Below are 144179 nucleotides of genomic sequence, written 5' to 3'. Positions count from 1 at the left end.
CCTATATCTATTAAGTGCTTTGCACATCTTAAATGTATGTATAGCATCAGAAATATTAGTAACTGTAACAAAAACATGCAGTAAAATATAAAACATACGTGTGCATCACACCAACTTCATAGAAAAAAGTGAAATCGATGGACAATTTTGCTCTCGTAGTACAAAGCAAATAGTCTTTTATTGCAAATATTTGCATCAGTTTACAGTTAAATATATACTGTTTCAATATTCTTACCGTATTTAAGTAGAATGTTCGTATTTCAAATAAAAAATGTGCTTTCCTTGAGGATCCCAAAATAAATTACTGTACGATCAGTCTAAAACTGACTGTATTCTAGTAGCGATTTCAGATTTTTTGTCTGTATGACCAGTCGTGATTTTGAAGAAAAAAACAACGGCAATTTGAAGGTATATACGTGTGTATGTGATATTGTGATAGTGTCCATGGAACTATAACATGTAATTTCTTTCATCAGACAATACAAATATATTTCTGATGATTTTTGTAGACGGCAAAATAATTATATTTTTGTTCCGTCAGTCTTATTCAAAATCAAATGCCTAAAAAGCAATACATGATTCGCTTGTGGACTTTGTATTAGTGTGTCGTTGCAATTATCTGTTTAAAACTATTACGTTTTTAAAGACTATTTACACCGTCTGCCGTTGACCAATTGGTGATAGAATACATCAAACTTGTCTCTTTTAAAATGACAAAAAAAAAAATAGAGAAAGCTTTGTTTAAAAACTTTGGGTATTGAGGAAAGAATAAACAAAATTATACCCCGCCACTTCTATAGTCCATGTTTTGGAAAAAAATAAACCACCAAAAAAATTAAATTATAGGTGCACAGGGGCATCATTTAATAACGAATATGAGGAAGTTTTATTAATATGTGGTAAGTTTTTGAAAGTTGCGTATAGTAAATGGGAACCACCCAAGAAGGTAGTGGAAAAGTCCTTATCATGGAAATAGATAACTGCTGAATTATAAGAGGTGCACAATTGAATTAAATGATAAGGAATCTGAAAAAGATTCATTAAGACTTAGTTATGACAAGTGTCTGAAGGAAGTTGTAGATATAAAATAGGTACGCCCAACATAAGGTTATGAAAAAGTCCGTATTTTAGATATAGAAACATAAAAAAAACAATTACCAAAATTTCGAAATAGAAGGTCAATAATACATTAATTAATTGATTAAAAATGGAGCAATTTTAGAAAAGTTTAAAAATTGGTTTTGGAGGTCACGGTTGGAAATACCTGATGGGTGCCCCCATATAATGCAATGTTCAAGTCCGTATCTTATATGAAGAAACCCCATAAAAGATTTTTAATAAAATTCGAAATACATTTCTTTTTTTTATATAAATAAGGCCGTTAATTTTCTCGTTTGAATTGTTTTACATTGTCATTTCGGGACCTTTTATAGCTGACTTTGTGGTATTGGCTTTGCTCATTGTTGAGGGCCGTACGGTGACCTATATTTGTTAATGTCTGTGTCATTTTGTTCTCTTGTGAACGGTTGTCTCATTGGCTATCATACCGCATCATCTTTTTTATATTATCATTTATGATACGGAATCCGAGAAAAAATAATTAATAGTTATACCAGTGACGGATTCAAGAAAATTGGGGTCCGGCGGTTTGAAACTCTTTTTTAACTTTCAGTGCATTTGTATGGGAACATATATTTGGAATCTTCTTTTCTCCTGGATTGGACCCCCTCTCCATTTGAAAATGTCTGGAAACCCCAATGTATAGTAAGTGGTTTATGAGGAGATGCGCTTACAAAACTGGCAAAATATGTTGTACCGAATGAAGTTCGACTTCATTATCACTATAAAACACCGCTTTACAAAGTGGTGTACAATTGAGTGTGAAAGAGACAGATCAACATCCAAAACAAAGTGAAGGAAGCCTACAATTATAGGCTACAGTACGGCCTCGAATGTTTCAAATACATGCATTTTTATATAACAATTAAATCTGTGTGTTTGTACAATTTTAAGTATAACGGAGGACATTTCTGAAAATAATATAAAAAAACAAGCCTTCCTCTTATTTCATCATCATTTTCAAACATCCTTATACTTATTGTAGTAAGTCGAGTACACCCTATCAAGCTAAAACATGTTTGATAAGTTTTCAGGATGTGAATTTATTAAAATGTATTTGTGTTATTTAGGAAAATGCCATCTTCTAATGTATCGTAAATAACTTGAAATCACCACTAGAATACAGTGAAATAAAGACTGATCATACAGTTTCAAAATATACAAGCGAGACTGATCGTACAGTGAGAAATTCAAACAAGTGTAATTTTCTTATTTCTGGTTTCAAATATCTGGCTGAAACTTTAACCAACACTTAAAATATACTCTATTTAGTTAATTATGTCTGTTTTTTACGTTTATTTGTACAGTAAGGGTGCAAAAAGATTGTTTTTAGGTTCACCGACTGATTTTCCTTAGTGATGCACTTGAAAATCTCTTGATTAAGGCAAAGATACGAATAATGAATGTCCTTAATTTAATCATAAACCATTTGTGAATATCGATGTCAGCTGAATTAATCATTAAGCAATGTACAAATGAACATCTTACCGTTTAATATAGTATATCCATCAAATTTAAAATGTGATCCAAAAAGTTCTCGCTTCGAAAATCGCGACTTCCGGATAGCGTACAGAATAGTATCTACACTGTGTATTAGCAAAATTGAAAAACAAGACTACAAAAATTATTATAGAACAATATCACAATGACAGGATGTATGTGTACATAGCCACGTCAAATGAATACCACAAAACAAAACCCAGACTAAACAGTAAAAGTGAAATTAATAAAGTGAAATAAAAGAATAATAATACGTTATTAAGATGATTAATAACGTCAAATCCAGAATCTATACTTCAAGACTATCGTGTATTTTTTGGTGAAGTTGATACGGAATATTTATCAACAAGGTCTTGGTACCTTCAGATGAACAGTTACTTATTAATGCCCGCGTCACACTGTCACGATTTTTACGCCGATGGCAACAGGATTATGGAAATTTTCAAAATCGGGACTGATCGTATCCAGATCGGGCTATTCGTAGTGCCATATTTAAGCTGGGGTCACACATTCACGATTTTTACTACCGTCCTCGACAGGACCATTCCCGATTAAAATTTATCAAAAGTCTGATCAAGATCCTGTGAATCGTGGATGGAAATTCAAACTTAAATCAAAATTTGTAAAAAAAAATAATTATTTCACGACAACAATTGCAATCAGATAGTGTTCAGGAAGCGACGATATTCAACCGTTTCTAAGCGAATTAGTCCCGACAATCCCGTTCTGAATCCGCTTCTAACCCGATTTGTATTTTTCGCCAGGTAAACTTCGACCGAGTATGTCACGACTTCGTCCCGACTGTACCGAACGTAATCCGACAGAGATCAGACAGTGACCAGACAGTGAGCTGACGTGGGTATCATTGATTAATTTCGTATTAATAACGGGACTGTTTCGGAACGGTTTCGGCAAAAAACGGTTCGCAATCGACAAGATCTGGATGCAATCTGGACTCAATCGGCAGAAAAACAACTATGAAAAATTACTCCAGATCATTCCCGTTCCACAAGTTAGACACCGTCCAGAATTACACAAGACATTGTTCGGAATTCGATCCGATACAGCAGAATCTGTCACGATATAGCCACGATTGTAATCCGACTAGACAAAATCGGATGAGTTGTCCCGAATGTTACGGGGCGCACCTAACTGTCGGGGTGCTTTGCCGAACTATTCGGACCCTTCCCGACCCGTAAGAATCTGTTACGATCTAAAACGACTGCGTTCAGACAATGATAGGTCATTCCAGATAATTGAGGATACTAATCCGACTTTTACACATTTCGTGTCGTATTGCTGTCTGATCTCAAACGGGAGCAATAATCGGGAATGTGTGAACCCCGCATTAACCATCTTTAACCATCGGCCACTTTTTCTAGCCTTCGGGGACAACTTCGGGAAGGGTTCTAATTTTTTTAATGCGGGGTAGACACATTGCCTATTATTGCTCCCGTTTGAGATGAGACTCTTTTTCTACACGAAGTTTTTGACGCAATTTTACAAAACAATGAGATGAAAGACATATGATTTTCATTGGATTTGCTGAATGATATATGTACACAGTTTTAGAAAAGGTATTACTTCAAGCAATTAAAATTCTACTTTTAACCAAATTTTGGGGAAATATATGACATCTTTCCCCCCCTTTTTGCAATATTTTAAAACAAATAAATGCAGATTGTTGCCATGGATACAGCAAAAAGAAATTATATTTTACCATTTTATATACTGGAAATAAAATCTATGGAAGATTCTGATTACATACATATGCCCATATATGACACAAACAGTAAGCTTGATATTGCAAGAAAGCAATGAAAAGAGAATGGTAAAATTCATAAGGGCAAATTTTAGTATTTTTCCTAACTGTTTATTGCTACCTAACAAAGTGTTCTGAACGGTGTCCTGTGGAACGGGAATGATCTGGAGAAACTTTTCATTATTTTTGTTCTGCCGATTGAGTCCAGATTGCATCCAGATCTTGTCGATTGCGAACCGTTTTTGCCGAAACCGTTCCAGAACAGTCCCGTTATTAATACGAAATTCGTCAATTATACCCACGTCAGAGTCCCGACAATAACAGAATACAATACGACTTAGACCAGACAAAACCGTTTGCAATGCGATAGAGCGGACCGTGATAGGATAACGTTCAGACAGTACCTGCTGATCCCGATAATACTGAGACGTTACGCACGATACTGGCTGCCGTTTCATAAAACGATCGTTAGCGTACGTTTGAACGTTAACCAAACGTAACGCTAAAATTCCGTTTCATAAAACAATCGTACTTTGCGATGGTCGCACATTGCGTGTGAATCGCGAACGCTATTTACGTGTGGTTAAACCTGTCGCAATGCGATCGTTTAATAAAAGATGGCCGTCGCCTTGCATACTTCGAGGTACTTCAGACGCCGAATTTTTAGCCGACAAGGGGTTTTCAGATAAGGATTGAAATCAGTGATAATTTAAATGACACATATAGCATATCTCGCAACCGTCTTGGTAGACAGGGCATAATTTAATTTGCAGATACGCTTTTACCACGCCTTGAAATAACGACTTTGGTAAATTTCTCCAACTTTGACCTCCTTTCACACTGACTTTCGAGTAAAATAAAAGACATTGGCGTGCTATGTACTTACAATTCATATGTATATCATTATCAAGTTATTTCAGCAGAACAATCAGAAATATCTGATTTGTTTGTGATATATGAACAAAAAATCTAGACAATAAATTGTATACCAATGTTACCTGTTGACGCTACTAAAAGGTGTCTTCTGTCACGTCCGCGTTTTTGGCAGGGAGTGCTTGTTTGTCCAATTATAAATAATTCCGGTTAAAATTTTATATTTTTTTTAATTTTTATTTCGAGGGCATTTGAAACTATCTAAATCTATCAGTAGCTGTTCATTAAAAAAAAAAGCAGCACTCTTTCATGAAGATATGGGGAGGGTATATTTACAAAAAAACAAACATTGTCAGATAATTTGATACTATGCGGGATTCAATATTTAGGTTCTGACGTTGGATAACATTTTGCATGGCTTTCGTGGGTACAGACTAACCAATGTTTTAAGTCGACGAATTATTTTTTTCTATAGGCTTTATATGCCTAAATTGTCAAACCTCGAAATCAAAAGCTAAAAAATAAACATCAAGTTGGAACTTGAACAATCAAATTTCGGGTATGCAATAACACAGAACGGTCTTTTAAATTAATCCCATTAGAATTGTTTCAATAGTTATATAGAATAGAAATAGCTTTTGCAAATGTTATTATTACTATGAAAATGAGTATGGTACGATATTAAAACTAGAGGCTCCAAAGAGCCTGTGTCGCTCACCTTAGTCTATGTGAATATTAAACAAAGGAAGCAGATGGATTCATGACAAAATTGTGTTTTGGTGATGGTGATGTGTTTGTAAATCTTACTTTACTAAACAGTCTTGCTGCTAACATTTATCTCTATCTATAATGAACTTGGCCCAGTAGTTTCAGTGGAAAATGTTAATAAATATTTACAAATTTTATGAAAATTGTTAAAAATTGACTATGAAGGACAATAACTCCTTAGGGGGTCAATTGACCATTTCGGTCATGTTGACTTAATTGTAAATCTTACTTTGCTGAACATAATTGCTGTTTACAGTTTATCTCTTTCTATAATAATATTCAAGATAATAACCAAAAACAACAAAATTTCCTTAAAATTACCTTAAAAGGGGCAGCAACCCAACAATGGGTTGTCAGATTTACCTGAAAATTATAGGGCAGATAGATCTTCATCTGATTAACAATTTTACCCCATTGTCAGATTTGCTCTAAATGCTTTGGTTTTTGAGTTATAAGCCAAAAACTGCATTTTACCCCTATGTTCTATTTTTAGCCATGGTGGCCATCTTGGTTGGTTGGCCGGGTAAAAAAACACAAATTTTAAACTAGATACATCAATGATGATTGTTGCCAAGTCTGGATTAATTTGGTCTAGTAGTTTCATAGGAGAAGATTTTTGTAAAAGATAACTAAGATTTACGAAAAATGGTTAAAAATTGACTATAAGGGCAATAACTCCTAAAGGGGTCAACTGACCATTTCGGTCATGTTGACTTATTTGTAAATCCTACTTTGCTAAACATTATTGCTGTTTACAGTTTATCTCTATCTATAATAATATTCAAGATAATAACCAAAAAACAGCAAGATTTCCTTTAAATTACCAATTCAGGGGCAGCAACCCAACAAAGGGTTGTCTAATTCGTATGGAAATTTCAGGGCAGATAGATCTTGATCTGATAAACAATTGTATCCCATGTCAAATTAGCTCTAAATGCTTTGATTTTTGAGTTATAAGCCAAAAACAGTATTTTACCCCTATGTTCTATTTTTGGCCGTGGCGGCCATTTTGTTTGGTGGACCGGGTCACCGGACACATTTTTTTAACTAGATACCCCAATAACAATTGTGGCCAAGTTTGATTGAATTTGGCCCAGTAGTTTCAGAGGAGAAGATTTTTGTAAAAGATTACTTTAATTTAAGAAAATGGTTAAAAATTGACTATAAAGGACAATAACTCCTTAACGGGTCAACTGACCATTTCGGTCATCCGATAACTTATTTGTATATCTAACTTTGCTGAACATTATTGCTGTTTACAGTTTATCTCTATCTATAATAATATTCAAGATAATAACCAAAAACTGCAAAATTTCCACAAAATTACCAATTCAGGGGCAGCAACCCAACAACAGGTTGACCGATTCATCTGAAAATTTCAGAGCAGATAGATCTTGACCTGAGAAACATTTTTACCCATGGCAGATTTCCTCTAAATCCTTTGGTTTTTGAGTTATAAGCCAAAAACTGCATTTTACCCCTATGTTCTATTTTTAGCCGTGGCGGCCATCTTGGTTGGTTGACCGGGTCACACCACACATTTTTTAAACTAGATACCCCAATGATGATTGTGGCCAAGTTTGGTTCAATTTGGCCCAGTAGTTTCAGAGGAAAAGATTTTTGTAAAAGTTAACAACGACGACGGACGACGGACGACGGACGACGGACGACGGACGACGACGGACGCTGGACGCAAAGTGATGGGAAAAGCTCACTTGGCCCTTCGGGCCAGGTGAGCTAAAAAGGAACAATTACGGAACATAACCTTAATACTGGTGCCTTACAGTTTTAAACAATGAGAAAAGAACGATATAAACAATTTAAAGATAGCCATTTAGTTTAAACATATTTTATCTGCAAAATAGCAAAATGGATATAGATATGAACAAAGAAGAAATATGTTATAATGACAATAACCGAAAAGGAATACATGTTATAAAAAAAAGTCGAAACCCTTTCTCTCGCGATGTTATGCTGCTGTCAGCGTAAAAGTGTAATGTTAACTAAAACAATCATTCATTTATCAGTAAACTACAGAATTATAAAAAAAAATCTTAGATGTTATTTCTTGGGTTTCGAGATGAGCTTCTATCTAATTTCCGTAACAATTCATGAAGGTTCACTTTGTCATGTCAAAAAATGCAATCCAAGACTTTCTGTAAATGTGAACTGGTATATTCAAAGTCCATTCATCAGAAATATACTATCGTGTATAAATGGAAAAAAAAATATTTTCAAACATTTGCTTCAGACATTTTAAAAAGCAATTCAAAAACTTCAGCAAAACTTTAACCCAAGACTGTATTTACTTGTCAATTGTAAATAAAAAAAGTCTATTTACTAGTAAACAAACGGAAAATGAAAAAATATTTTCAAACATTCACTCTGGATACTGTCTTTTGGTCATAAACAACTTATGTCCAATTTCATGAAATTATATGAAGGGCTGACAAAGTTACTGATGTTTCAAACAAACTTTATATATGGAAGTGTTTAACGACCTTGACTGGCTTTTCAGCCCTCGCACGGTCGGCTCGGTGCCCGAAGGCGTTTGGTGAGCTTTAAATGATTTGATGCCATGGGTCAGGAACAAGTAGTGGAGGTCGCAATATGGAGGCCGCCATCTTGGTTTTGGTGAGTAGATTTTGGTTTTTTACTATTTTGATGTTTTTCTTCACTAACGGCTGCTTTCAGGGCCAGTTTGGTCAGCTTGGCAGCCCGCTAGCCTCGATGATGGAGTACTGGTAGATGAATCGTGGACGTAGTTCTAAGATGACAGGAAGCGTTATCAGGACCAAAGCCCTAAGGCAGTGAAATGTAGGTCGTATCACCCAACAGCCTAGGATACAGCCCTCGGACGTTAATCGGCATGACACTCCCCATAATAGACAATGGTTTTGGAGGCATGTTAACGCGGGTACGCCTACTACTACGTCTCTCTGTACGGCATGGATTGGTTTCTGTCATCTTAGTAGTAAGTCGTTGAACATCTAACTGTAAACCCTCATCGAAGATAGCGGGTAAAGGAGAGCTGACCCAGCACGTCCGTTCAGCTGTAAGGACTGAGACGTGACTGAATGAAACAAACTTTAACAAAAGAGACTGTACCTTAATGTTGACGCCGACGCCGACGACGTAATCTATTATCGGTGTGTCCCGCTTTATTAATAAATTTCGGAGGCTCGACAAAAAGGGTGGACATGCAATGTACATGTAAGATGATAAGACTGGTCGCGATTGGAATGAGAGAATTTAAAAATTCATCATTTTTTTTAAATTGAATGTTTTGGATCGTTGTGTTACTGTAATTCTGTCATAAGATTGAAGGGACTCAAAAATGTATAGTATACATATTTACAAGAGAGTTGTCTCATTGGCACTTATACCACATCTTCTTACATCCATTTTCCTGAAATGTAAGGTCACCATCCAGTGGCGGATCCAGGGGGTGGTCCCACGGCGCACCGGACCACCCCCATGACGAACCTCAAATTTGTTTAAAGAGTCTATTTTTTCAATAACTAGCTAATTAACAAATTAACACTTAAGATTAATCCTTTCATCGCACTAATTGGTTATGGATTACCTGGATGCCTACATCTAGGTGTCACAATGATAGAATACGGATCAATGCGTTTCACCTGTATACATGTAATTAAATTGTCAAAACAGCTCGTCATTATGAAGAAGTTGACTTCTTATTTTGAAAGGTAAATACAAATTATTTTTGTATTTTTAAGTGAAATTTCCATATATAATTGCATTCTCCAACTAACGGAATCTCGGTTTTAAATTTCATTTATGTACATTTTGTAAAAAAACCCAATCATAATGAATGAATTAAATTAAATTTGTTTATCTATCTCTTTGAGCCCCCTCTTTTCCCCCAACATCAACAGCAATTCAAGCACTGAAGTTGGTACTGGCATTTGTACAAAGCGCAACATTTGATGAAATTAAACATTTTGTAGACTTTTACTATACTGATTTGTCGAGTCCATCTACAATGCCTTTCGTACTGCGTTTGTGGGAAAAGACTTGCGAGTCAATGCTTTCAAAACCCGAAACTGTAGCCGGTGCTATGAAAGAATGTTGCAAAACCGACTTTCCAATTATTTCTGTTATCTTAAAAATCATAGCTACCATGGGGGTGACGATTTGCGAATGTGAGTGATCCAACCGTGAGTCATCATTTCTAAAAACCTACCTGAGAACAACTATGGGACAATGGCGTTTAAACGGACTTGCGTTGATGCATGTGCACTACAGTTTGGAACTAAACATAAAAGGACGCCTCCGGGTGCGGGAATTTCTCGCTACATTGAAGACCTGTTGGTGACCTTCTGCTGTTGTTTTTTTTTTATTTGGTCGGGTTGTTGTCTCTTTGACACATTCCCCATTTCCGTTCTCAATTTTATAAAACAAATTATAGATAACTTTGCAAGGAAACCCCGCGAAGCATGATGTTGAATGACCTGATAAACGACTCTTAAGTTTGTTAAATTAGTAAATTTTGAACAATTTTACGTAAAACTATTTTTACCGATTCGGAACATTTTAGCTATACCTTTTTTACAGCTTGCCTTATTCAGATGACAAATGTATGTTGTGCTATTTTAGATTGCAAGATATTGTATAGAGTCTTAAATAAAAATCAGTTTTACATGTCTTTAAATTCCTTTACCTAGGAATATGTGCATCGCATGGTGTTGTCCAAATTCAAGATCTTCCATGATATCGAAGGTATTTTTTAACCTTTTTCATACCATTCAATATTCATGTGGGACCACCCCCAAATTTTTTTCTGGATCCCCCACTGCCATCAACAGCCAAGTAAAGCTCAAATGTTTCAACGGGGCGCCATTATTCCTACAGCTCATTAGTCCCACAGCCCATTTTCCCACAGCCCATTTGTGCGACAACCCATTAGTCCGACAACCCAATATTCCAATACTTTTTTTAGAAGAGCGGTATAATAATTAGGTCAACATTGAGACATCACAATACAAGTATAATATAATTATCATTATATCACCATAGGTCTCAGTCAGAATCGGAGCTAAAACAAAATAGAAAAAAAACCTAACGGTTTTGAAATCAAATAACAGTATCAAGACCTGTTCTACACAAGTCAAAAGAACTTACAATAAAATCATCATTTTCCCCATAATAGTAAAGTTTTCTTTTGTTAAAACATTGAAACAAATTTCGAAGATTTATCATGTTTATCTAACTTTATCGAATCTCGATAATACGGTGGCATTATGCGGCTACATGTATGAAAGAACGAGATAACTATCTTGTGGTAACGACATATAAAGTCTACAGTCTGTGAGGCACTGGTTGCCGTTTTCCCTGTATATCATATCTATTGTTTGCTTATTTGTTGAAGGCTGTACGGTGACCTAACATTTACGTTATTTGGTCTAGAGTGGACAGTTGTCTCATTTGAAATCGTACTGTATTTTCTTATTGTAACAAGAAGCGACAAGAAGAATAAATTTAGCGACAAGAAAACTTAAAATTTTTTTTTTTTGATATATGGGCAGTAGTAAAGTTATTTTCCTTTTTTTTTTTTTATTATATTGATAGATATTTCCCGGTCATATTATGCTTCTAATTTGTACATGTACTTGTGTTTAAGAACAATTATATATTTATTTTATAATTTTTTTAACACTCTTATTGTCTAAAATATTATAAACTGACTGTATGCAAGGTGCTTTATTCGTGAACCAATGTCCAGAAAAGAAAATGTTAATAAAACGTGAATATTTTGTTTTGTGTATTGACTCATTTAATCTCTTGAAACCATGAACAAAGCAATAACAGAATACATGAGTACCTATCCTATTAAAATAGTTAACAAGCTTGGGTAATGCTAAAATAACTAAGTTATATCAAAGGATTAAATGAATCTATTATTTGATAACGTTAAATGTTATAAAAATACTTCAATTTAATACCACAGTCCCACTAGGTCACGATCGCACTACGAGCTGTGAAAAAATCGAAATTCGATGATCGTAGTACGATCGTTTAGACCGCAGCAAGGTCGTATCTCGGTCGTGGTGAGGTCTTCAAGATTGTGATGAGCGTGGCCAACTTTGAACATGTTCAAAACAATCGTTGTGCGGTTGTGGCAAAATCAGCTCGTAGTAAAAGTGTAGTGAGAGCGCACTAAGATCCTAGTAAGATCGCAAAAGTCGCTGTAGCGAGAGCGTGTTTCTATTTGGAGAGACTGCGCTACGACCTCACTGCGACCACCACGTTCTCACCACGACCCAACTACGCTTCCACCACGACTACGTATACCACGCTGGTACCTCAACTTGCAAAAGTTAAGACACGTACTGTACATGGGGGAATTTTTGTGCAGTTAAAAAATGTTGCCAATATATTTTAGCAGAAGCAGAGTTATGAGAGTTAATCAGATCTTCACACACTTTTAGAGAATTGTGTAGCAGTCATGTGTCCTCGTGCACGGTGAAGTAGAGATCGAAGAGTGGTCGAATGTGGTCGCGAAGGGATCGGGTATTGGTCGAATTGGTCTGGGATAAAATAAATATTGAAGTCGCAGTGATCTTGAAGCGATCGAGCATAGATTTTCTATTCATATTAGGCAACCCTCTTTGTTGGTTGTTTGTAGCATGTTGATCTCACCGACTTTTCAATTTTAAAAGAGACCACTAAAATCGACTTACTAAATAGCATCTCCTCGTTGATGATCTTACATTAGTAATATTATCCATTCTTTTCTGTTTGAATATCAGATATTTATTTGAAATAACCCAAGATATATCATATAATTTATAGAATAGAAAATAATGACCCATCCTCTAAAAAAAAAGTACCAACAAAAATTGACAATGAAAAAATAAAATAAAATAGCCTAACGGATTCTTTTGAATAATACATGTATTTTAATTATTCAGCAATGATTACATTTTATACCACTGATAAAACAATTCATGACAGGGGTCAGACAAAGATTACTATTGACTTCAAAAAGCTTTGTTACAGTAAATTTCATGCGTCTGAAGCGTAATTTGAAATTATGTTCACTGTTTACGTTCAGCGCAGAATATTTGGGTACTAACGAATACAACCTAATTTTAGTGATCGAATTTTTATTCTATCAGATATCATATTGTTGTTATGTCGTCTAACCAACAGCACTGTCTCTGTTATTAAACTGAACCTTCAGCTTCTCAGTACTAGTACCTCATATCACAAATCAAGTATGATGAAATATACCTTATACCATCTTAACTTCTGTTTATTATCCGAGATATTTAAATTATTTAAAACGAAGAAAGTAAAATAGTTTTCGCCGTTTATTTTTTTTAAGTGTATACAAATTGACAAATAGTATCCTTTATGCATTTCAAAAATTGTTACATGGTGTCTTCTTACGTCGCCTAAATTACAAATTATGTAATGTTTCTGAAATTTATTTATATTTGCCGTTCGTAATAATTAACTTGTATTTGTTTATTCGGCATGCCATACTCGATAAAATTGCGGACGTGATAGAAAGCACTCTTTACCAAAACGTCAACGGAGATTACATTCCACGGAGGTTACATTTGTTCATCATCTAAGATATAACATACCTGAAGATAAAAGTTGTACTAAAATTAATACTGAGATCTTTTGGCTTGGGAATTTATTTCCAAAATGTGTGTTTGTTTAGACCATTCAACGGAGATGTGACAATAGACTTATCCAGGTGTAATGATAAGTCGTTATACTAAGGCTATTTTTTTCTTTTTTTTTTCTGTAGACTTAGCTTTAATTTTTTATAACCATGCATTGGGAAGCTTGATAACTCGTAATTGTTTGTCAGTAACTAAATGTACAATGATGTCCCATACGGAACCTTCTGACCTTGTTTGTTTACATTAAAATTTCAATGGCGTCAAAATCACGTGATGTCAGTTCGTTATATCCAATCAAATTGCTCTACTGTCAATTAGGGGATTTTTCAGTCTACAGCAATTACGTTATTTCTTTCTGGGATATTGCTTCAAAATAGTTTGCAATAGTTCTGGGTTTTATTCAACAGGAAAACTCTTTTTTTGCCATCCCTTTTGACATCAAGGGAATTTTGTATGAATCTTTACATACAGTCATGATGGTCAGAATATCGATCTTTTTATAATGAATAAAAAGAAAATTCTATGAAAAATAAATGTAAATGGTTTCTTATTAACCAACTCTATATGCCTGTTAAAAATTATGGCATGGGCATCGTTTTTTCATATAGTTTTCCTTTCATTTTGGTTGAGCTTTTTTCGCGGGAAAATCGAGAAAGAGGTAAGGAGCATGTCATTTCTAAATTCCTAAAAATACGTTTTGCTTGACCTATATTGCCTGCCACAAGATTGATGACGCTGAATGGAATGTACTCAAAGCAATGGAGGCCGGAAATGGGATTTTGTGAAGTTCTAGAATGTTTTTAAATATTCGGAAGTTGGGATTGAAACGGGCATTAGAAAATTGGCATTTTTTTGGCAATAATTGAGAACAACAATGAAAACTTACCTTTAGAAATGTTTTTTTATTCAAAAGTGCAGAAAAACGTATTTTGCACTGTTTTTCTACGCCAGAAGTACCGTAGTGACATCAATGCGGAGTTTCCCCGTGTGTTAAGTTCAAACACAAATACCTAACGAACTGACAAGATGAACGATCTTAGACTACGGTAGGATATCTACTAATATAGGACTTGCATGGATAATATTCTTTTACTTAACAATTTTAGTAAGTCTACCGTTTTGGAGGAACAATTATTACTTTGGCTTTATTGGATTAAGACTCTTACTCTCCGTCGTTTACAAGCATATTTTTCTCCAACGATAGAGAGTGCGAAATCCTAGGATTCCCGTTCTAAAAATAAATAGCGATTGTATAGCGATCGAAAAATCTAACGATTCGTCAACGTATGCTTCATGAAACGCACGTAAACGTAATCGTTATGTAGTCGTTAGTTACACGCCAAAATCTACGTTAGTCGTTATTAGCGATTGCTTTATGAAACGGCAGCCAGCTGGTGTCACCAAACGTAACGTCGAATTACGACGTTTTCTACATGGAAAAATGAAACGTTGAAAAACGACGGCATTGAAAGACTGAATTTGATGTTTTTTAATTCGATTGTATGTTTGTTTTGTTTATTTCCCTTTCAGTTTACGTTAATTGTTTCTTTAGTATGTCTTTTTTTAATGTTTGTTTGTTTACTTTTTAAGAAATATACAAAATATAAGAGCAATTCAAAGACAAAATAACTCGTTCAATTTTATTCCGAATAGTCTGTTATAAACTGCTTTGCTCTGCCAGTCCAATTATTTCTTCGTGAATGGCCAAGGACAAATCAATTACGGAGTCCGTCAAAATATCATTTGTTACATATAAGACAGATTTGACACTCACAATTACATTTTTACGTTTAATTAAACTGTACGATAAAGGTCCTGTTTTTCTGTAATATAATCCACGAATAACGGTAGTTCCTTCTGGGTACTGACCCTGCCAATCGTCAGTTTCCGAACTTTTCAGTTTTCTTGACATGATCCTGCCTTCATTAGATAAAAGTCCTTTTTACAGCAGCTATGGAATTTTTGTATTCTTTTATTCTCTCATTTTGTTTCATTTCGTAGTATAATTTATTTCTCTCACTTTTTTGTTGTTTTTTCCTTTCTCTATACATTTTTATTTTGTCAATTTTACCTTTTGATTTCATGATGGAACCTACAGTTGCAAAAATATCTTTAATTTAAAACACATCGCAAATTAAATACGTCGAATTGACGCATAAGAAAGGTGACGTTAAAAAAAGATAATTTACGTTGAAATACGAAAAAAGACGTAGGTGACATTTTGTAAGTCTCAGAAAGTTAGAAATATTATTAATTAACTAAACGGCTATACCAATACAATGGGTACTATTTTAAAGCCTAATCCATGAGCAATCTGCTAAGCATAAAGTACAAAGTGTGAAAGCTTCGCATTCTGAACTGAGATGACACAATCTAAGAAAATGTGTAAGGAAACGTTGAATGTAGAATAAGGGGACATTTTGTAAGACTGAGAAATATGGCTTGTTTGGTTTTCAAAACAAACACGATTTTGAGCAAACTTTTATACGTTGAAGTATAGTTTACGAGCCGTCTTCCTATATTTTTAAATAGTGTTAGTCATTTAAAATATTGCAATTATTTAGAGAAGAAAAATCTAGTGACGTTAAAATCAAATGATTACAATGCTTACCTTTATTGTTTTCCGCCACCATTTTGCCTATTGACATGACTTTTTCGCCAAAAAAGACGTCACAATTAATTTGTTAGTTATGACGTTACTGAGTGAAATTTGGCCGAATTATGCAATGTTTGAAATATTTTTAAGAGATTACTAGAGTGATTACGGTAAAATTTTGTTACATCTTACAAGTTATTTTCATAACAATTTTGGTTTAAACAGGCGGATTGACAAACACACATTTTATAAAACGAATATCTAATTTAATAATGATAAAATACAATTAAAACGGAATATTTTGGTATATAATGATACAGTTTTGTTTTACTAACTGAAGTCCATATTCGCCATCCAAATGTTAATACACGTCAAAGTAAGAAGTGACACCAGTATCGTGCGTAACGTCTGACTATTTTCGAACGGATTACTTTCGTCAGCGTCGGTTCACTGTCTGATCTCTGTCGAATTACATTCAGTAGAATCGGGACGCAGTCGTAACAGGCTCGGTCGAAATTTACCTGGCGAAAGATACAAATTGGATTAGAAGCGGATTGAGAACGGGATTATCGGGATAAATTCGCTTTGGATATCGGCGCTTCCTGAACAATATCTGATTGTTGTCTTGATTAAATTATTTGTTTTACAAATTTTAATTAAAGTTTGAATTTCCATCCACGATTCACAGGATCTTGATCAGACTTTTGACAAATTTTAATCGGGAATGGTCCTGTCAAGGACGGCAGCAAAAATCGTGAATGTGTGACCCCAGCGTAACATGTTAAAAAATCCCCGAAGGTGCGTCCGATGTTGATGGTTCGTATTGAGTTCGTATCACCGTCCTCACCTTCGTAATGTCACCGGGAATGCATCTTTGAACATCGTATTGCATTCGTGTTTCCATCGTTTCAATCGGGCAGTTTTGACATTACGATGTCTTCACGAATGAATCACGAAGCTACCCGAAGGTCTTACGATGGCAAAACGACTTCGTGAAGACCTCGTAATCCCGTCGTGTTGCCATCGAATAAAAGTACGAAGGCGACAAGATGGAACTACGACGGCACTAAATCCAGCTAAATGTAAGTTAATGTTCGCGCTAAAATACATTTAAAGTGCCATGCGCGATATGCACTGGTCAGTCTAATACGACAGTTTAGAAAGACGTTCACAAAACATGATTCTATGAGAACAAGAAAGGCGACAGCGTTGTTTCTATTAATTCAAATGGAACAAGAAGAGCAGATATTACAGCCTCAGGATTTACTTTTACAAGTGAAATATTATTTTTTGTCAATTTGTCATATCAAGTAACATAATGAAAATCATAAACGCGCCTCGTACACCTACACTGCAGGTACACGTATATAGGGAAACCAACTTTTTCTTCATTATTTTGATTTTTTATGTATCGTCGGAGTTGTTGTCACACGAATGTTTACTCCATAACCATTTTGTTTTCTATTTGTCATATTTTGCCACATTTGTTGCGTTCCCCACATCCTTCCTCTTGTCTATATTATTATGATATTCCCCTGGAAAGAGCTCGTTTTTTAATAAAAGGGATCAACGAACCCATGACCTTACCTTTAAGATAGATCAGTAAACATGGGTTATTCAGACTAGTGCACACATTTTACAGTTCAAACAAGACAATGCGGAGCGTGGTATTCCCTCGTATGTAACACATTGGGGACAATTATGGACACTATATTTCTATATGACACATGCACAATATAATATATATTCAATATTGATTAAACAATTTAAAACGCGTGATGCCTTCGGCATATAATTTAAGGGCATACGATACAGTTTTGATCCTGTATTTACAAGTTCGTGAAAATTTGCATATAGGCTTTTTTTTAACTGATTAAATCAAATATGTGATCAAAAATATACTTTCATGTGCTACTTTTTGAGTAAAATAAGGTCGAAAGTTTGTATATTTGCTCAAAATTCAGATTTGTGGCCGTAATTTCTTTTTCGAAAGAAAGACATAACTTTTTTGTTATAAAAGATAAACACAAATTATTTTTTGGTAAATAATCGATAATTCCTGTATTTTATAAGTATCCTAAAAAATTATGGATTTTTTATTCTGAAATAACTCATATTTATCAAATGTTCATGGATTGAGGAATATACGTCTTTTTTTTGCTGCATGTTTATCAAAATTAAATCGTAAGCTGTACACGACGTCTTTTAGACATCGTATGACCATCGCGCCATCATCGTAATCCATCATGTAGGATTCGGCTGAGATACGAAGCAGAAATATCCGTCTTTGGTCATCCTTCGTATGTCCATCGTTTGCTATCGTATATAATTTCGGCACCATCGTATAGACTTCGTTTTTCATCGCACTTGCTTCGGTCACTTTTTGGTATTTTAACGAGATCGGGACCAACTTCGTACGAACTTACAATTTTTGCATTCGGGTGTCCATCGTATATAAAAATCGGGACAGTTTGACGCGGGCATTAGGAAAATGACGAGAAGTTCTTCGATATATCCTTGATTAATCCACTTTCTGCTAAGACACTGATGATGCTTTTCAAAGTCTGATTAGTTCCTGCATGCTCTTTAATACCGAATAAGTTCGGAAATTTATATCCCATATGCAGGTTGTGACAGAATATAAGTTCCCCCATAATATTTTTTCTAAAGAACTTTTAGCATATAACAAAAGTTCCATTGGGAACTTTCCTTATATAATATTTTATCCAATGCTATAAGAAAATTTCCTTCTCAAAGGATAAAATATTACATAAGGAAAGTTCCCAATGGAACTTTTGTCATATGCTAAAAGTTCTTTGGAATATTAGCATGATTAGTATGGACAATGTTTATATAATTAAAGTTCCAGGAGTATTTGCTATATTATAAAAGTTCCAGGAATATTTGTTATATTATAAAAGTTCTAGGAATATTTGTTATATTAAAAATTTCCAGGCATATTGGAATATTAATTTGGCTATATTATAAATGTTCCAGGAATAGTTATCATGGTTATTAGATAATTAAAGTTCTAGAAATATTTATTATATGATCAACGTTCTAGGAATATATAATACTACAATATCCAAAATTATTTCTAGCTACAAATGTATTGAAGTAAATTTCCAATAATAAAGTACAGGCATTTTCATACCTTGTCTAGAATAAGAGCCATCGTTTAAATATGTAAAAAAAATGTTTTCCTCAGACTCAATTCTTTGTATGTACTACATGTACAGGTAAATGTCATGTGAGGTGAACATTAATTAGGATGTAATCAGGTGTAAAAAATCAAATGACACTCTTTCTTTAAAGGAACAAATATTATGAAACCATATGATGTTTTAGTTACAGGAAAATATCTTATTAAGGTGGAATAAATATTATGTAATTTTTGTTCCAAAGAACTTTTGTTATCCATAATTTGTTTCAGGTGGAACAAGTATTATGAGGAACAAATATATGTTCACAAGGTTAAGTTGATAAATTGCTACTAAGGTGGGGGAAATTGATAATTAAAAAATTAAAATAGTCTCATTTGTCATAATTATATTCTGGTACTGAGATTATCGTGTATGTCAATTTCGAGGTTTTAGTCTAAACATGAGAAGGGGGAAGACGTGTCTGTTGTTTCATTAACTTATAGTTCTTACTTTTGATATTATGCTTTTTTGTCCAATGTGTTTTGTCATATAGTATATCCTAACATGATGATTACTATGTACCAATATGGTAATCTAAATGCCTCCATATCTTGGGAGCACTATATAACATCAGTTTTATGTTTCAACTTTCTTTCTTAGACTATGTCGTGTACCATTCTCATTCAATTTAAAATGTAATTTTCTCAACTACTTCTCTTCTCCAGCGATTCTAAATTTTGATTATTTGATTGAGGCTGGATTGGAAAAATTCATGGTAGCATCATGCACTAAAATTACTACATACGTGTGTTTTCTAAACATAGTGCACGATTCGAATCTATTGTTCATTAATTATTTATGAAAAAACGTGTTCTTATTTCAAATTCACATTCAGTCAAGTAAAATTTGATGTATAGTAAGATAATTTAATTAAACAAATAGTTTATAAATTTTGGGAGGTATAAGGGTTAGACAAAAGACATACACCACGCCGATATTGTAGGACAGAATAAGAATAAGAATATTTTATTTCTAATACATGGCCCCTATCAAGAGCTTTCATCACACTGTCAACGTATATTTGTTCCACCTAACAGAAGTTCCAATGGGAACTTTGTTATAAATAGTGTCATAATATCTATTCCTGTTGGAACAAATAATCTATACCATTTATTCCGTTAGGAACATATATTGTAATATTTCTTCCTGTGGAAATAATATTCCAGAATATGTTTTCCTTTTGGAACTAATATTATGAAGGAACTTTTATTCCGTGACAACACTTAGTCTACATAAGATCAGACATAAATTAGAGACATATAAGAAAACACAATCATTTAATAGTATAAGAATGCTACAAAAGACCAGGACAGAACAAGATACTAGTAATACAATTTGTTTAAAATATACCATTCAAAATCATATACTACTGAAAAAAATATATTTGTTGCTTAATTGGATTTATTATGCTAAAACTTCTCATTATTTCTAGACTTTTAGATAAATATTTTCCTAAAAATTTGTACAAATTTTCATGTGTAAATAGCCATGACTACTTTGAAAATTTTCTAAAGATTGAAAATTATTGCAATTCAAAGAAATTTCAGTAAAAACTCATTTCTATTGTAAACATATAATGGAACTAAATAGTCGCCAAATATGAAGTTGAAGAGCACTGAGGACAAAAGACTCATGAGTGACGCTCGAATCCAATGTTTATTTGTAGAGCAAAGTTTGGACCCACAAGCAATCGTTAAAATGTAAACATTATCAATTGATTCACCATTGACAGTATGTGTAAAGTGAAATTAAAAAAAAAACCGTTATCAATCTTATAACTTATCAGAAAGGTTCCACATTTAATGTGTGTTGTTTTTTATTATATCTAAAATATTGATTTGAGATGAAAACATTTCTTTTTCTTTTTTTGCATTTTTTGAGATTTCAAAAAACACTTTTTTTACCAAAACTTTAAGAAAACACGTCACTATTTCAACTCTTTAGTTAATATGAACATTAAGTGATTAGCATATTGAATATTTTTAAATAAATTTGAAAATTGATTTAGTACGTGTGCAAGAATTGTGTGTCGATTTTGTGTCCAACTTACCACAAAAATAATTTGCACCTTATCGGGCTTATGATCGTGTATACGGAATTTAGTGACTTTCCGACAAGTTTTGATTGTCATAATCATATGTGCATACATTGGGTCATTCCAGCTAATTTCTGACAGGTAGGGTTGGATAGGGAGATTTTTTTTCATACCTATCAGAAAAAAAACATCATGAAAAACTACCCCTATATATTAAGACCTATCAGATGTAGACAGTCCGGAATGCGGTTCGATAAAATTGCTCCCCTTGTTTATTTCGCTCTCCTGTGAAATCATGTAATTTCGTTAACTCCATTGTAGACAGTACAACGATGGATGTCGTCAAGAAGGCAACGATTAAAGGAATCGGCTAGGAATTAGACGATCACCATTGGTATAGGTGAGTTGTTTAATAGTTGTTGCTTTGGGATAACTGCATGTTTTGGATTAATTCATATTCAGTGTGCCATCTACACATTCAAACGTGTACACAAGCATAGTATTCTCTATCTATGTAATGTGTTTTCATAATTATGTGATGTAGGGCAAAAAAAAGCTGCAGTTTTTTGTGTCTTGTTGTTAAGCATTTCCAGGGGAGATAATGTTATTTGCACGGTGTGTTTGATAGATTTGTTACATTGTAACAGTGATTGTTACATTATAGTCCATCAGCTAGTTCTCAAAAGCGCTCTAGTTAAGGAGTTTGTGTTACACCCCAGGGTACCGCGATTTTTTTGGATAAAATTCAACTTTATTATCTTGTTGATAAAATACAAGGTGTTAGACTAAAAACAAAGTGTCCAAAAGAGGTTTAAAAATGTCCCTTTCAATGGTCCCCTCATTTAGCAATCACGACTAAGTAATTTTTAATTATTTTTTTTTATATAAAGCGACTAAAAAAAAATAAGTATAGGTGTAAACAACTAAAACAGATACAAAACTATCATATTTAATGTAACTCTGAAGATTTTTTGTTTTAAAAAAAAGTGTTTTTACATTACAAACAATCCGATTTTTTGGTTTAAAATTAAGGCATATTTTTTTTCTTTCATAAAGACATTCGTTATACATTTACCCGTTTTAGTTAATTAAACTTTAGAATTAATCATTATACAATGTTTCAATCATTTGCAGTATTAATATATCGTATAAAATATGAAATATTTGATAAAATATATGTACGTGCAAATACTCGTTTAATTACGGAAATCATCAAATTACCGTCTTTGATTCAGTATACATTACAACATGTACAATGCATTCACACATAAGCATTATCAATTTGCAACTGAAAACACACATTTAAATGTCGATTTATGATGTTTTGGTGAGACAAATTATTTTATAAAGTGATTGTGTAAAAAATATTACTAAAAAGTACAAATTAAGGTGGGTTTTTTTTGCGTTCAGAAAAGGTGCACTCTATCGAACTCAATAAACGTGTGCTTGATTACATTTTGTGTTTTAGCTATGTAGTGATTGACTTAAGATTATTAAGTAATTGAATCGACAAACATCGCTTTGAATGAACGTCAAATAGTCAGTCTAAGAGATACAAAAAAAAATGGCTTTGTTGTTTTCAGTTTAAATAAAGATTCTGTTAAGCGTTGGTTGTTAAATGTACATGAAATTGTTATCAGAGGTATCAAATTTATAATTTAGCATGCCAGACGCGCGTTTCGTCTACATAAGACTCATCAGTGACGCTCATATCAAAATATTTGTAAAGCCAAACAAGTACAAAGTTGAAGAGCATTGAGAATCCAAAATTCCAAAAAGTTGTGCCAAATACGGCTAAGGTAGTCTATGTCTGGGATAAGAACATCGTTAGTTTTTCGAACAAATCAAAATTTTATAAACAGGAAATTTATATAAATGACCACATTATTGATATTCATGTCAACACAGATTGTTGACTAATGGGCTGGTGATACCCTCGGGGAGGAAACGTCCACCAGCAGTGGAAAGAGCTTCAATATCCTTAAAATTCGAGATTTGGTAGAAATGGGTAACCCTGAAACATCCGCACAAAATGAACTTTAAAAAACTCGAATGAAGCGAGACAAAACTAATGTTATGAAATTGTTTCAGACACTGCAAAGCTGGCCAAATCCATTTGAAACATCTGAGCAGTTATATGGCTTATTCTCGGGTTCTGTTGCTTCTTCGGAATTAATGTGCAACTTTCTAAACGCGTATGAACAGGGAAAGTTTGCTTAAAAAAAATTCATTAATGAACGGCTTATACAAAAGTCAACCGATATCTTCAAAACAATTAAAAGATTATCATTGCTTACATTTTTAAAAAGGGAAATAAAAGACAAGCAGTTAATGGCTGATTAGAACAACAAAACATTGAGGCAGATGAAAAATGCTTGTCATAGCCCAGAAAAGATAGTTGGTTGCGCAAAAGGCTCTCCAGTTTGAATAAGGTCCTCTTCCAATGTATCTTGCAAACTTTGATGGTACACATGTAATGAAAATTAAAACTGTCCAGGATGGTCTTTTAGAAAATGGTCATTCCTTAGGAAAGCATGTGGATATTTGATGACATGGCAGTTATTCAACCCATTACTAGGATACCAAGCACTTTTTTTTATTTGGCAATTGTTATTTTAAAAACCAACCTTTTAGTTTCGAAAAGAGGTCCCGCATTGATTTTGTCACTGATTAGTATCCCACAATATCCATAAAAAAATTAAAACAGCAGGTCCTTGGTAGGGCAAATCATTACGGTAAGTTCTAGACCATCACAATCGTGTTCTTGGGAATGGAAGAAATGTTTGTTAGTTGGGGAAAACAAGTTGCTCTTGCTGAATTCCTTGGTTCGGAAAAGAGTAAATAATCCTATAGATTTACACTTGAATGTAGTGATTTATTGATCACATGGAAGTATGTGCCACACAATAAATGTTGGAAATGAAATAGCGTTTATCTTATAATCAAACAGGAAGAAGCCGATTACAAAATGTTTCTTAATGCAAAAATATGCAGCTGACAAAAGTTACGACTCCATTGTTATAAAACCTTCTGACATTGATGTGGAAGTATTGGCTTACTATTTCCACAGTTGCATATCAATTCTAACATAATTAGATTGATGAGAATGTTTGTAGAAAACTGCCAGGATTTCACGGCAGTACAGGTTGTGATTCAGTAAGTGTTTTGTCTGGTAAAGGAAAAAAAGCAAAGTATTCGGCCTTTTGACACGTTATGTGTTTTCGGGAGGTCTATTCCATCGTGGTGAAACCTTTGAAGAGGTTGACGAAGAGTTGGCAAAACACTCGAGAGATTTTCGTGTTCTATATGGCTACGAAATTAAAAATATCGATGAATAAAGATCAGAACGTTTTGAAATGCAACAAAAAAAAGATTTATTGTCATCTACTGCCCCCAACAAAAGATGCAATGTTAAAGCACATTAAACCATCCAACTTTCAGACGAAGATTTGGAAATCTGCTCTTAAACACAACACTGGTATTTTGCTAAACAACTATAGTTGTATTGTTTAGAACGATTTGATCAGTATCAATTGGCTAGACCAACCACCAGCGTTAGATGCTTTAATAATTCTGAAGTGCTGTTCATTTAAAGCTGGTTGTGCCAACAACAGATGTTCAAGTGTTCAACAAGGTTTATCCTGAACAGATACCTGTATGTATATGCACGAAACCTTGTAGATATAAGGATTATCAAAACGTTGATATTGCTAACGATGACGACGAATATGATGGAAATGATGATAATGATAATTCGGTAGATGCAGGTGACCAAACTGGATGATGATTCTATGGATTGACCTTCTGCGTGACCTTAAAATGTAGTGATTCGGTTGTTAAAATTTTTAAAAAGGTAGAGATCTAGAAACCCTGACAGTTTTGTGTGTTTTAATATGTAAGTTATTTCATGAATATGATTATAAATTTGTGACAGAATCGTGCATTTCTAGCTGCCTATGTTTGTGTCTATCGTTGATTCTATTTTTTTGTTTCTTACCTTTAAATGATTTTTTTCAACAGCCTTCACATTGTAGTTACATTATGCTCTATGTTTCAATATAAGAAATATACCATTTTATCAAGAAAGTTAGTACTTTTGCTTCTTTTCATTCAAATTCATGAATTTTGGAAATTACCCTCCCCCTTTTTTCTTGGTCCTGTACGATCATAGAATTAATTGAAAATTAGCCTGCGTTTTAATAAGGATTTGTTTTATTTAATAAAAAGAATAGTATTGAATTATTGGTTATTTTTACATTTTTCTGTAAATATGTGCAAATTTTTTTTTTTGGATATACCATTAAATAAGTCCCCTTTTCATCCCTTTTGGACACTTTTTCAAAAGTCTAACACCTCTTAAAATATTCTTCATATATTACTCTTTAAATTTATACCAAAAAATTGCGGTACCCTGGGGTGTAACACAGAATTGAAATTTTGCCCTACCAGCTGATGGACTATTATTATAATACACACTCATAAAGTGGATTAAAATAGCCTCCCACACTCAATGAACTGACTTTTCAATTATTTTATTTACCGTAGTGCTATTATATAAGACTTCGCAGGTTCATATTACTTATATTCAACGTTTTTAATCGGATTTTTTTACTATTGATGTTGAACAGTTCATAGTAAAAAAAATCCGATAAAACGTTGAATGTAAATGATATGAACCTCAGAAGTCTTATATATTGCCTTTTATATAAGACCGGAGGTTCATTTCATTTACATTCAACATTTTTTATCGAATTTTTTGCTTGCTATCATTGTTGAACGGTTCAACATTGGTAGTTAAAAAAAATCCGATAAAAATTAAAGGTTCAACATTGATAGTAAAAAAATCCGATAAACATGTTGAACGTAAATGATATAAAACTCTAAGTCTTACATTATAGTACTTTCGTTTGTTAGTTCTTTATCCTAGCTAAATGTGTTTTTTGGTGGTGTATAAATTACAAAAACCAGAGGCTCTAAAGAGCCTGTGTCGCTCACCTTGGTCTATGTGAATATTAAAGAAAGGCGCAGATGGATTCATGACAAAATTGTGTTTTAGCGATGGTGATGTGTTTGTACATCTTTATTTACTGATCCTTCTAGCTGCTTACAATTATCTCTATCTATAATTAACTTGGCCCAGTAGTTTCAGAGGAGAAGATTTTTGTAAAAGATTACTAAGATTAACGAAAAAATGGTTAACACATGACTATAAAGGGCAATAACTCTTAAAGGGGTCAACTGACAATTTCAGTCATGTTGACTTATTTGTAGATGTTACTTTGCCAACATTTATTGTTTTTTTTAAAGTTTATCTCTATCTATAATAATATTCAAGATAATAACCAAAAACAGCAAAATTTCCTTAAAATTACCAATCCAGGGGCAGCAACCCAACGAGTTGTCCGATTCATCTGAAAATTTCAGGGCAGATAGATCTTGACCCGATGAACAATATTACCTCATATCAGATTTGCTCTTAATGCTTTGGTGTTTGAGTTATAAGCCAAAAACTGCATTTTACCCCTATATTCTATTTTTAGCCGTGGCGGCCATCTCGGTTGGTTGACCGGGTCATCGGACACATTTTTTAAACTAGATACCCCAATGATGATTGTGGCCAAGTTTGGTTAAATTTGGCCTAGTAGTTTCAGAGGAGAAGTTTTTTGTAAAAGTTAACGACGACGGACGACGACAGACGACGGACGACGGACGCCAGACGCCGGACGCAAAGTGATGGGAAAAGCTCACTTGGCCCTTTGAGCCAGGTGAGATAAAAATGGGGATGCTTTAAAAAAAATTACCTCAACAACCCTATTATATTCGTTTACAGAATGAAAGAGATATTTCGTATTCTAAAACTAATTTTTCTCACATGTGTATTAGATATGTTGAAAATACAGACACATGTTTAGTACGTATATCCATTCCCTCTTTTTCAATTTATTAGTTAAAGATACAGCTCTGAAGAATATGCAATAACCTAACATTGATAATTTAGTTAACAATAAATTCAGTACATTTTTCTAACAAGTGAAGACCAGTGAAAACATTTGATATGATTTGAAAACATGACCAATTAAGAAGGATCTTGTGGTTTCGTAGACATAAATGATAATTCAACATTTTCGATTTATTTTTTTCTTTATTTCATATTCTAGTATATTTCATAACATGTTTATATTTTGTTATGCATCTAATGTATAAATCCAGTGTCAGATCCGGGAAAAAACTCTGATTTCAGATCAGTTTGTACGGGGAAAATGTTGTTGCAACCCGGCCCTAATTTTAAATGCCTGTTCTATTTTTTGTTCGCAGTGTCCAAAAGGGAGATAGACAGCAGTTTTATCAAGAAGTTATGTGAAAGTTCTGCTATACATCTGACAGTCAGGAATTATTCCGAAGTACACATGTCGACCAGAGGCATGGAACAGAGAGGAGAGGTTTTACAGTTCCAGAATCTGAGATTCCAATTTGAATTAAAGAAAGCAATATATAAAGATATGGAGGAGAAATAATCTATGTGAATAAATTTATGCCACAAAAGGAACTTGTTTTTTTTTGTAAACAGAATTTGTCAAACGTATCCATCACAGAAGAGATGCGAGTGCATCCTTCATAGTCTTGTAATGCTGATGTTAATACTTTATAATTACTTAAATTTGAAGATCAACGTTGGATAGTGTAATTATTTGTTAATAAAGAATTACATCCGAGCTCTTTGTTCTACCAGGGGTGATCTGTGCCGGATCACCCCGGTTTGAGTTTCTTTGTTTTGCATGCTTTCTTTTGTTTTGTAATATTATGGCGGAAATGCCTAATCCACAATAAAACTTAGAAATATTTAATGAGAAAAGTTATGTAGGAAACATTCATTGTCTATACTGGGATTCGAACTCAAGACCGTTAGCATATCAACCCACGACACATACCCTACACCAGGTTACAGTTATTTAACATATTTAAAGGAAGCAAAATATTTTCATAAGTGGGGGCGAGTTGGCAGACCTTTATCCAGTGGGATTTTAACCCTTTTCATAAATAATGTGAGTTATAAGACTGATTGTTTAATTGGATTTTACCATTTTCATAACTGAGAAGAGTTGGTAAACAAGAGTGGGGCAATTTTTTTTAAAAAAAAGTGGCGAGTTAGTGTGGGCCGATTGGACAGTGGGGCGAGTTGATATAGTTTCATATTTAAACAGCGTGTTCGGGGGATATGGGAATAACAGCGTAGTTATCGCTGGGGACGTCATCGCTGAGAACGTTAGTCCACGGAGAGGACGCTAAGGAAAGATAACTGTGTCTGTATTATATATTTGAAATGTGCCATAGTTATCTCGCTTTAAATTAGTTTGTTTGTCTGATTTATTGATCATAACAAAAACTTAAACATATTTAAAGTAACTTGCATGAATCGAAAAAGATGTTATGTAATATGAAAATTCAAAGAAAGAAAACAAATATATACTGCGTTTAATTCTTTAAATCTTCATCAAATGCTCTCATTATTACAATAAATATTAGATAATTGTTATGGTAATTATAATCTTTATAAGGTAACTAAATCGTACCTAATTCGTATGTGGATTCTTTATTCCAGTAAAAAGAGAAACTGCCAATGTTCTCTGTATTTGTTTGCATTCACGAGTACATAATCATATAAGAATAATTATGAACCCTAATATAACTTGTAAAATTAACTTTTAAAAACGTTCATGGTAAATATATCTGGTGGTCATAAATGGTATATATTATATAGTAATATATATAAAGTATACTATAATGGTTGTGTGGTGTCCTAAACTAGGTTTTATAAATTGTAAATGTTTTTTTCGTGAAATATAATAGACATGATACAGCTGGGATGAAAAATAGTTATCCCATTCGGACTTTGTGTGTCAGTATCAGATCACCCTATGGCCTCCGGCCATGGGTGTGATCTGACACTGACACACCAAGTCCTCAAGGCAAAGTTATTATTTATTCTTATATAAAGAAGAATTATTCTCTTTATGGAAGATCTAGAATATGTGTTCACTTTTGTATTGAACTTGTAAAGATTTTTTTGATATGATAATATGAGGCCCAGTTATGTGCCAAATAATTACCCTTATGCATGTCACTCATCATTATAACCATATATTTTATAAGCTACATACTTTCTCATTCATAAAGAAGTTAGTGGAGATTTAATCATTTTTATAATTGCAAAATCTTCAACTATAATTGATACATTTTTAAATATCTTTTTAATAATTGTAGAATCTGTATATCGTGAATTACAAGTTTTTAATTTCACCTCGACAGTTGATATGAACAATTATACGAGACTATATCATATGATTTAAATCGATATTTCTGTATGGGCAAACATATAAAATGTTTTGGTCAAATCTTATATTTGTCAACAATCAGAGGAAAACCCATTCACGTTTTGTATTTTTGCAATTCTTTATGATATTAACATTGTCAACAATAAAATGGATATAAACCATTCTTCATAATGTATTGTTCCGATGTAAATTTCATCATTGCATATATATATTGGAATGACAGGTTACTGTCGCAATTTTTACAAATTTCAAAATATGCAATCATTCAATCAAAATGTTAATATACTCGGTGTAAAAGAAGGACGAAAGATATCAGAGGGACAGTCAAACTCACAAATCAAAAATAAACTGACAACGCCATGGCTAAAAATGAAAAAAAAACCAAACAGACAAACTATATAGGACACATGACTCAACATAGAAAACGAAAGAATAAGCAACACGAACCCCACCAAAAACAAGGGGTGTACTCAGGTGCTCCGGAAGGATAAGCAGATCCTGTCATGTTGATCATGTTATAAAAAATCCGGTAAAAAGTCTAATTCGGTAGGTCACATTCATGAAAGAGAAGGGGGTTATACTTACGACGTAAGGAACATATCCGATATCATTTGTGAAACGGTTATTTCATAACGGTCAACCTACTCTTGATGGCGTCCGTAAAATTTACGAAGGGATGATTTCAACTTCACCATTTGAAACTCTAGGTTTGATAGCTTCCTTGTGAGCAGCAACCCTCTTTCAAGAAAATCACGATAGGAAAATGCAAGCACGGGAATATCGTATCAATTTGGAGATATATACCCCGTATGTAGGTGCTGCTGGAATGTTGCTACTTAGAAATGGAAAGTCCACAATTGAAAAGCTGAAATCATCTCTTTTGCCGTAAAGTTTTGTTTTCAACCGACCCTCATCACCAACTTCTAGATGTTAGTCAAGATATGAGGCCGACTTAATTGTATATGTTGTATCCTTTATCTCTAGTCCGTTGAAGTTCTTCATCAATAAATGAACAAAACATTTTTTTTGCTTTTTCCTGAGTATTTTATTAAGCAAGCACCAACACGGTGCAACAAGACACAACACTCCACGAATTTTGCCAATCAACAATAGAGTAAACCAGGATGATAGCAATGCCTTATTCCCAGATAACACACCGACAACCACTGATGGCGTAATAGACAAACATGCTAGGCTGCAAAATCAGTTCAAGATAACACACAAACCCTGAATTTTGAACATTTCTTTTTAAAGTGGTTTACCATAATGCAAAAAATACATTGTGGTACATGTACATATAAAGGAATTCTACGGGTGATTTCTTTACATTGATTTGACGTTTTTTCTCAGAAACGTTATACGAAACCATTTATAACTGAATGCCGTTGTAAGACAGAATTGCCTATATAATATTCTTTTCAACATATCCTTGACCAGTTTTTGTCTTGTCTAGTAATTTAAAGTACGATTATTCTATGAATTATCAATACTTAACTGATTAAGTACTTGTTATGCTATTTGTTTCTTCCGGTCTACAGAACGACTTTAATTTTATAACATAAACGTGTGAAAATAATGTAGAGTAATTAAAACCGAATCAGAATATGGTGTTTTTTTTAAGAATAACTGCAATCCCAAAACGACAACTTGCTATTTAAAAATAAACCGAAATTACAACATACATATGATTAACTACAATGAATTATTGCGTGCAAAATTGAATACAAAACATGCTCAAATATGGATCAGGTACTTTAAATGTATTTGAAAATAAAATAGTTTACATTGTTCTTTTTGGTTTTTCTGCACCTTTAACAAGAATTTTGAATAATCACGTTCTTAGAAATGATTTAAACTGGGGTATTCACTAACAGAAGTATACAAATGATACATTCATTTGACAGAGGTGCGGGTGTGTAGATATGGCTGTTAAACGAGAAGATTTATCATGCCTTGAGAAGTTTGACGCAGATTCTGTTCTAGAGGTGTTAAGGTCAAGATATGCAAACGATGAAATTTATGTAAGTACTGACAAAAAAATCATTGAATCTTTTCCAAAGTTAATTTATTTTCTGAACCTATATTTAAAAATACTCACAATAAAATAAGCTAGTCAAGGATACCAGGCTTAAAACGCATATATATTTTGGTATACTGCTATTTTTAATTTGAATATAAATAAATCAATGACAACATCTACAAGTAAATCAAGAAATGAACGGTTAATAATTGTATCTTTGCGTCTACGGTTGAAATTGAAGTTTGATTCAATAGATATTGTATAACAATGTATTTTCGTCTTACCTATTAGTTATGAGCGTTGAAAATCTCAGAAATGTCCATAATTTTTTTAAAAGTAATAAAGAGGTGTGACAAATTTTTCGTGGCCTTAAAAATATGAGAAAACTTTCATCAATCAAAATTTGTCTATTATTATGTCTCTAATGATACACAACAAAATAACTGAACCATTTCGAAAACAGGCAGTATGTCCATGAATTTCACTATAATGTAACCATAGTTTACACAATCAGGTTTGAAGAATGGTGGCAAAATCTAAAACTTAAAAACCTCGCATATGGAAATATTCTCGTCGATGGTGTCTGATAATCAAAGCCTAATGCGAAGATTTTCAGCCCTTTCTCCAATTTCTCTCCAATATTACTTTTCTGACGAAATTATCGTTTTTTAGGAGAGAGTTTTTTTCGTATAACGTATACGCTTATATCTATTATTCTAGTAGGAAGGCAGGAATGTATACAATATATAGTGTTGCCGATAGTCCAGCAAGTCTTCTAGATATTCCGGTGTCCATTCTTAATGTTGCCCTGTTTGCGGCGGGCTAGAAAGTGATAGTAACAGGAAAAAATTGAAAACAACACGTTTAATAATTTCAATGCTTCCGCTGAAGCGCTTTTGTAGATTTACCTTCATCAGGAATGCTCAAAGCCAAACATTTCAAATCCGAGGATGTATAGGTCCCGAAACCGTTGAAGAGCTATATGACAAAAATACCTAAAATTGATAGCCAAATTCATCTTAAGTCAACTTTGCCTGAGGGAGTTGAAACCTTAGTTTCTTAATTATTTCAAAATTTATAAACGGACAATTTAAGAAAAGTTTATTAAATCATGTCAGTACCGAAGTACTGACTACTGAGCTGATGATACCCTCAGAGACTGATAGTCCACCAGTAGAGGTATCGACCCAGTGATGTAAACAAAAAATGAAAACAACACGTTTAATAATTTCAATGCGTCCGAAGTTTGTTGAATCATGTCAGTACCGAAGTACTGACTACTGAGCTGATGATACCCTCGGGGACTGATAGTCCACCAGGAAAACATTTTCCACTATAAAACTAGTCACGTGTCTTATACCTAGTGACGTAAACTTATAAAACTATACGCTAGTTCAGTACATACAATTACTTATCCCTTTACTATCTAACGTGAGAAAGTATAGATATATGATTGCCTCTGCTAACGTGAGCGAAAAAGTTCGTTTCGTTGTAAGAAAAAGCCATTTATATGCAATCTTTATTACAATTCTTTTCTGTGGCTCATGTTGGCGGACAGCTTTAAAAACGAAGATTTCCAGCCACAGGCATTTGTCCATCTTTTTACATAATCAAATCACTTTAAGCAACCCAAAACCAGGTTTCTACTATACTAAAAGATAAAATCCGTTGGTGATATTACAGAACAGATTATATGCAAATTACTTACTTTAATAATTTCATTTATTTGATGAATTATTTTTACAAAAAAGGGGGCAAAATACGGCCTTTAGGGTATCTTGTCTTTTGTTTCATTCAGTAGATCAAAATCCGAACACGACAAAAAAAGTAAAAAAAATAGCCTTTTCGTTTTGATATATAGCAAGCGTCATAGATAACTATACGCACATGGACATTTTTGTTTTGGCCAATATAACATGGATACTTGATTTGTTATCATTTTGTTCACACAACGTTGTCAATATAATGTAATGTTATGAGACTACCATATATCACTGTAAATAAAAGTGTTAAGAATCTGAACACTTTTTGAATACCCTTTTGTAACACTTCTGGAACGCGTAACAGTGTTCTAAATATTAACATTGGTGTTCCAGTTTTTAATAGTATGTGTGCATCTTTCGAACGCTACGTGTGTTATTCTTGAACGGATAGTGTGTACTCCTTGAACGCCGAGTGTTTGAATCTGGAACGCGTAACAGTGTTCTAAATATTAACTTTGGTGTTCCAGTTTTTAACATCATGTGTGCATCCTTCGAACGCTATGTGTGTTATTCTTGAACGGATAGTGTGTACTCCTTGAACGCCGAGTGTTTGAATCTGGAACATGACCTTGTGAGCAAAATTGTATGCCGTTACGTGTTCCAAGCCTTGTAACACTTCTGGAACGCTCGGACTGTGTTCCAGAAGTATGTGTTAATATCCAGAACACATAGTGTATACATATGCATGTATTAGTGGAACACAATTTTACATGTTCCAGAAAAAAGTGTTCTTTTCTCTGAAACATTATTGTGGTCTTGTAAAACAAATAATTAAATTGATTAAAAACATCTTTAATTGATTAAAAGAGGCAAAATTTAAAAAAAAAGTACAATACAATGTGAAATATTGAAGCAACTTTAAAATGACAAGTTAGACAAATTAAAAATATAACATTTGTAATTTGCAAAAATTAATGTGTCCAAATATTTAACCATAAACAAATTGTTCTTCATATTTAAAATTAATATGTAACAACAAAGTTTAGTGACTTATGAATACAGTTTAACTCATCGTTTGCAACTTCTCAAGTCAAGCACTGTCCTGAATTACAAAATACTTATGTCAATGACTCGTTTATCACCAATATGTTCGATGATCCACAGCTTTCATAGCACTCAGATAGTCAATATCAAACATAAAATACCCTGTGTATATGCTGCTACTAGTCGAGTCGGTGTTCATGTAACACTGCTACCTTAGGTACTTTTGAACATGATTTGAGTCGTCTACAACTGATTTTGAGCTGCCATTTTTTAGAACATTCGTCTTTTGAGCTTCCATTTTTTAGAACATTTGTCTCCTTGGGTTATAACTACTCTTTAACCTTGTTATCCATCAACTGTGAGTTCTAAAATATGAAATATAAAGTGTATGAGTAAACAAATTATGGATCATGTCGATATTCCTCAAGAATTAGAATTAAACTCTTATTTCGTTTTTTTAATTCCATTATACTTGTCAGCATTATTAGATATTAAGATACATTTGTTAAAGAGTGGTATACATGCATTTTCAAGTATATAGGCTCTCGTGTTCTATAGCTTTTAAAAAAAGATGGTAGGAAGGGTCCAGCAAATGCTCATACAGTAGGTGTTTTAGGCAAAACTTTGTCGTTAGACTTGTCACTAAACAACTGCTCACATTTCTAGAAACTAACTACCTTTTGCCTCTTTTTTTTTTAAGATATGTAGTAATTTCACTTATGATCTGTATACGGTAATTCCAATTTAAATTGATGTTATTATATCGAATTTAGCTCAAATAGTTTTCTAATTATAATGTACACCAGTGAATGGTGCACATTTTATTGATAAATCTGCAATTACAAAACTTGTAAGAAGTCAATGGGCACTCCTAAAATTCTTAAACTTACATATGAAAGTTCTTTTATGGTGCAGGATAAGTAGTCATCTCTTGAACTGCGAAATTTTCTCTTCATTCTCGGCGAGGTATGCACGAACAATTACCCCTCAGTACTGTAGTTGTGTTTGTACCCTATAAAAGTAACATAAGAATACATAACAATACATTTATGAACGGTGGACATTTGCTAAAATGAATTACTAAGATTTAAGTATTTAAGAATGAGAAAGCTATTAATATAACATATACATAAGAAATTTAAAATTAGTGTTGCAGTATGCCTTTTTACAAACTTCTGTCTTGACATTGGAACACGTGGTGTTCAGAGAAAACGATTAGCTGGAACGTTTCATGTTCGAAACTAGAACACATTTACAATAGCAACGATATCATTAAACATTTACGTATAAATTTACAGGCTATATCGTGTTTCTATCCCGTACGGGATTGGAGAAAAATGCCTATTTTTAACTGACGTAAAACTGCTAAAATTTATTATATGAATAAAGGAAAGATTTCATTTTATATATTCCTAAAAAAATATAATTAGATGTGTCTTATTCTGATCCTCATTCTCTCCCGTAATATATTTGAAACAGAAGGTCTTATAATAATATCATTACGACGATTTCAATAAAAAAAAGTATCTTCTTATATTGCATACGGGATAGAATGAGGATCAGTATATAGGAGACGATTTCAATTTAAAAAGTGTCTTTTTATATTGAATACGGGATAGAATGAGGATCAGTATATGATATAGGAGACGATTTCAATTTAAAAAGTGTCTTTTTATATTGAATACGGGATAGAATGAGGATCAGTATATAGGAGACGATTTCAATAAAAAAGTGTCTTTTTATATTGAATACGGGATAGAATGAGGATCAGTATATATAGGAGACGATTTCAATAAAAAAGTGTCTTTTTATATTGAATACGGGATAGAATGAGGATCAGTATATAGGAGACGATTTCAATAAAAAAGTGTCTTTTTATATTGAATACGGGATAGAATGAGGATCAGTATATAGGAGACGATTTCAATAAAAAAAGTGTCTTTTTATATTGAATACGGGATAGAATGAGGATCAGTACATAGGAGACGATTTCAATTTAAAAAGTGTTTTTTTATATTGAATACGGGATAGAATGAGGATCAGTATATACATGATATAGGAGACGATTTCAATAAAAAAGTGTCTTTTTATATTGAATACGGGATAGAATGAGGATCAGTATATAGGAGACGATTTCAATAAAAAAAAGTGTCTTTTTATATTGAATACGGGATAGAATGAGGATCAGTACATAGGAGACGATTTCAATTTAAAAAGGTGTCTTTTTATATTGAATACGGGATAGAATGAGGATCAGTATATAGGAGACGATTTCAATTTAAAAAGTGTCTTTTTATATTGAATACGGGATAGAATGAGGATCAGTATATATACAGCGATTTCAATAAAAAAAAGTGTCTTTTTATATTGAATACGGGATAGAATGAGGATCAGTATATAGGAGACGATTTCAATTTAAAAAGTGTCTTTTTATATTGAATACGGGATAGAATGAGGATCAGTATATATACAGCGATTTCAATAAAAAAAAAGTGTCTTTTTATATTGAACGGGATAGAATGAGGATCAGTATATATATGGCGATTTCAATAAAAAAGTGTCTTTTTATATTGAATACGGGATAGAATGAGGATCAGTATATATACGGCGATTTCAATAAAAAAAGTGTCTTTTAATATTGAATATGGGATAGAAAAGAATAATTTATGAATGTAAAACAAAGTTTATGAAAGGGTTTTCTTTGGGGAGATCTTATAAAAAAAGGGGTAAAGATATTTTTGGGGGAAGAAAAATTACATAAAAAATCATTTTTTTTTCACTAAATACGGGATAGTTTAAACTGTCCCGTATTTTACCAAATGCATTTAAATATTACCTTTATTGATATCGTTTATGCAATAGAATACAGGTAATTACAGGTCCATATGTTGTTAGTAAGAAGTAAATACAGTAAATAAACAATATGTATAAAGATATTTCGATTAACTGACATCAAGTATAAAGATTTTAGTGATAGGCAGACATCCATAAATATGTTATTAATGTTATGGTAAGTTAGTATATTGTTATCCATATACAACATGATTTACTGAATAAAAATAGTAAAAGACATTTATTCATGATCACACTGATATTATTCTATCCCGTATTTACAAAATAAACAATCTGTGTTATTCAATTTGGGTCTTTAAATATTGGTAAGTAAATATACTGATCGTCATTCTATCCAGTGAAATGCAACGTTTTCATGAGCATTTACACATTTACATTGTAAAAAAATATACCCAAAGAACTTAAGTCCTTTAGAAAGAAGATTTATACTAAAAATCAATCATTTGCACGCTTATATAAATACGCTCTTTCATTTTTTTTTACCAAACTATAATTTGCTTATGTTGATACAGCTAAAATACATTTATCGTCAAATTATAGTGCGAATCACCCTTATTCATCGTCTGTTTGACTCTGAAGCGATGAAAAAAAAAATCACTCCCCATTACAATATTAGAACATTTCTAGTGTTCAATTTAGAACACTTGTCTTGAACATGTGCGTTCAAAGACTGAACACAATGTGTTATATTCTTTAACACTGGCGTTCAATGTGGAACACGAATGTTAATAACTGAACATATTGTGTTTAAAAATGGAACGCGTCTAGACGCGTCAGGCGTCCGCAATATTTGCAGTGTACGTGAAAAGTTTTGTGAGCTATGAAACCAGGTTAAATAAAAAAATATAATATATAAAGGCTACAGTAGTATACCGCTGTTCGAAATTCATAATTTGATAGAGAAAAAAACAAATCCGGGTTACAAACTTAAACTGAGGAAAACGCATCAAATATAAGAGAACTACGACACTATATAAACACAACATTAAAATGTAACACAAACAGAAACGAACTATAATATAACAATGGCCATTTCCCTGACTTGGTACAGGGCATTTTAAAAGCAAAATGATGGGTTGAACCTGGTTTTGTGACATACCAAACCTCCCGATTTAATGGCAATGTTAATTATAACATTAAAATGACAATATTACATGACAGGACTACAATATAAATAAATGAGAGAAAATATAGAACATAGAAACAAATGTATAATAGCCAACAAATGTAACAGGTTGAAAATTTAACACCCCAGACGTGTTATATATAAGAAAATGCCTGTACCAAACCAATAATATGACAGTTGTTATCTACGATTGATGCATAGAATCTTTTGATTTTGCTATTTGATCACGGAGTTTCCGCTTTGAATGTTCTCGGAATTCGGTATTCTTGCTATTTTCCTTTTTACTAGAAAATTATTTGCTGGAGTTTTATTTTGGAACTATTTGTTTTCGTTAATCATATCCGATAAATTAATATACATATTTTTTCAAATTTGCCTTATCCATTTAATTAAGTATGTTCACACAATAAATAGGAAGTGCGATCTTTTCTATTTATCATATGGCCCTTTGCCCTTTGGAATTTTTAGGGTAGGAACATACGTTTGAGAATGTAAATCGTTTCACATCTTATACATTTGTCTTCTAACCGAATGCGGAAATCATGAAATCGAGGACAGTGAAAGACGATAATTCCTGATTTTATTTTTATGTTACAAATTTATATCACATATATTTTGTAATATATTTTTTCAGTACATATTAAAAGTATTTATTTATCAGTATATGTCACAGGTATTTATCTTTCATTTTATGTCACAGATATACATTAATAAACTGTATAATCTACAAATCAATAAATGAAAACAACACTTTTCTTAATTTTATGCGTCCGAAACGCTTCGTAGATAGCAACTCATTCGGCTCTCCCTTGACACCATTTGCGAGTTTGGTCTTGAGGAAACGATGATAGTCCGTCAGAAGGGGACGATAAATGGTTGACCCGTGTTAAGAGAGAGCCATATCTCTTGCACGGTAAAGACACCCTTGTAGATTTCGAAAAGGAGCAGGCTAATGTCCCTATAAGGCAGCACTCGCACCCGCAAAGTGGAAAGGGATTAATATAAGTTGCAAACCTGTTTCCCAATCCACTATAAATAAATATGTTTAAACTACCTCAGTTAACAAAAGAAAAGTTTAATTAACAAATGGGGACTCATAGAAAGTTAAAATATAAATATCATGGTTCTTTCAAATCACTTTAATACTTGTCACGAGGTCCCCATGTCATGATCCAATACACTTTTGCAAACATGCCAACAAGCACAATTCCTGGAAATATTAATTTTCAATAGTTCATTCATTTAATTTTCAATGCACAATAGGAAATTTTCAAAGCGTTTTTTGTTCTTTTGAAAGTGTGAATTCCTGTTCATCCTACATAAAACTACACATAATGGGACATATGACGCGACCATTGTGCTTCTGTGTTATCAGACAGAAAAATCAATACATGTTGTAACACTTCTGAGTAACACTTATATGTATTATAATTTAAAGATCCGCACTGATTAATCTTATGTAGACTTATTGAGCGTCTGGCTTAACAAATGATAGTCGTGGTATATTTGATGAGGTGCAAGTAGATTTAAAGCTGGTAATGACAATTCTGTCTTATTTTAGAAAGGAAAAACGTTTCTTCGCCGTGTATACGTAGCACTACATAACGAATTGTTTTTTATTGCAATTATTTCTTTCGCATTAGAGTCAGTTTTGCTGTTTAATTAGATATAACATTAAAATGTTAAATACTGCAACAGATTTTACATGTCTCTCTAAACCAATGAGTTTGTTATCAAGCGTATCTCGTTGGTTGTTGTCGGTCGTAATTGTTATTCTTTATGTTTGGTTTAAGTATAAAAATGAAGATAGCAAGGGACATAGCAAATCCTAAATAAAAAAGGGCTCACAACGGCCAAAAACAACTACGACGAAAAATACAAAAAAATATACAATACACTAAAACTAGAAGGTTGAATATGTATAAATCAGGTCAATATTTTACTCAAAAAGGTCTTTTCCCTTCTACTTTTACGTGGGTAGACCTATTTATTTTATCATTAAATCTGTCCACTTTCTGTCGATAGTTATCAAAGGTACCAGGATTATAATACAGTACGCCAGACGCGCGTTTCGTCTACACAAGACTCAACAGTGACGCTCATATCAAAACATTTTTAAAGTCAAACAAGTACAAAGTTGTAGAGAATTGACAATCTATAATTCCCAAAAGTTGTGCCAAATACGGCTTAGGTAGTCTATGCCTGGGATAAGAAAATCCTTAGTTTTTTCGAAAAATTCAAAGTTTTGTAAACAAGAAATCGAATAAACTGTATAATCTACAAATCAATAAATGAAAACAACACTTTTTTAATTGTATGCGTTCGAAACGATTCGTAGATAGCAACTCATTTGACAAAAGAAAAGTTTGATTAACAAATGGGAACTCATAGAAAGTAAAAAATATAAATATCATGGTTCTTTCAAATCATTTACTTGTCACGAGGTCCTCATGTTATGATCCGTTACACTTTTGCAAACATGCCAACATGTACAATTCCTGGAAATTTTAATTTGCAATAGTTCATTCATTTAATTTTCAATGCACAATAGAATATTTTCAAAGCGTTTTTTGTTCTTTTGAAAGTGTGAATTCCTGTTCATCCTGTGTTATAAGGTTGAAAAATCAAGACATATTGTAACACTTCTTAGTAACACTTCTATAATTATGAAACCGATTGCTTTGAATTCAATTCACATTTTTATTTCTTATTTGTTAATAAAAAAAAGTTCCGTATCTATTATCTAAGAAAAACGTGAATCTAAAGTTCTTAACGTATTGCGCTCATAAAAATCGTTAAATTAGGATGGTCATCTTAAAAACGTGCATTCTAACGTTTTTTTTTTTAGCTAACGGCTTCAAATGTGTAACTTCGGTGACACCAGTATCGTGCGACGTGTCTAAGCATTTATAAATGGATTTGAAAGAATGTTTAAGGCATGTTCTCAGTCTAAACTACTTTCGACACATCCTTTCATCATCGGGGTATCCAATTTATTAAAGGTCTTAGGACTTCAGCAAAATAACAGTAGTGTCATATAAAGACCTTACAAAACACAATCATAAAATACTATAACTACTAGTACAAAGAAAGATAACTCTGACATTTTCTGAACAAGTACATTGCACTCTATAACATTTTAGGAAAATAATTTTACATCTAACTGTCGGACAAATTCTTATATTTTGCATTTCTGTAAATATAGGCAATGCAATTTCAAAAAGGGGCACTTTTGCAGCAAAAACTGTACCACTTCTACTATGAATATTCGAAAAATATATATCCCAGAATGGAAAGCTCATATGTACAACTGTTCTTTTCAAAGGTCAAAATATAGGGCTGTGTGGCGTATTTTTGTACGTTAACAAAACAAAATATCTATGAGTAGTATATCTATCCTCAAAAGAGGCGAGATCTTTGAAACAGTTGTATTTACAAAGTGCAACCGGTAGGAGCTGTTTCCCTTTAAAGACCAAATTATTATTTCTATTTATACAAATTTACTTTTATTTTATTTATATTCTTACCTGTTATCTTGAAAAGTATAATTGAACTGCATTAAAATGGTCAGCAAGACAAGTTCAAAAAATAAGTATGCATGATTGAAATCGTCAGGAGGCTCTTTTCTATAGCAGTTGTCCTTTACTGAATCTTTTTAACATTTGTTTTGTTTTTTATCCTTATATACTTAAACTTATAACAAATAGTTGTCATCTTGAATAGGCAATCGTGATCAGAAAGAGAAGATCTTCAATTCAGACATATCGGAGAAATCGTGCGACGACTCCTTAGTAGAGTTATTGCCCTTTGGTGAAGAGTTTTACCATTTTTTTTGCGTTTCAGCCTTATAACTTAAATTCATATTAGGTTTAGAAGAAACTTAATAAGCAAAATCAGACACACAAATGGAGGAAATTGTTTCACAACTCCTTATTGTAGTTTGTGTCCATTGATGACGATTTTTACCATTTTAATGCGATCTTTTTCCTTACATGTGATAAAAAAAAATATAACACTTTAAATTACAAAAATGATCAGCAAGTGAAGACAAACTAACAAGTCAAATTTGTTGATATGATTAGTAGATTGTCACTATTGATAGAAATAACTGCCCTGAAATGGGGATTGTTTTACACGATTTGGGGTTTTGAGCAAAGGCTAAAGAATATAGAGAAATCCTAGACAGATTAAATGATTACTAATACTTAATTAACAAAACTGAGAATTTTTTTCATGGAGTCTATTTTTGAATACAATGTTGAAGAATGTACTTTGTTGGATATGCACATAGACAAAGGTTCGCGACACCGGCCCATTTAAACATCTAGTTAAAAGTTTAGCAATAATACAAAGGCTACCGTCATATTTTTTCTGTTCAGGTCCATTTAAAAAGAATATAGTAAAGTAGTGCATATCAATAGAATATAAGTTAGTAGTGTATGTAAATAGAATACAGATAATCAGTACATATACGTAAACCTAAAAAGGAGTGTTGATTTGTGGAGTTCTAATATAGTATATTTTATCATCTAAGTCATCTTAACTCTTGTGGAAAATTGTCTCATTCACATATACTTATTTTGTATTGTATGATATGAGAACGTAAAAAGTTACCTTGAAATGAAACAATTTCAGACATTTCACTAGTAATCATTATGTTGTGTAGTATGTATCCAATGGTAGTAAAATTGAGGTCGGTTTTGGCTAAACACAAATATAATTGCTCACACATCGTTTACAAAAACTCAAATTAACCTTTAATGCGATTTCTAAAATTTTTGACCAATTTGACACAACATTGTATACCACTTTGTTGTATCTAAATAACATATGTCATAACGAAGTACGTTACTCTATAGTGCCTTACAAGATTTTGTGAGGTAGACGCAAAATACTTTAAAACGATCGTATTGACTTTTTTTGACCAAATATAGGTAGATCGGACATATAATGATTTTATTTAATGACTTCTTAAGTTTAGGATTAATTGTAATTAGTTTCTAGTGGCTTGTTTGTCTTTTATCGGCCAAAGCTTTTTTGTTAATTCTAATAGAGTGTGATCATTTTGAAGTATGACCATTTCGTTTAATTTTTTTTATGTTTTCCCTTGTAGTGGACGACCATACCATAATCATATATGGCCGTAAAATATTAGATATAAGTTTCACACTTTTTATCATAACTGATTCTGCTTAAGTCCTGATGCATACTACAAGAAATCAAGAAATAACTCATTGAATGCTAAATAGTTTACATTATAATACAGTTAAGTACTTATTCAACTCTTTAGTGGGTTGCTTAAATAAAATCAATTCTAAATCAACTGATGTACCCTGTTCGCTGCAAATAAAACAAAAATGTGTGTACAAAGAAATTGTCAACATTGATATCATATTTGCACGTACATTTTGAAAGAAATTATCAACTTTCTTCATTATTAGTTTAATATTGCTATTAATTGTAAGCTACATTTAAATACTGCTTGATTTACCTCATATTTCACAGATTCGAACATTAATACAAAAGATAGGAAATGAGCAGTTCAGAACTTTTTGGTGTCGTGGATTCATTTTAAATGCTGAATCACAACAAAAATGCATCCAATGTAGTACACGATTAACTTTAATTTATCAATCTATTAACGGAAAAACCGAAGACACGATATCAGTCAGTCATTCTTTGGACGCATTTTATATTCCGAAACCTGGATGGAGAACAATCACATATGCGTTTAATGTAAACAATCAACATCGTTTTTGTTCAAGTTTGACCATAAGTTTTCACATAAAAGAGCTTTTCAATTTAGACGCACTGGCCTTATATTTAAGCGATATACCAATGCGTATTGTAGAAGCATAACTAAAGTAAAAAAACACATCTGAGTGCTGGCAAGTAGATCTGTTTCAGATACGTTGAAAACAAGTGATTACAATGTACATTTACTACTGCATTTTTACAAGTATTTTTACTTTCTACATTTCAGACAAATTGTGGTGAAATTTTATTGGCTGTAAACCCATACAAAACATTGACAATATTTGATAATGAAGTGAGTATTATACAATAGTGTAAATAAAAAACGAAATAAAAATATTCTTTACGATTTTTAAAGTGCATAAATATATAATGACAAAGCTACTATAACTTCATCTACTGAAGACTCATCAGAGACGCTCGCATAAAAAAAGTTAAAAAGGCCAAAAAAAGTACGAAGTTGAAGAGCATGGAGTACCAAATATTCCTGAAATGGTTGCCAAATACAGCTAAGGTTATCTATTCCTGAGGTAGAATAGTCATTGTATTTCAAAAATTCAAAGTTTTGTAAACAGATTATTGTTTATTAGTGTGGTAGAATATATTTATGTCTCATCTTTATTTACCATACGACTCAAACAGTTACATCACCAACTCTGTGCCCAACGAATAACACAACTCGGTCAACTAAGGCTATTAGAATAGGTTTTATAATATGTATGCGACACCTTTCCTGGTCGGCTCAAGTTAAATTTATTGCGTAAAGTATAAAATGCTTCATTATTTATTTAAGAACCATGAAAAATACGACTGGAAAACATTTGAAGCAAACATGCCACCGCATATTTACAATGTTGCGGCTCGTGCATACCAAAGAATACGAGAAGCAAAGACTGATCAAGTCATTCTTGTCAGTGGAGAATCAGGAGCCGGTAAAACAGAAAGTACAAAACTCATGGTTAAGCACTTGGTTTACATGAGCCCAAATGGAGACGACGACTTGCACAACAAAATTGTACAGGTAACATGTTTATAATAATGATTCTTTTAAAAAATGTAGTAAGTACCTATAGATAAAATGCTGTATTTTAAAATGTTTTACGATATAATTGTAAGATATATGCGTGTTAATATTTTCGTTTATATGTGTACGCCTGAATGTATGTGTATGTTTTGAAGAGTTGCGTAGATTTAACATCATTATAGAAGAGTGTGTACACCAGGAGTTCAACACAATGGAATCAGAATCTTGCTCCCTCACCATTTATGCAGCTTATCGTGTCCGTTTTCTTAAAAATCCAATCATAAATAAAAACAACAGCAGTATGCCGCGGTTCAAAAGTCACAAATCGATTGAGAGAAAAAAAAACGCGGTACAAATTTAAACCGACGGAAATCTAAGGAGAAAAATTACGGAACAACAGACACACTGAAGTGCAACACAAACAAACGTCAACATACATAAAAACGGACTAAAAAACCATAAACAACAGCAAAGAATGGGTTGAATTTTAAAAGGATAAGAATAACGACAGAGTAAGCATCTCTTGTTAGACACGAATCACCAACCATATGAGAAGACATTTAAAATATTTAAAATTTGGAATAGAGCAAAATCAGTTAAAATACAGATAAGTCGAATATTCTGGATACAAAATATCTAAGACTTGCGATTTAAACATTCATTAACGCTTAATAATTTGATTTGTTTAGAAATACGCATTATAACACGATAACTTTAAGCTGTTATATTGTAAATCTAAGTAGGACTTGACACGTTTTTGAAAATTGATTTTGGTACGAAATAAACGCATGACAATTGACCATGCCTCATTCGATTTAGAAGTCTCCTAACTGCTCTTCTCCATCTGCAATTATGGAATTCTCCTTAAACACATGTGATATAACGGAGACTTACTGTACTAGAAATCTAATATTCAATCTCTGATGGAACACTGGATATATATATTTGTTTCATTAATTAAAGATATTTGAATGCGTTCAAAATCTAGATATGCATTATCAGTTTGTATTGTTTAAAATTTGTATCACTTAGTCACGGTGAACATGGATTTAATTTTAACGAACCTTTGATTTGTTAACGACATCTGCTTGTGTAAATATTCGAATAAGAGCTGGACATGAATTAGGTTTTTTACACTTATATGGCGTAATTCGAACAATAATAATTTTAAAATAAAATCAGGCGTCAAATCAAAGATATTTTATTCCCTTTTCATACATTAAATGGTTATATGTTATGGATGGTACATTATATTAATAGGTTATGTATGCTTCTTATTGTTGTTTTCTAGTCCTAGATGCATGGTGACAAACCTTCAGTTATTATTTTTTTGAATTGGTGGCTACATCGTGCATGTCTGATATACTATAAAAATTAATGTAAATACGCTAGTTTTTGACACTTTTAACGTGTCTCAATATATTGTATAATTTTTTTTCAGGTTAATCCACTTCTGGAAGCCTTTGGAAATGCACAAACAATAATCAACGATAATTCCAGTCGATTCGCTAAATTTTTAGAACTCAGCTTTGACGAGAATGGACAGGTTATTGGAGGTATTTAATATCCTATTTTACTAATAGAATAGTTAACTGCACCAACAGTTTAAAACGGAATTATAATTGTTCAAATTATCGAAAGTAATTGAATTTCCTCTAGGTGTGTCACTTTTAATATGAAGCATACAGCACTCGTTTCAAACTCAACATCTATCTACCTAAGTCTACCTAAGTGTATCCAAACGCAGGTGATCAGCTTGCTCCTCTATATTTGGCTCTATTTCACTGTCACTATCACTGTTGATTAATGTGCTACCTCCGATCGTGAAGTTGTAATCTATTGTGTAGTCATAAATCATAAGATGTTCTTTCCAATATTTATCTAGTCTTCGTTCGAATGTTTTAACGTTTTTTTTTGGCAGTTACAATTGTCTCAGGAAAACTGTTCCAGACTTCTACTACTCTGTTGGTAAAATAATAATTTCTAACATCCAGCCTACTCCTGTTCTTGACTAACTTCAAAGAATGCCTCTTGCCATTGAACCACTACTTAATGTGAAAATACCACTTGATGCCCTTTCATCATAGATGTTATTGAGAATCTTGTACGTTTCGATCGTGTCGCCTCGTAGTCTACGCTATCTAAGTGTTGGTAATTTCAGAAGTTTTAATCTGTCTTCGTGTGATAGATCTTTGGAAGTTTTTTTGTAGTCCGTCTTTGTACGTTTTCAACTGAGTCAATATCCTTTTTCTTATAAGGACTCCAAACACTGCTGGCATACTCAAGATGGGGTCTAGCTAGTGCTTTGAATACTAAGTTGTAAACAGAAACTCTCGCAGTCTGAGTACTTAAATGACCTTCGGATTAGTCCTACAAGTTGGTTGGCTTTGTTAACCTGTGTTTGTATATGCTTGTCAAATTTAAGCTTAGAATCTATGTTAACAGCTACATCTTTCTCACATGCCATAGTTTCTAGAGTTGTTTCTGCACCATCATATTTTGGCATCTTGTATCTCCCATCTTGGTTCTTCGTTTGTTTCGTGGATATTGGCAGCACTTTGCATTTATCGGGGTGGAACCGTAACAGCCATTTCTCACTTCATCTGAACAACTTGTCTATGTCTTGTTGAACTATGTCTATATCATTTGGGGTTTGTATATCTCTATATAATTGTGTATCGTCTGCGAACAAATATACCTCAGAGTCCACACATAAGGGTAAATCGTTTATAAAAAGAACAAACAGTATTGGTCCGAGAACTGACCCTTGTGGTATGCCACTAGTTACATTATGACACTGTGAGTAATTGCCATTAACTTGTAATCTTTGCTTTCAACCATTTAAGAAGCTCTGGACCCAGTTACATGTTTGGAACCTTATCGAAGGCCTTCATAAAATCAGTATAGATAGCGTCTATAGATCCTTCATTATCTAGAATTTCAGTCCAATGGTCTAGTACTTTTAATAGTTGTAATCCTGTTGATCGTTCCCCGATAAATCCAAATTGTCATATGGTCAACAATTCTCTTTCTTGTCAATTTTTCCATGATCTTACATATAATACTTGTAAGGCTGACTGGTCTGTAGTTTGACGCAAGCTGATTATCTTTGATCTACCTTTGTAAACAACGCTGTTATCTGACCAATTTTCCAACCTTCTGGTACAATACCAGATGAAAATGAACTATTGAAAATGATACAAAGTTGAATGTCAATTATGTCTGCAAGTTCATATAAAACTTAAGGATGTACCTGGTCAGGCCCTGGTGACTTTGACGTATATAAGTTTTTAAGTAATTTGTTAATTTCTTTTGGTTTAAAGACTTCATCACTAGACGGTTCATCGTACTTAATATATTTTCATCCTCGTCATCTTCTTTAGTGAATATACTTGTGAAAAATTCGGCAAGTATTTCAGCCTTATCAGTATCATTGCTTGCAATAAACGTTTTGCCATCTCTTTTATCGTGAAGTTCAGAAATACCACTTTTCGACTTTCATTTCAGTTAACATATAACCAAATAAATTTGGACAAGGTATGATAAGGGCCGTTTCTGGCCCCCCTTTTTCCAGAATTTTTAAACTTTGAAGTTAAAACCCATCACGCTTGTGTAATGAACTTCAGTATCTGCTCGTCCCTGTAGAACCATATTTTTAGGTGTTTTGTACTCAAATATGTTCAAACTTAGACCTTGAAAAGGCTTAAACGACGAAAAGTGTAAGAAATCTACAATTTCGTCATGTTCGGAAACGAAATTTGACATCAGCGCCAACGTAGACCATCTTGAAATTTTTAACCATCAACTGTACTCTTCTGTATCTTTCACATAATAAAATATCATGGTGGTCTACGTTGGCGCTCATGTCTAAAAATTCCAGTGAAAAATAATCCGATTGTTTACATTATTTCGGCAAGTCATTGTAATACGTCAAAGGGAACGGCACGGGTAAGAAATTATTCCGGGATACATAATCGATCAGAATATCACGTACGGATAGAATTACGCCGTATCCAGTCATCAAGACAGTCCGATATGCGGTTTAAATAGAACAAAAGAATTCGACCTCTTGTGTTTAGAAGGTAGAAAAGTGAAATAAACTTTGTATACGGTTGTCAAGATGTCACAAAAGTTACTTTCCGTAAAGTTATTATATATATTTGCATTCAAGTTGTTTAATTTTCATATTGTACAATTGTTAACAATGCAACTTGCAAACAATCGTTATTAAAACGACCATAAGTCAAGTTGTTACGTCATTTAGGGGGGCTCCTTATAAACTGCTACTTTTTTTTGCCCGACATAGAAAAAATCTGGGGGAAATTACCAAAATTGAGAAATGATTGTCAATCGTTTAAGACCATTCCCAAAGTGGCACACCCAAATTTGACATTTGTACGCAATTTCAAAGTTTGATGTTATATGACGGGGTTTTGTTAATTTATTTACGCATCGAACACACCCGTTCTATATATGTAACATCACATGACTTTTAAGTGATTTAAACTAAAAAAAAAAAAAAACAATATTTGCATGTTTGACATGTTTTTTTCTTAAACAATTACAATTACACCGACAGTCATAATTTCTGTATTATTTTAAAAAGTTTTGTTACACATTTTGTTACACCTTAGTTATACAGTAACCCGGATTGATTGACCATTTAGTAGGGATTTTGGGGTAGCATAGATTTATATCGTTGTATTCCTTTTGTTTGTGTTAACCAATTGTACATTCTGAATTATTTTTTTATACATCATTTATTGATCTTGTAATTTAGTTTGCGTCTTATTTCTTTGGTGTCATATTTTGGCTATGTTTGTATTCGATCATACAGTATAATAAGTCGGTGGTTGCCCGCGAATGGATTTTTTTATTTTATTTCTTGTGACTCTTTTGCGTCTTATTTGTTGATTGCAGTTGGTTTTTGTTTTGTGTCATGTGGCGACATGGTGTGATTTTTTTAAATTTTTTTTATGTGTTTGCATCTTAAATTGGGATTGCACCGAGTTATTTCATGATTTCTTTTGTGTTATATTTTCGAAACATTTTTATTCTATCTTATAGCATTTTACAATTGTCCGTCGACATAATGTGATACTTTTTTTGTTCGCCAATATTATTTATACGATTCATACGATTTGAATTTTCTATTTACTGTATATCTTTTTCTTTTCTTAGTAGTTTACCTTCAGTCGAAAATTTGCAAGACATTTAAAAGTCTTTACTTATTTAACAGTTTTACATTAGACTCAATTTTATTATAGTTTATCACATAAAGACTCGATTGTATTATAGTACTTTACTTGAATAACCGTCCCACTGTCAGTTGTATGTTAGTTCTCCACAACTCAGAAACAGATTCAAGAATATCAAAGTTCCCTTAAATTTATTGTTTCCGTATACGGACGGTGGCTCACTCTATTTTTCTCATACATGCTCACTATTACAAGTCAAGTACTAGTAGTACACGGGTGTCTTCATATTTCATGTACTACACATGCGTATATATATACATATATATTACTCGAGAGTGAAACATGCAACAATACTCTACCAAAGCAAGCCAGGAAACAATCCATCAACAAGGAAGTAAGTTAATTATTTAACTTCAAAGGGGGTATGTTTTTTTTTGTCTGAGCGCGAACATTTATTGTCCGCCTCCATCAATCAAATATTTTTTTTCTTTCAAAACTTAATATTATGAGGTTTTTAAAGATCAGAATTTATAATATCTTTTGGGGTCTTAAATTTTGCCGGACATCAATATTTTTTCGAACGAATTTTGAATCAGACGATACTTTTTTGGAATGAATCTTACCCCTCACTCTTTTTCACAATTTGAAGTTAAATTTTCGTTCCCGTATGATAATAACCAGCACAAAGACTTTCATTATGTTTTTTTTTATACATTTGAAGACTTCCTTCGAACTGTTCAAGCCAATATTCAGTGGCGGATCCAGAACTTTACATTAGAGGGGGGGGGGGGCGTTTACTGAGCTATGGGGAGCCCGCTCCAGTCATGCTTGAGTGATTCCCTATATTTAATCAAACACATTCCCGACTACATATTTTATGTAGAATGTACAACCTGTTTTATTTAATATTTTTTAAAATGATGATTCTAAAAGATAACGAAAATTAAGCATATGCTCTTTTAACTGTTCTTGAACAGGGCTCCAATTTAAAGAACAAAAGAGTTCAGATGATCAAGTTCTTTGAACAAGGAGAAGGGGAAACCAATGGCACTGCTATATCATCTCAGAAATTATATAAATTATTACCATCAGTATTACAAGACTATGAAGGATGCATTCACATCTCTTCTGTTATGGGTACGTTTGACAAATTCTGTATACACAAAAAAACAACAAGTTCCTTTTGTGGAATAACTTTATTCATATAGATTATTTCTCCTACATATCTTTATATATTGCTTTCTTTAGTTCAAATTGGAATCTCAGATTAGCATCTGGAACTTTAAAACCTCTCCTCTCTGTTCCATGCCTCTGGTCGACATGTGTACTTCAGAATAATTCCTGACTGTCAGATGTTTAGCAGAACTTTCACATAACTTCTTGATAAAACTGCTGTCTATCTCCCCTTTCGACACTGCAAACAAAAAATCGAACAGTCAATTAAAGAGGGACTGGGTTGCAAACACATTTTCCACGTACAAACGGATCGGAAATCCGAGCTCTTTCCCGGATCTGCCACTGGATGTATACATTAGATGCATCACAAAATATAAACATGTTATGAAATACATGTATACTAGAATATGAAATAAAGAAAAATATAAATCGAAAATGTTGAATTATCATTTATGTCTACGAAACCACAAGATCCTACTTAATTGGCCATGTTTTCAAATCAAATCAAATGTTTTCATTGGTCTTCACTTGTTATAAAAATGTACTGAATTTATTGTTAGCTAAATTATCAATGTTAGGTTATTGCATAGTCTTCAGAGCTGTATCTTTAACTAATGAATTGAAAAAGACGGGATATCATGGATATACGTACTAAACATTTGTCTATATTTTCAACATATCTAACACACATGTGAGAAAAATTAGTTTCAGAATACAAAATATCTCTCTCATTCTGTAAACAGATATTGTAGGATTGTTAAGGTAAATTTTTTTTTAAAGCACCCCCCTTTTTTTTGTAATATACACGGCAACAAAAAAAAAACCATTTAGTTAGAATAAAGAACTAATAAACGATAGTCCTATAATGTAGGACTTCAGAGTTTTATATCATTTACATTCAACATGTTTATCGGATTTTTTTTTTTTACTATCAAAGTTGAACCGTTAATTTTTATCGGATTTTTTTTAACTACCAATGTTGAACCGTTCAACCGTTCAACAATGATAGCAAACAAAAATTTGATAAAAAATGTTGAATGTAAATGATATGAACCTGCGGTCATATATTAAAGGACGATATATAAGACTTCTGAGGTTCATATCATTTACATTCAACGGTTTTATCGGATTTTTTTTTACTATGTACCGTTCAACATCAATAGTAAAAACATATCCGATATAAAACGTTGAATATAAGTGATATGAACCTCCTAAGTCTTATATAATAGCACTACGGTAAATAAAATAATTGAAATTTTGTAAATTGAGTGTGGGAGGCTATTTTAATCCACTTTATGAGTGTGTATATATAATGTTACAATGTAACAAACCTATCAAACACACCGTGAAAAATAACATTATCTCCCCTGGAAATGCTTAACAAACTGCTACCTTTTTTTGCCCTACATCACATAATTATGAAAACACATAACATAGATAGGGAATGCTGTGCTTGTGTACACGTTTGAATTTGTAGGTGGCACACTCAGAACGATCGTCTCTGGATTTTTCGAAAAAAATCTTCCATCGCTTTCCGGGTTCACGTAGCAACACGTTTCTTTCCCTTCCAGCGATTCCTGATTATGAATTAATCCAAAACATGCAGTTATCCCAAAGCAACAACTATTAAACAACTCACCTATACCAATGGTGATCGTCTAATTCCTAGCCGATTCCTTTAATCGTAACTTTCTTGACGACACCCATCGTTGTAGCGTCTATCATTGGAGTAAGCGAAATTACATGATTTGACAGGAGAGCGAAATAAACAAGGGGAGCAATTTTATCGAACTGCATTCCGGACTGAAGATATGTCACTCTCTTAAAAAATATGTTGTACAAGAAATTAGACCCACAATGATCAAAATAGTATAATACTGTACAGACAAATACGGAGTTGTGTCCCTTGAAATATGGTGAATTAATTTTTATTCATTAGTATTTTCAAATATTCAACGAAATCTTACAAATGAATTTTATAATAAGTTCTCAATGCATTCAAACGCTTTTTGCAGTTCGAAAGAAAATCATTTCCTCAAAACTTAAATAATTGCACTTTGAAATTTTCTATTTAACCATCTATAGAAAAATAGATTTATATATAATATTTATTAAGAGCACCACAAATTGAACAATCACAGAACGTGTATACTTGATAATAATATCAAGTGTTAGCAATAGACACAATTTATGTGCACAGTACTAGACTAATGCGCTATGCATGCACTGTGCAGTTATAAAATCCAAGTATGATATATAATTTTAAACATAATTCCATGTAAATTAAGAGCAGTTGATACTGAAACTAAGTTCACGTCAATTAAGATATACTGTAAATTATGTCTTACCAGCCTATTCATATATCGGTACACTAATGATTTTTCTTATATATGTGTCAGAGCACTCTTTTGACAAGCAATAATCATAAAATAAAAGTACAAATGTAGCATTGAATTGACTCAGTTCCTCTTTGGATTTTCAAATAAAACGTGACTGTATTTTTTGCCATTTCAAATATGTATTTTGTTTTCTCTGGAGTTCTATGTAGGTGAAAAAATTTCACGCCAAATCTATACCGAATCCGGGAATGGACTGGTAATTTTGACCTGTTCAATTTACAGGTAAACTATGCCCTCTTAATTCTATTTCACATTTGTTCCCCTCCCCCACGTGACAAAATGTCGAGCACGTTCATTAATTTAGATCTGTCCGTCCGTCCATCCATCCGTCCGTTCGTCTGTTTCTGTCCGGATATATACGTCTAGCTATCTCCTTCAGTTTTTTAGGCTAAAAAGCTTTTTTTTATTTATAATAGTGGTGTGTTTGTCTACAGGGTTTTGATTTTTTATCAAATTTTCTTTAAATGTCCGGTATTTTGACACATTAACGTTTTGGTACAAGATATATAAAGATTCGGTTATCCTCCTATATTTTTTTAGCTACATCTTTAATACCTAATAGGTTTATTTTACACATTATGAAAGCATGCATTGTCACAGGATTTTTATTATTCTTCAAATACTCTAAAAATGTCAGGTCTTTGGACTAAATCAATATTTCTTGCTACTAAAAAACAATTAGGGTAATTGTTGAATATTCATCTAAAACGGCATTTGAACTTGTTTTCCCTCTCACTTGTTATATATATAATTGAAGGCAAAAACAAATGGAACTTTTTAACGTCCTTGACTGGCTATACAGCCCTTGCACGGTCGGCTATATTGAAGGCATAAATTGCACCACTAGTACTACAGTTTAATGTTCCTAGTCCCTAATACAAATACATAAGATTTTTTAGTAGTTTCAAATATTTATTCAATACCGGAAAGGTTGAACTTAGTGACGATTTCATTGAGTGTGAAGCCAAAGGTAACATGTTTATTTAGCTTGCTTGTTAGCTGAACCGTGAAGTCATTGTTAGGTCAGGTGAACTACCCTCCTTTAAGAAATGACTAGTCCAGCAGATTACCAATCTATCTGTCTAATGGACTAGGCTACTTCGAAAGAAGGGTAGTAAACCTGACATAACAATGACTTCATGGTTCAGCTAACAAGCAAGCTCACCAACGATTTTACCTTTGGCTTCACACTCAATGAAATTGGCTCTAAATCGTGAAAGTTGAAACCTTTTGGCTGAACATTCAGTCCTGCAAGTGAAGGCATTCAGAATTAAAATAATAAATAGATCAACATTGAAAGGAGAAATAAAGGTTGAAAACGAGTGCACCCGCACGAGTAAGGATCGAGCTCACAACCTCAGTGTTGACTGGCTAGTGATTACAGAAGTAACTACTAAGACCAATCGGCCACTGAGACCCTGTAATGAAGTATGTCTACGTTTCTAATCAAATTCAAATGTTTCAGGGTTTCATGAAATACTACTTACCAATAACTGTTTCATTAAAAAAAGCATAACATTTTGGATAAGATTAGGAGATGTGGTATGATTGCACATGATACTATACACCGGCGATCAGTGTGTTAACTCCGTATATAAATCGTAGAAATAATGAACTTTTAAAGAAACTTGAAGATGTTCAAGCCTCTTTCGTCTACACATCTTCATGAGTGTTTTAACGTCTTAACCCCTGACCTAATCGAAATCTTTGAACTTTGTTTTCAGTATTACTTTCATTAGAATATTATGTTAAGTGTTAAAAAGTTCACAGTGTACGATTCTGAAAGTGACAAACAAGAGCATTGCACAAGCTATGTATATTTGCTATACATACTGTAAAAATCTTATACTGAATCTTCAATAGTAGTTTTATTCCATTTTAGTTTTTTAAAACGGTAATCATCATGTAAATGTGAAATGCTATATTTTTAACTTCCACTATTATTTATGAATTATAAGTATGCCACTTATTATATAATTAAAAGCTTTTTTATGCCCCATTTATGGACATTTTTTTTGTTTTGTGCGTCCGTCTGTTCGTTCGTCCGTTCATCCGTCCGTTCGTCCGTCTGTCCCGCTTCAGGTTAAAGCTTTTGGTCGAGGTAGTTTTTGATGAAGTTGAAGGTGAAGTCCAATTAACTTGAAACTTAGTACACATGTTCCCTATGATATTATCTTTCTAATTTTATGACCAAATTTGAGATTTACCCCATTTTCACGGTCCAGTGAACATAAAAAAAATGATAGTGCGGATGGGGCATCGGTGTACTTGGGACACATTCTTGTTTATTTTACCTATTAACTTGTTGATGTTTATACTTACTAATTGTTATGTGACAATCTGATTTGTATTTATGCATTTTTGTCGAATAAACCGACCAATTCCTTGGTAGCTATCGTTTATTTAATACTAAAATTGAGAATGGAAATGGAGAATGTGTCAAAGAGACAACAATACGACCATAGAGCAGACAACAACCGAAGGCCACCAATGGGTCTTCAATACAGCGAGAAACTCCCGCACCCTGAGGCATCTTTCAGCTAGCCCCTAAACATATATGTATACTAGTTCAGTAATAATGGACGTCATACTAAATTCCGAATTATGCACAAGAAACTAAAATTAAAAATCATACAACACTCATAAAGGTCAGAAGCTCCTGACTTGGGACAGGCGCAAAATGCGGTAGGATTAAACATGTGTTTTTGCATATGATTTAATATTTACTTCATCCAAATATAATAATGAAGCCAAAATCCTACTTTGGTATACAATAAAAACACCATTATTAAACTGTTGCTAGGCACTATTTTGGTCGCTAATCTTTATATCAGCATGGTATACAATTGGCTAACTTTCATTTCTTACTGCTAGATATTTTTGCATGTATTAACCAATCAGACCTGAATTTACTCTAATTTGTACAATTAAAAATCTAGTTCAATTTGATTTTTATCTTTTTCGGCTGTTGCTAAGCTACTTTTAGGTTGCTATGGTCAGTATGATTTTCTTGAAAAAGTAATGATGGCAGTGACTCAGACATCATAGTATTATATGAAAGAAAAATCATTTAGGGTAGCTTAATCTTTAAGTATTGCTATTTTTATACCTCATATGGCAGAAATTACAAATTTTTGAACCGTTGCTAGGCAATATTCTTGTTGCTGGGTTGTTGCTAAGCATTTTTTAAACTGAAATTGAAGTGACTTTTCATTTGCAACCTCAAGTTATTGTTAAACAAACAAAACTATTTTGAATTATGCTAATGTGTAATGAGAAAGCAATGCATAAGTGATAATTTGGCTATTTAATTAAACCGTTGCTAGGCAACCTTCCTTTTACCGGAACATAAAAAAAATCATAGTTTTGAATAATTTCTACAATGAGCCTATCAATGATATATATATTAACTTATTTGGGAAGGGGGCCAAAAACGCCTCTTATCATACCTTGTCCTTTACAATTTGTCTTTGCTAATTCAGCAATGTCTTTTTCACGGTTTTTACGTTCTCTAATTACAGTTGATTTTGTCTTGTTCCTAGCTTTAGTATACTCCCTATAACTATCATTGTCTCTCTTATTTGAATACTTTTCCCATGCTTTAGGTTTTTTTTCCTTATTACTCTTCTAGCTTCTACACTTAAAGGTTCTTTATTATACTTCTTTTTCGATATTTTCTTTTTAAGAATAGACTTATTCATTGCTATTTGTAATCTATCAATAAAAGCACTAACCTTTTCTTCAGTGTTTTTGTCTGCTAATAATTCTTTCCTATTAACATTTAAATCTTGACGTAACATTTCAAAGTCTGCTTTAAAATAATTAAACTTTTCCGACTTAGATACTTCATGTTTAATATAACATTTATACTCAAAAACTAAAACGTTGTGATCACTATGCCCTACTGGCTCTTGATATTCAATATTGTTAATAAAATCTTTATCATTTACCAATACTTAATCTAATAGTGATGGTTCCTGCTATCTCGTAGGTTGATCTACCATTTGCTGAAAGAAGCAGTCTTTTATACATTCTAAAAAGTTTTCACTTACACTGTCTTTGGCGGACCAAGTTTCCCAATTTATAGACGGAATATTAAAATCTCCAGTTAGAAGTATATGTGTATATTTCTTTTCTAAGTTACTTATTTTCAATATTAGTTCGTTTATAAATCTATGATTCTCTTCTGTTGATGACGAACTTTGTATATACAGCCTACTAAAAGTTTATCATTATTCATTAGATTAATCTCAGCACATGTGAATTTCTTAAAGTCGTGTTTAAAAGTTATCTCTACTGCTTGAAGCGCTTGCTTGATGTACATTATTATACCTCAACCACTATTTGGTGGAAAATTTTCTGGGAACATGTCATAAACCTCTAATGCTAATTCTGATTTATTAACTACATATCTACTGTTGTTCGGAAGAACTTCTGTAACCATAATTCTCTTGTAACAACCTTCATTCTGTATTAAACTTCACTTCATAATACTAGTCTCATCTACGTCACCCCATGATAATGTATGCCTTTGAAAAACATTTATTGTGAAAGTATAAAGAATACAAAACTCATAATTAAAGTGCAAAGCTACACGACAACGCCGCTGCTATGTTTATTAAATATGTTACACATGAACATTCATAAACACATATGTATATATATATATTATACACAACTTTATACTTCAAACAATATGATATCAAAAAGAAAAACAACCCTCCAGTCCTATCAATCCTATATATCTTATAAATAATTTAAATAAAGGGGGGACTACGTGAATAAATTAAAATTTACCAAGTGTTTAAAGGAGGACCGATCGCTTTGGTGCTGTCGTGCTGAATGACCGAAACCACCGTTTCGGCGGGAAACTGACCACACGATAGGTACGACACCTATATGCATCATGAAAAGACAAGAGAAAATAATTTCACTCTAACTCACCCGTATGAAATTATATTTATATCTGGGTTTACTTCATTATTCATAATCGTAATTTAAATTCATTGATCTTGTTTATAAAGCTATCAACATTTGTATAAATACACTTCAGTTTCGTAAAAGTGTTATAGTCTTTTTGTCCTTTAAAATGATTATAACCACAAATCTTTAACACATTTACATTATTTACATTGTTCAATTCTTTTTAATTTCTTTTGGCACTCTTATTACTTTCCTTGCCCAAGAGGGCCCTCTAACTTTTATGTATAAGTGTTTTTCCGACTTATCATTTTCATTCTTCTCTTTAGCTTCTGATAATACAAAAGTCAACCATGTATTAAACAAAAGTCGTGTCTATTAACATACATGTAGAAGATATAAAATTAAAGGAACGTGAAATTAGAATCTTCCAAAAAAAGAAGAATGCAAAAAATACAAAATGAACTGCTTCAAGAAATATAGAAATACTTAAATACAGAATTAGATAATTTCAATTCATTAGTTAGCCCATAAATGTCCCTACCACAGAAGGAATGTGGGGGGGGGGGGGGGGGGGGGAGGGGGTGTCTTTTAAAAAAGTTACCTGTCATCTGTACCAAGTCAGGAATATGACAGTTGGTATGAGCATTTTATTTTGTCTTTTGATTAGGGACTTTCCGTTTTGAATTTTCCTCGTAGTTAATGTGATTTTACTTTTTTCTACATATTTTAACAAGTATCGTACATAAACATTAATCCATCATAATGACAAATATAACAAACACAATCAATTAGTCCAAAGAATTAAAGAAATGAAGGTGCATTAATAAGTAGATGAATACAAAACGAAGTTTTTAATAAGTTTTAACATTATCCCTTTGTAAGTAGTTTTGACAACCCTATTCGTCTTACATTCTAAGATTATTCGAAACGCGACCATACTGAAAGTGTAATAACATCATACCAAGCAAGATGAGTCCTTTCGTATAATACACGCATATATCCGTACAATATATTATATGCAGCAGGTAACAAAACCATTATTAAATTTTGATAAAAGTTTATATCATATCTTGATTTTCAGCAGCATTGCCATTTTACGAAAATTCTCTATTCAGTTGCTTACCATTGTAAACTTTATAACACATCTTTTTTAGCTGCAATTCGTGACTACATGTTAGAAAAGGCAAGAGTTGTTACTTGCAATAAACGCGAAAGAAACTTTCATATTTTCTATTCCCTGTTCGCTGGAGCCAGTAAACAACAACTGAGCGACCTTAATTTGTCGGAAAGCACAAATTATAGGTATGTATAATTATAGATTTAGTAAAACAAAAAAATAGAAGAAAAAAAACGAAACAAGTAGATTTGTTAGTAACGAAGACATACTCCTTCAATCAAAATATTTGAAAACTGGAGCTGGCATGTCAGTAAATGCTAGTAGAGCCTTGTTAGTTGATGTATCATTGTCTTTTTGCTATTTTTTTATTACCTTTTCTGATATCGGACTTGGACTTCTTTTAAACCGGGCCTTACTGTGTTTTATTGTTTGGTGTTGTTTATTACACATTGATAAGAGGTATGGTTGAGATTTCACAAAACATGTTCAACCTGCCGCATTTTTTTGTCTCGTTCGAAGTCAGGAGTCTCAGAATCTTTGACCATTGTTCGTCTTATATTTTTTTAATTTGAGTATTTTCATATATTTTGGAATTTTGTGTGTCGTCCATAATTTTCATTGAATAAATTCATATTTTGTCTCTTCGACAAGTTCCCCATTTTCATTTTTATTAAAAATAATTATACTTTGATTGATTTCAGAACATTCAAATACGACATGAAATCACTAGTCTGATTTGTAGGGTTTTTTTTAATTTTTAATTTTCAAACAAGTACAGAGAAATAGTTTTTTTTAACTTGATATTTGTTTGCATAAGTCTGATTTTAAACAGACGCGGCTCAGTTATGTTAGAGTAATTAAATCTGCATATTTAATAACAGCTTTGTTTTCGGAAAGCGAATGGCGGACAATGGGTAACAAGAATGGAACTGAATTGATTTTGATATCCTTGTTTTTGGTAGCAGTTGCGGTTTAATTTTATTCTTTTTTTTTAAAGTAAGGGATAAAAATATTTTTTTCAGGATCATGAAGTGTGAGTGTCTCAAGTTGTTGGAAGAAAAAACGAGATACAGAGAAATATACACACAACAGATGGATGCCTTGAAAAAGATAGGCTTCGATGAAAATGTTTGTATGGATAAAATGTTCTTTATTTTGAATGACAATTTTTATTTAAGGAGGTTCGCTACTCTGCTTAAAAATAACAAACTTTTTAAAAGAATGTTTTAAATAGATAGTATATAAATAAAGAAACTAACAAAGCAGGATAAAAAATGGAGGGTCCGTGTGATTGTTTTCGAGTTATATATAAGCCATTGAAAATTTGGCGAGAAATAATTATCTCTAGATTTTTCTTAAATGGCATCTTTTTTGTTTAAAAAAAATATGAAAAACTAACAAGGATTTTATAAGATTTTGAAATATGGCTTTTTAACTATATGTTATAAAAATATGAAAAGAAAAGTAGGGGTTAGTTGGCAAAATTTTTTAATACATTAAAACCAGAATATTCCGAAATCTGGCAAAAATTTTAAAAAAAAGAGGAGCAAACATCATTAATTGTTAACTTTGCTCTTACTTTTGTAATTTTGATTGGTCTATTGTATTCCTAATTTTTAGTAAATATACCTTATCATAGTTGGGCAAGTGATTGCAATATAAACCATGCATTAAGGTTTCATTTTTATGTATACAGACAATGCACTTTCAAATAGGAATTCCTTTTTCGGCTACAGCTGTGCCACTATGAAGTTTCGTTTAAAATTATATCCCAGAATGAAAAGCAAACATGCACTACTACTTTATTTAAAGGTCAACACATATGACTTGGGCTTTATGTATATGCTCTTAACTACCCCTACCCCAACATTGGGACAACTGCATGATAGTTTTATGGAATGTTTTAATGATACTATTTAGATTACAAGGTTCCATGTTCTTTTAAATACTCTACTATTGTCAAATTTGAAATATAATACCAGCTTAAATCGGTCAGTGCTATTTATTGAGAATGTATTTCTGCTCTTTGGTCCGGTTGATGTCTCTTTGAGACATTTCCCATTTTCCTTCTCTATTATATAATATATTTTCAGGACATGAACATTTTACATTGCATGTTAGGAGCGATTATCCATTTAACTGAAGTGAAGTTTCAAGAGGCGGACAAAGTAAATGAGCCTCTAGAAATAGTGAACATTGACCAGGTTGAGCTAGGTACTCACATTATTTTAAAAATTTCTATTAAAAAGCTGTTATCATTTTTATTTAACAAAAAAACCTTTCTTCTTAATGTTTGTGAGTAACACAACACGTCTTTCCACAAACATATACATTTAAACAATTGTACATATACGATTCAACATACAACACGAAACACTTTAGTATTTCAACTTCAGTTTTTAATGATAATAGTATATGTAAATCGAAATAGATATAGAATTTTTTATAGTTAGCCTCTCTTTATTATTATGAATTAAAAGAAACAACAATAAAAGTGTTTAAACAATGTGCAGAAGAGATTCTCAAACGTAAATCCAAAGTACAAACTGGCAATGCAATGGGAAAAAAACAAAAACAAGGTCTTTGCATCGGAACTAAACACATTTATTTAAAAACGAGTTGTTGGCATGACACGGGTTATGTTCTTCTCATATATGTTATGATGGTATGATACTAAACCTCTCACGGGGAGGATTGTGTCTGATATTCATATGATGAAGACATAATTTTTCAATCAGTTTAATTGAAGTCTGGAGCTGGCATGTCAGTTAACTGCTAGTAGTCTGATGTAATTTATGTATTATTGTCATTTTGTTTATCTTTTTTGGTTACATATTTTGACATCAGACTTGAACTTCTCTTGAACTGAATTTTAATGTGCGTATTGTTGTGCGTTTACTGTTCTGCATTGGCTAGAGGTACAGGGGAGGGTTGAGATCTCACAAACATGTTTAACCCCGCCGCATTTTTGCGCCTGTCACAAGTCAGGAGCCTCTGGCCTTTGTTAGTCTTGTTTTATTTTAACTTTTAGTTTCTTGTGTACAATTTGGAGTTTAGTATGGCGTTCATCATCACTGAACTAGTATATATTTGTTTAGGGGTCAGCTTAAGGACGCCTCCGGGTGCGGGAATTTTTCGTTACATTGAAGACCTGTTGGTGACCTTCAGAATCTGCTGTTGTCTGCTCTATGGTCGGGTTGTTGTCTCTTTGGCACATTCCCCATTTCCATTCTCAATTTTATTAGTATACAAAATGTAACATAAAATACTTAAGATTCGAAAACGAACCCCATAAAAACCTGTGTTGATCTCAGGTGATCCAGAGGGTGAATCAGCCATGCTCAATGAGGGGCTTCTTTTTGTTGCTTGTTTTTAAAAGTACAAACCTGATGATAAATCTTATTTGGTTAATCATATTCATGGGAAAGATCACCAGGCTACGACATTTGGGACATATTCATCGTCATCTTTAAAATAAATATTCCGTAACAATCAAACAACTCTTGAGAGTCCGTAACAACAAGTAATAACTTCAATTCATTTGGAACCCTTTGTTTATTAGCGTCCTTGTAAGCAACAACTCTCTGATAGGAAAATCAAGTTCTGGAATATCATATCAACTGGGAGATAAAGCTCAATACGCTGGATTGTTTGTTTCTTAACATGGAAAAATTACAATTGGGAATATGAAAACCCACGTTTCATCGTTAAGTTATGTTCCCAACCGACCCTCATAGTCAATTTCGAGATTAAAGTCAAGATATGAGACAAACTTAGTTGTATTTTGTTTCCCTTATCTCAATTTCAATTCTATAGATGCGTTGTACATAGTCACCATTCTTTAAATTATATTGTTAGAGGATAACATATGTATAGCGGAACATGAAATTGATTTATAAAACTAGCTTCTTTTTGTTCTAACAAGCTTATATGAAGATCAAAAGAATAAGTCGGCAAGAAGATAAGCACAGTATCATTTGAATTACTCTTACTTAACTAAAGTTTGAATAGTTAAAACAACAAAGGAAGATTATAGATTTGCCGGCAAAATAACAAAAATTAAAGACATGACACAAAACACTACCGACGAAGTAACTTGGAAAATCGCATAACCATTTAGTGAGGTTAAAATATTTTTCCTAATATGGAGCCTCTCTTCATGCATGTGGAACAAGATCTGCTTACCCTTCCGGAGCACCTGAGATCACCCCAGTTCTGGTGGGGTTCGTGTTGCCTAGTCTTTAGTTTTATATGTTGTATCTAGTGTGCTATTTTTTGTCTGTTTGTCTTTTTCTTTTTTAGCTAAGGCGTTGTCAGTTTATTTTTAATCTATGAGTTTCAATGTCCCTCTGGTGTCTATTAACCCTAATTTTACACGGGGGACAATAGATTCCGGTAGATTGATATGAGACGCTTTGAAAATTGCCATTGAAAAATTCGGGATGATACTTGTAATTCGGGATGATTCGCTTAGACAATTCCAGTGCACCGTTACGATTCAAATATGATGGCATGGTATAGAAAAACCTTGCAGCTGAGTAACTTATGACAAAAACATGCTACCTGTGAGAAAAATGACTGTAAAGATTTTACCTATATCTGCCGTCGCCATATTTGGATAGTCGTAATTCCAGTGACGGTTGTCAGTTTATTACCAGTGAGATAGGTTTAAACCGGCCTCAGTATGTTCCTGTTATCAGCCAGTATTTTTTTTTTCATTTTGCTTAAATCAGATTAATTTTTATTCGTTTAAAATTGGCATACGTTATTGTTCTTGTATTGTAGTGTAAGTATTTAAACTTAACGTTATCAGAATTTTTTCATGTAGACGACCACACACTGACATTTGGTGGCTTTCAACTACTTTTACTACATTGGAACAATGTTCATTGGCAATACTTCCAATGACGAGGAATCGACTGCAGAAAATCATTTTTTTTCTGACTGAGAGTAAATTGGAACTATATATGATATGTGTTAAATGACCCGAGTCCAATCTATAAATGAGTTATAATTTTCTAGAGTTGAGTTACAATATTTGAAGTCAATTTATAGTCATATGTAGCGATTTCTTGAAGTTCATGTATTTTGTAAAAGTTTAAAGGAAAAACTAACGAAATGTTTCAACATTATAAAGAATTCCGGAATCTAATCTTATATTTATTGTATGTTGATAGCTGCACAACTCCTGAATGTAGTTCCATTAGAACTTTGTTTGGCACTTATCAAAACCAAGACAGAATATGGAGGTTTGTTATACAAATTTATTTTAATATAAAACTCGTCAATGATTTTATGCTTATAATTTTGTAAACCGGACGAGCTTTTCGAATACATAAGACTCATCAGTGCCGCTCACATCAAAGCAGTTTGAAGTTCTTATCAAATAAGAGATTAAAAAGCATTATTAATTGATATAATAGCAATTGATTTTCCATATATGATGTTTGGGATCAAATTGCCGCTCGCGTTCACGTTTCATTATCCAATACTTCCTATTAACACAGACACAGAACATGTTTTAGAATTGTCGTTGAATTTCATATTGCCGTAGAATATCAACTATGATTTCGTTAAAATTGAAACTTTAACATCAAGGCAATACACAATAAGGTTTATATCAAAAGTATTTTTTCCTAGCTTTCTAAAACATTCTAGTTTACTGTGTAGTGGGTTTAATCAACACTATGGTGTCAGTTATATATATTATTATGGAAGGTATATGTATGAAACATGGAATCAGTATAACTGAATAAACATGTGTTTGTGCAAAGCTCAAAGAGTAGTCTGCTGTTAACGTTGATAAAGAATTTATTTTGTAAATTTTAAGATTGCATATGCATATGAATGTAATTATGTATGTTTTGATAATAATATTTGATTTAGCTATAGGATTTTTTTTCTGACACGTTCTGCTTCATAATATTGATTACTTTATGTTTTGATTAATTTTGTAGGTAAAGGAGGTAAGCTTTTGTTTCAGGTATAGTTCTCATTAGATAAGTATTATTTGAAAAGAATTTATGAAAATAATGGCTAATTTTTCTCTGACTATAAACTCTGTAACCACTTTACGCTTTCTTACGATATGAGTGAAAATCTTAACTTTTAGATGCTCTTTTTTAGGTTTTCTGTGTAGTGTATTGTGCATAATTTTGGACTGTTCGTTTAACTTACGATATCGAAGTTCTGATTGATTCTCAATAACTTCTGCTGAAATAATATTTTTGCAAGTGGAAGGAAAAGTATGAACGTCCTTATTAATAAATCAATTATATAACAAAACTTTTCAAAGGTAATACACTTAACTAGTGCTTGCAATTGATGACTGAGTTTTGAAAACACTGGAAAAATACAAAATGTTGGAGATAAATGCAAGAGGTAAAAAAACAAGTAATGTTGTAACATAATATTACTAAAACGAGTTAAACTGTACTGGCGTTTTTATCTTATTTTAACAAATTGAAAATGCTACGGGGTCGCATTGGAACCATTCCTCAAGAAGATTCACAGAACAGACTGTGATGGGACATCGAATAACTAAATACTATTGATTTGATATATAGTAAATGAGAATTTATTCTTTTTTAATTAGAAAAATCACGCTATTTGAAATCTTATTTGTTATGCTTATTAATTCATTGCTTTGTTCAGGTGAGCAGCTTTACTATTTGAAAAATTTAGAACAAGCCCGAGACAGCTGTGATGCTTTGGCCAAAGCTATCTATGAGCGAATGTTTGGATGGGTGATTAGAAGAATCAATGAGGATCTGAACCCCACTAAACAAAGGTTTGAGACATTATTATTTTCTTTATTTTGTCACCTATGAAGGTTCCGTAGCTATTAAGTTCTTTTTGTAACGATTCAATGAACATGATAAAAAACAGAAATGAGCTTACAAATATCGCATTGACAGAAGGAATAATCATTCTATGCCAATTCAATCAAAAATTGTTCTAGCTAACAACTGTCTAAAACTCTTAATATCTTAGTCATATTTAGTATTTTCTCTTATCAATCAACGATTGCGTTTGGTTGAGAACTAATCTTAACTACAGAGGCTTTTGATTATATTTGCCCAATGTGAAAATTTCTAGTGCGAGTAAAAAGAATATGCCTAACTTTCTTCATAAGTGTTGCTACCTACATATAAAGAGAAGTATTGCACAATGGGTTCTTAAAGGTAAAGCACCGATCACCAGTTTGATAACCTTGATTGGGTAGATGGTAGAGAAATAATTCATGGAAGCCATAGATTGTTGGAAATTTACACACGGCCCAGGCCATGTGTAAATTCCAACAATCTATGGCTTCCATGAATTATTTCGTTTCAAATAGGACAAATACGGTCATTAATTAAAATACTGAAGCGAGGGTCGGTTTGGTGGGTGTGTGGCTGATCTTTTTTACTCCCTGTTAGATAAAGCTCAAATATCTTAATAAATCCGTAGCTTGCATGGGTAATTTCGTGAATAACCGATAGAAAAAAAACTGTTTAATTTTTCTAATTCTCAAACCCAATATTTGCCATTTTTAATATTTACATGATTTTCTCGTTAGCTTGGAACGTCAAATCCAAAGTTGACATTTCGTAACTAAGGAGCCGCCATGTTGACTTGCTGAAATTAGTAAATATGCAAATAATGCAATAGAATAGAAAATAAAACAAAACAAAACCTACCTCAAAATTCAGTTTTAATACAATATCATACGAATTTCAATGGTGCACGTAACAGAAAACTTTCAACTTTAGCGGTTTCATTTGTATGACGTCATGTTTTAAAATGATTTAAATGCGCCAAAAAAATTAATAGACTTTCGCGGAATTTTATTTTATTTTTAATTTGTTGATAACTCCGAGCTCTTGTGCATTACTTCTTTTTATTATGCATCCGAATAAGAATAACAGTTATTTTGTCTTTTTTTAATTGCACTTCTTAAAACAATAAAATCGGCAAAGGGTCTGCAAATAGGTTCCAATATATGTAGATTTACGTGGGAAGTATATTGTAACAGCCATTATTATGTATATCCCTGAGTCTGCGCTAAGTATAGATATATCGAGAATTTTATCACAGTGTTGTTTACAAAGCGAAAGAAGCACGTCATATTAGAATTATGTTTACTGTTCATTTATTCTACCTGCACGTGACGATGGTGTTATTTTCCTATTTTGATTAACGTTTTCGTTAGTTTTGAATATTTTAAAAGTTTTTGCAAGAATTTGATGTTAAGTTTAAACTGTAAGAAAATGTACAGCTCCTATACATATATTATCAAATGATGGAATTTGGAAACACTGGAGAAGTTTTTTTGTTGTAAGTTTCAATGAAATTTTGTGAGATTCACAATACAAAGAATAACCCAATACTCCGTAGTGTTTATTCGTTTCCGGAGCTGTTAATTACTTTCAAAGTAGCTGTTATATCCGTCATTGACTTCTTATTTAGTTACGCCACGCGTATGAATATGTTATTGTTAATTACACACATACTTGATTAAAGTAGTTCCTAAATGTAAACAATGGTTGCTTGATGCTTTACATCTCCCCCTCGACCAATACGTAACAACTGGCGACGAGAACGAACCACAGCAACAATGAACATTACACAATATGAAACAAACGTATAGACATTGGTAAAATCAAAAGAAAACACTGAACATTTGCATGAAAATAGCTAAATACCGAATTGATAAGCCCGATTCTTTGTTCGACTCCACGTGTGTTCCAAACAAAGGAATCTGCGGTACATCACATACATCATGGCAGCATTTGGTTTGATAGGGAAAATTGACCCATTTGATGAAACAATTGAACCCTGGGACTCGTATGTTGAACGATTAGACCAATATTTTGTCGCAAATGAAATCGACGGAAACAAAAAGGTTCCTGCCCTACTTTGCCTGATAGGGGGGAAACTATACTCGTTGTTGAGGGACTTAACATTTCCGGACAAACCATCAGAGAAAACATTCGACGTATTAGTTAAGCTATTAAAGGATCATTTAGCTCCCAAACCGCTACAAGCATCAGAACGATTCAGGTTTGATAAAAGGGACCAAAAAGAGGGGGAATCAATACAAGATTATGTTGCACAATTACGAAAACTCTTACAGACCTCAAAGAAAAGTTAAGAGACAGGATAGTTTGTGGCCTTAAAAACCCGAACATTCAGAAAAGGTTATTGTCAGAAAAAGACTTGACATATGATAAAGCAGTAGATATTGGTGTGGCTATGGAGACCGCATCCAAAGATGCAACCGAATTACAAGCTAAACATAGAACTGAGGGGGTAAACAAAATGAGTGCAAGAAAATCTAAATTTCAACCACAGCATAACAACGGGAACTCTCGCTGTTACAGGTGTAACAACACAGGACACTCACCTTTCGATTGCAAATTCAAGAACGCAATCTGTCACAACTGTAACAAAACAGGCCACATAAAGAAAACCTGCATGTCAAAATCTAATAAGAAACCTCAATCAAGAAAATTTGAAAACAAGAAATCCGTACATGCTTTAGAGGAAGATTCTGATAGTGATAACTGTATCGCTAGTCTAGAAACATTTGAAATTAATAACGGTAAATCGTCAAAAGATGTCATGTGGTTAAAACCTACGGTTGAAGGAGTAACGCTTAAAATGGAGCTTGACACTGGATCAGCAGTATCGGTCATATCACAGGCAGATTTTTCAAAGAGGCTAGGTCATGTTAAACTAATCGAAGCTACAATTACATTACAAACTTACTCAGGAGAAAGTATAAAACCTTTAGGGTGTGCAAATGTTAAAGTCCATTATAAAGGAGAAACAAATGTGTTGCCACTATATGTAGTACCTAAAGGAGGACCGCCTTTGTTCGGAAGGGAATGGCTAAAGCATATTAAACTTGACTGGAATGAAATTAGGGAGGTTCATGGTATAAATCAAAAGTAAACAGGGGAAGTAATCAAAAATTTACAAAATAAATACAAAGATGTATTTAAAGATGAACTAGGAACAATAAAGGGAATAAAAGCCAAATTGTCCCTAAAAGACAACAGCAGTCCAAAGTATATTAAAGCTAGAACTGTGCCGTTTTCTTTGCGTGCAAAAGTAGAAGCTGAATTGGACAGATTAGAAAAAGAAGGAACATTGAATAAAGTTCAACACAGTGAATGGGCTACACCTATAGTTCCAGTATTAAAGAAAAATGGAAATGTAAGAATATGTGGAGATTTCAAGGTTACGTTAAATCTCATGTTAAATGTTGATCAATACCCGCTTCCAAAAATTGATGACATTTTTGCAAATTTAAATGGAGGAATACAATATACAAAGATGGACTTAAAGCAAGCCTATTTACAACTTGAAGTAGATGAAGACTGTAAAGACTTGCTAACTATAAACACTCACCGTGGACTATACCGCTATAACCGTATGGCGTTTGGAATTGCATCAGCTCCTGCAATATGGCAGAGAACTATTGAACAAATATTAAATGGAATTCCTGGAACTCAATGTTTATTGGATGACATGATAATTACAGGATCGACAGACGAAGAACATTTGAACAATTTAGAGTCTGTACTGAAAAGACTAAGTCAGTATGGACTAAAGGCTAATATAGACAAATGTGAATTTTTTAAGGACAGTGTAACATTTTGTGGACATGTAATCGACAAACGTGGACTCCACAAAACACCAGACAAAATTGAAGCAATAAGGAACGCTCCAGCACCGGAAAATGTGTCTCAGCTTAAGTCTATTTTAGGATTGATAAATTACTATGCCAAGTTTTTACCAGACCTATCAGCGATTTTAAGTCCTCTACATAATCTTCTGCGTAAAGATATAACATGGAGGTGGACAAAGGAATGCCAAGAGGCGTTCGACAAGGTGAAAGACTTAGTCACCTCAGATATGATATTGACACATTTTAATCCAGAGTTACCTGTCACTCTAGCATGTGACGCATCACCTTATGGTTTGGGTGCCGTCATATCTCATCGATATCCAAATGGATCAGACAGACCGATAGCTTTCGCCTCTAGATCACTAGCACCAGCAGAGAAAAATTATTCGCAAATAGACAAGGAAGCGTTAGGAATAATTTGGGGAATTAAGAAATTCCATTCCTACCTATACGGGCGAAAATTCAAATTGATCACAGACCATTAGCCATTAATATATATATTCAACCCTCAGAAAGGAGTATCAGTTACAGCGTCAGCTCGTTTGCAAAGATATTCACTTTTCTTGTCAGGATATGAATATGAGATCGAATTCCGAGGAACTGCTAAACATGCAAACGCAGACTCGTTATCTAGACTTCCAATAAAAAGTACTGAAGTAGACACTTCGTTGAAAATGGTGGAATCTTTCCATATTGCGCAAATGGAAGCAATTCCCGTTTCGAACAAACGAGTTCAGCAGGAAACAAGAAATGACCGTGTTTTGGGACTTATAACTACCTTCACACAGGATGGCTGGAACACTATTCACAAAGATGGTGAATATGCGCCATATTATTCTAGGCGAAATGAACTGACAGTACATCAAGGATGCCTTATGTGGGGCGTAAGAGTGATAATTCCTAATAAACTTCGTAGTCAGGTATTAGGACAGATCCATGAAGGACATCTTGGTGTCGTTAAAATGAAAGCATTGGCCCGAAGTTTTGTTTGGTGGCCAGGAATCGACCAGGATATTGAAAAGTTGACAAAAGCCTGTAATGGATGTCAACTAAATCAAAACTCCCCGAAAGGAGCACCGTTTAATGCGTGGGAATGGCCAAGCAAGCCATGGGACAGAGTTCATATTGATTTTGCAGGACCATTTTTAGGGTCTATGTTTCTTATCATGGTTGACGCACATTCAAAGTGGCCAGAAGTAATAAAAATGAAAAACATTACATCAGAAAGTACAATCAATGTTTTGCGAACAATCTTCTCAAGGAACGGAATACCATCACGTATTGTGAGTGACAATGGACCACAATTTACATCACAGGAATTTGAAAATTTCATGCAATTAAATGGTATTAAACACATCAGAAGTGCGCCATATCACCCATCGACAAATGGTTTAGCAGAACGTTTTGTGCAAACTTTTAAGCAAGCTATGAAATCTAGTTCAAATGATTCAGGAACCGTTTCGAAAAAACTAGCACAGTTTTTGTTAGCATACCGCAACACTAAACACAGTACAACAAATGAAACTCCAGCAAAACTTATGATTGGAAGATATTTGAAAACAAGGATGAATCTTTTAAGACCGAACATTGAAAACCAAGTTCAAACTAAACAGGAGGAAATGTGTGACCGTAGAAAAACTTACCAACGTGAATTTAATGATGGACAATCAGTTGTAGTCCATGATTACCGGAACAAAAATAAATGGACACCAGGGACGATATCAACGAAAACTGGACCTGTGTCGTATCAAGTACAAATCGATCCTACAACAATATGGAGAAGACATGCCGATCAAATTATCGATTCAAACATTACTAACACTGAACAATCAATTTCAGAACAAACTACATTGGACAATCATATAAGTAGTGAACATGTCAACCCAACAGAAAATGAACACCGTCCACAAAAATCTGAAGAACACAAATCAAATCAACCAACAACACCAGTAAAGCGTTATCCAACAAGGGAAAGGAAATCCAACAAGTTGAAAGATTTTATATATGATTGACGCACAGTGTTGTGGGCATAATAATCCCACGTGCATCAGTTGAAACTTTTAGAGTTTCCGTATTTTTAGTGTAGTGTTAATTATATCTCGTAGTAAACGTAGTTAGTGAATTAGTGACTTAGAATAGACAAAACCGAACAGTATTCACATAAGACAGTATTCATTTTATTTTTCATAAGGTGCTATATGAACATTAATTAATACTCAGAACTATTAAAGTTATAATCATAATATCAGACTTTTAAAGATAAAGAACAACTGTTTTAATTTCTATTTCATTTATATATCTAGTCAATTTTAAAGTATTCACTTGAAAAAATCTAGGGAAGAGAAATGTTATATCCGTCATTGACTTCTTATTTAGTTACGCCACGCTTATGAATATGTTATTGTTAATTACACACATACTTAATTAAAGTAGTTCCTAAATGTAAACAATGGTTGCTTGATGCTTTACATCTCCCCCTCGACCAATACGTAACAGTAGCATCTATCACATAAGAGGTCGCTTTATATAATTTTATACATTGATATCAAGTTGATAATAATGGAAGGTTTTTATTTTGTATAGGCGAAAAAAAAAAGATTTATGTATACAGTCCGCTAAAAGTTAAGCACCACCTTTTTTTATTGCATCGAAACAAATTTCATAAAAAAAAAATCAGTTATTCTTCGAAAAAGAAAAAAAACCCATTCATGTTGCAATTTGGCTAACATATACCATAAACAAACCATGAACTTAAGTTTGGTCACTCATGTAGGTTCTATACATTTACATTTTGCGTTCATAGAAATAATGTAAATTACACAAATCACAAACGCAATTTAAGTTTCACTCTGATTTTTATAATGACAATTTATCACCCAATATCATTAAGATTCTCTACAAATAATCTTTGTTACATTTAAATGTTGTGTTTTTGTTGTGTCGTTGTTCTCCTCTTATATTTGATGCGTTTCCCTCATTTCTAGTTTGTGACCCGGTTTGTTTTTTTTCTCAAGCGATTTATGAGTTTCAAACAGCGGTATACTACTGTTGCCTTAATTAGCTATGTTCGTTAAATTTAATATCAATATGATGTGTAAACACCTCTTTTCCGGGACAGTTCCACAACACGGCGTCTCATACTCTGTACAAGCCTTCTTAATTTTAGTTGAGGAAATCTATTCAATTCATCAACAATTGCCACTCTTAAATCGCTAAAATTTGCAGTGGTGGATCTCAATGTTGGAGATTTATTTCTAAGCACAAAATCCTTGTATGTCTGTCCGTTCATGTTACCCTGCAGAATATGCATACTCAGATTAAAACGGTATGAGAAGCAATCCCATACTGTAACACCACCAGATCGAATGTAGTCGTTGGGCAAATGTTGTTTTGGGCATAGGCAGTTTTATTTTCCGACGTCTACTGGTCGTTACAGAAACCGACTTTCATCTGACCAATTATTTTTTTGCCAGCTTCTAATGTCCCACCAGCTTCGATGGTCATTTGCCCATTGAAACCTGATTTTATGGTGCTTTGTAGTTATGGTAGGTCTCTTGACAACACTACGTACTCTAAGTTTGCCTCTTTGAAGTCGACGGATCAATATGCGTGAAGTCGACGGATCAATATGCGAACACTAACATGACCACCTGGAGGCCAGTGGTGTCTAAGCTGCGGGGGAGGAGTAAATGGGATGACGTTAGCACGATGCATAAGCAGTCTGTCATCAAGATTGGTTGTTAAACGGGGTCTTCTGAACATTGGTCTATCATTTACAGTTCCTGTGTCAATATGACATTGTAAAACTCTGACAATGACGGTGTGATTAACATTGAAATGGTTACCTATGCTTTAGTACTACTACCGACATTTTACATTCCAATTACTTTCCAACGTTCAGCCACATATAACTTACAACTTGCCATATTATACAATGACTTGATGAAGGTCAAATTTTATCTCTACGCGTGAAAATAGGAAGATGAAATAAAGGTATTGGCCAGCGTATTTGTAAAAGTACATATGACCTTTAATAAAAAGTTGCTTGACGGGTTTATCGGATTTATCTTATTGGTCGTAATGAATGTTGTTAATGTATGTTACAGGCAATTCTTAATATTTTTTGGCAATAGTTATAAAGATATTGCCAGTTATATTAAAGTGGACTGTATATGATAAATAAAACATTTCCGTACATTATTTTACGAGAACAATATACACATAGAATCATTTTCTAAACAGTGTGGTCCTGGCCATTGATTGACGACCTAAATTATCTCATTGACTGGGACAGATTAGGTGAACGTTTGTCTGTAACGAGCATTGCTCACTTCTTACTTATTATAGAATTTAAACTGTGGGGTCACCAAAGGTTCTTAACGCCTTTAATAATAAAATAATTCGAAAAATTATTCAGGAATAACCTTTCTGTTTTGATTTATATTATTGATATAAATCAACACATCGTATTATTCTGGATTCGTTTTTCGAATTGCTTTATTTAGGTGTTGAGAACCTTTGGTGACCCCACAGATTCAGTGTCTTTAACAAGTACATAGTGAGCAGTGATTGTTACCGACAAACGTTCACCTAATCTGTCCCAGTCAATGGGATAATTTATGTTGTCAATCAATGGCCAGGACCACACTGTTTTGAATATGATTCTAGTAACGTGTTATATTTGTTTTTATATTAATCTTGTGTTTTTTAATCATACAGGAAAAAGGTTGCTGCATCTATAGGGATACTTGATATTGCTGGGTTCGAGAATCTTGAAGTCAACAGTTTTGGACAACTGTGCATCAATTTTGTCAATGAACGTTTACAGAATTTTATGAACGAACATGTGTTTACGAATGAGAAAAGGCTATACCGTGATGAAGGCATTCCATTAGAAGATATAGATTTCAAAAATAATGACGACATTATCGATACGTTCCTAGAGGTATTATACATTTCCTGTTGTTCAATAAAATAAAATTGAGAAAGGAAATGGGGAATGTGTCAAAGCGACAACAACCCGACCATAGAGCAGACCACAGCCGAAGGCCACCAATGGGTCCTCAATGTAGCGAGAAACTCCCGCACCGGTAGGTGTCCTTCAGCTGGCCCTTAAAAAGATGTATACTAGTACAGTGATAATGGACGTCATACTAAACTCCGAATTATACACAAGAAACTAAAATTAAAAATCCTACAAGACTAACAAAGGCCAGAGGCTCCTGACTTGGGACAAGTCTGCTTATAATCTTATTGATAATGTTACATATTTGAAATCTATTAAATAGGGGTATTGTACATTAAGAGGCTGTGTCTGTTGCACAATTCTGTTCATATCCTTATGGACAACATTTTTTGAAATTAATTATGTCAAAGTATTGCACCTTTAATGTCTTAACGGCTTCTTAAAAACTTCGCTTTGCATATGTTACGTTCGTTTTCCCAAAAGATAGTAATATCAAATGTAGGACATAACAAAAATCTAGTATGCCCTATGTTTATCGCTTCAGAACATGTGGTTCTTATTAAGAATTTATATATGATATTAAACTATGAAATTGTAGCCATATGAAGAGTGTAAGAATATTTGAAATTACTTTTAGTAGAATATAGATTTGGTGTGGCAGAGTTAATGCAGTACAATATTCATATTACGGTAGTGTTCTCCAATATTTGTTCACTAACAGAACTGTTCAATAGATACCATTCAAATAATTATTTCTTTTCTCAACATTTATCGACCTCCAATTCTATTCCTTTTACTATTTAGAAGCCATTTGGGTTACTCAATTTACTGGACGAAGAAACTAAGTTCAGGCAAGGCTCAGATGCAGGTTTTGTTCTTAAAATTAGAACAAACCATGCTAAATCAGAAATCATTAAAAAATCACGAAATGACGATCCAGTTTTCACAGTATGCCATTTCGCCGGAAAGGTAAATATACATATTTATCGACCATATATTTCAATATCAAGAAAATAAGAAATTCATGCTTAACAGACAGTCATGTGTTTTTTTTTAAATAAAGTATCGTTTTACCTTGTGTCGAGACAAAAAGTTAACTTATCAAAGATCTATATGATACTAATATCAAAGATCTGATACTAAAATCAAAGATTTGATACTAAAATCAATTTGAAAGGTCTAATACCAATATCGAAAATCTGATACTAATAAAAAAAATCTGATAATAATATCGAAGATCTGTGTACAAAAATCAAAGATCTTATTCCAATATCAAAGGTTTAATACGATTATCGAAAATTTGATAACAGTGTCGCAGATCTGATACAAATATCAAAGATCTGATACAGATATCTAAGATCGCATATCGATATGAAAGGTCTGATACCAATTTCGAAGATATGATACCAATATCATAGATCTGATACGTATATAGAAGTTATTATACCAATATCGAAGATATGATACCAACATCGAAGATATGATACCAACATCGAAGATATGATACCAATATCGAAGATATGATACCAATATCGAAGATCTGATACCAATGTCGAAGATCTGAAACCAATGTCGAAGAAATGATACCAATATCATATATCTGATACCTATATCGAAGATATGATACCAATATCGAAGATATGATGCCAATATCGAAGATATGATACCAATATCGAAGATTTGATACCAATATCATAAATCTGATACCTATATCGAAGATTTGATCCAATTTTTTTTTACCAATATCAAAGATTTAATACCAACATCTAAGATCTGATATTAATTATATCAATATCAAAGGTCTGGTCTCAAAACATATTACGTATTTTTACTATATATATATGTAGCCATTGACCTATTTTCTGTCTTTTGACGATCACATGAACATATGGAGACATAAAACAAGAAGTCAAGCGCCCTCAATCTTTCTCTGAGACATTTGATCATAGGAATAATGAAGTTGTACAGACAAGTGATTAAAAAAAAAATGACTCTAAGGTCAAACAAAATGCATAGTGAAACCAATTCGACTTATATTAGTGAGATTAAACCTGTCAAATTTACAAGTTTAAATTATATATGCTAAAGTAGTTTACTTCAATGTCTGACCCCTCATGCTTTACTCTGTTCGAAATATTTTCTAAAATCAATATTAAAAGAAGTATAGAAATAAAGAATAACAATGTTTATAAATACTACCCTTTCGAGCTGTTACTTTTTAGGTACGGTATGACTGTAATGGCTTTCTTGATAAGAACAGGGACACTCTGAACGACGATTTGTTTGACTGTATGAAGGACAGTACAAATGATTTCATCAGCGATCTTTTTACTATCAAAAAGGGACCAACCGGCACAATATCAGAGTAATTATTATATATTAAAACATTAAGATATCCACGTCCACTCTGTGTTTTTGTTAGATGTATTACTATGCATCTGATGAGTTTAGCATTTTTCAACTGATTTCTATAGTTCCTTCTTATGTTGTACTGTTACACCATTGTCCCATGTTAGGGGAGGGTTTGGATCCCGCTATCATGTTTAACCCCGCTACATTCGGTATGTATGTGTCTGTCCCACGTCAGGAGCCTGTAATTCAGTGGTTGGTGTTTGTCGATGTGTTAATAATTGTTTTTCGTTCATTTTTTGTACATAAATTAGACCAAAAGTCTTCTCGTTTGAACTGTTTCATTTGTTCGTTATGGGGCCTTTTATAGCTGACTATGCGGTAAGGGCTTTACTCATTGTTGAAGGCCTTACGATAACAAATCTGCGTCATTTGGTCTTTGTGGAGATTTGTCTCATTGTCAATCATACCACATTTTTTTATTATAGATATCCAGCTGTAAATTTAAAAAAATAAAGAGAATAATTATATTTATCGAAAAAGGTGTAAACAAAATGTAAGAATTTAAAAACTTAAACAATCTGTTTGGTCAACGAAACATTATAAATGTGCTAGCTATGTCCACGATTACCACGAATATGTTCTCGTTTCTCTACTGGGACATCACTGAATGAAATTTATCGCCAATTTTTTCTTACAATGAGCAACACGACGAATGCCACTAGTAGTGATAGAATCCCAACAACACCTGATCCCCCAGTTGCTCAGTCTATATATAGTTCACTATGTAGAGTTTTGTGAATTTTAATTTTTGTCACATTCTTGTTTTGTCATCAGTTTTTGTTATTTGGACTTGTGCTTTGAATAACCTCTTGGTAATCTTCCACCTTCTGTTTTACCGTAGAAAAACACGAAAATAAGTACACATGTTAAAACAGCGGGATTCCAGCTTTTTCTGGCTTTATCTATTTTGTTGTATGTATGTGTTTTCTTACCTGATTATTTCATTTTTATATACTATGATAACGTTATATTGACGAAAATCAAGCACAGTAACAATATTTTCTATAGACTTGCATGTATATGATGATTTTTCCTCAAATATATCACTTTCTTTATTCTTGATTTTAGAACACAATTCCATTTACGACAGTCAAAGAAAGTTCATACAGAGCACAGGCCAAAGTATTCCAGACAACTGTCTACAGAACTCGGAAAGTCTTTGAAAAAGTAAACATTCCTTATATTTTAAAGATATGTTTCGACATGTTATGTATTAAAAAAAAATCAAAAGCAAGCAAACATTATGTACAACAAAAGCTTTTTTAAAAATTAAACCCGTATCGCATACCGGGCGTTACTTCATAATTATATCGAATGACGTCAAAGTTTGACATACGACGTCCAGTTGCTGTATTTTCTGGTATAATACGAATGTAACCACATGCAGTTAGAATGTCGAAAATATACTTGCAAAAGAAAATGGTTTAAGAAATTTTAGTTTTCGAAATGTTGAAATCTAATTAAAATTAATTTACCAAGCTCGCTCATTTTTTTATGCTTGTCCAACGCATCGACCAAACATTAAAAATGAGTGACTGCGGAGATTGAATTTTAATTAGATTGCGAAATATTCACATATTTGATACAGCAAAATTGCAACTCTGTCGAAAATGTGGAGTTCATATGCAAGATATAGGAATCCCTCTGAATGTCACTAAATAATCTTTGAATAGATGATACTTGCTAACATTGTTGCCCACTTTATTGGGAAGGTGGATTGTTTTCAATTCTAGGTCGTTATGACTATCATAAAAAGAGATATTAAGCAAAACAAGTCAGCTGGAAAAATACAGGAAAATCAATATTTCCCTGTATTTGCTTATATTTTCGGACGGTTGAAAAAAGGGGATCCTATGAATCGGGTTCTTTTAAAATATATGACAAACAGAATAATACATGACAAAATCCGTAATGCATACTGTATCACCACTTGACCAATATCAGGTATTCCGCCCCCAGTACTGATATTGTTTCCTCGTTGTGATACAGCATGCGACAAGGATGTTGCCATGTACTATTCTATATATATATATCTATATATTAATAATTTAATTTTGGATGCAACGCGTCTTCTGATTGGCTGACGTCGTTTTGTTTATCAGCCCATAAACATAATTTAGTCATGTGACCGTGACGTCATCAACGTTTTTTTATGGTTCTCTCCGGTTTTAAATGGAATTTAGAATTAAATTATAAGAAATAACTAATGTTTTTCTGTCTTTTCGAGATAACATAAAAAATGTGGTGCACACTGTTAAATAACCCGCTACGCGGGTAATTCAGTGTGCACCACATTTTTTATGTAATTTCTTCAGAGACAGAAATAATATTCCTTAATTATTTTTTTTAATTAAGCTTGCTGTTCGGTGTGAGCCAATGATTCATGATGAAGGCCGTACTTTGACCTTTAATGGATTACTTTTACAAACTGAGACTTGTATGGAGAGTTGTCTCATTGGCACTCATACCACAAATATGTAGATAATTTGTTTCAGGTTTTCCTGGAGTGTCCCAGAACAATACAGAGACAACGCAAATAAACACAAAACTGTTATTTCATACTTTAGGGTAAGTCAACGTGCAATGTATGGATATATCGGGAAAAATATATATACCAAAAAAAAATATTAGGAAACGTTAATCCTATAGAATATAATTGTTATATCACTTCATATATTCTAAAATTCTCTTATATACCTCTAAATTAAGGTGCCAATATCGTCCAATTGTCATATTTTCCATGCACAAATATGTACGTTATTCTTTATGTTTGATATCTTTACTTTACATTGTAGCTGAATATAGATACCTTTAAATGAAGACAACAGTAGTATACTGCTGTTCAAAAGTCATAAATCGATTGAGATAAAACAGATCCGGGTTACAAACTAAAACCGAGGGAAACGCATCAAGTATAAGAGGCAAAAACACAGAAGTAACAGAACACAAAAGTGCAACAAAAAAAAAACAACAAACAACAATGTAACAGTCATAGAAACGAACTATTAAATAAAAACTGCCTTATTCCTGAATTGGTACCGGACATTTTAAGAAAACAAATGATGGGTTGAACCTGGTTTTGTGCTAGCCAAACCGCTGCGCTTTATGGCAATGTGAAATATACCGTTACAATAACAACATAAAGAGACCATAATGTCTCTCAATGACTTGCCATGATTCCTAACGACACAAATCTTTACACGTGTACATATTTGTGTATTCTGTTCGAATATGTCTTCATTTGTTCGTTCATACAAGTGTGTTGATGCTTTGTGCTTGTTATAAATTGTAAAATAAGTCACTGGAATTATCGCAAAAAAGTTATAGGGACATTTATTTACCATACATGAACTATCTCTAATATTTAAACAATAGAAAATTTATCTTTTTAGGTTCTTAAGTGTTGATTGAAGTTAGGTGACATAAGTATAGACAGCAAAAATATTCTTTACTCTCTCCTAAAATAATAAAATTCTATTTTAAATTTAAATTTTAAATATTTAAAAAAATATGTATTTTTGATACAAGTTTTGTTTTAATGATATATATAATCATATGTTCAGCAGTTTTAATGTAAACTATTATGATCAATCTGTTATCTAATTGGTAGATTAAAACGTCATCAATAGACGTTAAACCACCATGACCACTATTATTACAAAATTGACAAAAAACGTATTGACCAGAAACATCGTCCGCCATCTTTGGATATACGTAACTGCAGTTACGGATATAACATATACCCCAGTGATGACGTTACGTTATACGACACAATGTTTTTTTCAGGAGTCAATGGACAAACTTATGTCGAAAATTAAACATGCAGAGGCGCATTTTGTCAGGTATTTAAAAATGTTTATTTCATAACGGTTACGAATTAGCTTCTCTTATTGGATAAAAAGGGGCCACATGACATTCTTTATTCTTCAGTAATAAATTCAACCAGTCATTAACAGAACAAAACGGACAAAAAAACTGTCGGTAACGGTCTTTTACATGTTTATGACTGATGGGGCGTGATTTCTCTGTTTAGAAATATTTTATATTTAAGTTGTTGAATTGTTTACCATATGTTTTCGTAAATTTCAAAATTATAGAAAACATTATTTAGTATTCATGTATAACTAGTACTACGACTGGTCTTCGGTCTTCACTCTTTGCTATATAAATCGTACAATAACTCGAGATTGCTTTGAACATTTTTAATATATGAGAATTTGTAAAAACATGGTTCCTCAATGAAATATACATAATAGTTATCGAAGTACTGAAAAGTATCTTGATACATGGACTGCCCGTAGGACAGTAGTACTGAATTCGAAAGCGATAATAACCTCGCCGACGGCTCAGTCATTATCACTGTCTTAGTCAATACCACTGTCCTGTGGGCAGTCCATGTATCACGAGGATGACAAGTTTTTTAATAAATATTATGTAAATAATTACGCCTACGATAAATGAATAGAAGTATAAGGCCATTATATATATATATATTTGTTCGACATTTTGGTTCGGCTTTCTGTTATTTCGCCCGTTTGTCATATATTTGATTAAGATTTGATGTAAGGTCAAACGTGTAAATTTAAACTAAACTATGTAAATATACTTATCATAGATACCATGGTTGAAATTTTGTATTTTCGCCGGACTCGCATTTCGTCTACAAATGACACAGCAGTGATGCTCGATTAAAATAATGTTTAAAATTCCAAAATAAAGTACGAAGAGTATTGAGGACCAAAATATCATAAAATTTTTGCCAAATACAGCGAAAAATTAAAATCACAAAAATACTGAACTCAGAGGAAAATCAAATCGGAAAGTCCCTAATCACATGGCAAATTCAAATAACAAAACACATTAAAAACGAATGGACAAGAACTGTCATATTCCTGACTTGGTACTGGCATTTTCAAATGTAGAAAATGGTGGATTAAACCTGATTTTATAGCGATTAACCTCTCACTTTGTACAACAGTCTCGTCAAATTCCGTCATATTTACAATGAAGCGTGAACTAAACAGACATAATAAATAAAATTAAAGTCAAAATAAAAGTACAGCAGTCATCATCGTGTTACAATTTTAAAAGAAACAATTTAACAGAACACAACAACATCTATCAAATTAAAAACACACTCATTGCTTCGTGTGTCTGACGTTAGAAAATTTATACGTCACATATTTTTGTCGTTGAATGTTTATCACATGGGCAATGTAAGCATACAGGGTTAAAAAATCAAAAGTATGTAAGAATTAAGTTTAGAAATAGATCGAGATTTAAAATAGTCCAGAAGTTGTATAGAATTTATAAGAATCCACAAATGGTTAATTCCACTACGCGATTAAATAATTTTGACGTTTGTGGTTCAACGTATTTTCTAATTTATAATAGAAATATAACATGAAGACATATTCTAGAACAATAACATACTGACAGGATCTTTTAAAGTACAGAGTCACGTTATAAGAACCAAAGAAACACAAAAAGTCGCATATATAAAACACACCAAAATGGAAGATAATACAAACACATTGACGGGAAAGTTTTGTAAACAGCTAATTTATAATTATGACCATATCAATGATAATTCATGTCAACACAGAAGTGCTGACTACTGGGTTGTTGATACCCTCAGGGAATAAAAACTCCACCAGCAGTAACATCGACCCAATGGTTGTAAATTAATTCATCATATATACTAGGATTGAAATATTGTATTTTCGCCAGACTCATTATACATGTTATATTTCTATAACATCAACGGTACCAATTAACTGCACCAGATTCGCATTTGGACAATAATAGTTATCAAAGGTACCAGAATTATAATTAAGTACGCCAGACGCACGTTTCGTCTACATTAGACTCATATCATCCGTGACGCTCATATCAAAATATTTATAAAGCCAAACACGTACAAAGTTGAAGAGCATTGAATAAATGTCACTTGCTGGCGTCTTTTCTAGATTTAATCAGAATCATGATATTGTAAATTCAGGAACTCTTATGATGAAGTTTATATTTTAATGCAAATAATGCGACAGGGTGAACTCCCATTAGGTATATCGGATACTTATAGGGTAAGCAAATTTTCCCTTAATTCGCAATTTCAAATTTTGCATTTTTTGTTTTCTATCGGAAAAACGTAATGAAAATAAACGCAACAATTTCTGATTTAGATTAATGTTTTTGAATCGTTTCTTTGGTTAATATACATGTAGTCGAGTATTTGGTTTTGTCAGTTTTTACGGGCTACCTTTATTTTCAAAATACAATTCACGAAACTAAGATTAGCATTTTTATATAGATATCTTTTATTTAAAAAAAATATATATGCCATTCTCATTGTAAATAATATATATAAATAAACAGGAAGAGGTTTGTATGCGCATAACTACTGTTTTCCTGTAGCATTTTCAATCTTCTATCCCGAGTAAATTATTTTATTGATGACAGATCTGTTTTTATTTTTTTAGAACTTGATATCATGGTCAATCATGGAAACCACTATAAATATCAAAGATATTATTTTGAGATATGAACTGGTTTGGAGTTTTTCCATTCGTTTGATGTAATATGGCGTTTGATGTTGCCATTTGATAAGGAACTTTTCAATTAAAAAAAGTTGTTTGCGAGCCAAAGACAACCAAAAAGAAATAACCGTTATTCGGGACCGAATGTTAAACTTTCTCGTATTTGCAATGATATATTATCACTGCGCTTTTCTAGAACTATGTGTATTTAATTATGTGAAATGTGTGTTTATTTATTTAATTTAAAGGTGTATCAAGCCAAAAGAACAGAAACAAGGGGATAATTTCAATGCTCAATATGTGAAAAGGCAACTGTTATATAATGGTATAACTGAAATAGCTAAAATAAGAAAACATGGCTATCCAATCAGAAAAACACACATGGACTTTTACAATAGGTAAATCCTATTTGCTAATGGCTATTTGCCTTCAAAAGATATAAACAATATAAAAAAGAAGATGTGGTATGATTGCCAATGAGACAACTATCCACAAAAGACCAAAATGACACAGACATTAACAACTATTATAGGTCACCGTACGCCAAACTAATACAAAATGAGTTCCTATTGTAGGGAACCTAGTATACAATAAGATATGAAGATTTTTTCCTGATTGCCCTTCATCTAAATGGGCCAAAATCTATTTTTTTAATGAAATATTTTTATTTGAGAATGTTAACGAGTCGTGCAAGATTAAATGAACAAGGATTAAAGAACCGAAATATCATAAGGGATAGGTATTTGGAATAAACATTCAAATAATCAACTTTCAATGATACATCATAAACTGCTTGTATTACTACGAATTCATGATGAATATAAAATACATTTCAGATTTTTTGTTCTTCATTCTGAGTTTTCTAAGAAACATCCGCCAAATCCTGACCAGACCAACAAACTGTTATTAGACAAAGTTTTACCAGATGACCTGAAAAAAGAGTGCAAAATTGGAAAACATAGAGTAAGTCACTTGACCAAGAATATAATTCATCGTAAAATTTCAAGATTTATTTTTATTTTTTGACAAACGCTATCGTGTCCTTATGTATATGCATCGCTGAGAACACATTTTGTTTTGCTTAAATGGCTATTCAACCCGTCATGATGATCATAATCTGCGAATATTTAATCAGTTTTATCTTTTAACTTGTTTGAATGTTCATCATTTCAAATCTTCTACATTTCTTGTGAATATTTTACTTAATTATCTTCCAAAAATGATATAATTATTACCATGACATACTAAAGTTTACTTTTTTATGCCCCACCTACGATAGTAGAGGGGCATTATGTTTTCTGGTCTGTGCGTCCGTTCGTCCGTCCGTTCTTTTCGTCCGTCTGTTCGTCCGTCTGTCCCGCTTCAGGTTAACGTTTTTGGTCAAGGTAGTTTTTGATGAAGTTGAAGTCCAATCGACTTCAAACTTGGTACACATGTTCCCTATGATATGATCTTTCTAATTTAAATGCCAAATTCGAGTTTTTATCCCAATTTCACGGTCCACTGAACATGGAAAATGATAGTGCGAGTGGGGCATTCGTGTACTGAGGACACATTCTTGTTTTTAATATATTTTCAACATGTTATTATTGGAGTTCTAAATAAATACTTATATTGCAGGTTTTCATGAGAGAACCAGTTCACTTATCTTTAGAAAAGCAGTTATACCATCGCGAAAAATTGTTCGGAATTTTGCACACAATTTGGTTAGGTATGAAAGCAAGAACATTGTTTAGAAAAATGAAAAGAAAAGTAGAGTTTGAAAAAAAGAAAGAGAACGACGAGAAAAAAGAAACGGTAAGTAAATGAATAAGAGGATTGAAAATATTTGTTCTGCGTTTTAAATACAAGGAAAAATATCAGACTGAATTTTTTAGAAGGTCTAAAACAGGAAGGATATAAACAGGACAGTTTTTTAATACGTTGTTATCCGTGACATTTGTTTTCTTAATAATGTGTCAAAATTTAACCAGTGAAATAAAAATAAAAAAGGAAATCTGCCAAACTAGTTAACTATCAACAGTAAAATAGCAGAAATTGTAGAGAAACATTTACTTATAATTAAAATAATTTCAAACAAAAAACTGCATGGGATACTTTTTTCGTACAAGATTAAGGGAAAGGATCATTCTAAAAATTATAAACTTAGTTTGTTTGTATTTTCAAGGTAGAAAAATCCACCAGGACATTATCATATTACGCCAGATTTAAAAAAAAATTCGTTCAAAATCAAAACATAAGGTTATATCGTTTGCAAAACGAATTTTTGACAAGACTTTTTGTTTTGTTTATTAGAAACTTTTCAATAAATGCTTTAAGGTTATATATAATTGTATTGGCTTTTTAAAAGATCTACCATCACAGCACACTATAACGTGAAGTGTCTGTATAAATGGCGTAAATTAATTACCGAATTTTAAAATTTCAAACAGAGTTGATTCATTATTAAGATTGTCTGACATATATTTTGCGGTGCAAGAAATACACTTATACAAAGATACCAGTGGCGGATCCAGAACTTTACCTAAGGGGGGGGGGGGGGCGCTGACTGACCTAAGTGGGGGCCGCTCCAGTCATGCTTCAGTGATTCCCTATATAATAAACCAAATTTTTTCCACGAAAGGGGGCCCTGGCCCGCCAGGCCCCCCCTGGATCCGCCTATGGATACAGCCCTATTCATTAAAAAAAGAGATAAATATTTATTGTTTTCCTGTTCCGAAATAATACAAAATGAGTTCCTATTGTAGGGGACCTAGAATACAATAAGATATGAAGATTTTTTCCTGATTGCCCTTCATCTAAATGGTGAAATCAATTACAAAACAAATGAATGTACTGTATAACTTAAAAAAAAGTTTGACCCGATAATATAAGGCTTTATCTGTGTTCCAACTGTCTCTGTAGTGCTATGCTCAGCTTTACATAAAATATTATATTACGACTTTGTGATGTCGAAAACACGGAATTGGCTTTATTTATAATTTCGACCGTCATCTTAACGAATGATTCGACGTTTATGAGTTTGACCCGAACTTATTATAGTCATCTTCCTGTTCGTTGGTGAAATAAAGAAACCTTGTTCTATCATGCAAATACACAAAAACTATCTGATAAATTGATTATCTGGTTGTCTGTTTTGTTTTATTAATTTCATAATAATCATTGTTTGGTATTCATAAGGTACTACATACAACATTTGAAGACTCACCCTCTGATACCCAAACTAAAAAAGATGGATACACTACTGAAGAAATGAGGCACAATGGAGCGTCCAGTCAAACGAGCCGTCATGGTGAAAGTAACCCTACAACAGTACGTAAACGTATAAAAGAAGACAACAAATTTCCTTCGAAAACAAGACAAGACATTGGTACAGGATCAATTTATCCTGATCATCAAAATACTGTTGATACAGAGGATACAGAGGAACAGAAGAAAAAAGAGTCTAAAGGAAAAGAAAAACCGTACGTTCTGATATGAATAGAAAAAGACATCTTTTATCTTCATATGAAAATCTTATCTTTCTTTTAAGAATGTGCTCGTGTGAAATAGAAGATTATTAGTTAAGGAACAAAATAAGCTACGAATTATCTTTTAATAGGTTATCATGGTTATGGAGCTCCTTTTTTATATTTAATTTAAAAACAAAAGCGGGAAAAGGCTGTCTCAGACTTTTACACTATATTTGCGTTTGTATTATGAGCTATTGAAGTCTTATGAGAAAAGAAAAATTGATGTTATGGGGCTGATTAGTTTACCCTGTATCATAGAAATAAAACAAAAAATTCCAAAACATAACATACTAGTAGATAAAAACAAAGACTGAACAAAACAAAAACATCAAAAACTTGGGGTGAAATCGGATGTTCCAGAATAGATGTCAACCTAATAATCGTACTATTAGTACCATATAATTTGATGGTTGACACACAAAACAAAAATGTAATTATGCGTTCACAAATCTATGGAGATGGAAAATGAGAAAGGGTATTACATTATAATATGATTGTTTTAGGTTTTGGGATATTTTCAACAATATACCGAGAGAAATGAAATCTAAAGATGTTCATGAGAGAAGTAGCCTGAGAGTCATAAAAGTGATTATTTATGGGCTTTTATTTTTTCTTGTGTTTTGTTCTCTTGTGGTCCAGAAGATTAGTTTGATGTTGCTAGTTAATTACGAGCACGAGGAGAGGAATAACAATACCATTTCTGAAAATGGAACAGAGTATACCACACAGGTATTAACGATTATGCATATGACTATCAGTTTTAGCTATTGTTCTTTGAAACATACTAAAGAACATAAATTGTAATATTTATAAATAATAACTTAATGACTTATGACTAAATTCTATGTTGATTTCAAGTATATAATAGGGAAAGATTATGTTGTCTTCAAAACAGAAGTGATACTAACTTGGTGTTGTACAGAAGACAGAGAAAAATATTGATACAAAAATTTAAAAAAGCTTAAATAATTGAAACATGTTTTATGAATAATCTGCTAGTCAAACACCAACAACATTTAATTGCACTATTTAACAATTTTCATCCAATAAAAGCATTAAATCAAACAATAACATAATTTAAATGAAAATTATAGCATTCTCAGTGATCCTAAAGAAATTTTCAATACACTTTTCATAAATGTAGATGAAGATGTAGGAGACAAACATAAGAATAGATAGAAATCAACAAAGCATGATAAAATTGAAGAAAATAAAATAAAACTGATTTTAATAAGTTGAATTTTCACCTGTAACATAAGAGTTTGTAAGTAAACAAATTAATAGATTGCATATACGAAAAGCTACTGGATATGAAAAAGTGTCACCAAAATATTATAAAAATGGCACAACCACTTATATCTTATCATATTAAAATTTAAGTTCATAAAACAATTTAAAGTTGATTTTTTCCAGATAACCTTAAAGCTTAGCATGTATCCCAAATTTTTAAAAAGAATTATTCTCTACAGAGATAACTACCTATGTAAGGAGTTTTACAGATATGTAAGTGTGTTCCATGTATTTCTAATAACAAGAAAGAGTTATACATGATTTATTATAGCAATTTTTTTAATAAACTTTTCAATCTTTGCTTTCGGCAGATAGGTCATGTTTTGATCGCCAAACAGCACTTATTAAGATAAAAGAAGAATGGAAAAAAGCTATGTACGAAGACAAATATATTGCTGTAATACTGATTAATCTAACTTAAGCATTTGCTTGTTTACAACACGATTTACTTTTATTAACACTTGAAGCATCTGTAAAAACAATGCTCTAACTTTTTTGCAAATTTATGTAAAAAAAAGAAAACAACGTATCAGGAATGTAAGTTCTTAAAGTGAATGGGAATTCATGTTTAAAGATATAACACAAGGGTCAATTCTTGGTCCAAATCTTTTCAATTTCGTCATAAATGACATATTAAATTTTGGACAAAACAGCACCATTTATATTCATACTGATGATAACACTATTTCATATAAGGATTGTGATATAGATCACGTTGTTATAAATTTAGAAAATGATAGGTGAAATCTAATAAACTGGTTTTCGGTAAATTTAACGAAGGCTAATACTGACACATTCCTCGCTTTAGCCATTGAAAAAACCCAAATAATCATAATTTGACATTCAATTTAAACCAAAATTTCTTGTGAAGAATAGGTTGAACTTTTTGGAACAAAATTCCAACTTTAACTTGTACAATCATATATCTGAAATATGCAAAAAAGGCTTCAAGACAAAAAAAATTCCAAAATGAATAGTTAAATATTAAAACAAGCTATGCGGGTTAACAGCTTACTACTCATTCATTCATTCCAATGTTGTCTAGTGATTTGGCATAACTGTATCGAAAATATCTGATAAAATGAAAACAAATTAAGAAAGAGCTCTCAGATTTATCTATGAAAATTATGATAGTTCATACGAAAAACTGGAAGAATTGTCAAAATTATCTTCTCTATATTTAATACGAATAAAAACTATTGAAACATAAACTTTTGGAACAACTTACAAAACGTCCAAGCTATCTTCAGGATTTAATTTATATTAAAAATCAAAGTATATTTTCAGATACCAGTAAACAGCAGTCAGCACTACCAGGTATGTTTCACAAATGATATCGGATATGTTCCTTACGTCGTAACTACAGTCCCCTTACCTTTCATTAACGTAACCTACCGAATTAGACTATTTACCGTATTTTTTGTTATCTCATAAGCAACACGACGGGTGCCACATGTGGAGCAGGATCTGCTTACCCTTCCGGAGCACCTGAGATCACCCTTAGTTTTGGTGGGGTTCGTGTTGTTTATTCTTTAGTTTTCGATGTTGTGTCATGTGTACTATTGTTTGTCTGCTTGTCCTTTTCATTTTTAGTCATGGCTTTGTCAGTTTATTTTCGATTTATGAGTTTGACTGTCCTTCTGGTATCTTTCGTCCCTCTTTTTAAATCGTTTCGTTTTAATGTTGCACAAATCTTGAATGAGCTTCCTAGCCATTGTCGAATGGAAACTTCTTTGGGACCAATTGAACAAAATGGGTATAAACATTGGATTAAAAATTTTATCTGAATTTTGTATTTGTTTAGTTTTTTAGTCGCTTTATCTGCTGGGCTTTTATTCTAACTTAAGCTATGCTGTTTTAATATACTTTATTTTTAAGCTATGCTTATAACGTTCAAATGTCATCTATGGTGTCTTACCATGCACTGTACGTTAATAAAAGTGTGTTGTTTGTCTGTGTGTGTATATTTTGTTATTCAATCGTTTTGAAACGTTCTCTTTAACTTGTGATTTGGTAGTAATTGAATGTCGACTTTAAATAAATCATTGGACAATAAATATATCATCATGAATTGGTTTCATTGCAATTGCAATGTTTATTACTAACGCATACCTACCTTTTCAAGTATTTCACTAACGGATTCTTGTCTTATTGCACTTTTATGAGGAATTTCTTCTAATTTGCGCTTTTTTTATATATCAAGCTTAAAACATCCGATGACACGACAGTATGATAAAATTTTAGAAATTCAGTATATATCTTATTTATAAAAAGGAATATGTGGTATAATATTTAATGATACAACTCTTCACATAAGACCAAATGACACAGAAATTAACAGCTCTACGTCAACAATTAACAATTAACCGAGCCCATAACGCATGATCAGCTGCCCCGAAATGACTAATACGAAACAAATTTAAACGAGAATACTAACGGCTTGTTTATTTACAAAATAATGAATAAAAAACAATTATGGAACACAACAACAAATGACAGCTACTGCATTACAGACTACTGACGTAAGACAGGCACATACAATTTTTTTTTATTTGATTATAAATGTAAATTTTGTAATCTTTAAGCCTCGGTCACACCTTACCGGGTAAGACGAACGGACGCCTAACGGATGAAAATAAAAGTTGTCCGTTGACAAAATTGTTATCCGTTTGGAGTCCGTTGATGTATTGAACAAATAAAGGACATACAACGAATATGCCACGTACGAGAAACGGAAACGTACCGGACAGAACGGATATCGAACGTACATCCAACGGACGAGTACCGCATAAAACGGACACCTAGCCGAAGCGTACCGGACATGTTTCATTATTGTCGCCTAAAATTTTTCCGTACATCTTGTTCATTTGTTTTATCCTGTACGCTTCCGTTAGGTGTCCGTTTTATGCTGTACTCGTCCGTTGGATGTACGTTTGACATCCGTTATGTCCAGTACGTTTCAGTTTCTCGTCCGTTTTACTTGGTTAGTACATCAACGGACTCCCAACGGATAACAATTTTGTCAACGGACAACTTTTATTTTCATCCGTTAGGCGTCCGTTCGTGCTATCCGGTAAGGTGTGACCGAGGCTTAAGGCATCCGTTCGAGCTATCTTTTAAGGTGTGACCGAGGCTTTAGTAAGAAATTATGCCTTTGTGTTTTTAACAATTTCAAAATTTGATTTGCAATAGCATTATATACGTCCCTGACGAGTCTTTAGTAACTGAAACGTATGTCTTTCGTACAAAAGGATCAGTTTATTAACTTTATTTATTCCAGATTCAAAAGTTGATTTAAATTTATTGCTTAAGAATACCATACGACAATTTTGCTAATAGAGAGCAAAAAGGTAAAACATGCTACACCGAGGAACAAGTGATCAGTATGCGGGAGTTGCTTATAGACAACATATTTGTTGAATCTTAAAATTGTCTGATTTTTTATGGGAAAGAACTGTGGGTCAGTTCTTGTCGACCTCTTTTTATTTTCATAAGAGTATGAGTTCCTTGGACACTTATTAAAAACAAGAAGATCGTAGACGCCAGATAATTAAATTTCTCATTCAGATATATTGATGATGTTTTTTTCTATTAGTGATAAAACATTTTTAACTGGGTTCCGTTTATATATCCTCCAGAACTAGAGATAAAAGATATAACAAACACGGCATCTTCTGCCTCATGTTGCATTTATATATCGAATTTGAGATAAGCGGTCATCTCGGTACCAAAATTCTATGACAAACAAGACGACATAAATTTTGAAATCATAAATTCCCTTCACCGTAGTAGCAATATACCAACTTCACTTTCAAATTAGAAATATATTTCCCAAACCCAGGTTTTCAAGAGCTTGCAGCTGCTTCACATATATAATAAAACGCCAACAGTGTCTGAGTAGAAAGTGGAGGAACCAGTTTATGTCAAAGAACGTCTTGTCTCTTTTCTTGATGAAACCATAAAAAGATACCAATACCTTGTTCATTCATATTCAGCATCTACTTTACAAATAAAAAATGATGGTCTTGTAGTATCGATTACAGGTAAAAAGACATTCCGTTTTTATTTTCCTTCGAATTCGGTATTTTTGTTATTTCTTCTCAATTTTTATCATATCGGAATATCTAAAATGGTTTTTCTTACAAATCGCGCACCAGTGAAACAGTAATCTGCACAGTGTTTTGGAAATCGTATTTTATATAAAGATGTAGGTTAATCTTTTCTTTTATCGTGTTCCTTTGAAGTTGTTTTTTTTTTAGGTAGTTTTATAAAATCTAGAGTCAAAAAGTAACAATATAAATTTTACTGTAAAAGTTTTGTTAAATATAATTTATTTAATCGGTTAAACTGTTAATTACTATTAGGCGGTACGAGGTGAAGAAAGTCCGGCTTTCAAAGGAAATACACAAGCTTGGTGTCATTACACAAACTTGAATATAAAACAGTACAGTTGTAAACTAGTTTACATAACAAATTTCTGTAATAAATCATTCAGTTCAAATATATAAATTATGCATAATGATTAATTTTATTTAAATCATTTTTCTTTGTATCACTGAAAACATCATTTGCAATGTTGTTTGAGTTTGAGGACGTAATTATATATTAAAAAATGTCCAGAACTGGCATTTGTTTTGATCTTTTATTTTGTAGGTTGAAGGCGTTGATCTTCCGCATGTTAAACATTTTCTCTTGGTCCTTGCAATATGTATACCATATACACTGACAGTGGTTTTTGGACTTCTGAGAGTATTATTTGGAAACATCAAGTCACCAGCCATGCAAACAATGCTTGTGGTAATATATGTATAATATTATGTGTAGCTTTGATTTACTTATGTATCTTTCTGTTGCAGTTTTTAAGTGTACAAGAAATGAGAAATAAGGACAAAAATAGGATTTAAATGTCTGTTTAGATACATGTACCATCTTCAAAATTCTACGCTGAACTTAAAGACGTCGAAATATTCTGACTAAATTCACAGGGATTTTAATTCAAACTGGTCGTAACACAGTTTAATGAACATTGCAACTGTATTCAAAACAAACTTTTTAATTCTATGTTCTTCTTTTTTTTTGTAAATTGGTATCAATTGAGGATCTCTACTGGTCGCCACAGTTTGTTTCTCATATGAAGCAGAATCCATACAGTACTTCTTTAAGACATAAGTATAAAGCAGTTGGCAAGTTCGTTAACTACATTTACAAAAATCTATCAAAAACGCATATTGTTTTTATAATTGTTAACGTATTTATTTCGTTCGTAATATGAAATTGTACATAATTTAATTTTTTGAAATGATATTTCTCCATTTTCTAATTAAATTTTTTCATTATAAATCATAGCTTATAAAGTATAAATTTATCAGTATCATTTCGAGTGATTGCATTATCAATTTCAATTTTAAAAGTTTTTTTTTTATCATGATTTAATGTGGATCATGGTAGTTTAATAAAATATCACTGGAACACTTTTCACTTAATATTTGACATATGGGCTGGGAATAAAAAGTGTCCCCTTAAATAAAGGCAACAGTAGTATATCACTGTTCGAAAGTCACAAATCGATTGAGAAAAAACCAATCGGGGTTACAAACCAAAATTGAGGCAAACACATCAACTATAAGAAAAAAACCAATGAAATAACAGAAACACTTAAGAGCAACAAGAAACCAAACGATAATGTAACACACACAGCATTTCAAAATGTATTATTATATTGTTTATTTGTGCATTTCTCTATCCTGAATGGTCTTGCATTTATTTGTACTGTATGTAATCCTCTTAGTGTAAATTCAACATTGCAATATACACGGACGGTTTGGCTAGCCTTAAAATGAGGTCAATCCCACTATTTGTTCTTAAAATGGAATATGAAAGTTGTTTTCAAATTGTTCGTTTCTCTATATGTTAGCGTTTTTTTGTTGTTGCAATTCAATGATTCTGTTGTTATGTTGTTTTCCTTTTATATTTGATGTGTATCCCTCGGTTTTAGTTTTTAACCTGGATTTGATTTTCGCAATAGATTTTTGACTTTTGAACACCGGTATATTACTGTTGTCCTTATTAATAAAACATGATCATGAAATCATGGAGCACTTGGGATTTATGCGATAAATATGCGTGAAATACAACGATGTGCTTTTTAAATACATTTTTTTTTATTTATTCCTATTTGTTAATCAATCTTTGTGGTAGCTATTGTTTTATGATTGAGTGTATTTAAATTTAGAATCAATTCACACTATTTAATTTTTAATTGTTTACACCTTTCATTCTCAATGGTTTTTTCCCTCGCACTTGCGCTTGGTGGTATACATATTCCTTATAGGAAAATGTCATGGTTAATATCATTGCATACGGAAAAGCTTAATTAAGCGAAATAAGTGAAGACAACATTTCAATAGCAGCTCATTTCTGAGGATTTTGAAAAAGAAAAGGGATTTTCTTTTATTAAAAGAGTCAATGTACACGTAATACTTAGCAATTCAAGTATTAATATTGAATACATATTTTATCAATGTGAAGTATCATATAACGTTAAAAATAAATGTTAGTATTGGAATTCTAAACCAAAACAAAACCTCATTGAAGATAAAAACATGTTATTTCATTTCGTTTAGTATAGTCATTTGAACAATTTTTTACGTTTAATTTCATCAATGATACCAAATAAAGAATTTCAGACGCGCCTTTCGTCGAAATATAACTCGACTGTCATCATCGTTTAAAAATAGTTTGAAGCAAGGAATACGTATTTTAAAAATAGCTTGAATCACAATGTTTTACACCACCGTAAAAATATCTTTATATCCAAAACCTCGTAAATTGTCTCAATTTCCAAAGGCATTTTTGGGGGTAAAATCCTTTAATTTACATATGCAGTTAACATACATTTGTTTTTTTTTCTTTTAGGTACTTACCATTGAGTGTATGCATTCCGTTGGATTAGGATTCCTTGTGTTTAAGGTATTGGGAGAACTGCATGCAGCATATGGTATTATGGTATTGAATACCACTTGTTTTGTTCCTAGCGTTCTTAATTTGTTTCCTTCAAGAGCAACAGCTAATGGCGATTCTGTAAAGAAATGTCTGAAGGCTTGCAGGAAAGTCACTGACACAATTATCAACATACTTGCATTCGCGGCTCAAATATCAGTTATACCACTTGTTATTTACTTCGGTGTTTATAAAATGAATGTTTCAACAGAAGAAACTATTTACAGTATATGTTGCTTTTTACTTTCTTCCTTATCATGGTGGGAAAATTTCCTACCTGATGGATCGAAGAAGAAAAACGCTTTAACCGATGGAACGGAGATAAATAACACTTTAACCGATAGATCGACGAAGAAAAACCCTTTTACTGATGGAACAGAGAAGAATAACACAATAAATGGAAAAATTACACGTATCGACAAGTTTGATCAAACAATTTTAAGCATACAATTCGATCTACAAGAAAGTCGGCCATTCATTACAGCAATATCGTCATTGCTCAAAATTGGGGTCACAATTTTAATTGGTGTCTTCTTACCAGAATCAGATCTGAATTTAGTCACAGGATGGAAGGATCTAACATCAGATGAAATATTTAAATTTACACCAATAATTTGTATAACAACATGCTCCTTTTTGGCTTTCTTCATGGCATATATAGCATGCAGGTTGAAATTACAGGTGTTCTCTTTTTCATTTGCTTGCTTCCTGTCGACCCCTTTTGCTGTTGGAATTGTCATGATTGACTGTGAATACAATATTTTATCAGCATTCACCAAAGACAGTTTAAATTGCCAGGTAGAAGGTTCGATCGATTTGTACATGTATTTCATTTGGGGTTTCATATTATTCGTTTCAATATATTGGATTGCAAGGCACATCTGGAGTCCAAATCAAGAGAGACTAGCAAAGATGGACAAGTAAGTTATATTATAAAGTACACAATGTAGGTCATACTCTATCTTTTGCACTAACATTTTAACATCGATATTGCTGTGCGTTGTCAAATATTACTTTTACAAAACATGTAGTTATGTATTTATCATGTCAAAACTTTATTCTGACCCCAAAAATTATTCTTATTTTATTTATTTTTTTACACTATAGCATTATTATTTTTAAATGCATATTTACAACTTGAGTCACAGAAACGTTCAATACAAATTTAAATACACATGCTTCATAATAAATTTCGGAGAAGACGTTACTAAGTTGTAAAACTTGTGTCTGATCCTTTTGTCATTTTGAACAATAAAATATGTTAAAATTAAATTAATCATAATAAATTTAAAAAAATAAATTTAGGAGAACAGATGAGGTCATCAATAAACTAAGCCTGCACAGATATCATTCATGGCAGACAATTGTTCTTTGAATGTATTCATAGTGTTTTAAATGTTTTCTACAGATTCAATTCGCCAATTTTATATGAAAAGGTAAAATCACAGAATACTGAACTCCGAGGAAAATTCAAAACGGAAAGTCCCTAATCAAATGATAAAATATATCAAACGAACGGACAACAACTGTCATTTTCCTTACTTGGTACAGGCTTTCTCAAATGTAGAAAATGGTGTATTATACCTGGTTTTATAGCGCCAAACCTCTCACTTGTATGACAGTCACATCAAGTTCTATTTTATTTTCAACAATGCGTGAACACAACACTGGACAATTAAAAAACTCAAATATGTAATATCACAATCATTCCTTAAACAGATCCAAACCTAGTGAAAGCATTTGGTGCTTTTATCTCCGATTCTAATTCAAAATATTTAAAAAAAAATGCAGAATATATTTTTAATTCTGCAACCATATTTTTACGAGGATGTCTAATATGAAAGTATTTAAATCTACTGAAATTTGTAATACGCGTTTTGAGTCTTTTTTGCAACAACTTTTTCATTTTTCTAGACTGTTTGTGAATCCTCTATACTGCAGCATTCTCTTAGAACAACACTTGTTGATGAATAGACGAAGATATGTCAGACGGATCAGAAAAGAAGTAGAAAATGGGGTTGAACTATATAGGTTACTGAATAATATTATTATATAACTTATTAAGACTATCAAAGAATGGTTGTACAGTCATACTGTAAGCAACCTAACTATCGAGAACTATTTGATAATAAATCTATTGCGAGAAGATCAACATCTCGAATACAATTAGTCGTCTATATATAAAATTCATTTCTGATTTGAATACACCAACGAAGTTAACAAATTGCAAAAAAAAAATCAAAAAAATGGCAAGTAATAAAGACGGATACAGTATCCGTGTGCGCTATAGTAAGTTGATTTACATCATTAGCCAGTGGCTGTTTAAGGATCTGAAAAAGAAAATAATAATAGAAAAGATGACAAAATATGAGTTTTATAAAGAGTTCACTATTGTTTATAATAATATTTGATAGTTCATACTTTTGTGTAATAGTTTTGAACAAAAACAAAATTATACATCTTCAAAGCTGACTGTACGATACATGAGTCATTGTTTACTGTTGTACGGTGATCTATATTTACTGTCATTGATACAACTTGGCCGGTATCTGTGGTGTTGGACTGTTGTACCATGTTCAAACAGTGGCATTTTCTTGAAGTTAAACCCGGGAAAACTAATCCGAATTATTTACCAAAGTTAACACTGTAGGATGTTCACGCTGAATAAAACTAGAAAAGTATGCAACAAAACTGTAAACCACATCTATCCAATGTACTTGGTTATATTCGTTGCATCACAGTTGCATTATTTCAAGTCTGATATTCTTTTCCACAATCATGACCACTTCTGAGGAAATCCACATCAACCACTTTTCTTATCGTGTTTGTGAATATTGTCAAAATACCTAAACTGCATAAATTTTTTCAGATTCTCGAAGCCTAAGATTAATGAGTTCGTATTTTCTTAATTTTTCATTTGCAAGGGGGTTTCAACATAGCAAAATACTCTTTAAGATACAAAAAATGGTCACATTAAATCAGCAGATGAAGTCGCCAGTTAAGAAGAGAACCTTCCAGAAAATCTCTAGTGACGTTCTCTAATAGTCCAATTGAAAAAAGGCAATTTAAGCTTTCGTTTTTTTCTTTTAAAAAAGAGGAAAAAGCTTCGTTCGTTTTCAAATTGTTCTAAAAATTTGAATGAGTTTAAAAAATTAGACATTAAAAAAGTCCAAGTTTAGTATACTAGTATGTAAACATTAGCATATATAAAATTAATTTTATATTCTTGAATTCATAAGATTTCGATTAAAACTTTTTTCAATGATTCTGTATAAATTCAATATGAAAGTTGAATTTATTTTACTATCTTGCCTATTGGAAAGAAATTCTATCAAACATTTTTAAAGGTAAATCTGTCAAAAGTTTCAAGTATGGTACCCACGTGTAACAGGTAGTTCATATTGAAGACAAAGGTTAATTATGTACCAAGCTTTCAACAGCAACATAGATATCTAAATTATGTTTTTTTTCTTACTTAGACCGCAGTTTTTATGCTAAATATTGATTTATATGTTTCTCTCGTGATATGACTGCTGTAATTTTGAATGTTGTAAGCAGCGTTGCGAATCACCATAGCAACAACATCTCATAAACTTCACTTAACATTCACATATAAAAGGCAAGGTACTAAACTCAGGTTCGCCATACAGTAACACTACCTAAAATGCGGGATAATTTGTAACCAGGGTTCGTTGCATCAATTTCATTCTATTTATCTATTTCGGAACCGGATTAAAAAGACACAGTGTGAAAAAGATAACTGCTTAAATGGGTATCAACAGACGCGTAATTTGGTACTGTCATGCAACTAGGGATTTCGTGTTATTAAGATGTGATGGTAAAACATTTTGGAAAATTTTTAAATTATGGAATATGTCTCCGAGGAGATCAGTCTTTATCCCCCTTTTTATTGATTTAGCACTAATAATGATATTATTAATACCAAATTATATACCATATGAGGAAAAAATCTTTGTCTACAAAATACACTTCGTCTCAAAGTTAACCCAACAATGTTAGATCTTCAAATATCTTTCAAATGTTTCACAACTTTGCGTTTGAAAGTTAACCAACAAAATGTTACCTCTTATTTACCTTTGTACAAGCTTTAGTAACCATGTAACGTCAAGTTTCCAAAACATTCTATAGAAACACAAAACAAAAATAAAATGGTGCTTTGAAAACACCCATATGTTTAGACTCTTGAATTTTGAAAGCGTCGAAATAGGATGCACGTATCATATAAACCCAAAGGCAAATATAATCAAGCCTGAATTGAAAACAACGTTCAAACCAATGATTGCGTTGGATAAAAACCGCAATGTTTGTCTGTGTGCATGCAAACATCTTAGAATGTCTAAAAAGAGGGGCCTAATATATAGCAGAAACAACATTTTCCAAAAGAATAAAAAAAAGTGAAAAAGTATATCTTTTACAAAACGCATTTGGCTAGCAGGTCGAACAACTCATGGTCTTTTATAAACACTGATATTAGGATCCATTTTGTTACATCTTGTGATCAATTTTATTTGGCAATCGTCAATGGCAGTCAGCAGGGTTAAAGAACATCAGTTGTTCGACCTGTTAGTCAAATGCGTTTTGTTTAAATATACTTTTTCACTCTTTTGGTCTTTTGGGAAATGTTGTTTGTGCTGTTTTTAGACCCTTCTACAACGAAATTTGTTTGACATGCACACGTATAAAAATTGCGGTTTTTATCCAACGCAGTCATAGGTTTGAACGTAGTTTTCAATTTAGACTCGTTTATATTTTTTGTTTGGGCATGTATCATATTTTTCCTCCGGTTTATATGATCCGTTCATCCTATATATTGACTCTTAAAATTCAAGAGTTAATCTAAAAATGAGGGTACTTTATCTAAAAATGAGGGTACTTTTTATATGGCCTTCCAAATACCGTTTCGATCCCTAACATCACTGAAGAGACATTTATTGTCGAAATCCGGATATGGCGTACTAAAGAAATATTGACACCGAATGTTTGTGGCACAACATCCTGTCCACAAGTTAACAATTTTTTTTCTTTCTGTGACGTATTAAATTTATATTAGGATCCATTTTGTTACATCTTGTGATCAATTTTATTTGGCAATCGTCAAAGGCAGTCAGCAGGGTTAAAGCACATCAGTTGTTCGACCTGTTAGTCAAATGCGTTTTGTTTAAATATACTTTTTCACTCTTTTGGTCTTTTGGGAAATGTTGTTTGTGCTGTTTTTAGACCCTTCTACAACGAAATTTGTTTGACATGCACACGTATAAAAATTGCGGTTTTTATCCAACGCAGTCATAGGTTTGAACGTAGTTTTCAATTTAGACTCGTTTATATATATATGCATATATAGACGAACTTTTTAACTGGTATCTCAAAGGTTATTCAGATTATAAGAATAACAATAATAGTGTTAAATCAATTAAAAGGGAAAACGACCGAAAATCAAAAATCATGAATTTGGGAGTTGTATTTTTTATTTATTATTTTTTTTAATATCAATAAACAATTTTTATTGCATAAATGTTGTTTTAACAATTTACTCTGACTGCAGACTATTTCGAGTTTGCTTGTTATTAAATACTGAATTTTTAAGGGAAAAACTCAGTAAATGACTATGGGAATGCATTGTTATATGGACTTCCCTCAAAGGCAATCCAACGATTACAGCGTGTCCAAAACACCGCCGCAAAATTAATAACAAGAAAGAAGAAAAACGAACATGTTAGTCCAATTTTAAAATCTCTTCATTGGCTGCCGGTAACATATCGATGCAAATACAAAGTGTTGCTTAATGTGTTTAAAGCTCTGAAACAGGAAGCAACCGTGTACCTTCAAAAACTAGTAAACATTTACAAGCCAACAAGAGCTCTTCGGTCAGAAAACAACATGCTTCTAGTCAAACCAATAGTAAGAACAAAAACATACGGAGAGAGACGGTTTGATAGATCGGCCGCCGTTTTATGGAATGACTTGCCGAAAGATTTGCGAAACACTGAATCTGTGAATGCTTTCAAGAAAAACATAAAAGACAGGCTTTTCCACATAATTAATAATCGGACAGTATTAGACTTTTATTCGATCTCAGTATATATTTTTATGTATCATACTAACTTTTATTGCATTTTTTATTTCCTTTACTCTTTTTATTTTTAGACATAAAGCTATTAGTCCAATTTTTAAATTGAATCACTTCTGCTGTTCAAAATTAGTTTATATTTTTTAAATTATTTTTGATGAATAATTTTTATTTTCATATATTGAGTCGTATTTTTTTTTAAGGTTTCTATTTTTATTTTATTTTTAAATTTGTTTTTTATGCATTGTAAAGCGCTTAGAGTGAATGTTTATTTAGATAAGCGCTATATTAGCACTGTAAATAATAATAAAAAGTACTGAAATTGTCATCTATTATAAGTAATAACATCTACATTCTTTTGTATACAGTTTATACATCAATTTGCTTACCGAAATGTGCTCAAGTGGACAATTTCAGATGGAGGAGCAAATTACAAAATCTGAGATTAATTTTTCATTTATATTCCAAATACTGAATCCTCGTATTCCCTATCTATACATCCGAACATGTTAGATGTTTCTGTCAAAAATAATCTTACTGGCGAGCAACTCTTAATCTATGCAATATTCCTCTTTAAATTTTGAATTTTAATATACTAAATATTTTTTTTCTAGAATCAATGTAGAAGAAAGTAAAACACCTTTAAAAAAGATACCTCCAATGATATATGCTTGTGCAACCATGTGGCATGAAAATCGACAGGAAATGGTGCAGCTATTAAAGTCATTATATAGGTAGGGTAAATAATATTTGATCGTGGAAATTTTGGAAAGACTAGTACGATGTTCTTTATTCTGTTTTATCTAATGTTAAATGTTATGTACACATGTGTATAAGGCGATGTGGACGTTAAGTCTAAAGACATATAGAGATCACCCTTGAGTCGTTTGCAATAGCTAACTGATTAGAAACATGTAGTCACCGAAGTGTCAATATATTTAACAGAGGTTTGTTCCGATTCACCATCAAAACAGAATGCTCCAGAAGATTTAAAAAAAAAAGATAACTAAAAAAAATCACTGGCTTACTTCAAGCCAATGGATGTTGGATGAATACTTATTTATATTTTAAACTTAGAAACATGATTTGTTTATTATTTGTTATTGGCATTAAACTTCAGTAACTGCAAATTTTCTTAGATCTGTGCTTCGTGTCATGTTTGTTTGTTTTGTCTCCCCATTTTCATACTGGCGTTGTTCTCGACTTAAGGGCATACGATACGATTACATGGGGAAGTAACGACGTTGCTTACGTAAAATGTTATTTTCGCGACGTCAAAAGATGCATTTTTGTCTGATTTTTATCATTTAAACTGATTCGTCGCCAAAGGGTATCACCAGCCCAGTAGTCAACACTTGGGTGTTACATGAATATCAATAATGGGGTAATTTTTATAAATTTCCTCTTTAAAAAACTTTGAGTTTTTCGAAAAACTAAGGATTTTCTTATCCCAGTCATAGATTACCTTAGCCGTATTTGGCACAACTTTTTGGAATTTTGGATCCTCAATGCTCTTCAACTTTGTACTTGTATGGCTTTATAAATATTTTGATATGAGCGTCACTGATGAGTCTTATGTAGACAAAACGCGCGTCTGGCGTACAAAATTATATTCCTGGTACCTTTGATAACTATTTACACCACTGGGTCAATGCTACTGCTTGTGGACCTTTCGTCCCCAAGGGTATCACCAGCCCAGTAGTCAACAGTTCGGTGTTGGCATGAATATCAATAAAGTGGTCGTTTTTATAAATTTCTTGTTTATAACACTTTGAGTTTTTCGAAAAACTAAGGATTTTCTTATCCCAGTCATAGATTACCTTAGCCGTATTTGGCACAACTTTTTGGAATTTTGGATCATCAATGCTCTTCAACTTTGTACTTGTTTGGCTTTATAAATATTTTGATATGAGCGTCACTGATGAGTCTTATGTAGACAAAACGCGCGTCTGGCGTACAAAATTATATTCCTGGTACCTTTGATAACTATTTACACCACTGGGTCAATGCTACTGCTTGTGGACCTTTCGTCCCCAAGGGTATCACCAGCCCAGTAGTCAACAGTTCGGTGTTGGCATAAATATCAATAAAGTGGTCGTTTTTATAAATTTCTTGTTTATAACACTTTGAGTTTTTCGAAAAACTAAGGATTTTCTTATCCCAGTCATAGATTACCTTAGCCGTATTTGACACAACTTTTTGGAATTTTGGATCCTCAATGCTCTTCAACTTTGTACTTGTTTGGCTTTATAAATATTTTGATATGAGCGTCACTGATGAGTCTTATGTAGACGAAACGCGCGTCTGGCGTACTAGATTATATTCCTGGTACCTTTGATAACTACTTGAACCACTGGGTCGATTCCACTCCTGGTGGACGTTTCGTCCCCGAGGGTATCACCAGCCCAGTAGTCAACACTTCGGTGTCGACATGAATATCAATAATGTGGTCATTTGTATAAATTTCCTGTTTACAAGACGATGAATTTTTCGAAAAACTAAGGATTTTCTTATCCAAGGCATGTATAACCTTAGCCGTATTTGGCACAACATTTTGGAATTTTGCTCTTCAACTTTGTACTTATTTGGCTTTATACATATTTTGATATGAGCGTCACTGATGAGTCTTCTGTAGACGAAACGCGCTTCTGGAGTATTGAATTATAATCCTGGTATCTTTGATAACTATTAACTTACATAAATAGATCCCTCTTTTTTAAAATGCCATTTGATATGATTACGTTTGAAGATTTCCTTTACCAATTTTCATGAAAAAGACAACAATTTATGTTTAGCTCACGTCCGTCGTCGTCATCCGTCGTTAACTTTTACAAAAATCTTCTCCTCTGAAACTACTTGGTCAAATCTAACCAAACTTGGCCACAATCATCATTGGGGTATCTAGTTTAAAATATGTGTCCGGCGACCCAGCCAACTAATCAAGATGGCCGCCATGGCTAAAAAAAAGAAATAGGGGTAAAATGTAGATTTATGCTTAAATTTCTGAAACCAAAGCATTAAGAGCAAATCTGACTATTAATTATCAAGTCAAGATCTATCTGCCCTGATTTTTTTTTAGATCAATCTGACAACCCGTTGTTAGGTTGCTGCCCCTGAATTGGTGATTTTAAGGAAATTTTGCTGTTTTTGGTTATTATCTTGAATATTATTATAGATAGGGATAAACTGTAAACAGCAATAATGTTCAGCAAAGAAAGATCTACAAATAAGTCAGCATCACCCTAATGGTCAGTTGACCCCTTAAGGAGTTATTGCCCTTGATAGTCATATTTTTGTTTAACAATTTGCATAAATTTTGTAATTTTTTACAAAATATTTTCCATTGTAACTACTGAGCCAAGTTCATTATTGATAGGGATAGTTGTAAGCAGCAAGAATGTTCAGTAAAGTAAAATCTACAAACACATCACCATCACCAAAACACAATTTTGTCATAAATCCATCTGTGTCCTTTGTTTAATATGCACATAGACCAAGATGAGCGACTCAGGCTCTTTAGAGCCTCTAGTTTGGGAAATTAATAAATATACAGCTAACAAATGACTTTATTTTTTTACATTCATGAACATTAAATAAATATGCGTTATTTCAAAAAAAAAAAGTATATTCGTAAATTGATAGGATACTTATATAAAAAGAAAATACAAATAATTTAAAAAAAGAACAGCGTTTGTTTATCTTTAAAACAAAAAAGTTATGTATTTCAGTCAAAAGGAAAAAAATACGTCCACAAATCCGAATTTTTAGCAAATGTCTGAAAGTTATACCTCATTTTATTAAAAAAGTAGCACATGAAGGTTTATTTTTTATAACATATTTAATATAATCTGGTAAAAAATAGCCTACTGTTCATCAATTCATTTGATCAAAACTGTATCGTATGCAGATAAGACAGACGAATGAACTACTTTTTTTTTAAACTGGATAGAAGGTTATCAACAAGATAATTAAGATATTTAGGAAATTATGTTAAATTGGTATGTGCAGTCTATACGATTTGTCAGGTTAAAAAAAGATACCACACATACAACTAAGTCTGTTTCATATCGCCGCATCACCTGCATCTGGAGTGTATATTTTCCAGTTGAAACAAGAATAAAATTGAGAATGGAAATGGGGAATGTGTCAAAGAGACAACAACCCGACCATAGAAAAAACAACAGCAGAAGGTCACCAACAGGTCTTCAATGTAGCGAGAAATTCCCGCACCCGGAGGCGTCCTTCAGCTGGCCCTAAACAATTATATACTAGTTCAGTGATAATGAACGCCATACTTATTTCAAAACTGTACACAGGAAACTAAAATTAAAATAATACATGACTAACAAAGACCAGGGGCTACTGACTTGGGACAGGCGCAAAAATGCGGCGGGGTTAAACATGTTTATGAGATCTCAACCCTCCCCCTAAACCTCTAGCCAATTTAGAAAAGTAAACGCATAACAGTGCGCACATTTGAAATTCAGTTCAAGAGAAGTCCGAGTCTGATGTCAGAAGATGTAACCAAAGAAAATTAAAAAATGACAATAATACATAAATAACAACAGACTACTAGCAGTTAACTGACATGCCAGCTCAAGACTTCAATTAAACTGATTGAAAGATTATGATTTCATCATATGAATATCATGCACAATCCTTTTCGTTAGGGGTTTAGTATCATACCATCATAACATATATGAGAAGAACATAACCCGTGTCATGCCAACAACTGGTTTTTGAATAAATGTGTTTAGTTCCGATGCAAAGACCCAGCCTATTGGTGAACTTCTGCTGTTGATGTTATATGGTCGGGTTGTTGTCTTGGACATATTCCCCATTTCCATTCTCAATTATATTTCAGTGATTATGTTGCTAAACATTATTTATTTGATAGAGGGTTGCTGCTCACCATGACGATTTTAAACCATGATTTCCAAGTGTTGAATTCAAAGACATCTATTCGAGACAATGCCGATTTGAAATTTGCTTACTGTTATAGAAGATCTGATTCACAGATGAGGAAGGATATATTCCAATTGTGGTAACCACAATTCTGTCCTCTTTTTCCTCAAATCTTATACATTAAATAGATTAATTACCGAATTTGTACCTAAATAATCGAATACAACAGAAAAATCACCAGATATCGCCAATGGTTTTGGAGACGCTCTTTTTGCTGTCTATGTTTTGTTTTGTATATTATTATTGGTCTTTTGTTGTTTTTCGTTTTTGGCCTTGGTGCTGTGCGTTTGTCTTCATCGAAAGAATAGCACTAAGATACCTTCCGCCTTGAGGTTCCAATTTCATTTCAGAACTAGAAAAAGTGAGAAATGTAAAGCATATTTACGTTACGATTAAAAAATGTAGTCAATGACAAATAATTCATATGTACTTTTCAGAGTTGACACGGATCAGTATATTAGACAGAAGGCATTAGAAACTTATATTTCACTGAATAAAGGTGAAGAAGTAAACACGGAAGCATTTGAATACTATGAATTCGAAGGTAATATTTTTGTCTTTTGTGTATGTAGAATCTTGTCATTAAAACCAAGACACAGATATACTTCTATTTTTATGATTATTTATTTATATTTATATCTGCAATTAATTCCATCTTCATACCTTATATATCATGTACTATGTTTCAACTCTAGATTCTTCTGACGAGGAAAGGTAATACTAGGCCACCGATAGCTGCTTTAATAATTCAGTCTAGATGAGCGAGTGGTCTAGAGTGATAGACACAGTGCAGAAGGTGTTGTATGGTGTTGATTATACACAACAAAATGCTGAAAACGCAATTTATTCTTTCCATTAAAAAAACAGGCTGTCAATTATCCGTTGATATGCTGGTAAAGCTGGGGTCACACATTCACGATTTTTACTGCCGTCCTTGACAGGACCATCCCCGATTAAAATTTGTCAATAGTCTGATCAAGATCCTGTGAATCGTGGATGGAAATTCAAACTTTAATTATTTTTTTTAAAACAAATAATTTAATCACGACAACAATCAGATATTGTTCAGGAAGCGTCGATATTCAACCGTTTCCAAGCGAATTTATCCCGATAATCCCGTTCTAAATCCGCTTCTAATCCAATTTGCATCTTTCGCCTGGTAAAATTCAACCGAGACTGTCACGACTGCGTCCCGATTCTACCGAATGTAATCCGACAGAGATCAGACAGTGACCAGACAGTGAACCGACACTAACGTAAGTTATTCGTTCGAAAACTGTCGGCATACTCGGGATGATCAGGTACTGTCGGAACATAATCCTATCACAGTCCGCTCTTTCGCATTGCAAATGGCTTTGTCTGGTCTCAGTCGTATTGTATTCTGTAATTGTCGGGACTCTGACGTGGGTATCATTCACGAATTTCGTATTAATAACGGAACTGTTCCGGAACGGTTTCGGCAAAAACGGTTCGCAATCGACAAGATCTGGATGCAATCTGGACTCAATTGGCAGAAAAACAGCAATGAAAAATTTCTCCAGATCATTCCCTTTGCACAGGACACCGTCCAGAATACACAGAACATTGTGAGGATTTTGATCCGATACAGCAGAATATGTCACGACATGGGCACGATTGTAATCCGACTAGACCAAATCGGCTGAGTTTCCCCGAATGTTACGGGACGCACCTAACTGTCGGGGTCCTTCCCAACCCGTAGGAATATGTAACGATCTTAAACGGCTGCGTTCAGACAATGATAGGACATTCCAGATAATTGAGGATAGTAATCCGATTTTTTCACTTTTCGTGTCGTATCGCTGTCTGATCTCAAACGGGAGCAATAATCGGCAATGTGTGAACCCCGCATAACATAGTTGGACGTTAATAATTTAAATCATCTTTAAAAAATCATTATTTTATATCATTTAAATGGCTCTTTATGAAATGTATAAATGCAAAATGTACCTATTTGATTGTGGTTGTATTTATATAGCGATTCCGAATTAAGATCACATATAAATTGATCATGTAGAAATTATTGCTAGTGGCCTAATAACTTTAAAATATGAATGTACTTTGATTAAAGGATTCGTATTGCTCAGTTTTTTATGTAGTATTATGTAGACTATTGTTTGACTTTATCTCGCTTTTCGCCGTTGTCAGTTTGTCTTCGACGAATAAGTTCAAATCTCCATTTGGTCTCTTCACCCTCTCGTTGTGTGCAAAACTATACAAAAAGGAGCAAAACACTCCAAATTAGTGAAACTTGTTAAGAAATAAGCCACTGTACAAATGCTTTCTAGATATAACTACGATTTTCATTAATATATATTAACAGTATTGTACATTTTGATTTTATTTTCTTATGTAACGAAAAAATAAGATTTGTAATTTGTATATTTATCTATTTACTGGACCACTGATGTCTGTTTTACAGCTCACATTCTATTTGATGATGCTTATGAATTGGATGATAATGAAGAAGAAATGGTGCCCAACAAATTTGTGAGACTGTTTATAGATGTTATGCAGGAAGCTGCAAAGTATGTTAGATATTGAAACTTAAACTTTTGGTTTTGATATTCATTTATCTTAGTTTTCAATTAAATACCATTGGAAACACATTTTAAAAGTTTGAAACAGTTACAGGGGCACTAGCTGTCAAATTCATGTTCATCGATTTGACTCAAAGTCTCATATTTGATTTATAACTATTTAAAACATTTATTCAAATTATCAAGTCTTAAATAAACAATTTACATGGCATGGGCTCGATACTATGTAGCTTCGTTTCGTGTGTATTAAAGAAATTAGTATAGACGCAATCTTATTAACTATCGAATTGACCTCCGAAGACCTCCGATGGCCATATAAGCGATATAAGCATTAATATAGATATAGACAGAAAGCCAACTCGCGCAATTGGAATTGTCCATGGCTGTTTAATCTATATCATAGATTAAAAATATATGTTAATCATCGTTTTTAACTGTATAAGAATAATGTTTTGTGGATCGCATCAGTCAATCAAATGATTTACCTTTGTTTTAATTTCAATGTAGACACTATTTTCCTTTAAATAACACAACACGCACACTTCATGTGTTATCTATCTATAGGTAAGGGTTCTAATTGAAGTTCACATGAATACAGATTCAATGAGGCTGTATTATTCACTTGCAAGTGAATAATTCATCATCATTGTTTCTTAGCTTAATTTGACGAAATTGAACCACACTGGCTGCTAATAAAGAATTATAACTTCACTATTTCACTTTCAATACTGAATGAACTAAAAACTTATTCTTTTGATTATTTATATATACCTCGTAGCTAATGTCCAGTTAAACAAATATTAATCGAGTTTATCCTTATTTGGAATTTCAATGTTAATAGCATTATTAATCCTACATTAGAAATAACTTTTTTTAAATGTACAAATCAGAGCCATCGTTGTATTAACATAATGAAAATTTTAAATACTTTATATTCATAGAAGTTACCAATCGCTTTTACCATAGTGTATTATACTTTATGCTGTAGTGCTATTCTAAAGAAACACATAGAGCTCAGAAAGCCGAGAATAATTTCATCGCCTTATGGAGCACAGTTAGTGTTTCTACTTCCTGGAAACAACTTAATGTATGTTCATCTCAAAGACAAGAATAAAATACGACACAGGAAAAGGTGGTCCCAGGTATGATAATCGCAGAAAAAAAGATGTAGCAAAGTCAAACCTTAAAAATGTTACTTTTAGTCAATGGTCATAGATTGATCTTATTTGTACGAAAAGAAATTCTTCCAATATAAGATTTCAATATAGAATTTATATTAAGTTTTGTTACACAGATGTTGGGGTAAACGTCAATGAAACAACAAAACAGGAAATAAAATAATCAAAATGACATATAATTGGCAACATATGTATACAGCCATGTATCCAGTATTTTTAGATGTGATTTGTAATGGCTGATGAATCATATTTCAAATTAGATTATCCTTCATTTATCCGAAAAAAAATGTAAAAGAAAAAAAAATCTTCGAACTGGCAAATATGTTCCATCGCTGGTTACTAATACATATGTTTACGTTCGTATGATGTGTTCTATACTGCAGTAAAGTATAACGAATAATGCAGATTTAAAAGTCAATCTAGCCTAAGTTGACTTTTATGCCTGATTTCATTACAAAGAAAACTACATGATGATGGTGATAGTGCTAAAAGCGCCAAATTCTAACAAACCGAAACATATTCACTATTTTTTGTTTTTATTAAAACCAACACGTTATCAATCTACAGCAATTTTCGGTACATTGTATTATAAAACTGCTTTTAACGTTCCTTTCACTAATAATATTATATTAAAGACATATTGTCATGAAGACGAAGTTTAAAGGGAATTTTAAGAGTAAATTTGGTCTATACTTTATTTGATTAAATGTGAATCCACGTTATTTTTGTTTCTTGTGTTTTATGACTGATTTATTGTTGATCGCATAACACCCAGTGACAATGTTTCAACCATGTTAAGGAATATAGTGCTTTATACCTTAATGATTTCAAAATCGAAAATATATATATGATTTGATAAATTCACTTGATAGAAAAGAAAACATATAGACCTTTTATGTGTTTGATATACTTTAGGTAATGTACATGTACTACCTGCTTGGTTATCGCTTAACGAATGCATCTAAGGAAAAAACAAAGATATCCATAAAAGAAGACAAATTTGCTGACTACATCACATGGAATACAAAACCGAAGGGCGGCATATTTGAAAAAAGCCAAATTTTTAATATATTGGATGATGAAATTGTGAATCGGGTGAGCTGATCCTATTGAAATAGCATGTACATAAAAAGATGATAAAATGTCAGTTTTTCTTTTTTATCTTGTAAATGCATGTAGTATAGTATACGATGTAGGATAAATTCTATGTTATACTTATATGAGACAATACAAATGTGTGAATCCTGCTTGAGCTCTTTTAGTAGGGAATGTTTATGGACATTTTTTCGTTTTTCTATATTTTATTCGTGTCTATTTTACATAAACTGAATATTCCTTCGGAAAATATTGCGTCTTTGCCAATGCTACGTTTGTAACAGTTTCCACTTACAACTATATACACGAATTTTCCATTAAACATATCTTCTCTATTTATATCTTGAAGACAACACTGATACATTTTAAATCAACTCCAAATAAATGTTGTGTTAAAAGACATAACACAACTGTTCTCTTAATATCTTTAATGCAACACATATAGAAAATTTTGAATTAAAAGAACTATTTTATTTATTAAAGGCTGAAAATACGTTCATATTAGCTTTAGATGGAGATGTGGATTTTACTCCGAAAGCTGTAAGATTGCTTGTTGATAGAATGGTAACGAATGAACAATTAGGTGCTGCATGTGGTCGTATACATCCTATTGGCAAAGGTGGGTACAAATGAAGCACACTGACTTTCAGCAACTGCTTGTGTTGAACTAAATGTCCATATTTAGGAGAGTGAGCATTAGTTCATGACTTTGATTCAATGACCTATCATACGGCTATCTTATAAATATTTTCTGTTTTACTCGGTCGTCAATCATTCGTACGGTGCAATACGTCTTAAATCTAGGTCCAAGCTTACGGTAAAGAATGAAAAATTCCTTAAAATTCAATGAAAATGATAGAACGGTAAACTGTAATCCCAACACATATACGCATTATAATAGGAGTTGCACAATAGTAACAGGTATTTGATAGTCTAAAAGATCTTTCAAAATTAACAAAATTACGTTAAAAGCAAAATATTTCCTTAGATATCAGCTTCTATCTGCCAAAAAATTAAATTTAATCATCGTTTATAAGTGAAAGGGTTTATTTATTCGTTATTCTAATCTGCAATAAATCTAATAGTGGTCAGGAATCGGCCGTCTAGTGAATGTTTTGGCAGTTACCACCACCATCTTGCTTTTAAGTGTTAAGATACCACATTCATTGTTGTCATATCAATAGAAAATAATATACCATATTTCAAAAAAGGGTCATAACATATGGAACGCCACAGCTGTCTTAAGTGGAACTCTGATATTACGTTATGTTGTTTTAGTATTACTTGAAAACTCTAAACAACAACTCGTACAGTTACTTTAATTTGAACTTTAATTCAATGGATAGCGGTACTCATCCACAGCGCATTACACAAACGCCATATGAAATCAGTCTAAAAATAGAACATATTTTTTCCGAAATGGTCACGTTATTTTACCGCATCAAGTAATGAGATAACAACATAAAAAAATAACAGGACCACAACAAATACTGTAATTTACACACCATGTAGTGTAAAAACGTCAAATTTTGAAACATCATTACGTAATGTTAAAGCCATATAAACATGAACAAATCATCATTACGAAATAACAAAACCACATCATGTAATGAAACAACTACGTTACTTTAAGTCACATACACATCCAGTAATGTAAAAACCACCTTGCCTTATAACCTAAACACATTAAATAATGGCGAAATCACATCGAGTAATGACAAAAACATATCAAGTAAGACAAAACTATAGCAAGTCAATACGACACGATATCATGTAATATCGAAATGTCATTAAGTAATGACTACTCCGTATTGAGTTATATGAAACATCTTTACGAAATGTCAAAACCATATTATGTAAATGCAAACTGTCATCAAGTAATACTATAACAACATAGCGTAATATTAAAGCTCCACATAAGACAGTTGCGGTGTTCCATAGAAACAGTGATTAAGAAGTATACAAGGTATATATACTCAAAATATGTTTTTTTCTCCATATCGAAAGTCAACGAAATATTAAGTAGTTTATTTTCGTTCAATATGAAAATGAATATTACACTGTTTTCATCACGTCCTTTACAATCACAGACCCGATTTTTGTAGGTCAGTACATTAATATATGATACTATATTTGTTGTTTTATCAAAGATTTAAAAAGAAAATGATATTGTGGAAGATTGAATACCTATCATGAGAACCTTCAATCAACACTTGTTTGAGGTTTCATTGGTACATTGCGGTGTAGTGTTTTAGGACTGTTATTTGTCTGTCCTCTTTTACCGCTTTGATCACAATGTTAAATGTGTGTTTATTGAAAATCGATAAAGGGAGATGTGGTATGAGTGCCAATGAGACAACTCTCCATCCAATTAACAATTCATAAAAGTAAACCATTATAGGTCAATGTACGGCCTTCAACACTGAGCCTTGGCTCACACCGAACAGCAAGCTATAAAGGGCCCCAAAAATTAGTGTAACCTTTAACCAGGCGTTTATATCTCAAACGTCCGTGCCAGTAAATACTTGGATCCAAGTTGTCCACAAAACAATACGGTAATACTAAAAACTACAACTCTCTAAATTATGCAAAATGAACTAAAATATACACACTGACTCTTTGCCGATATAAAGTAACCACGGACAATTATATATATACGATTATAATACAATAAAACAGCCTGTCCTCAAGATGGGCCGGTCTGTCACTAAAAGACAGTATGGCTGGTACTGTTGTCTTTATCAGACAGTGTGTGCTGGTACAACTTGCCCTTCGAGTGGGACAGTCTGTCACTACCAAACAGTGCAAGCTTAGACAGCCTGTCCTCCGAATGGGACAGTCTGCTGTGTCAATACTATCAACTTGTACGTTCACTTTGTACCCGGTACAAGGTGTCCTCTGAATATTGAAGCTCTTCTAGCAATTAATATATCCGACGTACGCTCTGTTGAATGATGACAGCTCATCGACAGCCAACCGACAGCTTCGAGTGCCGTTTCTCATTCTCTTATATACCCGCGGTCGAATACATTATTTCCTTGATAGGGGTGTTCTCTAAATGAACCCGATACTGAACACAAGAATCCCTCTCAAACACCCTCATACCCTTGGACTCAACTTTCCCGCCAAACGTCGTAATCAACACTACGCTTCGTTCAGAGTGAAACATGCATTGATACAACAAGATTCTCCTAATTTGTAACCATAAAAACCATTAAACATTACATTAGTAATGTAAAACCATTCAAACGGGAAAACCAACGGTATAATCTATATTAAACGAGAAATGAGAAACACGTATGAACTACATAAACAGACGACAACTACTGTACTGACTTAGGACAGGTGCAAACATTTGCAGCGGGATTAAAATGTATGAATAATAAATATTCTTGTCCTTATGTCTTTTTGTTTTGTTCTTAACATCTGGCCATTCATTAGTCTAAAATATTTATGTTGAACAAACCTTTCACATCGCTTGCAAAAATAAGTGAAGTTCAATGTTCTAAGGGTACATAAGGAGATTGTTCACATTATAATTCCGCACATCTAAACGGACTCTCCACTTTGGCAATTGTTAACTGCCGTTCAAATCAAGACCAATAGTGACCCTTATTAATTCCCTTGATCCCCTTTGAGAGGTTTTAAAAGTACGGTCCAGACGAGCGCGCGACCGAAGAGACAGTTATGACATATACATGAACATCATTTATCAGAACATTTGCAACAAGAATGTGTGGCCTTAAGACACCGTGCCCTTTGACGTGATTATATTTCCATGTTCAGTGCACCACTTAATCTTGGTCGGCTCATAGTTGGAATATAATACTAAAGGTTGTATATTTTGAACAGGACGGAAAAACGAAAGGATGAAGTAAATATAATATTCCCATGCTATCATAAGTTGGTTATAATACTAAAAAAGTCATTTTTCTTAAAAAAAAAAATATATATTTCGTTTTTGTCCGTTTTTCGTACGTATTTGAATAATTAAATGCCAAATAATTTAAGAAAAAAAACAATTTAAGAACATTGACGTTAAATTACGCCTGCTTTTATTAGTCCAGTCGAATTGTGAAAAAATTGCTCAGAATGTGGTAAAAGCATCAAACTTTGCAGAGTGTTAGTTGAGGTCATAACTAACATTTTTAGCTATGGACCCAATTTAGAAAATCAAAATGGCGGCTATGGGCGGCCATTTTGAAATCATGTTCAAAAAAATAATAAAAATAATTAGAAAAAATATGAAAAATATATTTCTTTACCAATTTTGATAAACTTTCGTATTTCTTATGACAGAGAATAACAACTGAGGACTATTAAAGCATTTAGTGGCATCTTGAAAGGTGGCCATCTTGGAAACGTAAATTTCCAATATATCATTATTCGCTATCCTAAATTGGTTCTTGATTTTTTTTTTGCATTTACAACTAATTTTGCTAATCATTTATTTATGACTGTTAATATAGGATATATTCACCAAGTGCCCAAATAAGCTAACGTATATAAACACGGTTAACAAATAAATGTATGTACAGAAATACGTTAATTCTTTTAATTGCAGTTAAGCATATAGGGCTAAGTTACTTTTTTACCACCAAAAAATGTGTATATACAATATGAGTTATGACCACTATATGTTGAAAAGGAAAACTGTGTAGCTATTAAAATCACTGGAGCTAAAAAAAAATAATAAAAAAATAGACTGGACAGAATTCCGTAACGCGAAGAGAGGACGCGTAAGGATTTACGATGCCAGGCAAATACAAAAAGAGCAGACATAGACATTTAAGCTGGTAATCAGTCATTTGTTGTAAGCATACAACTGTTCCAAGTTGAAGAAGGACATCTAATGGGAGAATCACAAGGCAAAAGGTACTAATCCTTTCAAGGCAAATCTTAAGATCAAAATATATTTTGTCAGGAAAAACGAAAAAAGTCTAAGATGAGTCACGGATTGAAAAAAAAACCAGTAAAATAACCAGTCTCAGTTGTGATGAATCAACAAGAACAATGACTGTAGGGTGATTTGTTTTTCTTTCTTTTTGATGAGGTATCTGACTATCATTCATCATCAAATATCGACAATTATGATTGACAATAGTGTACGTTACTGTCACTTGAACTACTAACAATTGTTCTTTTAGCCAGACTCAGTGCTGGAGATTAATATTTCAGGAGCAGATAACATGCTAAATGTTTGTTAAAACTGCACGATAAGACAATTAGACAGAATTCGAGACACAGAAAGAAAGTCAAGAATCTGTTATCCATGGAATGGGCCTCGCCAAAATGATAGAAAACAGTGACGGTTACAGTCTGGTATTGTTTTAATATTTGAAATTGATGATATTTGTAAATTGTACAGTAAATGTTCTTAGTAAATATGAGTTGTTATGAAAGGAATGATTAATACATACACTTCTAAAAATTGAAAAGTAGCTGCCATAGATGATATGCAAGCACAAATGAATGGTTGCGTCTTTCTCTGGATTCTCAACGAATATGTTGGGGAAGTTCTAAAAAAGGCCATGTCGTTTAATTGTGATTGCGAAGGCCTCTTCATAGTCAAAGTAACTATAATAGTTTGAAGAGTTAGGCTTGCTACTATAAAAAGGTTTACAGGGACATTCAATGTAGGCTTTCTAAATGAATCAGTTCCACAATCTTTGAGACATCTTACTCTCTATCCGATGGCTGATAAGTTTCAGTTGTATCCTTTCGACTACGAGTTGCACAATTAGACTATTATAGCTGAGAAATGGTATGTTTGTCTGCCACTCAACGATATAACTGGACTGTGTCACGATGTTGAGCCATCATGTATCATTCTTACTGAGGAAACGTATGTCTGTTGAACTGATTCGGGTCAACAGCGTTTACTGAGTGTCCCTGTAAAGCTATTTTTAGTATCAAGCATATATTTTTTGCCTGCTATGGCTATGGTGATGGCTTTATTTTTACCCTTTTATAAAGAGGTCTGTTTTAGAGCGTCACGAATACCTTTGTTGAAAATCAAGAGAACTAATTTATTTATCTTGCGTGTATGCTAGCTATGGCAGGTACATTTCAATTTTGTTAACAGCGTTGTATCAGTTCTTCCTTCAATGATAACTCCAAGTTGTTCCAGGCGTTAACTGTCCAATTTACCGTGATGTACAAGCTTGAAGATTAGTACAATACCTCTTCCAGACCGTGTGCCATCAATGTTTTTTTTTATTATTTTGGAAAGCATAGCTCCAAGGATAAAAGATTCCTGGCTTTCTTTCTGTGTCTTGTACTCTCTGATTTGCTATGTTGTCAAAGTTTTATCAATCATGATATGAAGTTCTCAGATGACAGGCCTTGTCATCTGTGATGAATATACCATATGACTATATAATGACTTCCTGCAGTTAGCGCTCAACTTATATCTGTCATAAGTCAAAGTGAACACGGTTACTAAGGAAATACAAATGTGTAAAGGCAGTATTAAGTAGTACTACGATATGTAAATGTGGATGACAATGTGATCGAATATGATAGACAGAGTGTGGTTTGGTAAAACATATACATTTCCTCTTTGTGGTCCGCGTTTTAATGCTGTTATACCCGGTACACAACAGAACTATAACTCAAGGAGGGGGATATACTCATTTATTCCTGTTGATATAGCTCAAACCAGTACATTTGTATATCTTCGACAATGCCTTTTTTTTTTTTTTTTATAGAAAAATGACTACATATTTTGGCTTAAAAATCAAGATTTTTCAAGATGGCCGCCATTCAATATGGGTAATATTTCCAAAACTTTTGTTCAACAAGACAATTGAAATCGGCACTGTTGTTCTATTAACCAGGTTTCATGTCAATATCTTCTCTAATATCATTTTCATGATTTTTTTTTATTAATCTACAGAGATCAAACGGTCGCCATTTTAAAATGGCCGCCTCGTCCACAAAGTTTGACCTCTAGAGTGGGTCCATAGCTTAAAATGTAGTCCATGACATATACTACTATTATGCCAAATTTCATGCTTTTACCACAATCTGAGCAATTTTGTCAAAAATCTGCACAAATCGACTGGACTATATAGGGGCTCTTCCTACAATCCATGCATCATAATAATTAAAAACAAATTAACTGATTCAATAAAGTGTAATCATAGTTTTTCCTGCAGATGCGTCCTCATAAATTCCATTTCATTTCACGGAAAGATGACACAGAACTATCAGATGGATCCATCAGTGATCTGAAACTTTATCTTCGACAAAAGTATCTTGAAATTAGTTATAGAAGTATGCTAAAAAAAGAAGTAGAAGAGACCAGTCGTGTACACCTTTTACATGCCGGTGTGTTCGAAACTCTTGTTTTAATCTTATAACTGAAAATTGAGAATATCATCACGCTTCAGATTCCGTTATTTTCATTTGTTCAAACTTTATTTTGAATTATGAGCTATAAGAATTCATCGTTTGAGAAATAAATATACGGGTCAAGTGAAGTGAAAAGTAATGATCGGTGCATTTGATTACGGTGACTGAACTGATTATTTCCTTTATTGTTGTTGTCAATGAAATCACCACAAATTTAATAACAAAATATGTAAAGAATTAAAAAAGTTGTCTGTACTAATTTTTAAACAACATTTATTCCAACAAAGTATTGGTATTCAAAAAGCATAAAATTCATGCAGTTCATGCTCTCCTCCGTCGTCTTTCACTGCAATATTAGGTCGGTTTTGTTGAGTAATGACATATTATTGGAAATCTCAAATAAGCAGGATCTACTTACCCTACCGGAGCAATTGAGATCACATCTGGGCTCGTGTTTCTCTGATTTATGTTTCCTTTGATTTATATGTTACTGTTGCTTGTCTTTGGTAGTTTTCTGGGGGTTATTTAGCCACAGCATTGTCAATCTATTGCTGACTGATGAGTTTAATCATCCCTGTATTATACTGCGAGTCCCTTTTTCAAAACTTATAATTATTTTTGAGAGAGTTTTTGTTTTATAACAAACTATCTCATAAACAACCTTCGTCCAACAGTAATACTGAAAAAAATTATCTCAAAAATATTTATAAGTTTAGTAAAATAACACGTTATAAATTTGGTACTATATACTACCATTTATGTATTGAAAAAAAATATATGATTTTCATGAGTAGTTAGGCTTAAATAGTAATGCTTTATTGGTTTTTCTTTTACAGGAAAACACCTTAAATTACTTTAGAAATGCATTAGCTTTGAATTTCAGCAGTAATAGTTAATATTCATTTATAAATGTTACATTTGAATCTAGTACATATTTAACGATGATTGTATTTTAGAACTGGTTGTTCTATCAGATAATATACCTCAATGCCCGACAAGATATTCACTAGGACTTGTGAAAATTTCCGACAAATCTATGCCTTGCATCAACTACTAGCATTAGTAATGTAATAATGAAAATTATTCTGATGATATAAAATCGGCTCAGATTATATTTTACTGTTTAAGGTCCAATGGTATGGTATCAAAAATTTGAGTACGCCGTGGCCCACTGGTTACAAAAATCGACAGAGCATGTTCTTGGATGTGTGCTGTGCAGCCCAGGATGTTTCAGTCTCTTTCGTGGATCAGCTTTAATGGACGACAATGTCATGAGAAAGTATACTATCAAACCCACGGAAGCCTCACATCACCTTATGTATGACCAAGGTAACATTACATACATATCACAAAGCTGAGAGGGTGTTAGAGCATATTATTACTCCGAGAAAACATTTTTAACCGCAAGGAAGCTAAGGTTATCAATGTTTTTTAGAAGGTTTATAATCTGCCATATCACCCTTTTAGCTATGTGTTATTTAATGTATTATACTGAATGCCCTACCATATTTTTTTTTTTTTTTTTTTTTTTTAACTTAAACTAAAAGTAGTCATCTATGAAGTCATTCACAAAACAACGTTACAGTTGTACAAAAATAACAAAAGTGAAGCAAGAAGTTTTTTATTAAGTCAAAGTGACAATACATAAAATCGTAAAGATGTAGCTTTGTCCTAGAATCATTGATGTTAATGCAATGCATTGTCTTTTTAATTATCGATTTTTTTATTGGTTCCCGCAAGAGGGTGATATTAAAAAAAATCTCCCGCTGAGCCATTTGATAAGAGGTAGTTGTCTCCCTCGTACATATATGAACCAATCAATTTTAACGCAAAGTATAATAATCATAAATGTCTTAAATGAAAGTTAATTATTACATTTTTCTATGTTTAAAACCCAATATGAAATACTGTTAGTTAACTCTTTGATCCTTTAATAATTACTTTACATATGTATGTTTCATTATGATACGTTATTAGTATTGGCTTACAGCAATCCCGCATCCTTGTGAAATTAACATTCATTTAAGGATTGAATGCTTCTTTTTGTAAATTCATTTGGGTGTAAAAGCGTTGACCGAAGTACATTTAGTATGAGCGCGGAAGCTCTTTATTCTTAAAATGTGCGCACGGTCAACGCTTTTACAACCCTATGAAATTACTAAAAGAATCATTCAATACTTATAATTACATTTTTTGGCTATGATCATGAAACACGATTACTATCAAGTTTTTTTTCTTTTATTTACTTGTGCACTTTATTGTAGAAGCACGTGTCAACATGAATGTTACAATTCATTTTGAAATGAAATTGTTTAAGGAATAACGCGAGATTGCAGTTTGCCAATCAGAATAACGTATTATAATGAAACATACAGCTAATGTAATTATTACACAATGAAATTTGACATTCACATTCACGATGAGCTTCCACAATAAAGTGAACAGGTGAATTAAAGAAAAACTTAATTTAGAAATCGTGTTTTCATGATCTAAGCTAAAAAATGTAATCAAAAGTATTCCGCGCTTTACACAAAGTGTACGTCTGTCAACGCTTTAACACCCAAATGAATTTACAAAAGAAGCAATCAATTCAAAAATAGATTATCAAAATGAATAATACTGATAAAAAAATCTGAAATAAAGAGTTCTTTCATCACAAATAAATAATAATTGTAATTTTCATTATTATCAAGGTGAGGATCGCTGGTTGTGTACATTACTGCTTCAGCAAGGATATAGGGTAGATTATGCCGCTGCCTCAGATGCCTATACTTATGCACCCGAAGGATTTGGAGAATTCTTCAACCAAAGAAGGCGTTGGATGCCATCGACAATTGCTAATATTATGGATTTACTGACAGATGCGAGGAACACCGTGTCTATAAATAACAACATCAGTTGGTTGTTCATGATTTATCAAGGTAACTTTTTATTGACCGGCCGCATACCGGAGGAGGCAGTAAGGTTGACTTTTGTCCTCCTGTACGTCCGTTAGTAGAAAAATGTGTTGTTTCTTAACCCATTATTTGCCTCAACCAAATATTATGGAAACTTTCACACAAGACTAATGACAACAAAACTCATATAAAGTTTAAATTAGTTGTGGCGTCACTTTTACCGTTCTGGAGTTATGCCCTTCATGAAACGAGGAGCCTAAATATGAGAGAACGGCCCTTTCTTAAATGGAAAAAAGGCTGAATATTACCTTCCCTTTCCGATATCTTTCTTAAGTGTGTATCAATCACAAGTTATGAAGCTTATACACAATGCGTATTACCAGAAAACACTCGTCAAGTTGGATTTTGGATGGTGTCAATTTATTAATTTCCTAGTTGTGTTTTTTATAACGTTATATGCAAGTGGGGCATCTTCTTTGTCCCATTGACACATTATAGTGTTATTGTTGATAAAGATTCAGCTTCACTTTTGAAAGTTTAGACTGGTTATCATTTGTTGTCTGTCCAAAAGCTTAGACTCATGTATTAATTGAATTTCGTCTTTCTAAAATTTTGTTGTATGTAATGAATTCATAATAGAAAACGGAGCAATGCGTTTTAGAATTTTAAGCCGTACTCAATTTGGTAACGATACGCAATTCGATTAAAGATATTTTATAAGTAAAGATTAGTAAAATAGATATAAATTGTACAAATACATTTCATAACTTTTATTTTGAGTTTCCGTATAAAGTTAACGTCAGTATCTAGAAATGTAGGATCATAGATTAATTATTTTCAACTAACATAGTTATGGGTTTCGGTGTATTAATTTGTTACCACAATTGTTTTTAGGAGCTTTGATGTTGTCGACCTTGATTGGACCTTCCACAGTAATCATGATGATAGCTGGAGCATATCTAACTGTTTTTCAAATGAATCTTCTAACATCTTATGCAATAGCTCTTTCACCAGCTATTTTATACACGATTTTATGCTTTACAGTGAAGCCTAAATATCAGATAATCACAGCAGAAATATTCAGCGCCATTTATTCATTTATAATGATGGTGGTATTTGTTGGATGCATTATAACAGCCGTTAAGCAGAGTCCATTTCATCCGAGTGTAATTTTCCTATGCGCAATGGTGTTTATTTTCCTTTTCGCTGCCGTTATTCACCCATGGGAATTTAGCTGCATTTTTTACGGGCTATTATACTTTTTGTGTGTTCCTAGTGGATTTTTATTATTGATCATTTATTCACTATGTAATATGAACTCTGTATCATGGGGAACACGCGAAGTAGCTAAGAAAAAAACGCAAAAAGAAAAGGATGAGGAAGAAAGAAATAAAAAAGAAAAAGAAAAAAAGAAGAAACAAAAAAGCTGGTTAAAACGCTTAATGCCAGTTAATCAGCTAAAAGATTTAAGAAGTATATTAGAGCTCTCAAAAAAGGAAACAAAAACGAAAGAAGACAGAGGTATACAGACTGAAGATTTAAATGAAGTTGTAGTCGAAACGAATAAAAGGAAAACAGTCAGTTGGTCAGACAAAACACCAGACAAACCAATTCACGAACAAACTGTTATAACACCAACGACCGATAAACCTTTTGATGTTCGACACAAGCCAAAATGGACAGAAGATAAAGATTTTAAAGACGGAAAAATTATGTCCATGACACCAAAGGAAACAATTTTTTGGGAAGAATTTATAAAAAGGCAAGTCACTTTATAGTTTGACGTTCAGTTTCAACTATATCTTTAAAACAGATGATGATTGTCTTTAAGGTATTAATCCATCAGTTCTCTTATGATGGTAAATAAAGGAGGAGACCATCAAAGACATACAACCAAAAAAAACAAACATAAAAATAACAGCTCACAAAAACCACACAGAAAAACAAAAACACCAGAAACAAGATGGATCTCAGTTGCGAGGAACCGACACTTGGGTATTTTTTGTATCCATTCTCATGAAAGAAGATATGTGTCGTCATATTCAGGTTAAGTTTCAAAAAAACATAAAATAGAATAATGATTGTTTTAGGAGTATATGGGACAAGAAATGCAATTCATTTCTGATATCCATTTTCTTCCATTCTTCTGTTCATATTGTAAACGTTGTTCTAAGATGGGTTGTTTCTAAACTGAGATTTTTTCACAGATGTGGTTGAGTTGTCGGGGTATGAAGTATGATAAAATATTCACAAATTTAGAAACCCACAAAGGCCCCATTGGATGTGTTTTCAGGGAGTAAAAGGTTATTATTCTGAAAAATAATTTCTTAACAAACTATTAATAACGCCAAAGTTTTTACATCTTCAATGATCTTCTATTGTTCTTCAAAAAAGCACCCGTGATTCAGCACAAAAAGTATTAAAAAAGCATCATGTCCAAAATGAAGCAAAGGTTTTTTTTAAATTGTATTCATTGTTCAGATCCTCATTTTGAGGCTCATTAGGATTTTATTTTAATCCGATTATTATGTGCGCCTTTCTCTGCCCGTCAATAAGATAAAAAAAAATTGGAGAAAGAAACTATGGTTAGCAACATTAAGGTGTTTGAAAATTGATATAACAAGAGTAAGAGTAGTAATAGCTCTGTCACGTTAATGCATTCTGTGAAGTGATTTGATTCTTTAAAAAAAGTACTCACAGCCTTTACTTCACGACGTTGTTGCATCCGAAGTGCTCTTCTTGATTTTCCTTGTCCGGAAGGCTCGTACATTAAACATAATGAAAATGAAATTCTTTGATGTAAATTGATAAAATGCAAACTAGAGAAGATCACCCTGAAGATCATAAAAACATTTTTATTAAAATCAAATATGTCAATTAATGTTTTGATTGTGTAAATATTGTCGGTAATTTTAATGATCATTCTGTTAAAGAACAAATTCCTGGATATTTTGATATTACTGAACTCCATCTTATTTGTTATGTAAAAAACCTAAATATCGTCCCCCGTCAATTATTAATTGGAATGAGTGTCGTAATATCATCCACGACTCACTCCAAACTTACTGCTAGAAATGGATAAAACGAGAAAAAGCTGACAAGAAATCTTCGGACTCTTTTTTAATTCAGTAATGAACATATTTGATATACGTATTCAACATTTGAAACAACATTTTACTCTTAACAAGAACCATGATAACCCTATTTCCCGTATCAAACAGAAACTAAAAGAACTCGTCAACAAATTACTTTTTGTCCCATCTGATAAAGCTGCTAATAATACCATTGTTTGACGTTTTACATTGAAGTCCTGCAAAGGAAATCACGAATTCACCATCATTCCAACTGAATTCATTTTCGGAAAATGACATCTGTAACAAACATAAGCTTTTAGCTACTTCTTTGCAAGCAGAACTAAATACAATGAATGTTCCAACTATGTACTGGCTTCCGAAGCTGCAAAAACAATTACAAATATAGATTTGTTTCGTCTTCAAGCCATTGTTCCACTACTGAATTGTCTAATCTACTTACTAGTACACTCGGTACAATTTAAAAACCTGATAATGAATTGTTTAATTGATGCCTTTAAAAATAGTGGACTTAATTACTTTTGAAATGTCAAAAATTCGTTGGCAGTACTTGAAAAATTGCATGCTTATTTTGTTGATTTTGAATCTGTTCAAAGTTTTGATTTTGCTTTATTATATACCACTTTGCCTCATATTCTTAGTAAGCAAAACTCATCCACCTATTTAAATGGGCATTTAAAAAATTAGAATGCGAATATATAATTATGTTCAAACTCTTTTAGGTCATTTTTTTAGTAACAAAAAAAAGTATGTCGATCAATTGGACATGCTTTATACTATAACTGCCCTTGAATTTTTACTAGATAACATTGATGTTCGCTTTGGAGATTCCGTATATCGTATATCATCTGATTCAAAAATTCGATAATACTTTTAGATATTTGGATGATATATTGGCTCTCAATAATGACGACTTCAGTATGTACAATAAAAAAAATTATCCTGTTGAACTAATTTTAAATATAGCTAATACTAACAATAACGCTGTTCTTTCCTGGATCTTGATATCTATATCATTAACGGAAAGCTTAATACCAAAGTTTCTGATAAAAAAAAGTTGATTTTTCATTTCCATGTTGTTAATTATCCATTTTTAGATTGTGACGTTCCCTTGTCACCATCTTATGGTGTTCACATATCCCAACTTGTACGATTCGTATGTAACAACGTATTAGATTTTAGCGAAAGAAATCTATGTATTACTGAAAAATTATTACACAAACCCAAACGTCAAAATATTTAGTAAATGTTATCATCGATTGAAGGTCATCTTTCGCTAATATATTTCAACATGCAGACGTCTTATACGCTCAGGTATTTCACATCCAATCTTTTATCAAGTATTCTTTAAAAAGCTCACAAATGTTGGCATTCACCTCAAAAGCTAACAAAAGCTTTTAACAGATTTATTAAGAAGGGATAAACAATTGAGAATGGAAAAAGGGAATGTGTTAAAGAGCAGACAACAAGTTGTTACGATACTGTTGTCAGGTCATTAAAGATGGCATATTTTGGCTTAAATATTGATTCACTTTTAGGGTCTTTGAATCGGAAATAAACTTTCTTTTGTTACCTATTCTGACATCGGACATAGGCCTTTTTAAACTGAGTTTTACTGTGCGTATTGCTCTGTGTGTGTGGTGTTTTTATATTGGGTTCAGAGGGAGGGCTGCGATCTCAAAAACATATTAAATCCGGCTATATTATTGCGTCTGTCCCACGTCAAGAGCATCTAGTCTTTGATAGTCTTGTATGATTTAGAATTTTTAGTTTCTTTTATACATTTAGGAGTTTAGTATGATGCCCATTATCACTGAGCTATTACATATTTTTGTTAAGGGGACAGCTGAAGCATGCCCCCTAGTGCGAAATTTTCTCGCTGTATTAAAGACCCAAAAGTGGTCTTCGGCTGTTTTTTTGTTCTTTAGTTTGGCTGTTGTTATCAAAGGTAACAGGATTATAATTTAGTACGCCAGACGCGCGTTTCGTCTAACATAAGACTCATCAGTAACGCTCATATCAAAATATTTATAAGGCCAAACAAGTACAAAGAAATAGAAATAGAAATAGAAATACTTTATTAATCCAATTATGGACCCTTGCGGGTTTTAAATTTTATACAATGATCACAATGATTTTTGAAATAATAATAAAATTAAATACACCACAAAAGAGGGACGAAAGATACCAGAGAGACAGTCAAACTCATAGATTGGAAATAAACTGACAGCGCCATTACTAAAAATAAGAAGACAAACAGACAAATTAAAGTACAGAGGACAAAACATAGAAAACTAAAGACTAAGCAACACGAACTCCACCAAAAACTTGGGGTGACCTCGGGTGCTCCGGAAGGGTAAGTAGATCCTGCTCCACATGGTGCACCCGTCGTGGTGCTGATATTATTACAAATCCGGTAAAAAGTCTTATTCCGTAGGTCACAATCGTGAAAACGGAGGGATATTGTAGTTACGACATAAGGAACATATCCGATATCATCTGTGAAACGGTTTATTCCTTAACGGTCAACCAACTCGTGAAAGCGTCCGTAAAATTTTTGAAGGGATGATTTCAACTTCACCATTTGGAACTCTTGTGAACAGCAATCCTCTATCAATGTATATGGTGTGTACAAAATGTAAGTTTATACAAATTATAATTTGTACAGGTTTTTTGTACAAGTTTAATTATTTACATACATACCTTTTTGCACCAGGTGATAAAAAAGAGTATCTTCTAAAATGTATCAGTTTTTTGTCTTAAATTCAAATTTATCTACTTCAATCTAACATTTACTGCATTTCTCCTTGTCCTCAAAATGGATATTAGGACACCTGAATAGTTTAAACTCTATCTTTATTTTTCTCTTCATACCGAATTCATACACATAGTAAGTCGTTTTGCGTTGTTGTAATGTCATTTATATCAATGCTCTGTATTATACTGTGTCATGTAATCATTTGTGTTAAGCGGTTCATAAATCACTGATAACATGTACAAAAATCTGTACAAATTATAACTTGTACAACATTACAATTTGTACACAACATATATATATATACATTATATATATATATAATTCGTCTTAACATCAGCCAAACAATGTTAGAGCTGTAAATTTGCTTTCGCAATTTATTTTTTGTTCTTCCATCGCCGGGATTCGAACTTATGCTACTGAGATATCGTGGCACCAAATTGCCTGTACTGTATCTGACAATCTAGAAAAAACGACCACATAGGCTCTAAAAAGAAGGAGCTTTCGGTGGCTGGGTGCTACCTTTCGTCGTCAGTTTTAATCTAACGTCGTAAGATAGTGCACGATATATAAGGCATGAAGATGAAATATATATATATATCAGTAGCATGGGTTCGAATCCCGGCGAGAGCAAATTTATACATTTAACATTGTTGGGTTGATGTTCAGACGAGTTGTAAATATATATATATATATATATAAACGAGTCTAAATTGAAAACTACGTTCAAACCTATGACTGCGTTGGATAAAAACCGCAATTTTTATACGTGTGCATGTCAAACAAATTTCGTTGTAGAAGGGTCTAAAAACAGCACAAACAACATTTTCCAAAAGACCAAAAGAGTGAAAAAGTATATTTAAACAAAACGCATTTGACTAACAGGTCGAACAACTGATGTTCTTTAACCCTGCTGACAGTGTCAATATTTCTTTAGTACACCATATCCGGATTTCGACAATAAATGTCTCTTCAGTGATGTTAGGGATCGAAACGGTATTTGGAAGGCCATATAAAAAGTACCCTCATTTTTAGAGAAAGTACCCTCATTTTTAGATTAACTCTTGAATTTTAAGAGTCAATATATAGGATGAACGGATCATATAAACCGGAGGGAAAATATGATACATGCCCAAACAAAAAATATAAACGAGTCTAAATTGAAAACTACGTTCAAACCTATGACTGCGTTGGATAAAAACCGCAATTTTTATACGTGTGCATGTCAAACAAATTTCGTTGTAGAAGGGTCTAAAAACAGCACAAACAACATTTTCCAAAAGACCAAAAGAGTGAAAAAGTATATTTAAACAAAACGCATTTGACTAACAGGTCGAACAACTGATGTTCTTTAACCCTGCTGACTGCCATTGGCGATTGCCAAATAAAATTGATCACAAGATGTAACAAAATGGATTCTCATATAAATTTAATACGTCACAGAAAGAAATTTTTTTTTTTTTTTTTTTGTTAACTTGTGGACAGGATGTTGTGCCACAAACATTCGGTGTCAATATTTCTTTAGTACACCATATCCGGATTTCGACAATAAATGTCTCTTCAGTGATGTTAGGGATCGAAACGGTATTTGGAAGGCCATATAAAAAGTACCCTCATTTTTAGAGAAAGTACCCTCATTTTTAGATTAACTCTTGAATTTTAAGAGTCAATATATAGGATGAACGGATCATATAAACCGGAGGGAAAATATGATACATGCCCAAACAAAAAATATAAACGAGTCTAAATTGAAAACTACGTTCAAACCTATGACTGCGTTGGATAAAAACCGCAATTTTTATACGTGTGCATGTCAAACAAATTTCGTTGTAGAAGGGTCTAAAAACAGCACAAACAACATTTTCCAAAAGACCAAAAGAGTGAAAAAGTATATTTAAACAAAACGCATTTGACTAACAGGTCGAACAACTGATGTTCTTTAACCCTGCTGACTGCCATTGGCGATTGCCAAATAAAATTGATCACAAGATGTAACAAAATGGATTCTCATATAAATTTAATACGTCACAGAAAGAAAAAATTTTTTTGTTAACTTGTGGACAGGATGTTGTGCCACAAACATTCGGTGTCAATATTTCTTTAGTACACCATATCCGGATTTCGACAATAAATGTCTCTTCAGTGATGTTAGGGATCGAAACGGTATTTGGAAGGCCATATAAAAAGTACCCTCATTTTTAGAGAAAGTACCCTCATTTTTAGATTAACTCTTGAATTTTAAGAGTCAATATATAGGATGAACGGATCATATAAACCGGAGGGAAAATATGATACATGCCCAAACAAAAAATATAAACGAGTCTAAATTGAAAACTACGTTCAAACCTATGACTGCGTTGGATAAAAACCGCAATTTTTATACGTGTGCATGTCAAACAAATTTCGTTGTAGAAGGGTCTAAAAACAGCACAAACAACATTTTCCAAAAGACCAAAAGAGTGAAAAAGTATATTTAAACAAAACGCATTTGACTAACAGGTCGAACAACTGATGTTCTTTAACCCTGCTGACTGCCATTGGCGATTGCCAAATAAAATTGATCACAAGATGTAACAAAATGGATTCTCATATAAATTTAATACGTCACAGAAAGAAAAAAAAAATGTTTTTTTGTTAACTTGTGGACAGGATGTTGTGCCACAAACATTCGGTGTCAATATTTCTTTAGTACACCATATCCGGATTTCGACAATAAATGTCTCTTCAGTGATGTTAGGGATCGAAACGGTATTTGGAAGGCCATATAAAAAGTACCCTCATTTTTAGAGAAAGTACCCTCATTTTTAGATTAACTCTTGAATTTTAAGAGTCAATATATAGGATGAACGGATCATATAAACCGGAGGGAAAATATGATACATGCCCAAACAAAAAATATAAACGAGTCTAAATTGAAAACTACGTTCAAACCTATGACTGCGTTGGATAAAAACCGCAATTTTTATACGTGTGCATGTCAAACAAATTTCGTTGTAGAAGGGTCTAAAAACAGCACAAACAACATTTTCCAAAAGACCAAAAGAGTGAAAAAGTATATTTAAACAAAACGCATTTGACTAACAGGTCGAACAACTGATGTTCTTTAACCCTGCTGACTGCCATTGGCGATTGCCAAATAAAATTGATCACAAGATGTAACAAAATGGATTCTCATATAAATTTAATACGTCACAGAAAGAATTTTTTTTTTTTTTGTTAACTTGTGGACAGGATGTTGTGCCACAAACATTCGGTGTCAATATTTCTTTAGTACACCATATCCGGATTTCGACAATAAATGTCTCTTCAGTGATGTTAGGGATCGAAACGGTATTTGGAAGGCCATATAAAAAGTACCCTCATTTTTAGAGAAAGTACCCTCATTTTTAGATTAACTCTTGAATTTTAAGAGTCAATATATAGGATGAACGGATCATATAAACCGGAGGGAAAATATGATACATGCCCAAACAAAAAATATAAACGAGTCTAAATTGAAAACTACGTTCAAACCTATGACTGCGTTGGATAAAAACCGCAATTTTTATACGTGTGCATGTCAAACAAATTTCGTTGTAGAAGGGTCTAAAAACAGCACAAACAACATTTTCCAAAAGACCAAAAGAGTGAAAAAGTATATTTAAACAAAACGCATTTGACTAACAGGTCGAACAACTGATGTTCTTTAACCCTGCTGACTGCCATTGGCGATTGCCAAATAAAATTGATCACAAGATGTAACAAAATGGACTCTCATATAAATTTAATACGTCACAGAAAGAAATTTTTTTTTTTTTTTGTTAACTTGTGGACAGGATGTTGTGCCACAAACATTCGGTGTCAATATTTCTTTAGTACACCATATCCGGATTTCGACAATAAATGTCTCTTCAGTGATGTTAGGGATCGAAACGGTATTTGGAAGGCCATATAAAAAGTACCCTCATTTTTAGAGAAAGTACCCTCATTTTTAGATTAACTCTTGAATTTTAAGAGTCAATATATAGGATGAACGGATCATATAAACCGGAGGGAAAATATGATACATGCCCAAACAAAAAATATAAACGAGTCTAAATTGAAAACTACGTTCAAACCTATGACTGCGTTGGATAAAAACCGCAATTTTTATACGTGTGCATGTCAAACAAATTTCGTTGTAGAAGGGTCTAAAAACAGCACAAACAACATTTTCCAAAAGACCAAAAGAGTGAAAAAGTATATTTAAACAAAACGCATTTGACTAACAGGTCGAACAACTGATGTTCTTTAACCCTGCTGACTGCCATTGGCGATTGCCAAATAAAATTGATCACAAGATGTAACAAAATGGATTCTCATATAAATTTAATACGTCACAGAAAGAATTTTTTTTTTTTTTGTTAACTTGTGGACAGGATGTTGTGCCACAAACATTCGGTGTCAATATTTCTTTAGTACACCATATCCGGATTTCGACAATAAATGTCTCTTCAGTGATGTTAGGGATCGAAACGGTATTTGGAAGGCCATATAAAAAGTACCCTCATTTTTAGAGAAAGTACCCTCATTTTTAGATTAACTCTTGAATTTTAAGAGTCAATATATAGGATGAACGGATCATATAAACCGGAGGGAAAATATGATACATGCCCAAACAAAAAATATAAACGAGTCTAAATTGAAAACTACGTTCAAACCTATGACTGCGTTGGATAAAAACCGCAATTTTTATACGTGTGCATGTCAAACAAATTTCGTTGTAGAAGGGTCTAAAAACAGCACAAACAACATTTTCCAAAAGACCAAAAGAGTGAAAAAGTATATTTAAACAAAACGCATTTGACTAACAGGTCGAACAACTGATGTTCTTTAACCCTGCTGACTGCCATTGGCGATTGCCAAATAAAATTGATCACAAGATGTAACAAAATGGACTCTCATATAAATTTAATACGTCACAGAAAGAAATTTTTTTTTTTTTTTGTTAACTTGTGGACAGGATGTTGTGCCACAAACATTCGGTGTCAATATTTCTTTAGTACACCATATCCGGATTTCGACAATAAATGTCTCTTCAGTGATGTTAGGGATCGAAACGGTATTTGGAAGGCCATATAAAAAGTACCCTCATTTTTAGAGAAAGTACCCTCATTTTTAGATTAACTCTTGAATTTTAAGAGTCAATATATAGGATGAACGGATCATATAAACCGGAGGGAAAATATGATACATGCCCAAACAAAAAATATAAACGAGTCTAAATTGAAAACTACGTTCAAACCTATGACTGCGTTGGATAAAAACCGCAATTTTTATACGTGTGCATGTCAAACAAATTTCGTTGTAGAAGGGTCTAAAAACAGCACAAACAACATTTTCCAAAAGACCAAAAGAGTGAAAAAGTATATTTAAACAAAACGCATTTGACTAACAGGTCGAACAACTGATGTTCTTTAACCCTGCTGACTGCCATTGGCGATTGCCAAATAAAATTGATCACAAGATGTAACAAAATGGATTCTCATATAAATTTAATACGTCACAGAAAGAAAAATTTTTTTTTTTTTTTTTGTTAACTTGTGGACAGGATGTTGTGCCACAAACATTCGGTGTCAATATTTCTTTAGTACACCATATCCGGATTTCGACAATAAATGTCTCTTCAGTGATGTTAGGGATCGAAACGGTATTTGGAAGGCCATATAAAAAGTACCCTCATTTTTAGAGAAAGTACCCTCATTTTTAGATTAACTCTTGAATTTTAAGAGTCAATATATAGGATGAACGGATCATATAAACCGGAGGGAAAATATGATACATGCCCAAACAAAAAATATAAACGAGTCTAAATTGAAAACTACGTTCAAACCTATGACTGCGTTGGATAAAAACCGCAATTTTTATACGTGTGCATGTCAAACAAATTTCGTTGTAGAAGGGTCTAAAAACAGCACAAACAACATTTTCCAAAAGACCAAAAGAGTGAAAAAGTATATTTAAACAAAACGCATTTGACTAACAGGTCGAACAACTGATGTTCTTTAACCCTGCTGACTGCCATTGGCGATTGCCAAATAAAATTGATCACAAGATGTAACAAAATGGATTCTCATATAAATTTAATACGTCACAGAAAGAAAATTTTTTTTTTTTTGTTAACTTGTGGACAGGATGTTGTGCCACAAACATTCGGTGTCAATATTTCTTTAGTACACCATATCCGGATTTCGACAATAAATGTCTCTTCAGTGATGTTAGGGATCGAAACGGTATTTGGAAGGCCATATAAAAAGTACCCTTATTTTTAGAGAAAGTACCCTCATTTTTAGATTAACTCTTGAATTTTAAGAGTCAATATATAGGATGAACGGATCATATAAACCGGAGGGAAAATATGATACATGCCCAAACAAAAAATATAAACGAGTCTAAATTGAAAACTACGTTCAAACCTATGACTGCGTTGGATAAAAACCGCAATTTTTATACGTGTGCATGTCAAACAAATTTCGTTGTAGAAGGGTCTAAAAACAGCACAAACAACATTTTCCAAAAGACCAAAAGAGTGAAAAAGTATATTTAAACAAAACGCATTTGACTAACAGGTCGAACAACTGATGTTCTTTAACCCTGCTGACTGCCATTGGCGATTGCCAAATAAAATTGATCACAAGATGTAACAAAATGGATTCTCATATAAATTTAATACGTCACAGAAAGAAATTTTTTTTTTTTTTTGTTAACTTGTGGACAGGATGTTGTGCCACAAACATTCGGTGTCAATATTTCTTTAGTACACCATATCCGGATTTCGACAATAAATGTCTCTTCAGTGATGTTAGGGATCGAAACGGTATTTGGAAGGCCATATAAAAAGTACCCTCATTTTTAGAGAAAGTACCCTCATTTTTAGATTAACTCTTGAATTTTAAGAGTCAATATATAGGATGAACGGATCATATAAACCGGAGGGAAAATATGATACATGCCCAAACAAAAAATATAAACGAGTCTAAATTGAAAACTACGTTCAAACCTATGACTGCGTTGGATAAAAACCGCAATTTTTATACGTGTGCATGTCAAACAAATTTCGTTGTAGAAGGGTCTAAAAACATATATATATATGTCAGTGTCCGCTTTCACTTTTATTTTATATTTTGATATTTTATAAGCCTATATAAATGTCGTTGACAATTTTACAAGTACTTTGAAAATTAATGCATCCGGATTTTAAGGTTGTGGTTCCAGTTTACGGAGTTTTGCTGACGCTATCTCTCTTCGTTATAGATAAAACACTGAAAGTTTACAGATACACCATAAAAGCACGTATTTTGTCAATCATTTTAATCATTGTATGTACTATGACTTTCAAGCCTATAAGCACGTATAACATTTGATACAACTGTCGTACAAGTGAGAGGTTTAGCGCTATAAAACCAGGTTCAATCCACCATTTTCTACATTTGAAAATGCCTGAACCAAGTCAGGAATATGGCAGTTGTTGTTCATTCGTTTTTTGTTGTGTTTTGTCGTTTGATTTTGCCATGTGATTAGGGTCTTTCCTATTTGATTTTCCTCAGAGTTCAGTATTATTGTGATTATACTTTTTATAAAGACATAACAAATCTTTATTTTACAGGTATTTGAAACCGTTAGATGCAAACAAAAAAGAGCAAGAAACGATGAAACAGGCTCTTGCTGAATTACGTAATGAAGTTGTGGCAGGCTTTGCGTTTATCAACCTTATATGGATATCTATCAATTTTATGTTTCAACTTAGAAAACCTGCAGTAATTGAGTTTCCGACAGCAGTATGTGTATTTAGATATTGATCATAAAATATTGCTTCCTTCCTTTAAAGCTATATTTTTTTTTCTTCTAAATGTTGAAAGCCCAACAGTTTGTTATAATTCCTTACATCCACTTCATTTAAACTCTGGTTTGTTTTTTAGATTAAATAAATAAATGTGAACGTTCATTTATAGATAAAGCATAACAATACATTGTAATATATTGTTTTTTATTGGTAAAATTTATTCATAAATTTATATATCAAAATAATGTTGCAATATTGCCAATGAGAAAAATACCACCCAGGGTTCAAATAAGGTGGAAAAAAGAAATCACTGCATAGCCTTGAACAACGATTAAAAAACATACCGTATATTAAGCTTTAAAAGGGCTTGATACAAACTTTCGCGGGTGTTTTCTAGTAATCCTTACTATTTGACGTATTCAAATATGTGATCGTTCCTCTCTTTTTCAGTCAGGAGCAGAGAATGTAGATGACGATGTGATAAAGATCGACGCACTTGGTTTAATGTTTATAATATTTTTTGTTCTGATTCTCCTGATCCAGTTTATAGGAATGATTTTTCATAGATTGGGAACGCTCATGCATCTTATAGCCATTACGGAGATACCTAATCCATTCAAATGCGGAAAAAAACAAAGCTATGGAAATATGGAGGAAGAAAATACAGAAAAGCTTAATGCCAAAGAGTTGGTACGGTTTTATACAGATGTAGTTGGAGAACCAATGCCAGACTATTCAGGTGATGAAGATGATGATGACGATGAAGAAGACGCCAAATTAGAAAAAGAACTATCTGACACAATTGTCAATAACGCTGTCATAGGCGTAAAGGGTAATATTGGTGGAACAAGGAAACCTGGGCTTGGAATATCGTTCAGAGAAACAATGGCCAACAAGGATAGTTTTCCCAATATTTTGAGAAGCACTATGTCTAAGCCTAATTTCAAACAGACAGTACGAAATATGATAGCTATTTCCAGGCGAAAATATGACGAAGGGACGAAACCTCTTCCAAAGGGCAACGTGCTGCGATACCGTAAAAATCATCCACCAATGTTACAGACTGATTGGGAACAAGCAAAAAAGTTTGGATCAAATAAACCTGTTTTCCACGATATGATAAACGAAATTCAGAATGATCGAGACCTCAAACACAAAGTTAGAGGCTTAGAAAATCAAACGACAGGTGATAATCTTAAGAGAACATTTCGCCGTGAGACGTCCGTATCAAATTTGGATGAACCCGTTAATGACAATTTAAGTGGTGCAGTCGGTACCTTAGATCGTACGTTATACAAAAAACTCAATAAAAAAAAAAAATTTCAAACCATACAAAATCCCGTTTCCATCGCAAGTAAATCTGACAGCAGATTGTGTTTTATATAAAGAAACAACCCAAACCATCACATCATTTTAATGGACAAACAGCACAAAGGCAAAACACGTTTCCTTCTGTGTAAACTTTGGACTATTTTGTATATATAAACATTTTAGTTGTCTTGTTTGTTTTAATATGGTTATTTATTTACGTGTGACGTTTTCATATAATTTGTTTTAAAAATTCAACATAATAACACTAGTACTAAAAATTCAAATAATTGATCAAACGGATAAAAATTGATAATGTCTATAGATTCAGTACCCATATTTAGAGCATAACATTCATTCGAAGCTTCTTATGAACTAATGGACTGTTGTGGTTTCTTATCTTTGATTCATAAGAAAGTGCAAGTGTTACAATCCATTTAGATATGTATTTAAAAGTATAATATGCAATACTGTCCGTCGCTTGAGCTTACTAATAAAAACTGAGAAGCTGATCAAATCGCTTTTAACGCATCAGAACCAAAGACAAACTGCATACAATTATTTAGATAATACAATTCTCACAAATGCACATAAGTGTTATAAGATTTTCTTAGAAACATATTCCAACTCATTTTATAATGTACTATTAAATGCAAGATTTGCCAAATAGAAATTTTTAAACGGTATTTGCTATTATGACCTCTCTTTTTTTTTTTTTTTTTAAATATAAACACAATCCACGAATGATCATACTGATAACAGCTGTAAACAGATCTTGTTCTGTGGATTTATTTATTATTAGATTATTAGAAAAATCAAGAATATAAATATTCAACAAAGTACTAAATTTCTAAAGGCACATATGCAGACTTGGGCAATACCACGAAAAATATATATACGAAATTAAAACAAAAAATAATGATATCGACAAAAAAAGATGAATTAAATGTATCTTGTATGTATATCATTCTACTAAAATATGTCTCAATTGTACAATGATATTTGGTCACTAACCATAAAGTTAACAATAAGCAATCTATAACCAAAAAAATACAGAAATAGCTTGTCAAGACATATTATAACAGAGAGAGAACAAACGATGGCGTCAAGTTTTATTTATGTTGAATGTATATTTGTACTCCATATATGTACACAATTATGATTATCCTTCAAGCTAATCCGGAATAAACTTCCCATGTCGACGTTTCTGTATGTCTGAAGTAAAACAATCTAAGCACTGACCGTTTGTTTCACTTCTACCTACATTTTTGCAACCATCACGAACACAAACACTTCCATCTCCAATCTGGGGCCGATTAAAAGTATTATCAGTACATGAGCGTTTAATTCTCATAATACACAAATCGTCGTCGTCATCTTCTTTGGCCACTGTTGTTACTTGAATAACACTATGTTTTGTCGGTATAATTACTGATTGCGTCTTGTTCGGACAACGTTCTTTGTCAAATTTTCTATTTTCATCTGCAAAATAAGAAAAAATTATCTATAAAGCTTGGAAGTTATAACGATTTTACTGATATTTTGTTACTTTCAAAAATGGAATGCTATTTATCATATTAATGTTGAATGAGTAAAGCCTCGGTCACACCTAACCGGATAGCACGAACGGACGCCTAACGGATGAAAATAAAAGTTGTCCGTTGACAAAATTGTTATCCGTTGGGAGTCCGTTGATGTACTGAGCGAATAAAACGGACGTGTAACGGATGCATAACAGACACACACCGGATATGCAACGTACGAGAAACGGACACGTACCGGACAGAACGGATGTCAAACGTACATCCAACGGACGAGTAACGCATAAAACGGACACCTAACGGAAGCTTACCGGATAAAACGGATGAACAAGATATACGGAAAAATCAAAGGCGACAATAATAATACATGTAAATTGCATTAATATTCAAAATGTTTCTGTGTAACTGGTTTTGGTTTGTTCTTCAAAATTCCGCCAAAGGGCAGTGTCTGGCCTGGATAAGAACTGCTTGATTGTGAAGACGTGCCTATACTCTAAGATCGATTATAAATAATAAGAATTCATGAACCTTAAGAAATCTGACATACCAATAATTGGCATTTCTGACGCGAAATTTTCAATTGGCATTTATCCGTTTCAGATCCGTTCATCATCCGTTTTATTCGTTATACGTCCGGTAGAAGTCTGTTTCTCATCCGTTCAACATCCGTTTTATCCGTTAAACGTCCGGTAGAAGTCCGTTGGTGAATTTATCTTCCAGACCTCCAACGGATGTATAAGGTAGCAATAAACAGTTAGGAAAGAATACTAAAATTTGCCCTTATGAATTCTACCATCCACTTTTCATTGCTTTCTTGCAATATCAAGCTTACTGTTTGTGTCATATATGGGCATATGTATGTAATCAGAATCTTCCATAGATTTTATATCCAGTATATAAAATGCTAAAATATAATTTCTTTTTGGTGTATCCATGGCAACAATCTGCATTTATTTGTTATAAAATATTGCAAAAAGGGGGGGGGGGGGGGGGGGGGGGGGAAGATGTCACATATTTCCCCAAAATTTGGCTAAAAGTAGAATTTCAATCGCTTGAAGTAATACCTTTTCTGAAACTGTGTACATATATCATTCAGCAAATCCAATGAAAATCATATGTCTTTCATCTCATTTTTTTGTAAAATTGCGTCAAAAACTTCGTGTAGAAAAATCTTGAGTGTTTGTAAACAGTACATTAATTTCTGGACCGATGGCCGGTCTAGCTATGAAAATACGGCTTGTCAAACAGAAAACAGCCGATAAAACATGTAAAAAATAATCTTGATGCTCTTATAAACCATCTTTGAAGGCTAAATTAGCACTCATCTGTTTAAAAATGAATTTTATTACACAATAACTTTCCTATTTGAAAAATCCACAGAGGCCAAAATGCGAAACTAAACTCCTAACTGTGTATTGCCACCTAACGGACACGTAACGGATACAAAACGGAAACGAAACGGACGAGTACCGGACAAAACGGACGCCTAACGGACGTTCAACGGACATTTTATCCGTTGGACGTCCGTTCAAAGTTTTGAACATGCTCAAAATTTTCCACCGGACAGAATGGACGTCGACGGATAAAACGTACGCTTAACGGACATGCAACGGATATGGACAGACGTCTAACGGACATGACCGGATTGAAAAAAAGTTATCCGTTAGGCGTCCGTTCGAGCTATCCGGTAAGGTGTGACCGAGGCTTTATAAAGAAAGCTTGACCTGGAAAAACAATCTTAAAATACTAAAAAAAAGTCCGTCAAAGATTATGTCGACACTAAGCTAAATGCGTAATTGGGTTAATGTTGTGAAGTCTTTTATACATAGATTTATTGTTCCTATAATATTTGAACTACAATGAAGCTTGTGGATCTTCCTTACTGTACTTGATACCAAAATAACAGTGTTTTAATAATTAATTTCTCTATCCTTTCACTAGTATCCACCATTCTAAACTAGGACGAATTCTTGTTTCATGAAATGGTATTTCCATCACAAATAAACATATCTTGTTTTAGGTAGGGTATGTAATACTTTGTAAACATAATCCTATTTTAACAAAACATTCTCTGAAATGGACATCAACAGGATGATGGATGTTTGTACTGACACAATTTGTGTTACTTTAGAAACTTCCTTTTAAACATAAAAATCGGGGTATTTATATAGACACAACCGTGACCGATCTTTCTTTTCGACCTATTAAATAGGCTTCAAATAGGAGCTCACCAGGTAGAATGCACAGATATCATTATCTTTTGACTTAGCGTTGCCGTATGTAGATTATGTCCTCTCGCAAAACAATTACCACAAATTTAAGTTTTTAATGATCCTGACTGACTATACAGACTGAGCCCTTGCACGGTCGCAAACATAGTTATAAGTGTTGTTTCTATATTTAATGCATCTATTCAATCGGAATAATGAATACTACAAATACAGTTGAGTCTGCTTCATATTTCGACTTACATCTGTAGATATTGACAATACGGGTTGGATGGAAATAAAACTTAAAGACAAAAGAGATCATTATTTTCATCTTTCTAAAGTGATCTTTCCATTTCTGTGTAGCAATACTCCATTAGTGCATGCTTACAACTGAGCTATTAAACAAAATGTTTCAAGTGATTAAGCTGTTGGTTCATTTTACAGAAGCCATTACGAGTTTGTTTACCGTTATGGAATATCTGTTTCACAGATGCCGACGTATATATTCCCATTGTCGCAACTACAATCCTGTCCTCTTTTCTCTGAATGTGTACAGATGTCACATGCAGAGCAGGATCTGTTTACAATTTTAGAGCACTTGAGATCACAGCCGGTTTTGGAGGATTCGTGTTCCATAGTCTATAGTTTTCTATGTTGTAATAGTGCGCGTTGTTTGTCTTTTGATCTTTTTCTTTTGCAATGGCGTTGTCAGTTTATTCGACGATAGTGAATGTCCTTTTAGTATCTTTTGCCTTTTTGCTGCTCTTATTCTGGCCTACATCTAGATTTTCATATGAAAGGCCGGTTGGTATCAACTTTTACGACAAAAATTAATTATTACAGCTTTCCAATTGTGAACCTTTAATTTGTATGAAGCAACATTCAAGCAGCAACAGGAAATTGAGTATACATTTCCAAATTCATACACTATTCTACTGCTTGCTTTTCTTATCATGATATTGCTAACATTTAAGATATTGAGTTAAGGTTTTTAAGAGGTAAAATTAAGGTCAATTATTTTGAATTTTTTACGGACGCTATAATGAGTTGGTTGACTGAAATTAAATAACTTTATTATAGTTGACCACACTCAATTCCGACCAATTTGAATTCAATTGTCACATTATTGAATTTGCAATAAACTAGAGCAACATTACGGGTGCCAAAAGTTGAACAGGATTTATATATTCTTCAGGAACGTCAGCGATTTTTCGGCAGTGTACATGTTGCTCACTTTTAATTGTTCTATTAAGTGCTTTATGAACTTGTTTGTCTTTTGTTTTCCCGATGCATTGTCATTTTCTCTCGACTTACAAGTTTTGAATGTATCGTTTGCATCTTTTTAACATAAATTTTATTTTAGTGTTACAATCTTTATGTGTTTTGATGTCTTCGTTGCTTTCTTATTGTCTGAACTGATGTATGAGTGGACCCTGGTGTTATTCAATACTATAGAAACTGATATATCTATAAGGGAATAACAGATGATGTGCAAGTCACATCCTGTATATTAATTAAGCTTTTAAATCCTTATCTGTACATTTTTCACAAATAAATCCTTTTGTATATAAAGTAAGAAATGTGCTTGTAATTATTTTTATTTCTTATTTCCGTACAATATATTACCTCTTATACACTCAAGCTTTTTATCCTTTGCTTTAGATGGAACATCACCAATTTTGTCAGTCGTGTGTGATGTCATATCAAAGGTTCAATTGTCCCTGACAGTGGACATGTGTGAAATCAATTAAAAAAACGACTTGATCAAAACTACAAAAGAATGAAGGAAAATACGTTTATAATTTTAGATATTCATATTTAAGTTCTTTCTCCTACAGGCGTAACGAGTAGTATTTTAATGTTTGAACCATGGCAATGCTGTGAATATTTACTTAGCCGCCCAGTAATGTTGTAGTATATTTCAAATTTACGCCATTCTGTATATACAAAACTTGATCTGATGTAATTCAACACTTTGGGCCATTTTTAGTTAAAAATGTCAACAAGATTATTAGAACAAGTAAAGACGATTAAAACTGTATATATCTTTCATCTTACCTGAGGAAGTTTTAGAATCCATTAAAATAATAAATTATACACACTTTATCAGATCAATATGTTTCACAGGTAATTTTATCCGGTATATGTAGATAATTTTGATGTGGAATGCAACGAACTATGTTTATTTTTTAATGCAAAACATATGATGGAGGGGATATTTCTGACACCCCTTACTTCGATGTAAAGGGTGTAGACCCGGATAGCTCAAACATGTTCTAATAGAAATAAGGAGATGTGGTATTATTGCCAATGGGGAAACTATCCACCAAGATCAAATGAAGTGGATGTGTCCAATTAGAGTCAACCATTACAAAAAACAAATATGACAGACATGAACCAGTGACAACCACTGGACTACAAGTTCCTGACTTGACAGGCACATAGGAATGTGGCAGGGTTATTCATATTTGTAAGCGCTTTACGCTAACCTTACCTGGGACAATGCAGTCGTAGCACAACATAAGAACAAATAATAAAAATAAGTTCAAAAAAGATTTTTAACTCATCAGATTGATTAAATAGAAACATCAAACAAAAAGACAGACAGGACATGGCAGGGTATATATCTGTACCTCTTCCCAAACAAAAAAAAACAACATTAAGTACAAATATGAGAGTACTGGAAGTTACTGACAGCTAGTTCAAAGTCCACAACTGCTTATATAAAAAAAACCTTGTATCTTAGTCTAAAATG

General features: G+C 32.7%; 3 protein-coding genes and 1 long non-coding RNA gene across 4 annotated transcripts; 2 read left to right on the top strand and 2 right to left on the bottom strand.

Annotated features, from left to right (window-relative positions):
- Nucleotides 1-15313: 15313 nt before the first annotated feature.
- On the bottom strand, nucleotides 15314-16369 carry LOC134705115 (uncharacterized). The gene is made up of 2 exons (XR_010105484.1): nucleotides 16295-16369; nucleotides 15314-15775 (listed from the first exon to the last, which is right to left on the bottom strand). It is a non-coding gene; the product is annotated as an uncharacterized LOC134705115 (long non-coding RNA).
- Nucleotides 16370-31754: 15385 nt separating this feature from the next.
- LOC134705759 (unconventional myosin-Ia-like) lies at nucleotides 31755-62287 on the top strand. Its single transcript, XM_063564477.1, has 7 exons — nucleotides 31755-31871; nucleotides 44580-44645; nucleotides 45144-45371; nucleotides 46816-46930; nucleotides 60225-60372; nucleotides 61210-61368; nucleotides 62281-62287. Exons 1-7 carry the CDS (start codon nucleotides 31773-31775, stop codon nucleotides 62285-62287), a joined length of 822 nt encoding a protein of 273 aa, XP_063420547.1. The 5' UTR covers nucleotides 31755-31772.
- A 4558-nt stretch (nucleotides 62288-66845) lies between these two features.
- Nucleotides 66846-138390, top strand: LOC134707158 (chitin synthase chs-2-like). The gene is made up of 27 exons (XM_063566703.1): nucleotides 66846-66977; nucleotides 75585-75810; nucleotides 76636-76800; nucleotides 78054-78196; nucleotides 79312-79410; nucleotides 80739-80811; nucleotides 82030-82085; nucleotides 85028-85177; nucleotides 85616-85742; nucleotides 86400-86576; nucleotides 87960-88243; nucleotides 88795-89020; nucleotides 90869-90898; nucleotides 94235-94378; nucleotides 96497-97500; nucleotides 98495-98611; nucleotides 103283-103402; nucleotides 108071-108177; nucleotides 110074-110179; nucleotides 111180-111333; nucleotides 112285-112464; nucleotides 112948-113083; nucleotides 120949-121149; nucleotides 122514-122741; nucleotides 123612-124479; nucleotides 136189-136360; nucleotides 136816-138390. Exons 1-27 carry the CDS (start codon nucleotides 66922-66924, stop codon nucleotides 137749-137751), a joined length of 6285 nt encoding a protein of 2094 aa, XP_063422773.1. The 5' UTR covers nucleotides 66846-66921; the 3' UTR covers nucleotides 137752-138390.
- Nucleotides 137865-143533, bottom strand: LOC134707159 (uncharacterized). Its single transcript, XM_063566704.1, has 3 exons — nucleotides 143483-143533; nucleotides 143051-143194; nucleotides 137865-139155 (listed from the first exon to the last, which is right to left on the bottom strand). Exons 2-3 carry the CDS (start codon nucleotides 143124-143126, stop codon nucleotides 138848-138850), a joined length of 384 nt encoding a protein of 127 aa, XP_063422774.1. The 5' UTR covers nucleotides 143127-143194; nucleotides 143483-143533; the 3' UTR covers nucleotides 137865-138847.
- Nucleotides 143534-144179: the final 646 nt, after the last annotated feature.

The sequence above is a fragment of the Mytilus trossulus genome, chromosome 2 (genome assembly GCF_036588685.1).
Source record: "Mytilus trossulus isolate FHL-02 chromosome 2, PNRI_Mtr1.1.1.hap1, whole genome shotgun sequence".
Classification (NCBI taxonomy): Eukaryota; Metazoa; Mollusca; class Bivalvia; order Mytilida; family Mytilidae; genus Mytilus; species Mytilus trossulus.
The sequence above is the reverse complement of the archived record's forward strand: the minus strand, read 5'-3'. Positions and strand labels throughout refer to the sequence as shown.

Bases quoted from the DNA above. Each gene is read 5' to 3' on its own strand.
- LOC134707158 (XM_063566703.1), top strand. From the start codon at position 66,922: ATGTTTGGATGGGTGATTAGAAGAATCAATGAGGATCTGAACCCCACT. The intron at 85,743-86,399 runs GTAAGTCACTTG...CTTATATTGCAG, and splicing joins GCAAAATTGGAAAACATAGA to GTTTTCATGAGAGAACCAGT. The intron at 124,480-136,188 runs GCAAGTCACTTT...TTTATTTTACAG, and splicing joins TGGGAAGAATTTATAAAAAG to GTATTTGAAACCGTTAGATG.
- LOC134707159 (XM_063566704.1), bottom strand. From the start codon at position 143,126: ATGACATCACACACGACTGACAAAATTGGTGATGTTCCATCTAAAGCA. The intron at 139,156-143,050 runs GTAATATATTGT...CTTATTTTGCAG, and splicing joins AAAGCTTGAGTGTATAAGAG to ATGAAAATAGAAAATTTGAC.
- LOC134705759 (XM_063564477.1), top strand. From the start codon at position 31,773: ATGGCTGTTAAACGAGAAGATTTATCATGCCTTGAGAAGTTTGACGCA. The intron at 31,872-44,579 runs GTAAGTACTGAC...TCTACATTTCAG, and splicing joins ATGCAAACGATGAAATTTAT to ACAAATTGTGGTGAAATTTT. The intron at 60,373-61,209 runs GTATGTATAATT...TATTTTTTTCAG, and splicing joins TCGGAAAGCACAAATTATAG to GATCATGAAGTGTGAGTGTC.